General features: G+C 31.8%; 15 protein-coding genes across 24 annotated transcripts; 7 read left to right on the top strand and 8 right to left on the bottom strand.

The window, feature by feature from the left end:
- Positions 1-1,505: 1,505 nt before the first annotated feature.
- On the bottom strand, positions 1,506-7,949 carry LOC100101840 (uncharacterized). 2 transcript variants are annotated; one of them, XM_041013746.1, is made up of 5 exons: positions 7,705-7,949; positions 7,548-7,589; positions 4,874-7,414; positions 4,232-4,786; positions 1,585-2,808 (listed from the first exon to the last, which is right to left on the bottom strand). In XM_041013746.1, the coding sequence occupies exons 3-5, from the start codon at positions 7,367-7,369 to the stop codon at positions 1,891-1,893; spliced, it is 3,969 nt and encodes a 1,322-aa protein (XP_040869680.1). In that variant the 5' UTR covers positions 7,370-7,414; positions 7,548-7,589; positions 7,705-7,949; the 3' UTR covers positions 1,585-1,890. The 2 variants fall into 2 exon arrangements, with proteins under 2 accessions (NP_001237988.2, XP_040869680.1); NM_001251059.2 differs by having other exon boundaries at positions 1,506-2,808; positions 4,232-7,414; positions 7,705-7,865.
- A 9,389-nt stretch (positions 7,950-17,338) lies between these two features.
- LOC100306564 (uncharacterized) lies at positions 17,339-18,785 on the top strand. Of its 2 annotated transcripts, none has more exons than XM_003520558.5 (3): positions 17,339-17,435; positions 18,292-18,399; positions 18,478-18,785. In XM_003520558.5, the coding sequence occupies exons 2-3, from the start codon at positions 18,306-18,308 to the stop codon at positions 18,621-18,623; spliced, it is 240 nt and encodes a 79-aa protein (XP_003520606.1). In that variant the 5' UTR covers positions 17,339-17,435; positions 18,292-18,305; the 3' UTR covers positions 18,624-18,785. The 2 variants fall into 2 exon arrangements, with proteins under 2 accessions (XP_003520606.1, XP_006576293.1); XM_006576230.4 differs by having other exon boundaries at positions 17,362-17,435; positions 18,297-18,399.
- Positions 18,786-20,848: 2,063 nt separating this feature from the next.
- Positions 20,849-27,030, bottom strand: LOC100813778 (phosphatidylinositol transfer protein 3). Its single transcript, XM_041014295.1, has 7 exons — positions 26,606-27,030; positions 25,400-25,512; positions 24,607-24,707; positions 24,083-24,259; positions 23,522-23,620; positions 22,836-23,081; positions 20,849-22,047 (listed from the first exon to the last, which is right to left on the bottom strand). Exons 3-7 carry the CDS (start codon positions 24,670-24,672, stop codon positions 21,778-21,780), a joined length of 858 nt encoding a protein of 285 aa, XP_040870229.1. The 5' UTR covers positions 24,673-24,707; positions 25,400-25,512; positions 26,606-27,030; the 3' UTR covers positions 20,849-21,777.
- A 2,476-nt stretch (positions 27,031-29,506) lies between these two features.
- LOC100813242 (uncharacterized) lies at positions 29,507-33,834 on the bottom strand. Its single transcript, XM_003521813.5, has 2 exons — positions 33,508-33,834; positions 29,507-32,096 (listed from the first exon to the last, which is right to left on the bottom strand). The coding sequence occupies exons 1-2, from the start codon at positions 33,512-33,514 to the stop codon at positions 30,010-30,012; spliced, it is 2,094 nt and encodes a 697-aa protein (XP_003521861.1). The 5' UTR covers positions 33,515-33,834; the 3' UTR covers positions 29,507-30,009.
- Positions 33,835-42,290: 8,456 nt separating this feature from the next.
- LOC100788070 (COP9 signalosome complex subunit 2) lies at positions 42,291-48,099 on the top strand. The gene is made up of 12 exons (XM_003520431.5): positions 42,291-42,509; positions 43,393-43,485; positions 43,824-43,902; positions 44,261-44,501; positions 44,588-44,662; positions 44,781-44,915; positions 45,528-45,715; positions 46,002-46,070; positions 46,864-46,954; positions 47,071-47,205; positions 47,629-47,741; positions 47,832-48,099. The coding sequence occupies exons 1-12, from the start codon at positions 42,500-42,502 to the stop codon at positions 47,920-47,922; spliced, it is 1,320 nt and encodes a 439-aa protein (XP_003520479.1). The 5' UTR covers positions 42,291-42,499; the 3' UTR covers positions 47,923-48,099.
- A 7-nt stretch (positions 48,100-48,106) lies between these two features.
- Positions 48,107-49,961, bottom strand: LOC100812874 (dihydrofolate reductase-like). The gene is given in 6 exon segments (NM_001255249.2): positions 48,107-48,564; positions 48,648-48,879; positions 48,964-49,005; positions 49,117-49,215; positions 49,310-49,402; positions 49,805-49,961. Coding segments are annotated over 6 exon segments (687 nt in total). The 5' UTR covers positions 49,808-49,961; the 3' UTR covers positions 48,107-48,346.
- A 1,765-nt stretch (positions 49,962-51,726) lies between these two features.
- On the top strand, positions 51,727-55,280 carry LOC100811067 (ubiquitin-conjugating enzyme E2 22-like). Its single transcript, NM_001253026.2, has 7 exons — positions 51,727-51,820; positions 52,736-52,853; positions 53,025-53,169; positions 53,258-53,335; positions 53,585-53,697; positions 53,787-53,890; positions 54,638-55,280. The coding sequence occupies exons 2-7, from the start codon at positions 52,851-52,853 to the stop codon at positions 54,969-54,971; spliced, it is 777 nt and encodes a 258-aa protein (NP_001239955.1). The 5' UTR covers positions 51,727-51,820; positions 52,736-52,850; the 3' UTR covers positions 54,972-55,280.
- Positions 55,281-59,199: 3,919 nt separating this feature from the next.
- On the bottom strand, positions 59,200-60,865 carry SCAM-1 (calmodulin). The gene is given in 2 exon segments (NM_001251308.1): positions 59,200-59,778; positions 60,712-60,865. Coding segments are annotated over 2 exon segments (450 nt in total). The 5' UTR covers positions 60,788-60,865; the 3' UTR covers positions 59,200-59,404.
- Positions 60,866-64,619: 3,754 nt separating this feature from the next.
- Positions 64,620-68,549, top strand: LOC100812703 (alpha-L-arabinofuranosidase 1). The gene is made up of 17 exons (XM_014774067.3): positions 64,620-64,760; positions 64,871-64,925; positions 65,051-65,256; positions 65,348-65,469; positions 65,564-65,717; positions 65,812-65,881; positions 66,113-66,258; positions 66,348-66,393; positions 66,565-66,617; positions 66,717-66,861; positions 66,959-67,077; positions 67,179-67,250; positions 67,342-67,445; positions 67,687-67,743; positions 67,897-68,095; positions 68,212-68,355; positions 68,451-68,549. Exons 1-17 carry the CDS (start codon positions 64,620-64,622, stop codon positions 68,547-68,549), a joined length of 1,932 nt encoding a protein of 643 aa, XP_014629553.2.
- Positions 68,550-72,736: 4,187 nt separating this feature from the next.
- LOC100812156 (alpha-L-arabinofuranosidase 1) lies at positions 72,737-76,524 on the top strand. Its single transcript, XM_006576229.3, has 17 exons — positions 72,737-72,883; positions 73,000-73,054; positions 73,175-73,380; positions 73,461-73,582; positions 73,682-73,835; positions 73,929-73,998; positions 74,237-74,382; positions 74,489-74,534; positions 74,732-74,784; positions 74,879-75,023; positions 75,158-75,276; positions 75,370-75,441; positions 75,551-75,654; positions 75,767-75,823; positions 75,910-76,105; positions 76,179-76,322; positions 76,429-76,524. Exons 1-17 carry the CDS (start codon positions 72,737-72,739, stop codon positions 76,522-76,524), a joined length of 1,932 nt encoding a protein of 643 aa, XP_006576292.2.
- A 1,746-nt stretch (positions 76,525-78,270) lies between these two features.
- LOC100811626 (uncharacterized) lies at positions 78,271-82,448 on the bottom strand. The gene is made up of 3 exons (XM_003521810.5): positions 82,230-82,448; positions 81,615-82,121; positions 78,271-78,720 (listed from the first exon to the last, which is right to left on the bottom strand). Exons 1-3 carry the CDS (start codon positions 82,381-82,383, stop codon positions 78,389-78,391), a joined length of 993 nt encoding a protein of 330 aa, XP_003521858.1. The 5' UTR covers positions 82,384-82,448; the 3' UTR covers positions 78,271-78,388.
- An 8,946-nt stretch (positions 82,449-91,394) lies between these two features.
- Positions 91,395-92,862, bottom strand: LOC100807512 (uncharacterized). 2 transcript variants are annotated; one of them, XM_041014294.1, is made up of 3 exons: positions 92,510-92,862; positions 92,312-92,427; positions 91,395-91,691 (listed from the first exon to the last, which is right to left on the bottom strand). In XM_041014294.1, exons 1-3 carry the CDS (start codon positions 92,748-92,750, stop codon positions 91,488-91,490), a joined length of 561 nt encoding a protein of 186 aa, XP_040870228.1. In that variant the 5' UTR covers positions 92,751-92,862; the 3' UTR covers positions 91,395-91,487. The 2 variants fall into 2 exon arrangements, with proteins under 2 accessions (XP_040870228.1, XP_003520355.1); XM_003520307.5 differs by having other exon boundaries at positions 92,312-92,436; positions 92,510-92,858.
- A 2,897-nt stretch (positions 92,863-95,759) lies between these two features.
- Positions 95,760-100,793, top strand: LOC100787890 (translocase of chloroplast 34-like). 3 transcript variants are annotated; one of them, XM_006576162.4, is made up of 8 exons: positions 95,760-95,898; positions 96,259-96,369; positions 96,503-96,610; positions 96,696-96,820; positions 96,969-97,233; positions 99,921-99,989; positions 100,076-100,237; positions 100,351-100,793. In XM_006576162.4, the coding sequence occupies exons 2-8, from the start codon at positions 96,271-96,273 to the stop codon at positions 100,462-100,464; spliced, it is 942 nt and encodes a 313-aa protein (XP_006576225.1). In that variant the 5' UTR covers positions 95,760-95,898; positions 96,259-96,270; the 3' UTR covers positions 100,465-100,793.
- A 1,047-nt stretch (positions 100,794-101,840) lies between these two features.
- PHR7 (MYB-CC domain-containing transcription factor PHR7) lies at positions 101,841-106,071 on the top strand. Of its 5 annotated transcripts, none has more exons than XM_014773394.3 (7): positions 101,841-102,264; positions 102,707-102,935; positions 103,789-103,865; positions 103,973-104,015; positions 104,145-104,202; positions 104,292-104,361; positions 105,270-106,071. In XM_014773394.3, the coding sequence occupies exons 2-7, from the start codon at positions 102,887-102,889 to the stop codon at positions 105,636-105,638; spliced, it is 666 nt and encodes a 221-aa protein (XP_014628880.1). In that variant the 5' UTR covers positions 101,841-102,264; positions 102,707-102,886; the 3' UTR covers positions 105,639-106,071. The 5 variants fall into 5 exon arrangements, with proteins under 5 accessions (XP_014628880.1, XP_014628879.1, XP_006576288.1 ...); XM_014773393.3 differs by having other exon boundaries at positions 103,973-104,021; XM_006576225.4 differs by having other exon boundaries at positions 101,842-102,264; positions 102,707-102,931; positions 103,973-104,021.
- A 2,035-nt stretch (positions 106,072-108,106) lies between these two features.
- Positions 108,107-112,597, bottom strand: LOC100819965 (ABSCISIC ACID-INSENSITIVE 5-like protein 2). Its single transcript, XM_003520274.5, has 3 exons — positions 111,126-112,597; positions 110,962-111,033; positions 108,107-108,606 (listed from the first exon to the last, which is right to left on the bottom strand). The coding sequence occupies exons 1-3, from the start codon at positions 111,921-111,923 to the stop codon at positions 108,526-108,528; spliced, it is 951 nt and encodes a 316-aa protein (XP_003520322.1). The 5' UTR covers positions 111,924-112,597; the 3' UTR covers positions 108,107-108,525.
- Positions 112,598-113,747: the final 1,150 nt, after the last annotated feature.

Genomic DNA, 113,747 nt, shown 5'->3' with positions numbered 1-113,747 from the left:
TTGCAGGAGCATTCGTTTAAGTTTATTTAAAAAAAACATGTTTTAATAAAATAAATAATGCTATTTTGAGGGATTTTGCACATTTCAAAAAAATCAAAAAATATGTTAACATATAACCTATAGGGATTAATAATTCTCGATCCGGTACTAAGGGGGAGCAGTTGTCGCTGTCTATCACGCGGTCGGATTTCCCCGCAACTCTCTATACCGCATCAATATTATTCTTTAAGCACACCAATCATATTTTTTCTTCTCTTTCCATTCATTTTCTTTCACTCTCACAGTTTTAATTTTTTTATCCAAACACAAAATTTTAAAAATAAAAGAATTTCAATTGAAGTATTTAAAATTTTTAGAATTTCTCTCATCCAAACACACTGATCCTTTTTTAAACATCGACATTTAAAAATAGAGTTAAAGAAATGATAACTCGGACATATATTGTAATGGCATTTGCCTTCTGAATATATATTGGACGCTATAAATTATAACTGATTTTTGTCCCTCCGATTCTTTCATGGATGCCATTAAGGCTTAAGCAAACTTCCTGGTTGTTATAAACAGTCTCTCTCTCTTTCATAATGATTTGTATGTGAGGGTGTGTTTAGGATGCCTTCTCTTTTTAACTTTCTTATTTTGTGACAATGCAATAAATTTAAAAATATCCTCTTCATCTCTTACCTTTTCCCCTTTTACTTTTTCTCACACATTGAACATGAAGAGTAAAGCAAAAATTATAATTCCGGAGCAAAATATTATAAATTCTAAACAGATGCAAACTAGAACAAGTGATGGAACGCAATCCGAAGCACAATTTTGAAACTGAACCAGTTGAATCTCTGCAAAAATGGCTCCTTAAGCGTGTCATGGTGTCCTTTTGTTAAACCTTACTTTGGTGAAAGCAACCCCTTAGTTTGTGTTTGGATTAAAGTTGAGAGAAAAGTATTTTCACTTCAAAAGTAACAAATTTTTCCTTTCCAATTATGCATTAGAATGCGCCATTTTGCATTGAAATTTGTAAAGGTGCTTATGTAAACTTTGCATTAAACGTGATTTTGCTTGCATTTGAATGTCTTTCCAAATATCCCAAATGAACTTAGCTAACCTAAGCTGATAAATCAAAACAACTAAATGCCAAAACATTTTAAAAACACTACCTTTTAGAGGTTATAACACTTGGTGTCCAAATTATGATATAACCAAAACCCAGTAAAAATGTAGTTCATATTTTTTTTATAAACGTTAAACGAGTCTAATTACATGGACAGAATCCTCACCATTCACTATGAGACTATGAGTATCCAAAATTTAGCACAGCCGAAATTAAGCACTCTAATTACATTTTCCGGTGCTCAACTAACTAAACAGGTAATAATTATTGATGTAAAGGTTAATGATATAATGGTATTTCTCTTGGAACAAAAAACAAAAGATTATTGATGTAAAGGTGAAGATAAAAGTAGCAAAAAAGAATAGGAAAAGAAAAACAGAACAACTCATTGATGTATACACAAACAAAGTCCAATCACCATTTCTACAATCAAAGTATAATGTACAATAATTCAATTTCTTTTTCTTTTGTTCTTTTTGGACTACACAATGTGCACCTGTTGGAAATAAACACTCAACCTATATCTGTCAAATTACTCACACTCGCGGGATAAAACTGAACAAAAAACTTCACGCTTCAAGAAATAAAACCAAAAACTCATTCTTGAAGAAACCAATCCAACAAAATTTGAGAAACCTGACTTGTGACTACCATTAGCCAAGACATGATTGGTGCCAAGGCTAGATACCCAAACTCCCATCACTGAAGAAAAAATTAAATAAAAAACATAAATGAGAAACTTACAACTCTTTCTTCTTGCTCAAAGTGGCCTTTCGGTATCAATCAGAATCACTTGAGCTCGAGCTGGAACTAGATTTCCTACTGTGAGATTTCTCCTCGATACCGGAGCTGCTATTAGGTACATCTTCTGATTTATCCACTGTAGTTCTGCTCATTTCCTCAGAACTGGTTGCTACGTTAAAGAATTCATTCACCTTGGCTGAGCCATCCTCATTTTCTTCTACTTTGACTGAAGTGTCTTTCGAATCCAAAGAATTTGGCAGCTCCCCTTTATTACCTTCAGAGACTTGGTTTAAAGCAATGTTAATATCTTCTAGAGATCTGGCTTCAACAACTTGAAGGTCTGAATTAATTTCCAGATGATCTTTAGATTCTCCACCGACATTCTGATCCTTAATAGTACTTCGATTGATGACCTCTTCGACATCCACGCCTTCTTGAAGTTGCTTAAAAGCCAAGTTAATATCTTCAAGTGATCTTGCTTCAAGAACTGGGATGTCCTGCTCAAACTCTTCTGTCTTTACATCCTTAGGGAGTGAACTAAGTTGAGCATCTCTAATTTTCTCATGTTCAATGCCAGTATGAAGTGATACACCAGCATCATTGACACTAAAGTCTCCAACAGTGTCCAATTCTGACAAGAATTCTTCATCAATTTCCTTCATATCATCAAATTCTTCATTGCTATTTTCTTCAGTAACCTGAGACATGCTCTCTTCTGAATGAAGCGCAGTTTCTAGCACTTCATTTTGGTCTTCATTTTCAACTTCCCCGTGCCTATCAACTTCCAAATCTGCTTCACCAGTGGGTGACCTGAATTTAGGGGTCTCAAATTTTTCAGAGGTCACAGAAGAAATGCTTGGAGGAAATTTGTCAACTGCATCATGCAATTCTCCAACTTCATCATTGGAAGTGCCAAAACAGTGTGCAGATTCAACCTGGATAGCATTAGAACTCTGCAGAATGTTAAAGAAATTATGATCAGTTTTTTCAGCTAAACCACACTTTTTACAGAAAAAATGCAACACCAGCAGAGCTGGTATGAGCATTAGATAAAAACAGGTCAAAAGGACAGAACAAGTTATTCATGCACATCAATCATGTGTTTGTAGAAATAGTCAAAGAAAACATAATTCAAACAATTACTACTTGGAAAGAAAAAATTCTATGCACTTGTGCAATGAACTGAACTTAACATATCTTCTTATTAAGCATCTTATGTGTAAGACATCTATTTGCATAAGTCATCATTCTAAAAAATTCCTACAAAAGGGCTTTTCTTCTGTTTGGTGGAGCAGAGGCTAATAACTTGTGTTATCACTAACAACTTAAACAATAACAACCTATCTGATATGCCAACCTATCTGAATAGGAGTAACATTTTCTCAGTAATGGTGTACAAGGATCAGCAGTCTCAGTAGGAGATGGGAATTGAGTTTTAATGATAATACAACAGAAAAGATCAGGAAAACTGGAAAAGCCATGAGTTGATATGGGTTTGTGGGTAATGAAAATATGAGGCGTCCTCAGAACCAATATAATTTAGAGAAAAAAATATCTTGTTCTCCTTCTGCATTCTGCCTTCTGAGTATCAATGAAAAGGAAAAATCGAATGGTAACTGCAAATTTTATATGTTTCGGACCTATTTACTTGTTTTTGAAGGATATTTAATTGTTCATTTTCTAAATTTAAATGAAAAAAAAAGGAGTTAATTCTATTCAATATCTTTACAGGGTAAAAAAGAAGGAAAACAAAGATTAAAAATACATTTTTTTACTTAGCTTTATTAAGAATGAATAATAATGAAATGACTTCTTCTTTTTTTCTGCAGAAGACATACCCACATTGAATTAATTGAAATGTAATAAACATAACATGTCCTTTTTTTTCATATTACTCATTTGGGTACAAAAGAACTGCTTGTTATATCCTATCATAGTCATGACAAGGAATCTAAGCAAAATGTAGATTCCGAATATAAGCAAAGCAGGTAAGATCTTTTTCTCTCTTCCGCCCTTTAATAGAGAATCTGCAGGGACAGGGCATAGAAAAATGTGTTTCTTTGGGATGCAAATAAATGGATACAAAATAGACAGGTATGGAACTGTGCAACTGTTATTGGAAGCAAGCAGTTACTGCCAGGGACACAATCCTATAATTTTAATGGCAAGTACCGAAAAATAGCAATCCAGATCCCATATGGATTTACACAAGTATTGGGAATATTACCAATAGGATGCGTTAAAATCAAACAATACCGCTATTTCCTTTTAGGACATCGTGTGATTTTCCTTAATAAACAAATGGACCCTTAAAGCAAAAAAAGGTCAAGAGATAAATTATTTAGATTAATGGGCATAAATTGTCATGTGACTTACCTGAATTTCATCATGATCACTAGAAGATTGTGCAACAACTGATTTATCAGAGCTTGACAGATCATTCTCCAAGTTAGAGGGAGACTTCACATCAATTTCATGTTGACTGCCCGAAGTGAAAGCAACCGTATTCTTATCCAAATCTTGGTGGATGTTGGTTTTACCTTGCTGAATCTGAAATATGTCATCATTATTTGATGAAAATTTTTCTATATGTTCAGTTTCTTCAGAAGGTGAATCAGGATGAACCACTGGTGATGGCCCTGCTGCAGGTGAGAGCTCTAAATCCCGTGGGGCAGCCATAGGTGAACCATTAGAAGAAATATGGTGGGCATCAGAAGCCGCAGAATCAAACATTTCATCTGCATCTTGGACTGACGTAGACATATTTGCATTATCAAATCTTGATTCTAAATTGGGCAGTGCTCCTTCCTCCACAGATTCATTATCTGATAGATGTGACTTTTCAGAAGCCATTTGATAATCTGAATCTGGAGAATCTACACTGTCTTGGTGAAGAACTTCAGAATCAGCACGTATGTAGTCAGCTAGATCCTGCCCATGAACTAAGCCTAAATTAGTCACATCCTTTATTGATCCAATATCAGAAGACAAATTTGAATCCACAGAAACAGGGACAACCTGCGGCTCAGCCATTGTAGATCCATTCTGATCAACAAAATTTGGGGCAACTGCAGATAACTCATTTGCAGTAACATTATTCACATCTTCAGATTTCTCAGAACTCAATTCATTTTTGGCTTCCTCATGTAGTTCGGAAGAGGCTGCTTGAGTTTTATCATGATCAGAAGTATTACCTTCCAGTCTGTGATCATGCACTTTGGACTCTTCTTCTGCCGCATTAGCAGTCATTTCTACTGAAGCAGGAGGCAATGCCCTCTCAGACAACTCCATAGCAGAATCATGAGAAGATATTGAAGGAAACAATTGGAGTGTTTCAGAAGCTTGTGGACTAAGATCATAAACAGGGTCTACATGGTGATTTTCTTCCACCTCACCACTAACTTGCTGGAAGATTGATTCCTCCACTGAAGCTTGTGTTGAAATTCTAGATTCAGAGAGATGATCATCTCCTTGCTGCAAATTTTCCGCTTTTTCCATGTTTTCATCTGGTATGCTGTCAATTACTTCCGATAGTGAAGAATGGCTTGATCTGCTGCTGCCGACACTCTCCTCATGACTTGGTTCTCTTCTCAAATGTGTTTCCCCTGCATTGAATTGTTCGTGGATTTCAACCTCTCCTGTTTCAGGATAGAATACCATCTCAGAAGGATCTTCCACCCCGCCCAGAACTATTTCCCCTTCATCCTGACAAGCATTGCTCTCCTCAACTTGTATCATCTCCACAGAATCATTTTCTCCAGAGGATTGGCTTCCATGTTCAACAACATCAGAAACATGGTCAATGTTAGATATAAATTCAGTTTCTTGAGACAAGTCTTGCTCACTGAATTTCCTGTCATCCTGATCAATTGAACTCACAGATTCAGTATCTGGAACAGAACTTAACTTTGAATCACTAACTTCACTTGATTGCCTCTGGAATGAAGGATAGCTTGTTCCCTCCGAAGCCATCCTTTCAGATATAAAGACAGGTTTCCAATCATACCTCTCTTGCTTGGATAACCCCAATACTGATGGTCCCACGCTGAAACTTTCATGCCGCCGAAAAAAGGCCTCTTTTTGATGAAACACTTTGAACTCTTGTTGAAAACTGTCCCCCTTAAGATCAGGTTTTTCTTCATTTGAGTCGTAGGGAATATCAAAAGGGTTTCGTCTAGGCTGTAGAATAGACGGAGCAGATCCAGGAATGGGTGGTAATCCCATGGCAGCATATGAGTCATCAGGAAAATCAAATGGGTTACGTCTGGTCATAGCAATAGGTGCAACATTACAGGGAATATCAGCACAATCTAAGTCTATTAGATTCTTCTCAGTCATCAATCTCCGTGCTCTTCTCCTAGCAATAAGATTCTCCAATCTTTTATTCCTTTCCAGCTCTAAATTTCCCAGATCCATGAGATTCTTTTGGTCATCCTCTGTCCACTTAATAGCAGATTTACTTTCATCCTCCTCTTTGCCACCTGCCGCTTCTTCTTCCTCTTCATCATCAGGCTCATCAATACCATCATCGTCCGCATCACCGTGGTTTTCACTATCATCGTCTGATTCGACACTGTCATCATCACTTTTCTCAGAGTTCTCAGATGCAGCATCAGAACCATCACGGGACACATGAGCCGGCTGTGGAGCATCTAGGTCTAGTAGTGGATGGAGTTCATCAAGCATTGGAATGATGTCAGCCATGGAAGCGTCTGGTGAAGAGCTCTCAGCCCCATCAGAACCTGACTCCACCGAGTCATCCTCGTCATCGTCGTTTTCCACCTGTTTCCAAGATGAGCTGGCAGAAAAGTCCAAATGATCTCCGGGACTTTTCTCATTTTCAAATTCAAATACATCATCATCCACTTTTTGAACCATGACATATTGTTTCTCAATAGCTTCATCATCACTCGAAAAAGCTTCAGACCTAAGGTTCTCTTCATGAATTTCCCTATTCTTTCCCAACTCAAAACTATGGAATTTCATTTCCCTCTCCACTTCCTCTTTTTCTTGCTTCTCGGGCTGAATAATATCCGGCAACTTTTCATCATCTGGAGGCATGTCAGAAGAAAGCAATCCGCGATCTTCTTCGGCCCTATTATCCCTCTCACTAACCAAACTTGCTTCCTCCTCAATGCCCCTCTCTTCCACATCACTCCTATTTTCTGAATACCCCTTCACAAAATAGCTCTCATCTCTGTCAGCAAAAACAGTGTCACCCTCGGAGAACCCAGCTTGGAAGGATGAAATGTCATGAGTAACTTTCTCTTCTATCTCAACTTCAGGCACATTTGGCTGCCCAAAACTGAGAAGGGTCCCAAGCAGAATAGCAGTGCAGACCAAAACAGGAGATGCAGAGACCAAAACAGAAAACAGAAAAGGAAAAGATCTGTACAACAAAATCAGGAAACAAAAAACCCCCACAAGGAATGGATGGTTGCAAACTGATCTGTAACCACCTCTGATTGAAATGACAACAATTTTCCTTATTTTGATTCCAATTTCTGATCCCATCTTCCTCTCACTCTCTCCTTTGATAACTCTCCCCCTAATTAAAACCTGCTTTGATTGATCAATCATAAACAAACCAAAAGGGTACACCCAAATAAGATCCAATGATCCATGAACACCAGTTCCCACAAAAAAAAAAAAAAAAGTTTGCAAATTTATCACAATTCAAACTTAAACGTACCTCAACATGAATCAAAATAAATCCCACAGATCAATCCAATCCCTGAAAAACCGAGAAATTCGGGAAGAAAAAAAAATGATGGCTTGATCAAAGTATAACCAATTAGAGGAAAAAGGGTATGCCAAAAAAAATCAAATTTTGAAGATAAATGGCTCACCAGATATGATTGTAGAAACAAAAGAAAACAAAGGGTAATTGGGATTTTCAATGTTTTCTTTCTTTTGTTTACTTTATGGGGCAAAACAATGGTAACAGGAGCTATGAGGAGCTGAACGTGTGTTTATGGTATTGGCTATGTGTATTTTGATGGTTTGACAAAGAGAGTGTGGGGCGGCACGAAAACAAGAGAAAGAGGAAGATTGAGGAAGAAGAAGAAAAAAAAAAAGATAGAAAGCTATCATTACATTATTACAACTATTTTTTAAAAAAATTAATTATTTTTTTCCTAGCTTAGGAACCTTTTACACTCTCATGCTCTCTTGTTAGTTGTTATTGTGAGATGTATATAAAAAAACAAATGTGGGACGTTTTCTCGTGTGTGGTATTTTTTTATTATGTTAATAGATATGGATATTTATTATTTGATGATTAATTACTGTTGGATCAATTACTTATTAATTTGGTGTAAAATATCTAATGTTTTTTATTTGATATTTAATTAATCTTTGTTTCATTATGTCAGTTCATATTAAAATAAAAGTGATATTTTTATTTGTGATTTTATGTTGAGTTTGAGTATAGGTAATTTATTTTTTATTAGATTTTATTTTATGATAAATATTCTTATGTTCCATTTAATGCATGACTGTGGTGTTCCTGATCTACCTTGGTGTGAGTTTGAGGCAAGGGGAATTCTGTAGTTCACATTAGTTTACCAATATGAGAGTGCAGATACAGTTTGATGGTTAATAATGCAGGTATACAAGAAATGAATATAAAAAAAAAAAAAAAAAAAAAAAAAGCTCCAATTATTGATTATGAAAACTCATCTATCAATTTTGTTTTACGAGTTGTTTTCAAGTCATGGAGATAGCATAAATGTTATATATTTATCTTTCTACTTTATTGATACCTTGAAAAGTCACGTGATTAATGTAAGTACAATTTTTTTACACAAAACAAATTTTGTGAAATCGTGTGAGGATAAAACAGAACATGAAAATAACGGTAAATTTTTGTTTCACTTTTACATAACAACATACATCTTTAAACATTAGACTGAGTTATATTAATTTAAGTGCAGTAATGAAAAAGAGTTTTAATTTTTTTATCATTAAAGAGTTTTAATTTAAGTGCTAGCTTGTAAATAATGATAGTTTTTGTTAGAATTTTCTCATATTTACGTGTGGGTTACAATTAATCATAATATTTTGTTTTGCTAAAAATAGACTAATATTATAATTCATTTGATAATATTTAAGTTCATTAATAATATAATTAATTATTTACGAACTTTTAATACTTAATTCTCCTTTGTGTGGATCTAATTAATTGACTCATAATGAAATATGTATAGGATTAATAAATAATAAGACTAGGTTTTTTTTTTCCTTATTAATTGCTCTTTAAAATTTGTCTTATTGAAAACTCTAAAATAAGAAGGGTGTAATCTATAAAAAAAAATATGGACTTTTGGATTTTTATAAGTCACATGTATAGAGATTTTTATCTTTTTTATCATATCTTCAAAAGCAAGTGTTATTTTAAACTTATATAAATTGATTCTTAATAAATCTACTTAGGTTAAATTACTCATTTGGTTTCAATAGTTTCATGACTTAGTTTCTATAATTTGAAAATGGTCTTTTTAATCCATATAATTTACATTTTAACTCTCTTTTAGTCTATGTAATTTCGAAAGTAGTCTTTTTAGTTTCTATAGTTTTATGATTATTATTTTTTTAATTCGTATAGTTTTCAAGGACTAAAAAGAATTAAGATGTAAATTATAAGGATTAAAAAAATAACTTTCAAACTATAAGGACTAAAAAGATAAGAATTATAAAAATTTAACATTTATTTATCTTACACTTACATTAAATTTAAATTTATTAAACTTAAAACTCAAGTCTAAATTTTTGTTATAAAAAATCAGTTTAAAGAAATATCTAAATTGAGTTATTTTTTACTGTATTAAATTAAAGAGAAGATGAAAATTTTTAACTAAGTAAAAAATCATTGGTGACATATGTTGAGCTCAAGCAATTTTATTTTTTTTCATTTTTTGGCATCAATAGATATATTTCATATGAGTAACGTGTTGTACAGGTATTTCCCCCATCCAAACACTGACGTGCTTAATAGTATAAATTATAAACACCGTCTCTTCATATATGTAACAAATAAAAATTAAAAATATAGAGAATCAAGGATGAATGTTGGTCATGATCATTATTGCATTCTCGATGACATAAGTTTATAATTATTTATTCTATAAAACGTGCTGTTTGTCTGCGTGTTGCTTTTTCAGAGATTAGTGGTGATGGCCAAATACACATATTCAATACATTTTTTTAATTCGATTGCTGATTTTGGCCGGCAAGTGAAGTTCTTTATGTTAATTTATTCTAGTTGTAGACTCGTAGTTAGTAACAAATACAAATGATATTTGAAAAAGATTAAGGAAAATGAAAGTCCTTTTAGAGTTAATATCATATAATTATCATCTAAAAGGTACTAATCAATTAAGGAAGTGGTAAATGACAATTTCAGATATCAGTGGAAAAAAATGGCAAATTCAGATAGTTGTCCGAATGAATCAGAGTAATAAAATGTCGAGAGAGTAAACTGCACGCGAAATAGAAAATAGAAAGGAATTTTTGTAATTTAATTACCTATAAATTGCCCCACACTCAATGTATTATGCTATTATTATACTTAACATGAATGTCCTTGTTTTCCTTCGAGAATAGTATAAGATCAAGGTGTTATAAAAGCTAACATACCTACAGAACTAAAGAAAACGCTTTTTGTCTGTAAATTATGCTTAGCCAGTTAGAAAACGATCAAAAGATTAGCAAACTTTTTTCCTCTCTCTCTCTCTCTTTCTTTTCCACTTATCAGAAAACTTTAGGGTAATTTATATTAGAATCTCATCGTACTAATTAACTGGTATGATTAATTCTTAAGTTAGATGTTTCCCTACAAGGGTCATGTGCTTTCCTTTCTGTAAAGACACAAACACTAGCCAAGTCTAAAATGCTGATTTGGTGAAGTAATTTCTCCAGCACATTGACACCTCATCATGAACTTGCAAATACATCAAAATGGAAAATGCTTTGCCTCTACTAAATTTTGATGTTTAAAGGAAAAAATGCATTTTTGTGTTAGTATTTCAGGCAGTGAACACATTTAATTAGGACTTGGACCATAGTACATGAAAGGGTGGTTGGTGGTGTTTCTCATCATAGCTTTTGACATTGAAAAATAGCAATCACAAATACTAAAACACACCCTATCATAACCCCACTCAAGCATAGAGAGAGGGAAAAAGTAACATGAAAGAAATCTGAACTTTCTATTTCCTGAGTGCTGGTTGAAATTCTCATTCCATATGAGCCAACTCAAACTTGTCATTTTTCAGAGGAAAAAAGGTGCATGGATCCATGTATTGATATCTGCTGCTATGGACAATGTACCGTATGGGGCATTGGTTGAGACTTGAGAGTAATGGTTTAGATGTCACTGTCAAAATTCAAAGCAATAGTTAACAGTACATACTGGTTGAAATTCAGTTATTGTGTAAAAATTGAATGAGTAATATTTTAGTTAACCCTGCCAAGTGCCTAGTTCTCTTCTGATTCAGCTCTTCATGTCTTTTTTTATTCATCAACCTTATTGGGCTCATATTAGGAGCAAGGCATCTTCCCATGTGTACTAGTGTTATTAAAATTGAATTGGTCATAAATCTTATCATGGTCCAATCCATGTATCACTTATTTAATTGCATAGACGGGTGTATATTATTTGTAATTTTTACAGTAAAAGTACACATAAATAATATGTTGAGTCACATAGTAACAGTCCTAGTTTAGTGATAATCTTTTTTCTTTTATTTTAGTGTCATAGGTCATTATTAAATTTACTACAGTGAACATTTGCAACCTCTGGAGTGTCAGGTGAGTTTTGTGTTTAGTTCAAACAAAATAAAATTCTGAAATTAAAAAGTAGTGTTGCAAATTAACAGCCCCAGTTCTCATTAATAAAAAGCTAAAATTAAAAGGAAAGTGTGTGTTTTCAGCGGAGAAAGGCATGTGCGTTCCCCAAAAAAGCTTATATTGGAGGCTGTGCAAAAAAAAACATTTTATGCTGAACAACCGATTTAGAAACGGAACAACCGATTTAGAAATTACGGGATTGACTGCGTAAACAATCCAAAGTGTCAACCGATTCAGACCAGTTTTAATAACACTGATATATTACTGTCATCATTTTTCTCAAAGTTTGAAAAGTTATATCACTAGGATTCGTTCGATAAAGTAAAAAGAAATAAAAATAAAATAAATTGAGATAAATATTTTGAATTAAAATAAAATATAAAAAATATGAATTTCAACTTATTTTACTATTCATTTCATTTCTTTTCTGTTCTCTTTTCTCTCAAACCAAAACCTAGATGTTTCATCCTCAAAATCATTGGTTCCTTAATGCATTAACTCATGAAATTCGGGGATTAAAAAATTGGGCGATGACGAACAACATGAATAAAAAACATCGGACACGCTTTTGTCATCTTCTTTCATTTTCTGAGCATAAGTTTCATTGTTGAATCCATCTATATTTTTTCCATCAAAATAGGATTTCAGCTTCTTCACATGTCATTAGTTGATAACAATAAATTTATTTTAAATTTATATAATTTTATAAAAAAAAGTATTTATTATTAATGTTTCTCTCTCTTTTAAATATATGTCAATATAATATCTCTTAATCTAAAAATAATTAATACATTAGACAATATGAAATTGAGTTCTATATAAAAGAATACACAATTTTAAAAAGTTAGATCTTATAAATAGGAATGAAGATAGTATCAACTTTTTCTAAGTCTTGAGGTTCTAGAAATGGTTTCACCATAGTACCATGAAAAGCGTTTTTATAAAACACACAGACAATATAATAACACTGAATTTAAGAGATGTTCATGAATGACTTTCAACGGAAAAGGAAAGGAACAAACAAAATCATGGCTTGTCTTTCTACTTATAAATCACATGACTCATATGATATATCACAACTCACTTGAAACTAGTATTACTTCAGTCTAACTGGAATAACATTCTCTCATATTTAATGATTCGGCATTGTGGAACAAAAATAAACCAAAAGTATCTTCAAATTGGGAGATACATTATATACTCATAAAAAATCTCATCGAGCATACATTGTCTTCTCTCTTTCATGAAACAAGTTTCGTGTAGAAATTTGAATTTGAGAGAAATGTGTTTTTATTTCCTATACTTTTAGTCAAACGTAACCAAGGTTCCTATACTTTCATATTGACAAATTTGGTCTTCAAACTTAAAAATCTTGTGAATTTAATCTCTCTTAACTTTAGAAAACATGATAAGTTCTTAAACAAGAATATGGTTAATGCAGAATTATGGGCCGAGCGGGTGAGAAAGCCCATGTATACAAGGCAGTTGCTTCTTGGGAATTGATATTGGCCCCTCCAAAATTGCTTTTGACCCCTACCATCAATGTGCAAATACCGAAATGCACTTTGCCTCCTTCCCTCTAATATTGGCACCCATTCTTCCCACCTACAATTTCTATAACACAATGAAATCACGATTCAGTTGTGTTAAACAAATTGTAACACAACAGAATCACGATTTGCACATTGCGAGAATGGGTGTTGTTGTTTGCACTACTGCTTTTCTATATGGAAATTCAAAGGGTGAGAGTTTTTCTTCTCTCTGTTCAAGTTCAAACCTTTTTCAACTGAATTCACTTGCAAATTTTAGACAATGTCTGGGGTGGACTAGGTAACAAAGTAATCTATAGTGGACCAGTTTTGTTAACCAAATGAAATTATAATTTGTAAAAGTAAATAACACAAGAAAGTGGACTGAATTGTGTTTTTAGAAATATATATTTTTTCTAAAAACTGTAAAACACTTTTATAGTCTAATGAATATAAATACATTAGACGATAAGAAAAACAATTTTCTTTAAAAGGAAGACGTGAGATCTAAAAAAAAATTCAAAACCCCTTTGTCAGTTTAAACAAGAAAGCACATAGAATTTATACTGGTTTGTCTCAATCTTAAGACTATGTTAAGTTCTTGACAATCACCAAGTTTCTACTAATTTATCAAGGTTACAAATATTGTTCATTGTCGCTTCTGGCTCTTACACTTGCAAGCTCTATCCCAATCTTGACTTAAATCTTATATTCTTTGTCCTACCAAGCCACTACTAGCTCTAAACAAATCAACAAGATTTGATGAAAGGTTATTCACTAATTAAAGTATGATCGTCTAATAGGCGAATATATCACTTAGTACTTTTAGTTTTTTCTCTTAAGGTATACAAGACATTTTGAGAGTTTTGTATCTTTACAAGAATTTATAGAAAACCCTACAATAAAGAAAGAAAGAATGATTCACGAAGATTTTTTGTCTCTTGTTTCTTCAAAGCTTATTTTATATATAGTCTTTATCTTCAAGTATTTGTTGTCTCTCAACGGTTGGATTCTTCGTCTGATGTCTTGAGTTCGTTGGAGCATTTAATCCTTGAATTAAATGCACATCCCTTTTTCATGCAAAGATCATGCTGATAGGATAGTGTGTATTGTACTTTAGTAGGGAAATCACTTTTTTCATCATAGCAAGTCTGCAACAATAAATCGTGTTTTTTTATGAGGACCAATGTCTTCCAGATAGTGGGCTTCATTAATTCTTCATAGGACTTTGACAAATCCTAGGAGAATGTTTTTTGCATGAAAGACTCTTATACATAGAATATTAAATGAATGTCTTAAATATACTACTTAAATGCTATATTAGATCGTCTTATGAGTGTCTTGTCTGAAAACTTCAAACGCATAGAGACAAATCATGATTTAATAGCATATTAGATGCATTTTTTTATCATTTGTATTTATTTGCATCTAATCAAAATAATTATGAGTTTTAATTCGACTTTAAGATATAAATGTCTTTTGACTTAACACAATTTTATCCTTAACAATAGTTTTGTTTTGTTTTGTTTTTTCGTTTCCACTTCTCTCTCTAGAACTGACAACATTTGCTACTTTTTCACTTCTCTCATCTACAAACAACAAGCTTCCCTTTTGCTCTACCCTTTCAAGCCTGTCACCAGCAAATCCGTCACAGATACATCGAATCACCATGACCTAAAGACACTATTAGTTATATGTTTGTGATTAAATCGATATTGTGGATAGAGAACAAAAATGGATTTGTGCACAAATTTGTACCTCTAATTCTTTTCACTTTCACAGAGGGAAAGAAGAGAGAATGAGCTTTTTGTTTAGTATGAATTGATTCCACATGGGTTGATTGTAGTGAGACTTTCGTTGGTTCAGGATTCCCTTACTAGCGCTCCAGCAATGTGCGGTTGCACCTGCACGTGCCATTGGACTTTCTAATAGCAGTGTTTTATTTCCAAATCATGTGGAATGCGATGTGGTCAAAACCATGGGGTTTGCGACTGCTCGAGTTGGAGAAGGTGTTGCAAGCGGTGTAGAACGTGTTGTAGAGAGTGTTGTTGCGATCTAGGTAATAGGATTCTTGACAGAGATCAGCGGATTTGGGGCACAGTGAGGCGAGAATGGAAGGAAGAAGAGGGGGAACGATGGGAAGAAGAAGAAAAAGAAGTAAATAATGGTATTTTCGTTGTAAAAAATCACCTCTGACGGGAAACACCGATGGAGAACAATGATGAGGGAGGAAAAGAAAGGCCAAGGAACAAATGAAGAGGACAAATGATAAGGGACAAAACTAGCATTGTGTAAAATAATTTTAATTACTAAAATTAATTAATAGCTTAATCTCAACCGTTCAATATTTTATTGATAAATCTATAAGTGAAAAATTACTAATCCACCATAGACCACTTAGTTACCTAATTCATCGAAGACACCGTCCAAATTTTATAGTTGCTAAGTCATATTGGATCAGTTTCAATTTGTCAAATTGATTCTATTATCCCTTTTTTTCATTTTTATTTAGCATGTTGTTTAAAATTTGTATTGAGCTTAATGTCAATATAACAAAACAGTAAGGGAGATATAAATTACAAAAGGCTTAATTAAGTTTTTCATACTCGGAAAATAGACAATTTTCATATTACTACCTAACATTCAATTTTTTTTCAACTAAGTACCTGAAAAAATTTTGTTTCAATTTACTACTTGTCATTGGTCCCCTTCCGTTAAGTGATGATATGACAGACTGAATGTCATGTCATCACGCCTTATCACTAACACCTTAGCACCTTCTTCCCTTTCTCCAACGGAAACCACCACCACCGTGCCACCACTGGCGACCACGCCGCGCCACCATCGCCAACTGCGTCATGCCACCACCATCATTGACCGCCACCACTGCGTCGTCCAACCCCTTCTACTTCTCCCCTTCTTCCCCTTATCCAACAAAAAACAACACCATCGTGCCACTTGAAAGGACTCCATCCATCAGTTTGTTACTTCTCTCATCCATCCAGAAATAGAAGTACTTTTGCCCTTTTCAATCTTTCTCTACACTAAACACTACACACTACACTTTGTACCTTTCTTTTTCTTTGCTTACTATTGTTATTCTACATTGTGTCTTTACTCTTGTTTTTGTTGCAGCTTGGTGGTTGCATTGAATTAGAGAGGGATAGGTAGGTGGGAAGACGTGTCTTATTTTGTAGCTTTCCCCTTCGGTTGATCTCTTTTTCCCGACGCATGTGCCGGATTAGATGCCAAATGCTTCCATAATTCACCTCTTCTAACCAACCAACACAATATTTTCCTTTGGTAACTCTAAATCTCATACCTTTTGTTGCATGTCACTCTTTTTTCATTTTTTTGTTTCTCTCTTACCCACCAACCATTTTGTTTATTTACTCAAGAAACTCGAAAATCAGAATCCTCCCCATACGTTACAAAAAAAAAGAGAAAAAGAAATCAATCTATGGATTTTTTATTTAATCAAGATTTGGTATCTTCAAAACTAAATTTGTTTTTGTTTCCCCCCTCTTTCCTTAGAGTTTTCTCAGCAAAGGATATCTAACTCTCTGTTGATTGCTTGGACTATGTGTGATTCTTAGCAAACTCCCTACATTATGCTTTTTCATTTTTGTTTTTTCTGTGAAGAGTTCCATTTTTTTTTGTCAAGTGCTTTTAATTATTATATGCATCTTTGTATTTGGTGCTTGAACCTCAACCAGAAACCATAAAGGAGAAGGAGAAGGGGTTGGATGGCGCGGTGCAGTCGGCGCGGTGCGGTCGGTGGTGGTGGCGCGATGGTGGTGGTTTCCGTTGGAAAAGGAGAAGAAGGGGAAAAAAGGGAAGAAGGTGATGATGTGACCCTGAGGTGTTAGTGATAAGGCATGATGATGTGACACTCCGTCTGTCACGTCATTATTTAACGGAAAAAGACTAGCAGTAGATAGTAAATTAAAACAAAATTTTTTCAGGTACTTAGTTGAAAAAAAATGAATGTTAGGTAGTAATCTGACAATCTATTTTTCAGGTATGAAAAACTTAATTAAACCATTACAAAAGGCTATTTTTGGAAGCAAAAAGAAATAAAAGGAGGTACATTATCAACAAAGGGAGGTATGAATAATAATTGAAAGCGGAAAAGTGAAGTAAAAACGTAGTGTTTCATCTCTTCCATTTCGCTCTATCGCTCAACGGATCTAAGGCTTCAGGTACGAATCCTAACCCTAGCCCTCTTCTCTAAGCTTTCTCAATTTCATCTCTCGCGAGCTTTTATCTCAGATATCTGAATATCTAATTCGATTTTTGCTATTGTTTAATTGATTCTGCCAATTAATTGTGTCGATTTGTGGATTGGATTTTGTGCGAAATTTGATTTCCTTTAAAAAATTTGCCTTTAAATTCTATACGCTGTTGTTTGTGACAATGCCTTACCTTCTCTATTCTATGTACGCTCTGTGGTTCCAATGGATTTTGTTGTGTGAATGTCTTCACTGATACCCTTTAGGTGGTGCCAACAGAAATTTCTGATTAATTTCCTTATGGGTTGTTGGCCTGTACTTTTTACATAATCCCCCATCTTGTGGGCATATTAATGTTTTAGTCTAAAATTGTTGCCACATGTAATGTAGAGTTTTTTCTGTTGACAATTGTCTTTTGATGTACACAATCTGCTTTGACTCCTTGTGGTTACTGTTTTCTTCAATCAATTTTGGATTTTTATATTTGTTCATGATTCATATCCTTGTTTCTCCGGTTGTTAGGATGTTTAGCATTTAGCATGGAGTTAATTTGTCAAAGGGACTTCCATTGTTATGCTCTTGAGTTAGTAGGATCTTAGGAATTTGTTGCTTTACCATATTGGCTGTCATGGTTTCATATTCCATGCTTTTAGTGCCTGTGCAGTTGAGTGTGAAATCAACCCTGATCGTTTTTTTTTTTTTTTTTTGCAATTTTCTTGTGTCATACCCTTTGTTTATTTGGATAGGATTGTCTGTCATTCATGTAGTCTTTTTCTTTCTCTTTTGAATTTTGACTTAAATTATTTATTCTTTTTGTTTTGTGTAGTGTAGTCTGTAATCATGTCAGGCAAGTATATCATTTCTGCTATTCTTGGATCATTTGGAGTTGCATGGGTTTGTGATTATTATGTTTCAGACAAAAAGCTATTTGGAGGTAAGTTGTGTTTATCATAGGAATTGATTTGCTTTGTAGCTGTTGCAGCAGTATGTAACTGCTAACTTCTTTCTTCAGGTTCTACCCCTGGAACTATTACAAACAATGAGTGGGCAGAAGAGACTGACAAAAAATTGCAGGCATGGCCTCGTACTGCCGGTCCACCAGTGGTCATGAATCCCATAAGTCGCCAAAATTTCATTGTCAAGTCTCGCGCTGAGTAATAATTTTTGTTGATTGATTTTGAGTTAATTGGTGCTTGGTCATGCCATATGTTTCCATAAATGATGATAATGCTTGAGGTAAAACTCTTACAGTTCAATTAGTGTTTTGAAGTTTAAACATGTGAATGTGTTTACTTGCTAAATAAAATGTTACTTAAGCAATCATGGATTGATTAATGCATATTCATGTATTCAAATTCTGTTAGTCTTTACCTTGGTATGAATGGGAATCAATGCCCAAAATTATGTTTAGCAGACATTTGCAATTTGCCGGCATATCAAATGTTACTGAAGCAATCCTGAATTCATAGATATGTATTTTGGATTCAAATTTTATAACACGTCATTAACCTTATCAACGGGATATGTTACAATTTGTGAATCTGTCATCATATCATGGTGGGGGTACTATGAGAGTGAAGTTTAGAAGTGAAAAATTCGTCAACTTTACTTTGAATCCTAAATACATATGAATTCACTTACGTAAACTTCACTTATGAACTCGTAACAGTTTAAGTATTGGAAAAAAAATATTAGAGTTTACTTTACTTTAACCCAACTATTATTACCAATATAGAATATCAAGTTTACATTCTATATTGGTAACTAAACATATAATTAAGTACAATATTATTAGTTGGATAAAAGTCATTTCAGCAATTAAGGGTTTTCCTTTTAAACTATATAGAATGTGAAGAATTTCATTAATTCAACTGTTGAATTATATATTATTTTCATTAATTATGTTAAATTTTATAAAAATTAAATATTAATAAAAAAATAAAAAATAATTTATATTTTAATATATTTTAAAAATATATATTATATTAATTATGATCTATGAATGAGATATTAAATAATTTTTATTAATATAAAATTTGATAGATATGATCTATATATGAGAAATTATCATCCCATCAATGTGTTTTGAGATAAAATTAATTGAAAGTTATTTAATGGCGTAAGTTATCTTAATGTCATTTTGATTCATCTTTCTATTTGTTTATCTATCTATATGAAAAAGTTATTTTGACCTTAAAGTTTTGTAGTTTAAAATCTAAACCTAATAATTTAATTTATTTACACCTTATAGAACACAACTAATTCGTTGGATTATCCAATACAATGCATTAAATTAACAATTAGCAAAAAAAATGACCATTCACAACATCACTCCATGCCATTTTTTTCTTAAAAAAATCACTTTTCAACTTCGTTCTTTTGAATTTTATCTTCTGAAAATTCAACCGATACAGTTTATTATTCTTTCAAGATTTTAATCACTGAAATTTACCCCGAATTCCAATTGATAATAAAAAATTACAACATGACGATGCCGCTATTAACCATTTTGTGTTAATTTCATATACTTGTCATCTAAAACTAAAAGGTACTAATAAATTAGAAAGTGGTAAACGACAAATTCAGATAGTTGTCCGAATGAAATCAGATAAATAAAACGTTTAGAGAGTAAACTGCACGCGAAATAGAAAATAGAAAAACATTTTTATAATTTACCTATAAATTGCCCCCACGCTCTCTGTATTGAACTATTATTATACTTAACATGAATATCCTTGTTTTCCTTAGATAATATAACAAAATCATCAAGGTCTAACTGAATTGAATAAAATATGTAAATGTTATAAAACATTTGATACTTATTCAATTTTTACGGATAAAATATATATATATATATATAAAAGATCAAGGTGTTATAAAAGCTAACCTATACCAGTCTAATAACACAGCACCTTACATAACTAAAGAAATCACTTTTTGTCCATAAACTATGCTTACCCAGTTATAAAAGGACCAAAAGATTAGCAACCCTTTTTCAATTTTCTTTTTCTCTATCTATCTTTCTTTTCCACTTATGAGAAAACTTTAGTTACCTTATAGATTTAAATATAAATATGTTTTTAGTTCCGGTAAGTTAGCTTTTTTTATTTTTTAGTCTTTGTAAGTTTATTTTTTTAATTTTAGTTCTTGTAAGTTAGCGTTTTTTCAATTTTGGTCTCGGTAAGTTTCTTGATTTATTTTTAATCCTTATAAATTTGTGTTTTTTCAATTTTAGTCCCTTTAAAATTTTATTTTTTTATGTATATCCCACATAAGTTCGCGCTTAGAGGGATCAAAATTGAAAAAACACAAATTTACAAGGATTAAAAATAAACAAAATATCTTATATGGATCAAAATTAAAAAAATACAAACTTATAAGAATTAAAAATGAACATAAATTTTTATTGAGACTAAAATTGAAAAATTACAAACTTACAACTACCCAAAAACAATATATTTAAGCCTAATTTATATTACAATCTCATCGTACTAACTAATTGGTATGATGTATTCTTAAGTTAGATGTTACCCTACATGAATCGTGTTCTTACCTTTCTGTAAAGGCACAACCACTATCCAAGTCTATAATGCTGATCTGATGATGTAATTTCTCCAGCACATTGACACCTCATCATGAACTAGCATATACATCAAAATGGAAAATGCGTTGTCTCTACTAAACTTTGATGTTTATAGGAAAAGGCATTTTTGTGTTAGTATTTCAGGCAGTGAACACATTTAATTAGGACTTGGACCTTAGTACAAGAAAGGATGGTAGGTGGTGTTTCTCATCATAGCTTTTGACATTGAAAAAATAGATATAAAGAATACTGAAACACACCCTATCATAACCCCACTCCAGCATAGAGAGAGGGGAAAAAGTAACATGAAAGAAATCTGAACTTTCTATTTCCTGAGTGCTGGTTGAAATTCTCATTCCATATGAGCCAACTCAAACTTCTTCTCCTTTTCAGTGGAAAAGGTGCATCCATGTATTGATGCCAGCTGCTATGGAGAATGGACCATGTGGGGCATTGGTTGAGAGTAATGATTCAGATGTCACTTTCAAAATTCAAACCAATAGTACAAACTGGTTAAGTTCAGTGTTTGTGTAAAATTTGAATGAGTAATATAATATAGTTAATCCTGCCAAGTGCCTAGTTCTCTTCTAATTCAGCTCTTCATGTCTTTTTTGATTCATGTTGGGAGCAAGGCATCTTCTGATATGGACTACTATCATCATCTTTCTCCAAGTTGGAAAAAACTACTCCATCATTAGATGCTTCATCCTCAGAATCATTGGTTCCTGACTACACCGATTCATGAAATTCGGAGCTTAAAAAACCTGGCGACGATGAACAACATGAATCAAAAACATCAGACATGCTTTTGTCATCTTCTTTCATTTTCTGAGCATAGGCTTCATAGTTGAATCCAACCGTATTTTTCCCACCAAAATAGGATTCCAGCTTGTCCATGTCAAGGTGTTCCTCCATCACCATGCGGCGGCTCCTTGGGTTGTCAGGGTAAACAAATATCACCTTTTTGTAAGTCTTGGGTTCTAGAAATGGTTTCACCATCTGGTACCATGAAAAACATGCTTATAAAACACACAAAGAAAATATAACAACACTAAATTCAAGAGATGTCCATAACAAATTTCAACAGAAAAGGAAAGCAAAAGAAATTCTGGCTTGTCTTTCTATTTATAAATCACAAGACTCATCTGATATGAACTATCATAACTCACTTGAAACTAGTATTACTTCACTCTAATTGGAATAATATTCTCTCAGATTTTATGATTCAGCACAGTGGAACAAAAATAAACCAAAAGTATCTTCAAATTTTCTGTTTCCTGTGGAATTTTTCATTTGGGAAAAAATGTGTTTTTAGTCCCTATATTTTCTGTCAAATGTAACCAAGGTCCTTATACTTTCATATTGATGAATTTGGTTCTCAAACTTTAAAAAACAAGTGGATTTAGTCTCTCCTAAAACCAAGTGGATTTAGTCCTTCCTAACTTTTGAAAACAGGATGAATTCATAGAGATGACAGGCTAAATCAATTTTAAAATTTGAGAACCAAATTCATCAATGTGAAAGTATAGGGACTTTGACCACCTTTAACCAAAAGAATAAATACATTTTTTTTCCTTTTAATTTTTACAGCAGAAACCACAAATACTAAACAAAATAGCCAGGCAATTGAGACAAACTTTTTCCCTATCCATTCATAATCAATATCAGACAACATTAGTAAGCCAATATCATTACATATACAAGTCTCTCATCTCACAAAATCCTCCCACTTCCTTCCCAATGAAAAGGAGACAATGATGAAGACAGGAGATATTGTGATTTCATACCGTCCAAAATGACTCAAACACTTTTGGTGGATTGTAAAAGATTGCAAGGCCCAACCTCTCAGGGTAATGAGCCTGCAGGATTTGAGCAGTATCTCGGACGATCTTCAACGATAAGCATGCTGTGCTCCACCCTTGAAAATCAATAAGCCAAACCATCTGCTCTTCTTGATTGGAACTTATATTCCATATGGCATTCTCCAAACAGTAAATAAGGTACTTGATTTGGGCACATGAGCTGCTTGCACTCTAAATTGGATAAATGAAGTCTTGTCAAAGCATTGAAACTTCATGAGTAAATGGCCATTTTAGTCTTTAAAATTGTGATCTGTTGTCTCTTTAGTCCATAGAATTAACAAAACTAAGAAAAAAAAAACTCTGAAACTGTAATTCATTCTATCTATGTCCCTAAATTTCATCTCTGTAAGTCACATGTTGAATGTAACTTTGGACTCAAACGAGTGAGAAATTACAGTTTTGGGAACTTTTTTTGAATTTCATTAGTTATAGGGACTAAAGTGACAGTAAATCACACTTTCAAAGACTAAATTGGCCATTTACTCAAACTTCAATAATAATGACAATGACAATGACATCCAAACAAGAAGGCTCAACTGCTCAAGTACAAGTGTACAACCATAACAAAAAATGAAATTTGAACTTTATTCTCATCAATTTATATAGACTACCTGAATACCAGGTCTAATAACAAAAACAATCCTTCCTTGCTTGTCCATGTAATCAGCTTTATATAGCCTTCCTCTCTCAGCTTCTTGAGCAACATCATCCTAATTGCATAAAAAGTAAAAAAAGGACAATTGTCTTTCAGTTTCACTTATCTAGTAAACAGTATGCAACTCATCACTAGTTAAAACATTCTTGTCATGCCCAGGAACTCTATTATGTAATTGGCTAAACAAAAAAAAAAAACTTAGACCGAGAGAGTTTCACTGATAAAGCCACCGAAATTACTTATTTTCATTGACTATTAGTATTACAAAATGATTAATCTATCCTAGTTACAGTTAGTACACCTATAAAACTAGATAGTTGATTTTCTTTGGGTTTGAGCTATATATGTATATATCTGAGTTCACAAGTTTTTCCCCAGTAACTGTACTACAAAGCATTTAGAAAACTAGGATATTTAACCAACTTTCATGCTTCATTCTATTCCAAACTGAACTCTAATATATTCCATTTTATTTTATTGAAAAAGATAGATAAAAAAAATAATATTTGATGCACACCCATTGGATCTTCTCTGGCTTGAACTCCAGCCTCCATTTTATGGATCCTTTCAACATCTTTGCAGCCTTCTTAGTATTGTAGTTTCGTGCTCTAAGGTATCTTAGAACTGATGCATCCGAACACAGAGTAGAGAACTTGTCAGCAATTGGACCAATTATCTTTCTAACTTCTCCAATCTAAAACAAACAAAAAAAGGGGGGAAATCAAACATTTTTCCACTTCAAAATTATTTCTCCATAAAATGACCCTCAAACAACCCCATAATTGTAGACTAGTTTCCCTGCTCACCCAAATTGAAATAGAAACTAGGAAGAAAATCAATTATCCTTACTTAGCACCACTGACTCTTGTTAGGTTGGGAATTTTAAGAAAAAATAATTGATTGTCTAACAAATAATATATGAGTACATGCAAATCTTGGATGAAGATAGAAGAATATCAGAGACTACATTGATGTACAATAATAATACATCAAATTTATCACTTCACATTCATAAAATAGGGCTTGATTAATGTCTAGTACCATGGTCTGCTGCTCTTCAGGAGATAAAGTTTTTTCAGCTTCTGATTTCGATCTCTTAAACGACATCTTTTCTTTTCAAATCCCAATCAAGCTAAAACATCCTGAAATATGAAAAACCAACAAAATAAGCCTTTTTTTTTATCAGCAAATGTTAGTTGTTAATTTATTAGTTTTTTGTTAGCAGGGGGATTCAAATCCGCGACTTATCCCTCCCTCTCTTCACCCTTTACCACTAAGTCAACCTTATATCTTCATCAAAATAAGCCTTACTTCTAGGTGTTTGCCATGAGTGCATGAATTGAAAAACTGCTACAAAAATCCCATTATACTCTAGTTAATTGCTATTAAATAGACAGCTTCAACTTAAAAGGCATATTGGTTTTAAATTTGGGATTAAAATTCCCAAAATCACCATATTGCAATTGCATATGTACTAATGAAATTGATGAAGTATTTTCAATTCATTAAACTTATGTTGATTATGTCCCACTGATTTAATGGTTGTCTTCTTATCACTGTTTCATGTTAGCATGGTTTAAAAGGTAAGAAAATCAGAGAAGAACTCATTTGCTATTTGCTAAACTTTCTTAAAGGTAGAAAAAAAAAATCTCTTTGTGTGATAACTAATGCAAAGACAAGTGAAAAAAAAGAAGAATAAGATTTTCGCCACCTCATACCCAATTCCCTGAAAAAGAAAAGGAATCTGAAAGGGTTAATGGTAGTAATAATGCCCCATAATCCCTCTTTTGCCACAAATTTGAAGAAAAGAATATGCAAGAATAGCACAGTTCACCTTCTGAACCTAATGAAGAAAGAAAAATACCAGCGCTTTGATATTATCTTTTGGCACAAGATCTCTAAGCTTCTTGGATCTTCTTTTTGTCTTTTGTTATGCCTAAAAATGATCTGGAAAATATTACACAAATAAAAAAAAACGGTCATAACAGAGGATATATGTGATTATAGGATAACAAAATACATGTCTATCCATGACTGATGATTAATATTGCATTGCTGGGACAATTATAGGTGTCATTTGGATCATGAAAAATGACAAGAAAAGAATTAAAGAAAAGTAGAAAACGGATGGCAATGCATTTACAGAGTTTCCTCAACATATTACCAGGACTAAGTAGTACCATTTTTGTTTCAAACACTGTTCACAATCTAGCTCATTCAATTTACCATTGTTTACTCTATTGGTTCATATTCACCACGAAGCATCATTTTCTCTACAAACATAAATCAAATGAACACACACACACCCTATCCACAAAGCATGAACTCAGAACCCCCCCAAACCCCAAACTAGAACCAAGTTTCCTACCACGACTATCTCAAACTCAATGAACTTGGAGAGTTTTAACATTGGCCAAGAACAAGCTATCTAACCACAGGCCAAAGAAAATACTAGTATTTGTCTACAATTTATTTAAGAGTAAAATATATTTTTAATCTCTCAAAATATTTCAAAATGTTCTAATTTTAATTCCTATATTTTAACAAGAGAAACGTGATTTTTAATTCCTAAGGGACTAAAATCACATAACTGTAAATGTGTTTGATGTAGGAAAAAACCTAATGGACCAAAACCATGTTACTTTTAATAAACGTGCTTAATAATGGAGGAAAAAAAATATTAAATTTTTATAGAGATCAAACTAAAATTTCAAAATATTTTGAGGGACTAAACATAATTCTAGTAGTCTTCATTTAACTAGAATCTACTCAATTTTCATCAAACAAGCAAGACACATCATTGTCTGCACCAATGCAGCCAATGCATGAGTTCTTTTCTTATGGTATTATACTTCAATCAAAATTGGAAGAACCATCTCATCCACTTGTTGGAAGAACCATCTATAAAACAACAAATTAAAATTCAAGCAATAATGACACAAACAAAGAAAGGAGTGAACATTATGGCAATAAATTCCAACAACTACTACAATCAACAAAGGGATAAAATAAAACACAGTTCAATTCTTTAGTAATAGACCTTGTTTCACAATTTTCACGAGTAATATGCCTCAGCAGCACTCTTGTGTGACATTATTACATAGAATAACGTAATTCCTTAGCATTTTTATTGCTTTGGTCGACTATGATTCAGCTCAACAAGTTTCATATTCATCCCACAAGATCATTAAACAAACAAGGGTAACCAATTATTGTAGCCAAATGTTGATCACGTAAATATTAATAATGCACCCATCACAAATGTTACGCTGGCGTAGAAAAATCAAACAATGGCGTCATGGACTCTTCACGAAGCCTAACAAAAATGGAGAGAAAAAAAGAGAGAATATTTATAATAAAAAAAAAAAACGTTGAGAATTTAAGAGAAGAATTAGGATCACGAAGAGGAAGAGAGGGTGAGGAAGGACACGTGGCATGCACAGAGAAGCGTAAGAACGTAAACAGTGGAAAATAGGCTCTTTAGATGCGGAAAAGACAAGAAATAATAAAAGAACATAAAAAAAACATGAACATCAGTAGACAGTAATGAATCGAATAAGATGAAAAAAATGGGATTTAAGAAATTCGATTAGGGGTGTCTAGCAACCAATTCAAACTGTTAAATTAATTATTAATTAAAAAAAAAGAACTCCAGTAAATTGTTAATAATAATTATATGATCAAAGATTTGATTTCTGGTCCGAGCATAAGGAAAAATATTTGTTGGAAAAAGTGAGTTCCTTAAATCAATCTTTGGACATGGGTGAATTAGTTCTTGACTCTCGACTCATGGATACACCGGATTCATCCAACAAACAGGAACATTTTTTTCATTTGATTTGATTTTTTTTTTAGTTTTTGTGTTTAAAATTGAATTGAACCACAACATAACTGATAAAAAGAAATGAACCACAACATATATTAAATGTATGTTATTCTTTAATTTTATCCTCTCACAATATATCAAAGTAGTATTTTATGATATTGGTATCCACCAAAATAGTTTAAATCGTGTTAGCCAAGGCCAAAGTAATTAAAGGAAAATATGGAATGCGCACGATCATCACATGGAATGTTAATGCTTTTGCTTTCTTGTTCGCAAATGTAAAAGGACTTAGAGTGGTTTGTGTGTGCTACAGTTCTAGTATCTATTTTTAGATGATATTAGTAAAATATTTATTAAAAATTACAGTTTTTTAAATTAATTATCTCAAGTAAAAGAAACGAGTAGATCTAATCAAAGTCATCCAAGTGCAAGAGGCTGGAGTTTGGCTTCATAAACCTGTGCCTTAGAAATGATGCAGCAGCACCTTATTACTTTTGATTGGTTTTGTAGATATTTTTATTTAGAAAAAAAATGATTACAGCTACAATGCATAAACTTCCTTCCAAAAAAAAAAACGTTAATAATTTGATAAAAATTAGTTGTCTAGTCATAATACTCTTTGTTAACTACTTTGATAGGTCATTCACCAAAAGAACTACTTTTGTTTTCAATTAACTAAACTTTAGACAAGTGAAATTTAGTCATTGTTAATTTTATTTAACATGTGTTAAAATTTTGCCTCCCCTCCTCTCATCTTTTTTTTTCAACAAAACTTTAAAAGTACATTACGATTAAGTGCTTATAACCAATGTTTTAAAAAACAGACTAAACCGTCCAATTCAACCAGGAATCAACCTACTAATTGATCTGAACACTCTTAAAAATTAGAGCATTTTAGAATCGATGAAAACCGATTAACCCGGCTCAAAACCGATGAAAAGTGGGTTGAACTAGTACAAAAAATTGATATCGAACTGATCTTCTTAATTTTTATTTTTATTTTATGTTATATGTTTTTAGTTAATCTATTTTTTTAAGATAAGTAAAAATACAATTTAAATATTTTAAATATGTATCAATTATTTTGTTTACTATTATTAAATTTTAACAATAAACATATATTTAGTTATTTATATTAATTAATATTCACTTCATCCCTAATTATAAGGTCATTTCAACTAATTCATGCCCCTTAAGAAAAATAATTATCGCATTAAATTTGTCAATTATTTGTACTATCATTTTAAAATTATCCTTTTATTCTCTCTTCTATCCACTTACTTGTTTCTCATTAATGTTTAGATAGAAAATAATTAAATAAGAGTATGTAGAAAAAAAGTAGTTAATACATCTAGAAATTAAAAAAAGATCTTATAAAAAGGGACAAACAGATTATTTTAAAAAATCTTATAATTAGGAAATAAATGAGTAATTCTTTAGGTCTTAAATTTTTGCAAGTCTAAATTTTTTTATTACTTAAATATTATATAATATTAAAAAAGTAAAAACAGTTAAATTCAATTCATAGTATTCAACTATGATTGAATCATTAAACCTTGAACTAGTGTCTTCATCAATTCACTCTTCGATCCGATTTCAAAAACCTTACTTATAACACTTGTCCAATCAAAGTTTAAAATTTTATCTGAGTCATCATTAAAATAAAGTAAAATTCCAATTTTGATTAAAGTATAATACCATAAACGCCTAAAGAAAAAACACAAGTTTTATCCTTTTTTCTGGTTGTCCACTTGTCCCTTGTAAAACTACATTTGCTATTTGGCAGCTATTCATTTAAGTAATTCCAAGAAGGACTAGAGAGGTAAAGAAGAATTCTAATGCATGCACGAGCAAAAGTAGAAAAGCAAGCCTTAAAATTAAGCAAACAAATACTGTTAGTTTCTATGGTGTTATTATTCATTGATTCCCTTTAAACTTTAATCGGTTAAATTTTCACAAAGTTAAAAACAATCTCGTCCCAAAATTGCATTTGCACCTACTAGACTGATGCAGGAAAGAACATTAACTTCCATCAAGAAATTTCACACTAACACTGAATGAAGATGTATGTAAAAAATGAAAAAGAAACTGAACGAACACAAGAAAAACAACACATTTACAGAATAGGATTATATGCCATGTGCAGTTTGTACCGTTCAGAATGGCCAGGAACCAAGCAACTGCACAAACACCATGCATTCTAGAAAGACCTTTTTTATCTTTACAAATGAATGATGTTATCAATACAGCTTGATTACTTCAATTAGAAACTCAACACCAGAAAAATGAAATGGAAAAGAAAGCTGTTAAAGTCATGTTTTGGCTCCTCAAAATGAAGGAATGCCTATTCTTCATATACCCAAATATGCCACCAATCAAGTCTCAAGATTTATAGAAGATATAGAGCAGCCAGCCCAACCTATACCAACAAGACCAATCACGATATGCTCGTTTCATGGAATGCACTAACCATTCCCCAAACCAATTGTTCAAGGAATACAAATGCATGAGCATCAGAGATTAAATATTGACTTTCCACCCAAAAGTCCAAGCATTGCAATGAGAAACACGTTAAGATGAAGAGTTTTCATTTCTGAAATTGTACCCAGTTTAAAAGCCTAGCCCGTTCCATCGATTTCCTTTCCATGATCATCTTCGCGAATATTTCGCCTCAACCTTCTCAGCCATATGTCATAGTCCATGGGATATGGTGTCCCACAGAGACTGTCAACATAATCAGCAAAAGCTTTCAGCACAGTGGAGATATCACCAAGCTTCTGCTGAATTAATCTCCTTGACCAAGATGTCTCTCTCCACTGTAGCGCTCCCTCTACTGAATCTAGATCAGGGAAAACTCCACCACATGAATAATAAAGCATATAAACTAGGCTTTCCGCATCTGAAGCGGAGCATAGCTTTCCTTCCTGAAGTGCATAAGTAGATGAGAAATGAAGATTCATGGCAGGGCGATCCCTATCTTCAAGAATGGCATGGCCCCATCCAATTAGAACAAAATAAGGGTGCCTCACACCAGACTTTACACAGATCACATTCTCTGGCCTGATGTCTCCATGCCGAATTCCAGCAGAAGCAACAGTTGAAAGCGCTGATAAGCAATCATGGCAACATCTGATAGCTTCATCTGAACCAAATTGCCCTGTGCGTACCATTTCAGCTACTGTTTCACCAACTGGACTGGTCACAAGAATAGGGGTCCCACACCAAGGGTGATCACAATTTCCACCAGAGCTGGGCCGGCGACAATGGCCTGGGTGTATGATCCTACCAGAGGCACTCAATTGAGGCAGATATTTGCTTGATAGACCTTTCTGCTTCATTATAGTCAATACTTTGGTCTGCCTCTGAACTTGATACCATAAATTCATATCTTCCCATGCTGGTTCCAGCTGGGACGGATGAGAACCCACGTATAGGAACAGATTTTGTCCTGGGTCTTCAACATGAGATGCAATGAAGTATGTCAATTCACTAGTGTTGATTACCTCTTTTATCTGATAACCCTTTTGCCAATCTGAATCCTCCAGCCATAATATGGTTCCTTCTGTTATCATTGACTCTTTGGAATCAACTTTGACAGAATCATCCTGAACTTCAACAATTTCAGGGGAAACACTACGTTGCTGGTATCGAAATAGGCCATTTCCATTTACACCTGTATCTCCTAACTGCCTCTCAACTCTTCTTGTTTGGAGGCGTGAACTATGGTCAGCAGCTAAATCCTCGACAGAGTGCTTGGGCATTCCAGCATATTGCACAATACAGTGGAAGGTTGCAAATAGCACCTGAAGAGCACCGATATCTCCCCAGTTTGCATTTCCAAGTTTGTTCCAGATCCTATCAATTGGAGAAACAGAAATTCTAGAATGATTTTTTACCCATTCAGCAGCACATTCATAAACATTTTTCATATCAAAATTGAGCTTATTTACATCTCCTTCAACCTTTACAACACCCCCGTATTGAGAATCAACAAGAAGAACAAACACTGTGCTTGGATCTGGAAAGAAACTCAGTCTACTTAAACTCCTTGCCAATAGCATTCGAAGAGCATAAAATAGAGCTTCTCCAAGAACTGATGGAGAAGGCTGGCGGTCACTGCCAACAGCATGGCCTCCAATATCAGGCCTTAGCAGTGCCAATTCAAGGACATGATCCCATTTTCCATGAGGATGTCTAGGATTATTCAGCAATATACCAGTGCCACAAAGACCTCCAAGCCTTCCATTTGCAATTGCCTTTTCAGCCTGATAAAACTTCATGTTGGCATTATACAGACAATCCACAGAAAAAGGCATGGGCTCATCTTGACTCCAAAATGCCTCCCACAAGCCTTTTATACTTGCATGTAGAAAATCTTCAATAGCAAGATAAGCTGTTGCTTCTACAGCATCAGATGTAGAAGCATGAACAGCATTGGGCATTCGTGTTAGCTGCTGAAATGAAATTCCTTCCAATGCATAATCAAATTTTTGAAGTTCAATCAACTCAAATGGAACATCAAATGCCTGCTGTTTCAATTCACTTTTTTCTGTTACAGATTCAAACCAATCTACAAGTTTTGCAGTCAGGCTGTCACTTTCAACAAATTTATAGAAGAACTCCTTCTGATTTCGAGGCCTACCCCCCGATGATACACTGGACCTCTTTGTCCCAGACCCTACTGATTCCTGGTCTGGGGATCTACCTGTAGACAAGTATTCAAGTATCCAAGTTCATTAGTATTACTATTTATAGTTCATTTTTATGTGAAGATAGTAAAATCAGGCCTTCATTAGTTTAAGTTGAAAAGATAGCAATAGTTCTCAAGTGATCCAAAATTTCAGAGATAAAAAAGTAATGCATAAACTGACAGTAGAAATTCAATATAGAAAACTGAAAAATGTGGCATATTCACTTATAACTAGATGTGGAAGCCCACAACCACTATATCATTTAGTAAAGTGACATCAAAACAATCAAACATAACAAATCCATCCTGGAGAGGCTCCTTCTGGAAGATTCCATTTTAATAGCTGTTCCCTCTCAAAAAAAAAAATTTAAAAAAAAAGTGGATGGGTTTTTTTTGGGGGGCAGGGGTGTGATTTAAAACAACACCACTTCCTTTTTTGACAGGTAAGCTTGACAAATAATACCCCTTTCATTATATGGTCAGATTTAACATATCAGCTTATCTAATGTGAATTTCCTTTAAGTCAGAAGTTAAAAAATAATGTGGTCCCACAGTTCCAGCTGAAATACAATTACCAACATCCCTCGATAATAAGGAAATTTCATAGCCTTTATGTTCAGTCAAATTAAGGTATACAAAACTGAGGTCCTAGCATTACTAATTTAAATTTAATTATCTGCAGTTGAATTAGATGACCACAGCTTGGTCTTTCCCAAAAGCCTAATGCATCAATATAAGCTTAAAGTCCACATGGCTCTCAAGAGGCAACCATTCATATTGTGTGTGAAGAACTAATGAACCATATCCACCAACAAGACCCTGTTTGGATAAGTTTCTCCAAAAACACTTATAAAAGAAGAAAAAAATGAAATAAGCTTTTTCCACAAGCAAAAAATAGCTTGTGTGCAAGTTAAAATAAGCTTATTGGAGAAGCTAAATTTTGGAGCCAAAAGGCTGATTTTAACATATGCATAGCTAATTTTAGACTATGGGAGAAAGTTTATTTCATTTTTCCTTCTAATTTTTTTTTCTCTTGCGGGTGAATATAGAGAAACTTATCCAACCAGGACCTTTGAGAAGAACAATACAGTGTGACCAATTCCACAACTTAAGCAAAATAACAGAAACACCCTAAAGTCCTTTGTTGAATTGCATCATCAATTTCTCAAAGCAAAACCTCCCCACGCCCACAAAAGTTTCTAATCGAAGAATGCAACCACAAGCACAATTCAAACAAATACACACACAAAAACGAAAAAAAAAAAACAGAATTGAAAAAGAAATATAACAAACAAGAAAGAGAAAATAATGCAAAGTGAGCGGAGTCAATCCCAGCAAAGAGTAAATGAATTCTAGTCAAAGCAGAGTCAAAGGAGAGAGAATTTAGGGTTCAGAAAAACAAAAAAAGGAAGATGAAGAATGATACCTTGCATTTTTCAGTGTTATAAGCGGGTACAACAAAGCCTTCAGATCTTCACCTCTTTGTTTTTTTCTCTCCAAATTTTTTTTAAAAAATTCTCTTTTGGGGGGTTATGAAGTACGCAGTTTAGCAGAGGAAGACGCAGATCGAACCGATCCACCACCAGGTTGTGATGGTTTTCGCTACAGTTTTGGGAACCATGGCAAAAACACAAACAAACGGTGCTATTTTGTTATCGTTACACAAAGTTATGTCGCCTATTGGTAAAGATATTTGAGCTTTTTTTTTTCACTTTTTCAGTTTGCTCATGCGTGTGTTAGTTTTGTGCTGTGTGAACTGTACAGTACAATACTACTACAATACAACAGGGCATTACCCATTGGTGGGTGTTTATTATTATTTTATAGTTTAATTACAGGTGTTTATAATTTTATCATTTAGTTTTTATAATTTTAAATTTTAATTCTTATACTATTTTAATTCTTTTTTAGTTTCTGTAATTGAAAGTAATTTTTTTATTCTTATTATTTTTTTAAGTTTCTATAATTTGAAAGTATTTTTTTAATCTATATTTTATATTTTAATTCTATTTTAGTCTTTGTCATCAAAGTATGAGTAATATTATCAATTACAAAAATATTAACAAATAATTCGTAACTAATTTATCGTAAGATAATTTATAATAAATAAATAGTTGATAATTTATAATTAATATGTAACTAATTATTTTTATATATATTTTTTATAATAAAGACTAAAAGGTATACAAACTAAATAGACTAAACAAATTATTTTCAAACTATAGAAACTAAAAGAGAATTAAAATATAAATTATAAGGCTTAAAAAGATAATTTTTAAACTATAAAAACTAAAAGAGAATTAAAATATAAAATATAAAAACTAAAAAAATATTACTTTCAAACTATAAGAATTGAAAGATACGAATCGTAAAATTATGGAATCAAATAAATAATTTAATCTTATTTTATTAGTATTATTATTATTATTATTAAGTTAAGATTTTAAACTTTTATATCCTCCAATTTCAATTATACTCTAGCTATTCCTATAAATTTTGGTTTTTGAATTTAAATTTCAAATTTATTATTCATTCCTAAAAGTGTATTTTACATAAATCAAATAAACAATCTTCCCCTCACAAACTCATTGTGTAGTAATAATAATTTATTAAAGTATAAATGCATGGGGTAGTAATAATAATTTCCATTCTCTTGATCTTGTTAATAAACAAATTCCTTGGTGTTGTTTTTTTTAATTGGGGACATAGGGTCTCAGTGTCAGCGACTCCTGTTTTTCTTTTTCTTTTTCCGGGGTGTTATTATTATATTTAATAAAAGTGGAAATTACGAAAGGATTAGTTTAGCACTTTAGTGCAATTGAGAGAGAGGTGACGGGAATGAAAGCGACGTTTTGTTCTTTGTTGTGAATTTTTTTGGTTAGCTTTTTATCTTTTAGGTTCCAAAGGGAGAAAGAGTCAATGACAAGGGTTGCTTTCTTAGACGAATAATTGGACCCCCTACGGTTAAAATAAGAGGAGTGGCCGTCCATTGGGAAAAAAAAAAGAGGAAATAGCGGTGGATTGTGATTTGTTTTGTTTGTGGCATTAGTTAGAGTGGACAGAGTTTAGCATGTCTCTCACACTATTTTTTTACCATTACATATTTTAATTTTTTTAAGTAACATTTGAGTTTTTTACTTTTTTATTTTTTAGTTTCTTTTCTCTTTTTCTTGATTTATCCTTATCTTTCTTGTTAAATAATTATCTCTCAACTACTTGCATCAAAGACACCTCTTTGGACCATCGAACAGTGCCTCTGAAGATGATTTTTGACGACGACAAGTCATTCTTTTTTCTCTTTTTCTTGTTTTCCTCTTTTTTGTCTCCCCAACCACCCCCACAACTCCATGAATTCAAAGCTCTTGGAAGACAAATAACCTTTCTTTTACAAAGAGATGTACCTTAGCCAAAGCGATTATTGTTGCTCTTCCGACGTATATCATGCAAATGGTTCTTCTCCTAAATCAGGATTGTAATAAACTAGAGGGCCTGAATAGGAGTTTTTGTGTGGGATAAGTCTTCGAATCATCTGAGATGTCACTCGATTGGTTAGAATACATTTTGTCATGAGAAGGATGTTGATGGTTTGGGATTTCATGATCTAAAACTTTTTAATTGTGCTCTTGTTATGAAATAGACTTGGGATTTGGTGATTGATCATGATGCTTTGTGGGTTTGAGTTTTAAAAGTAAATATAATTGTGATGATCATTCTTTACCTTCTATTAGACGTATGAATAATTGTTCAGATGTTTGACGAGAAATTTTCTTAGTCTGGAATTTTGTTCTTTTGGGATGTAGGTGAGTTGATGGAAATGGGAAAAGGATTAGGTTTTGGAAAGACAGATGATTGTCATTTGGTCTTATTATTTTTAAATTTCTTATTCAGAACCCTTCTTATAGTGAAGTAAATTTATTTATAAGTGATTACATCAAAATAGAGGGTTTTAGGATATTTCTCATTTCCAGCATTTTATCCCTGTTTGGTTGTTGGCAAAGATTGTTGGTTGTGTTTCACCTCACGAGACATTGGGGAGGATCACATTAGTTGAGCAAATACACTAGATGGTGGATTTACTACAAAGTTTACTTATTTTTTGCTTAAAGGTGAGGAAGTTCATGGGGTAAGTGGTATTTGGAAGCACGTTTGGTCCCTGGATATTCAACCTCATGACCATTGTTTCATTTGGAAAGATGTGCGTAAAGGAGTTGTGATTAATGTGTTTCAATGGGGAAGCGGGTTAAGCAACAAAGCGAGTTTGGTAACAACTCTTTATGTCTTCTTTGTCCTATGAAGATGAATCCATTCTATATTTGTTGTGAGGCTGTGAAAAGGTCCAAGTCATTTGGTTCAAACTTTTTCCTGATGTCGATAACAACTTCTTTGACATGGATGTGTTGGATTGGTTTTTGCAAAACCTGAAATCTAAGATTGATATTAATGAGGGAGCTATTTGGAAGACTATTTTTCTATGGGAGTTCATCTCATTTGGTTTTCTCATAATAAACATGTGTTATTCTGAGAATGATTTTGGTGGGGACTCTTTATAGCTCGTGATATTCGAGCAAGGGCATGTTTTCAGGAGGGGTCACAGGTAGTAAACAATTGACGCCCTTGGCTTAAGTTCCTCCTAAGTCTGGTTGGACTAAGATGAATACAAATGCATCAGTTAGAAGTCCTAACCAACAAACAACATATGTTGATGCTTTTAGAATGTCAAATGGGACATGGTTCACATGTTTTGTTAGGAACCTTAGGTCCTTTAGTGTGCTAATGACAAAACTTTGGGGTGTCCCAATTGCTCTTCAGGTAGCCTGGTTTATGCATATTAATACATTTATGTAGATTGTGATTCAAGAATGGCTATGAACTTTGTCTTGCAAGGAGTGCATCATGGACACCCTTTCAGGTCTATAGTTGAAGTTATTAAGTGGTGGATCCAAAAAGATTGGCAAGTTCAAATCTCTCATGTTTATACAGATGAGAATGTGTTAGTTGATTGTTTAGCAAGCTTAGCTCATGACTATGATTTGATTTGCATATTTTTTAGATAGCCCACCTGTTGGCTCTTTGTTTTTTCTTTTGAAGGATGTTATGGGTTTAACCACATCCCATAGAATTTGTGTTTAGTATGGTTTAGGTGTTTTGTCATCCTTAATATCAAAAAAATAAAAAAGGAAAAATGAATTGAGAAGGAGACAAATTATTTGATTGAAATGAAATAGGAATAAGGATGCCTAAATTTAGGTGGACCCATCAAAAAACATTTCCTTCTTACTATGACATAAAATAAAGCAAAGGTTCTTATTTCAAATTGATATTTCTATATAAATCCTTCAAAATTGACATTTTCAATGGACTTCTCATGCCTTAGTGTTCTTATTGTTCTTCTTTATCTTATCATTTGTTTGTATAACCTTGATTTTGGTTTCAAGATTCAAGACTCATCTTGATTGATGGTTGCCTAGCTATGAATTAAATTTGGTCGATAACATTAGAAGTTGAAGGAAAACTTTATGATTAGGCTTGCGGTAGGGTGTGAAAATGGTTGGTGGTGTTTATGGTGATGCTTTTTTCATGCATGTCATTTAGGAGAGTGTTACTTTTTTCTTAATCCAAATAAAAATGTTTAATAACTAAACAAAACTATAAAAACTGAACTTTTTTTTAACTGAATCAAATTGTTTTTTTAACAATTCAATTTGGCTTTGGCAAACCATTTTCCTATTCTAATAAGTTAAGAAAGAAACATTTTTTGGTTTAATTATTTGTGCTATTGTATAATACATGTTTTATGCTACTTTCATGCATTTCATGAGTATGGCTAGGTTTTCCTAATTCATGAAGTTTCAATATTTTTGCTTTAGTTTTAAGTTCATAGATGTTGTTTTATCGCCAATAAATAAACAATCTGACAGTGAAATTCAATCCAGACAGTTTAGTTTGGTGCATACATACATTATGGTCATAAGGACTCTCACTCTCTACTAGAACATTGAAAGAGTGAAAGGAGCATCATGGAAGCATTCACTTGATTGTTTTTTTGGAATCTTCAACTTGATATTTGTTTAATTTCTTCTCTGCATTGTAATTGTTATAGTTGTATTAAAATTACACTTAATAGGTAAAGACTTATTATTGTTTTTAAACCATGATGTCAAGTTTTTTATTTATCAAATGTAAGAGTATTTAAAAAATTAGATAAAATTTAATGTTCGTTGTAATATGATTTTTCAAAGATGGCTATGAATGTGAGTGCAACAATGTGATAAATGTTTGACAGTAAAATTCAAGAGTACTTTACTTAAATGGGTTGAATTTTTAATTCAATTACCAAGCTAGGTCGGATGGATGATGAGTTTTAAGGATTATTTTATTTAATTTTAAAAAAATTTAAAAAATTAAATTAAAATGATTTTGTATTAAAGAAATATGCGAATTATTTTCTTACTATAAAACAAATATACGACACATAGACAAGCCATAACGATTGTGTTTTCTCAATTCTCTCTTTAATAGAAACGCATACACAGACACAACAAAATACTATTTTTTTAATTTTATAAATAAAATTTAATGTATTTTTTTTAATTAGTGTGGTTGGTCGTGTTTTTAGAAAAAAAAAAAATTATTCAAAGTTTGGTTGCCCATAAATCAAGTGCTTAAAAGAAAAAAGTAACTTTAAAACTAAACTATCCCTTATATTCACAATGATTACTTGTTTGAAGAAAGTTGTTGGTTTTTAATTGTGTGAAATTATCCATTTTTTTACAAAATTTATGTACCCGTAACTAAGATTAACATGAGAGAGAAATAAAACAAAATTTGTTATATTCAACATTTACATTTTTTATCAACAAAATTTCTCTATAAAAAATTCAAAATTAATTTTAAAAATTGGAAATTGAAAATTAAATTCATTTTGTATCAAATTAATTATGCCAATATATTTGAATGATTTTCTAAAATCTTAATTAGCTATTTTTAACACACTACAAAATCCTTAATATTGTCTTGAAGTATAAACAAATCTTGAGTATCACTATTTTTTCATATAATTTTAAAAATTTCAAATAACTATTTATTTTAGCATGAAATTGGTGTGAAATATTTCCTAATTTTTGTTGAGAAATATGATTAGCTACTTTTAGATGAATCTTTCCTCTCAATTATATTATATTATGTTGGCAAAATTACACTTTTGGTCCCTCACTTTTACTCCAATTTCGCATTTGGTCCCCCGATAATTTAATTCACAAATTTGGTTCTTTTTCTTTTTATAAATTCTTGTAATATTAGTCCCTAGATACCTCAATTGGATATTGATCGTTAACCTCAGACGTTGACTGTCACGTGTCAACGTCTAAGAAGTTCCCTAGACAGACTTGCATTTTTTTATCCAATTGCGCACAAAAAGTATGAATTTTTCGTTTTGCTCAGATACAAAGCAACCCCACACAGAGGAAGACAAAAAACAACATCCCAAGAAACCCAGCAGAACACCTCCCAAGTTCCGATCAAATCCATTCAACCCTGTCTCTTCACTTTCTCTCTCTACCTTTAATTTCCCATCTTTTCTCACTTCCCCCAAACCTATTTCTACTCTCGCTGATTAGGGTTTCTTCATTTCCTTCTCCAAATGCGCTAGATTGGCACCTAGAAGTTCAAGTGCATGAAGCTTTGGTGTTGTCCATGGCTATGCTTCACTATAGAAGATGAAGAAGAGTGCAATGTTTCCAAAACCTATGAAGGAAGATGACCTTTTCAGAAACCATGTCATTTTCGATGATGGAAACAATATTAATGGTGGCGACTACAAGCAATTTGCGATTGCACGTGCTAATGCATTGGGCTCGTGGCTCGGCGAGAACAACTCCATCGCGCATTGGGTGGGGTGGGGTGGGGGGGGGGGGGGGGGAGAGGGCCCTCTAGAGAGAAATGGGATTTTGTTGACAGAGAAAGTTTTTTGCCAAGCAACAATCTCTATTTATCCTCAGCGTAAATAAACTGGGTAAAAAAAATGCAAGCCTTTTTAGGAAACCTCTCAGACGTTGACATGTGGCAGTCAACGTCTGAGGTTAACGGTCAATGTCCAATTGAGGCGTCCGGGGACTAACATTGCAGGAATTTATAAAAAAGGGGAACCAAATTTGTGAATTAAATTATCGAGGGACTAAATGTAAAATTAGAACAAAAGTGGGGGACCAAAAGTGCAATTTTGCCTATTATATTTCTTTCATCCATAAGGTTTAAACCTTGCTTCAAATATTTGTGCTCATTTTCATTCAGATCCGCCATTGACATATTAATTAACAAACATCTTTTAATACATTATAAATTACTTTAAAATAAATTTAAACTATATACCAATAAACATACAAATACAAATACATGACAAAATTAGACCACATTTGATTAAAAGAGTGTAATAATATATCAAACAATTTTAGTGTGATAAAAATCAAATAATGTAATAAAAATATAGACACAGACACAATAATGACTGTATTTTTGCTAGTTGACCGTAAAAAAAGTAGAGGTATTAAAAAAACTAAGGGTAAATGATTATTTTTGTCTTTGAATGTGTAATTTGTTGACAAATGAGTCCCTAAAAGATGAAATTATAAAATTTAGTCCCCAAAAGTGTAAAAAATGTAACAAATATATCCAGCCGTTAACTTCTGTCTGTCACTGTTAATAAAATAGCCTACATGATACTAAAAGACGAATTTGTTACTGAATTGATTGCCGATACGGTCATGCTGACTAGATTGGACAAAAATGTCAGTAAGATACTATTTTTGGACATAAATGTTAATAATTTTTTGTTGGACGAAAATATCAATATTTTTTTTATTGGAGGGAAATGTTAGTAATTTTTTTTTGGACCTATTGAACAAAAAATATTAATAAGTTATCATTATTAGATGAAAATGTCAGTAATTTTTTATTGGACCTAAATATCAGTATGTTTCTATTGGACTATCTTATTAGACTCGAAATGTTGTTTCATTTTAGGGTAAAATATAATTTTATGATAAATTTTGGCCATTTTATATCGTTACAAGTAGAAGATTATAATAATCACTTAAAATATATTGACAAACATAATTTAAAACAAACATAATAATAACGATGATATTGATTATTAATCATATTTGTCTGTCACAATAGAAATTATCCAAAATAAAATTGTATCAGTTTATCGAAATAAAACATTGTAACAATGTATCAATCATTACAAATTTTCCAAATTACCCTAAAAGATAAATATATCTCATATTTCACTCATTTGAATCTTGATTATTTTATTAATGGTGAAGGACGGAAGTTAATGACCAGATATATTTGTCGCACTTTTTATACTTTCGGGAACTAAATTTTATATTTTCATCTTTCAATGACACATTTAGCACTGAGTTACACATTCAGGGGGACAAAAGTGACTATTTACCCATTCATATACCCAAAAAGTGGAAAGATGAAAATTCCAAAAATATTATATGACAAATATGTCCATATGTTGATAATTAGAGATGGTCACGACAATCATTTTTAATTCCTTGTGCTACTTAGGTTATCTTATTAACAGTTACAGATAAAAGTTAACGACATAATATATTTGTCGCACTTTTTACAATTTTGAAAATCAAACTTTGTATTTTCATATTTCAGTAACGTATTTATCATCGAATTACACACGTTGAGATACAAAATGATTATTTACCCAAAAACTAATTTAAACACAACTATTTAAGAATCAAACTGAACTACTTTTTTTTATAAAAAAATTGAACCATTTTTTTATATAAAAATCAGAACCATTTTGCAAAAGTATTTATGCTGGTAGAATCATTTTTCAGTTTGATTCAGTTATTTTTGTGTTGGATTGAACCACTTTAGTCTAAGAAGATTCATACTAATAGGAAGTGTAGATGCTTTGTAGGATCTTGATAGTTGTGCAGTGGTTTCAACGTCTCGATACTCTGACGACAGCTTGAGTATTAAAAATTAATGTTATATTATTAATTAATTAATATAATAAATTAACACTCATCATTATCAACAATTAACAAATTAATATGATACCAATAACTTTTTTAGGTGAATATAATAATAATAACTAAAACCAGTAAATATAATATACTTTATTGAAATGATTGAAGTTATAAAATGGGCTTTTTATATTTTTGTTATTTCTCTTTCCTTTTTATTTTTACAAACCAACCAAACAGTGTAAATTGCTTTGCTGAGTTTTGAAAGGAATGGTTAGTACTTAGTAGTGCAATGAATCGAAGCTGAAACGCTTCATCACCGGATTCTCGCTCTCAACTCAGATACCAACTCGGAGTTTCGGACTCATCGCCTCCGATTCAAAACCCTAACTCGGACCTCAAACTCAATCGATTTCATACAACATGGCTTCGGGTACCTGTTCTTTTTCTCCATTTCCCCCTCTCCACTTCGTGTCGTAGTAATCTTTCTCCTGTAGTTAATTTTTTCGCTTGCTAAAATCGCTTCCTTTATTTATTCGCTTTTTCGGTTTGAAGAGACTTGAAATTTGATTCCTGATTTGGTTATGTTCGTGATTTTATGCCATGGAAAAATCTTGATCGCTACTTCGGGGGTTTCGGAGGTTTTTACTTCGTTGTAGAGCAATTGAGCACAATCTTTGTAGCCCTAGGATGTGTATTTGAGTCCGTAATTGTGTTGGTGGCGTCCACGAATCGAAATGTTGAGGGCAATTTATGAGAATCCCCCAAAAAAACTGTGAAGCTTTGAGTGAAGCAGGGTTTTCTGTTGTTTGCAATGTTTTAATGTTCTTGTGGATTGTATTTGGAGAGAATGCGATTGATTATTGTTTTTGTGCTTAATTCCTCAACATGCCTGAAATAACTACAAAGCCTTATCCCACTTGGTTTGGTTGGGCTTTTCCTATATGTTGTACTCTGTTGCTAAACTTTGTCTAGATGGTTCCAAACTTGGATAAAAGAGGGGCTGGTGTTGGAAAGTTGCCCGCTGATTTAAAACTTGTTTAATCTTTATGACATGAATTCGTTCTACATGCCTGCTTTTAGTTCCCGCCCCCCTCCGACCCTAATTTTTGTGAGGTGGTATATTGTACCACAAATTCCATGATTTGAAACTCTCCAGTTATAAAAGGAAGGATAATCCCGGAAGCTAGCTTATGGGTGATCTTTGCCTAAGAAGTTTGCTAGTTATTCTTGTTTGACGAATTCATAATAGTTGGTTTCATTTTACCATTTGACTTTGAAGACACAAGTAAGTGTTTGCTTCTGTTATTCTGTAGATGCTGATATGGAGGACTATGGATTTGAGTACTCAGATGAGGAGCAAGAGGAACAGGATGTTGATATTGAGAATCAATATTACAATTCAAAAGGTATTTCCCTGCATTTATGAATTGGGAAAATGTCTTTTTTTGGGAATCTAGTGTTCAATTAGATTGTGTTGAAAACTACTTTGTTCAAATCAGTGTTCTATTGCTGGATATTTCTGCCAAAAGTCAAAATTGATTCATTATCGTGTTGATATTGATTTAGTCATGCTACATTTCTTCCTCATGGAAGTGTTTTAAAAAATGATTTGTCAAAATAGTTTCTAATGTTTTAAATTTCTTTTGCTTATTCATAAGTTTTTGTTTTCCATAATTTATGGTTCAAGGGCAGTTGATCCATTTTTCGTATTGATTGCTTAAGATGATATCCTGTTGGTATATAGGTTTGGTCGAAAGTGATCCAGAAGGTGCACTTGCTGGTTTTGCTGAGGTAGTGCGCATGGAACAAGAGAAGGCAGAATGGTAAGAAATTTTTTCTGTGTGCTGTGTAATAAAAAATAGATATGGATGCTGGAGTTGGAGAGCTTGAATGATTTTATAATTTTGTGTATGTTGTATCCTTTTTTGTTTCATAATTAATTAATTCCATGATCTGTTTTTTTTTTTTAATGAATCAAGAATGTTTCTCTTTCCTTTTTATTGGGTCAAACAATATTACTACTAATAAATAAGCTAATGTGTCTGTTTCCTGCATTCCCTTTCTTTGTTTCTTGTATTCACTTGTGTAGTGCATAGTAATAGTAATATTATGTTAAAATCATTCCACAGTGATAAAAATCCATTACGTATTGCTTTTCATATTTATCTTACATTTTACTAGGGGATTTAAAGCTCTAAAGCAAACTGTGAAGCTCTATTATAGACTTGGAAGGTATAAAGAGATGATGGAAGCCTACAGGGAGATGTTGACTTACATTAAGTCGGCAGTGACTCGTAACTATAGTGAAAAATGCATAAACAGCATTATGGACTATGTCTCAGGTTCAGCTAGCCAGAACTTTGGCCTTCTGCAGGAATTCTATCAGACAACTCTGAAAGCCCTTGAAGAAGCAAAGAATGAGGTTAATACATTTATACATTATCTTTGGCTCATGGTAATTGTCATAATTCAATCTTATGTTTATTTTTTATGTCACTCATTTTACAGAGATTATGGTTTAAGACAAATCTTAAGCTTTGTAAGATCTTCTTTGACATTGGGGAATATGGACGGATGAGTAAGGTAACATATTAGTATTTTGTGCAATGATGTTGGTTGTTTTCCAGCTTAATTTGAATGTTTCTGTATCTATTGGTATCCATGAGCGTTGAGTAATTTATTGATTTTGTTGAACCCTCAGATATTGAAGGAACTTCATAAATCTTGTCAAAGGGAAGATGGTACAGATGACCATAAGAAAGGAACCCAACTTTTAGAGGTTTATGCAATAGAAATCCAAATGTACACAGAGACAAAAAACAACAAAAAACTCAAGGTCAGCATTGATTTTTGAAATAAATTCTTATTATGCAACTTGCATAAGACTAATAATGAGCCTTTCCAATATATTACTGCTTTTTTGTACAATTTAGCTTTTAATTATGTACCAAACTTTTCTTGCTGCTCGTGGGATGAGCTCAATTTCTCGAATAACATCTTTTTGTTAGTTTTATTCTAAAAGGATTAAAATTATGTTTGTTTTCCATTGAGAATCTCCAAAGCATGGTCTGGGAAAAAGTTACAAGAGATAAATTTTTTGACCAAGACATGGTTTGCAGCTTTTCAAACTGAAAACCAAGCATGCACTAACTATATTTTACAAAGACATTTGTTATTGGGAGTTGAAATCAGTGAAAGTGTTCTTGATGTAGAAATCATTGAATGGAATCAAAGGTTGATGGAGGAACATTTAGTGCTTTAGCTGTTTTCTATCAAGTTCATCCAAACACAATAAAATATTAGAAAGATAGTTCTCTTTTCAAAACCCAGAAAATCACTTACTCTAAAACAAGGTGGTGTGATATAGTGCATCCCTCTAAATTAATCTTATGCTAGAGGAAAGTTGTTTACCTGTATTTACGTTCAGTTTCCTTGGTATTAAATGCAGCAACTTTACCAGAAAGCACTCACTATTAAATCAGCAATTCCCCATCCACGGATAATGGGAATAATCCATGAATGTGGGGGGAAAATGCATATGGCAGAGCGCCAGTGGGCTGAAGCAGCTACAGATTTTTTTGAAGCTTTTAAGAATTATGATGAAGCTGGGAATCAGAGGCGTATCCAATGCTTGAAGTAAGCAATAAAGTGTTGTCTTAGTTTTAAATTTAGTTATCAGTTTTAAACATTTTGCATAACAATATATCTTTTCATTTCATGATTGTTAATTACAAAAAAATGCAGTTAACTGTAAATCATAAATCTTGGCAGTAATACTTACAAAGATATATGATATACTTGTCTTATGAAATCCATCATTTCCTGAGATTTAGCATTTAGCTTGACTATTTGGAAACAAACCATTCAAGCAACCTTTTTTCTTTTGTATTTAACTTGTAACATAGTTTCTATTTCGTGTCAGGTACCTTGTTCTGGCCAACATGTTGATGGAGTCTGAAGTAAATCCTTTTGATGGGCAGGAGGCTAAGCCGTAAGTCCTCTGTTTTTAATTTATTTGTGTTCTCCATTTAGAGATGCTTAAATTGCATTCCCCTTCCCACATATTTTAAAATATGCACTTCCCTCCCTATAAAGATCAATATGTGTCACATTTAAATCCATTTTAATATAAATGAGTATTTTAGAGTTTTCTTTTCATATCTGATGATTCTCAGCATGATTAGTATTTGAATAATTATTATTAATTCTGCGTGTGTTTGGTTCCACGGTGGCCAGAGAAAAACCACATAAAAAACATGGAAAGTTGGCCACAGGAAGAAGTTGCCTCAAAGTGAATGGAAAAATTAATCTGGTTGAGTTCAATGTGCCACAGTACCAAACACACGCTCTGCGATCTTTGAACATTAAATAAAGATTTTGGATGAAATTTCAAAGCTGATAATAAAGGTATTTAAAACTTCATTTTATATTCTAAAATACCAAAACCAATAAGACATTTAAAATTAGTTGTTCATGACACTGAGAGTTGTAGAGAAAGCCAAAACATCGTTGGAAGACACTTTCATTATTATTCACCACTGTTAAGAGATTTGCTTATATTGAAAAGAATTAGTGTATGGGAGGGGAGGGTATCAGTTTTAAAATAAGAGGGTAAGGGTCAGTTTTAAAATAAGAGGGGAAGGGGTTGTTGTCTGAGCAACTCTCAAGGGAGAGTGTAATTTACTCATCATTTATTTTAAGTGTACATAATCATTGTTTCTCCCATTCTTTGATCGAATTTCCTCCCTCTTTCTGTTTTCACCGTTGTATATCACGTATTGCAGATACAAGAATGACCCTGAAATTTTGGCAATGACAAACTTGATAGCAGCCTATCAGCGGAATGAAATATTGGAATTTGAGAAAATCTTGAAGGTACTTTTATTGAGTCTAGCACGAGAATATGTCTGCACTAACTTGACCATAAAATATTTCTCTTATTTTTCATCCAATATTTGTTGGAATTTGATATTTGGTAAGTTACTTTCCAGAGTAACAGAAGAACCATCATGGATGATCCATTTATCAGAAACTACATTGAGGATCTGCTAAAGAATATCAGAACTCAAGTCTTGCTGAAGCTCATCAAACCATATACAAGGATCAGGATTCCGTTTATATCCAAGGTAAATGTACTCACTATACTTCATTTCCAAGCTTTTCTTCCCTCCCAGCCCATCATATATGTTAATGAAATAAAAAGGAAAATAAATAGTCTAATACAAATACACCTTTTCTATCAAAAAATAGCCAAAATACACCTTGAAAACAACCATTCCATCTAGTCTCTGGTTTTAGTAGTGAAGGTATAGTGTTTTTGTTTGGTAAGCCTGTATTCATTTTGAAGAGAATGAGCCAAACATTTTCTGGGGACTCTTTCCTGCCTCTCTTTTTTCTTCCCTTCACTTGTGTAAATGGTCAAGTAAAAAGTTACTATTGCCTTTTCCTCATAGTAGTAGTTATGTTTATTTGTTCAGTTGATTTTAATCATTTTATGAGTTAATAGTTATTCTAGTAGTTTTTATGTAATCAAACTTATTAATTTGCAGGAACTTAATGTGCCTGAGCATGATGTTGAGCAATTACTGGTATCACTTATTTTGGATAACAGAATTCAAGGACACATTGATCAAGTCAACCGGCTCTTAGAACGATCTGATAGGTGAGTTTTTATGTTGAATTCTTTTTTACTGGATTTAGTTTGTTCGTATAAAACCTCGTATCTTTATTAACATTCTAAATACATTTCCAGGTCGAAAGGAATGAAAAAGTACACTGCCGTAGACAAATGGAACACACAGCTTAAATCTCTTTATCAAACTATCAGCAACAGAGTTGGTTAAACCGCAGTGTATGACGGGAGAGTTATCTGTTTTGTTGTCCCAGCTTGCAGTTTTGTCATGTGAATTAATGTATCTATTATGGAGAGTTAGGGATGTGTATTGCACCAATAGTGGAACCAAAGCGATACCCAACTTGTGATTCATGTTCTATTTTATAAAATATAATTGTTTGAAACATTCACGATTGATTCAAGGGGAATACGTCGAATTTTATTTTAATGCTGAATATATCTGTGCAGTACATTAAGGACTCCCCTCTCATTTTAGACAGCAAGTATCAATATGAATCACCACTCATCCACAATACATAATAATTTATTAAAGATCGAGAAATCATAAAACATGTCCATATGAATCACCAATCATACATGATACATAATTTAATATTAAAAATTCAGGTGCTTCCTCTTAGAAGTCCTTATCGTCAGGCTTGAGCCACCTCTACTGTTTCAGAACCCTTGTTTATTTCAACACCGTTTACACCTTTGTCTTGATTGGTACCACAGGGTTCTAGCTTGGTCCCCTTCTCTGACTTCTTTTCTTCATGGTCTGTTTCATGCTCACAAACTGAGATGCCAACTTTTGGTTGACATAGGACTTCTTCGGTAATCCATTTTCTCAATTGACTGGTAGCCACTTCATCTGTTAGCAATAGGACAAGGAAAGTTCAGTTTGAAGTGTGAAAAACATAACCAAGAAGCATGGAGAGGAGAGCGTTAACATACCTAATCGTGGTACGGTGTGACCTTGGGGATGCCTTATTATCAGGGGTTTGTCAAATGCAGATGTGAGATCCTCAGAAGGAAGTTTCAGCCAATCTTTTTCCCCAATGAAATGAACAGATTTAGCTTTGATGGTGTCTTTGTAGGCAACATCGCATATGCTGGGATTTCTGAATTTGCATCCTGATATTGATATGAGAAATTTTATTGGTGGATGCTCCTTTAGTAACTTTCCCTGTTAATTTAATGTTCACCAGTCAGAAGTTTGCAGTTGAATTGAAATTACAAATAAAACAAATCATAGTTGTATTTTACTTGCCTGTGCCTGGTAACCTATCAAAAGTGCTGAAAGAGTTGCACCCTAATTTACATAAAGAAGAAATTTGAGTCAAATACTAGCTATACATAATAGGAATATACACAAGTAAAATCAAGAAGAGATATACTCTTGGAACAATTATGAATGTTTTACCTGTGAGAAGCCAAGGAAGCCATCAAAGGGACCATTGGCTGTAATATATTCGCATAAGTATGAGATGCATTCTTCCAAGTTAAAGTACACTGTGAAGTCCTGAGCAAGATTTGTGTACATGTTCAGTAAATTTCAATTACTACATAGTCAGCCAAATCTGAAATGAAAAGATAGGAGGATATAGTATTTCTACCTTTTCGAATTGAAACCACTCAAAGTAAGGTGGAGGGAAGATGCCTTCTATGTCAGACTTCCCTCCTGCAGGGTATTTACCATCTGGGAAAACCTGTCACAATAATACAATTTAGATGCTCCATACCTTTCACGCTTACACAATAATACATTTTTTTTGTCGGCAAACGTTGACAATTAGTATGTTATGATAGTGGGCAGATTCGAACGCATGATCTCTTGATCACTCCAACACAATAATGCATTTAACTTTTTTTGGTTCTATTGCTTCCATCTGTATATTTTTGTACTCAGGAAAAATTAAAAGACTACATTATACTTAGCAGTAAACTATACTATATTGAGTTGAAAAACATTAGCAATTATTAAGAACAAGGGCTAATCAGCACTAACACTAATAAAAGGAAGAATTTGAAATGTCTAAGAACAACAGGCTTAAGGTTAAAAATGCTTCATGCATGCACAAACTTGAACATTAAAAAAAAACATTAATTACCATATCAAATTGAGTGAATATAGAAGGATCCCATTTGCTGATTTGCTTTTTAAGAAAACTCCCACTTGTTCTGAATCCATGGAGGCACAATATTTTCAGCTTCTTTCCATTTTCTCCTTCCATAGTTGTTTCTCTAATCTCTTCTGCCTCACAATTCACAAGCTAAGGAAAAATGACATATTTGTAGGAAGTGGAAAGTGTAGAGACTCTTCCTACCTACCCCCTTTTTTATTGGATTTCAACAACCATCTTATTTGACTCTGCGGGTTGGTATTGCACGTGTAAGCCTCGCACTAGTGCCTGGTGGGCTGCTACATAAACCAAGGGCATTTGTTTTTTCACTCCCACTATTGAAAATGCACCTCCAATTATATTTCAAAAACTCTATTCAGAATGTAAATTTACATTTCGTAATAAACATTCTAAAATATAATAAAAGGTGCATGATTCAAATAAGAAAATACATGATTCAAATGCCTAAACCAGGCTTTTTTGGGCTCTCAAGCCATTACTATATATGGCAAATGTTATATTCACTTCTCATTTTCTCTAAGTACATTCACCTTTTATTTTTATTTTTTTTTTACTGTCATAAGTGCTCTTTATACTTAAATTCCCCTTATCAGTTTCTAAAAAAGAAGTAGTAGTAGTTTCTCTCGAATACTGTTTTACATATATTCTAAAAAGTAATTTTTAAAATGCAAAATCTAAAACAGAATTTCAAAAATTACTTTCTGTGATTTTGGAATATAATAATAAAGAATAAAGTTCTGAAAAAAAAGTAGTTTTTAGAATATAATTTTAGATTTTGCATTCCAAAAAATTCTTTCCAGGATACAAAATGTAAAACTTTTTAAAATTAAAAAATAAATGCATTTTTAAAGAATCACTATATCAAATATAATTTTTAGTTTTCTTTATAAAATTGTTTATGAATATTTTTATAAAATACTTTAAATTATAAATATTTTTTCATATAGAATACTTTAAATTACAATATATGAAATAAAATTAGGGTGCTTGTTTAAAAAGAGTGAAAAGAAATAAAAAAATAAGATGAAAATTTTAAATTAAAATAAAATATATAAGTATGTGTTGCATCTCATTTTATTTATTCCATTTTCTTCTCTCTCTACCAACAAGAACATGTGAATAATTTAGCCTAAAATGATTGTTTTCTTATTTTGAAATCATTAGACCGTTAATGAATCGTACGGGGTAAACAGAAAGTGAGGTTCACGCTCAGCGAGAACGCGTGGAACACCCATCCAATTTAGGTAGACACAAAGAATCCAACGTCTACATACCCAGGAGATCTGGGCTAAGCAACACGTCTTTTCAAAATATTGTAATAATTTTTAGACCTAATTTGTGATTAAGCTATTAATGATTTGATTAATAAGTTACTTTATATCCAAATCCATCAAATAAACAACGAGTTTTGCTAATAAGTGTTTTTAGAATATTAATTAAAAATAAAAATAAAAATATTTATTATAAAAATCATAAAAAACAAAAAAAGTTAAAAACAATATAATTTATATATTTTAAATTTTTTTATTCTTTTAATTAAGGGCACTGATTAATATTTGTTATAAATAAAATACTAACATAGCTATAATTTTTTAAAATTAATTAATAATTAATGCTGTCAAAGTAAGTAATTAATTAATGAATTACTACAATTTTTAAATTAAATAAAAATTAATGCAGTCAAGTTAATTGATTTATTACTACAATTATTTAATAATTAATTCAGTCAAGTTAATGAGTTAATTAATTAATTTTTTTGGTGAACAATTAATTAATTACTACTATTTTTAAAATTAAATACTAGTAATAATTAATGCAGCCCGAAAATTAATTAAATTCTACTACCTTATGAATTGAATAAATATTAAATTTCTGTGCCTCAAAGTTCCACCAATCAATCGTTCATTCATTCCAAGGAGGGATCTCTCTCTCTCTCTCTTTCTCTCCTCTCACACCCCCAAAAGCTTCTTCTGTTCCGTGCAGGTGAATCCTCATCTGGGTTTCATTCGTTATGGTTTTGCTCTTGTGGGTTTTTCATTTTTTTTTTCATTCAATTTTTCTCTTTGGGTTAAAAAATCTGTTCAATTGGAGGTTTCGATGATACACCAGATTTTGTTTTCGAAGTGTCTTATCGTGTCCTGTGACTGATGCTTTACCAATCAAAGAAATGATTGTTTTTGTGGGGTGATTTTGTTTCGTGTTAGATTAGGATTATTGAGATTCTTGGGGTTTCATTTTGCCCAGTAGGGTTTTGCTTGGCTCTCTTTTCAGTCTTTTTTTTTTCAAAAATGAGATTTTTCAATTTTAAGTCTTTTTTTTTTGTAAAAAAAAACTGGTTGGCTGAAAATTGTTTTTTATTTATTTAAATCTTGTATATATGTAGGGTTTTGTGGTAAATGAGATAATTCAGGCTCAGGAGCTCTATTTGAGTTGTTGTTATGTTTTTGAAGACAAAAATCTATGTGGGTTTTTTTTTTCTCCCCTTGCAATTGGGTGTACAAATTTTCTAACTTTCTGTTCTTTTGTGTGTAGAAGTGTCTGAGAAGGTGTTAACCTTAGATGTCTCGTTGTGCTCTTGTGTGTGTTTGAATTTTTATTATTTTGATGTTTAAAATGAGTTTGATTCACAACTTACTGTTGATTATTTGTGTTTTGTTGATTTTTTTTTTCATGGAGAATAGCTGAGAAATGGACTAGTGGTTTTCAAATAACGGACTAGTTTGGGTTATTAGAGATTCATGATTTGCTTTACAATTAACAGTGAACGGCTATTTTACAGCCAATACTTCCCTCTAGTGCCGATTCTAGTATATTTATTTGAATCCTGTGTTTGTGCATGATAATTTGATACAATTTCCTCTCATTCGTGATAAAAAATAAAATAAAATACATTTGCAGGCAATTTTTCTTTGGTTTGGTTGCATCTTTTGATCTGATCAACAAGTTTGAGAATTCAGTTTGGGAAAGGCCATTCCTCTTTAGTACAAAACAGATTGAGGGTGCCTTTGTGCTGATGGTAAGCAATTGCTTTTGCTCATAAGAGTGTATGACTGGTGCTATCTTAATACAGATATGTGTCATCAATCTGCCATTCCATTATTCAATATATTATTTGTCATGATTGTTTAATTCCATTTCATTGGTGTGATTAACATTCTTACATTGTTATATGGTGCTTTTGTTTTAGGCCACTAATGAAAATCTTCCACCAAATGTAATTAAGCAACTTGCCAAGGAGTTGAAAAGTCTTGATGAATCCCCTCCTGAGGGCATTAAGGTTGTGGTAAATGATGATGATTTTTCGACAATATTTTCTGACATTGAAGGCCCAGGTAAGTAGCTTTTATGTTTTTTGTTGTATGATTGAGCACTCGCATTTGGTAAGGAGCTCAAACTAACTGCAGTACTATAATTTTGCAGCTGGAACTCCTTATGAGAATGGAGTTTTCCGAATGAAGCTGTTGCTGTCTCATGATTTCCCGCATTCTCCACCTAAAGGTGTGTTTTAGACTCCCCATATGGGCCATTTTATAATCTTCTATTTACATTATTGAGACAGAATTATACTGTTTGTTTTTTACTTGAATTTTAGTTTGGTTATTCTTTTCTTTTTGAAATTTTTTTATTGGATGGAATTTATTGTTTATTTAACCAAATGACATTTATAATGCTTACAGAATCACTTACTAGTCTTTTGTATGTTGCAAAGCTGTGAGTCTTATGAAGCTGTTAAATTTAATGTTGTAGGTTTTTTCTTGACTAAGATTTTCCATCCAAACATTGCAAACAATGGAGAGATTTGTGTCAACACACTTAAAAAGGATTGGAATCCTAGCCTTGGGTTACGGCATGTTCTTATTGTAAGTGCAGTAGATATTCTTGATTTATTGAGTCAAGTTTTGCTTGATTGGTCTTTGTGTTTATTGTCATTGATTCCCATTTTGAACAGGTTGTTAGGTGTCTATTGATTGAACCATTTCCTGAATCAGCTCTAAATGAACAGGCTGGCAAAATGCTGCTTGAAAATTATGAGGAGTATGCTAGACATGCTAGGTAAGTTGAGCCAATGATGGTATTCCTGTACTGGAATTTTGAAAATTTAATGAGTGGCTGAATGGTGTTGCTAAGGAGCATTTTATTAGATGCTTTCAATTACATAAAAAAATATTAAATATTTTTTAAAAAAAATATATATATGTTCCTTTTCATTAGCATTCTCCCTGGTTTAGACCCTGTTCTGAAATCTTTTATGGCAAATGAAACTTGAACCAAGAGCTATGTTGAGCCCCCCCCCCCCCCCCCCCCCCCCCCCAATTACAGATTGCTTTCTTCATCTGCCATAGTTCATCAGTCGGACATCTATATATATCTACCCTTGGTGTTTGAGAGAAAGGAGTCCATTCTTCCTTGTTTCCCACATTGGGGGACACATGCTGAATGTGATCCCAGCTGTAGTATTTATATCTCAAACAAACTAGTTCATGTACCTCATTGGAGCTGTGTTTCTTTAGCTGCTCAATTGCACAGGAGTTGAGATGTAACATGTGGGACGTATAATTCCTTATGTTTTTGTGGAGAAGGGGCTACACTAATTTTGATTTTAGACTCGGGTGTTTTTTTTATTGGATTTGATAAATTTTCTTGACTTTGATAAACATTTGGGAGCTAGTTGTTGGATTTGATAATTTTCTCGCGTTTGATAAACTTTTCTCCATGCTATTGTTACCTTACTCTATCTACTTGGTTCATAAATTATTTTCCATTATGCATGAATTGAGGAGTATCATTTGTGGCATGCAGGCTTTACACCGGAATCCATGCAAAACCAAAGCCCAAATTCAAGAGCGGAGCTATATCTGAATCAACAACTGCTCTGAATGTGGATCAGACAAACACCTCTGTGATTAGTGCTGACATCAAAACCACACCGGCGAGTGCTGCATTGCCAGCAGCCACCGCAACAAGAGGAAATAATCAGGAACAGGCAGCAGCGGCTGTTAATGGTTCTAATGCTGCCGCTACAGTCATTTCTGCTGCTGCTTCTGCACCCCAAAAGAAGGAAGGTGGACAAGCAAAAGCTCAGGTGGACAAGAAGAAGATAGATGCCAGAAAGAAAAGTTTGAAAAGATTGTAATAAAATTGTTCAATTATTGATGTTTTTTTTAATTGTGTCTTAGTTTTACAATTTGATAGAGAAAGAGGAAGGAGTGGAGATATGGTCTCCTGGGTTCAACATTTGTTTTATATAATGAATTAGTAATTTCTTGTTAGGAGTAAATGGATGAAATTGAACTTGTTGTCTTTGGACTTGTGTTATACTCTTTGGTAAAATATTGATCTTTTAGGGAAAGAATGCTCTATAAGTAGCGGTAGACTTAAGTTAGGTTATTTTTGGATTCAACTCATTTATGAAAATGGGATTAAAAATTTTCTTTTGAATTCCAAACTGTGCTCTTGTGGATTGATTTAAGCTGAACTCAAGTTATGAACAAAAAGAACTAAAATCTAGCTGAATGTGAGCATTTAACAATTTAGAGAAACACTGTTTAAAGAAATTATGTCATTTTTCATTACTTCAAACAATTTAACCAACTTTTTATTTTAATTTAACAACTATAAAAGGTTTATTAAATGAACAAGTTTACCTCACATTTTTATATTAATGGAGCTTTATACAAAATACAGTTAAGTGCGTACTTAGATTCATGTTAGATTATTTAAATATCATGTATGATTTTAAGTAAATGTTTAGTTTCAATTAAAAAATTGATTCTCGATACAAAATAGAGTTTGAATTAAAATTTTTAAATAGCTTTTAGCTTTGTGTTTTTGAAATGAACGAAAAAGTAAAAAGAAAGAAAAAGTCACAAACTTTTTTATGTTTATCAAATATTTGTTTTTATTTAACTGAAACACAAGTATTAATCGATTTGCAAAACACTAAACAATCATCAATCGGATCTATACTTGTGGTTGTATCACGCTAGATTATGAATTGAAAAAGAAATCTCTTGCTTGGTTATCAAAACAAAGATGATCTCAACATGTTAATCAACCAATTTTGACAAAATTGTGGTGAGTAGGTGGGGTTCTAAACCCTGCTAAATTTTACAAAGTTGACGATGCCTTCTACATCCATCCACAGTGGTTTAGTCAAGGTGGAGAGTATTTGCCTTCGCAAGTTCTTGGACTTTAGAAGAAGGGCAAATCGGTTCAATATTGAAACCACGTTGCCTAAGACAATTCAATGTTATACGTTAGTGCAACAACAAGTTTTTTTTTTTTTTTTGGGTCTCTAAACCATCGTTGAAGTTGCATCAAATGAAATATCATGATGTTTAACAATTGCAAATGAGCGTTCAATCGGAAGCAACTATGGGTTACTTCTCCATCAACGTTTGTTGGATCCGTTATAGAGGTAAGGTTTTTTTAAACATAAGTACTTTTACAATAAAGTACCCAAAGATACTGTGTATTATATTTATTAATCAATATTATTTTTATTATTATGTTTATTAATTCAAACGTTAGAAATTTTAGAATAACATATAGATTATGCTTATTAATCAATATTATGCTTATTATTATGTTTGTTTTAATCTATGCTTGTTTTTCTATTTTTTCAAGTGTTATTATAATGTTATGTTTGTAACGATTAAAAAAAAGATAAAAATTAAATTATATTTTAAATAAATAGTCATTTTTATCTATGAATGTATAAAATATTGACCAATTCATCTCTGAATATGTCACGTAGCTCTTCCATTAACTATAACATACTAATGAATTTATTGTACTTTTTTCACTTTTAGGAATTAAAATTTGAATTTTTATCTTTGAGGAACAAATTTATCCACGTTCTACATATCCTAGGACAAAAATTACTATTTATACCAACTAAATCTAAGTTATTGTGAGTCCGAGACAAAAACATCTGCATATTTACTGTTGTGTTATCCGGCTTTTATTTTTACAATTCATCTTAGATTTTCCTCTTATACTATTTAACTAGATTCATTATTCTTTTTCTTTTTATGTTTAGATTCAGTTTTCACCTACGCCACTATTACACATTACTCCAATACCTATGTTTTAGAACGGCTTATTACTTTATTTGATATTGGAATATTTTTTTGACAGTCATTTAATATTGAAATTAAAAAATATTAAATACTACATTATTTTTTTAAGCTTAAATACTGCATTCTATTAATTACTTTTAATTGTTTGAAAAAATGTTACACAATTTTCGATAAATATAATAGTTTTAATTAAAGAAGTGTACTTTTATTTATTTATCATTATTAAGGCTAATATAGCAAACTCACTTTTTCTTAAAAAACAAAAGACAAAATCACTTTTTAAAAATGATTCCAACACTTAAGATATGCTATCAATCATTCAATGGTAACTATAAGTTTCTAATTATTTATATTAAACACACTTAGTATCCGATGCTATCTCCATTCTTAGATATCGCTCCACTTTAGCGAGTAGTATTATAACCCAGATTAAAATTAGGGTTTTAAAATTATAATTAATCTCGTTATTTTTCTTAAAATTATTTGTAAACTTCCTGTGATACTCTACTTATTTTACGCATATATTTAATTGGTGTAATTTGTTCTAACTTAACCAATGATATAAAATTCGAACCTTGATTATGCAGCTAGACAAATATTCAGTGGTAAAAAAAAAAAATTAAAACTTTGCATAAAGCGCCATTAGATGCCACCCGTAAGGTTTGCCATATTGGGATCATACTCTCTAGCTTTATCTCCTTCATACATGACCAAAGTAAAAGTAGAGGGACCACTTAAGTGGGATTCGAAATTGATTTGATTCGTCTGTTTTTGCATTCTTCAATATTTTTGGACAAAATATGCCTTACATAAATCTACCGATGAAAATGGGTTTAAGATTTGGGTATTAATATTTTGTATGTTTTCCCTTTAATCTTTGCAAATAAAAAAAATGATATTATGGTTCATTTTATGGATTGTGGAACCAGGTTAATTTCATGGTTGGAAATATAGGATTTAAGAGTGAAGGAGAAGAAAGAGGTCAGAGTTTAAATATCTCATTGATATTTCTAATAAAAAATTAATAAACTAATATTTTCGGATAAAAAAGAAATGATGTGATTAAAATGGTGTCGGAGGGCCTAGATGTTAATGAACTAATGAAGTTGCATAATCCACTAAATGTTGAGCATTGTACTTGAGTTGTTGTTTGCCGCAAATATTATTTTTATTTTTATATGTTAGTTGAGGTACCATAGGTATTAGCTACTAAATTCCCTAAGGTCTACATATTGTTACTTTGTTATTGCTTTGCCTATATTGAAAAGTGCAACGGAGGTGAGAATGTTGAAGTGGAAGCTATCAATATTGTTTTTGGTGAAAATAATGCTAATATAAATAGTGAAAATGTTTCATATAGGCATGGAGAATGAAGTTGAAATAAGTGAATCTAATGTAAATCGAGTTCTAGAACATGAGAGTAGTGAATCTAATCGCAAGAGTGGTGATGATTTCGAGTTTTTGAATATGAGCAAGAAGATATCATGGTGATAAGGTACATGTACATTCAGTCATTCAGATGATGATATACAAGACATGGGTATTTGGGCAGGCCATTTGTTTGACATACTAGTGGGAAAGGGAAAGAGGATTTTGGTTTGTTGATGTCTATCTTTTAGAGAAGTTCTTATAGACGCTTTTATACATGAAGGATTTCAAATTCTCAGACTTAAAAAATGAGAAGTCTAGGGTGAAAGCTAAATGTACTGTTGAAGATTGTCCATGGTGTACTCATGCTTCTCTATGCCCGGATAGACTAACAAATAAGATCAAAACTTACAATGTTGTACACAACTACATAAGACAAACCAAAAACAAGGATAAGGAAGCTACTTCTGCTTGGATTGCTCAAAAACTTGAAAGCAAACTTAGATAGGATTCTAAAATGTCATATGCTGGAATATAGGTAGAGTTGATGTAGAAGTAGGGATTGGAGCCTAATGTTAAGGACAGTCATTGATGAAAATAGGGGTTTGAATCATAATGTTTATTCCTCTTCAGTGAGTTGTTTCTAAAATAAATCTAGGAAGCATAGTAAAATTAGAATCAGAACTTGGAATCTATAAAAACCTAGAATTCAAAAAGGCGATACGTATGTTTGGATGCAATGAAAAAATGATTTGTGAGAGGATACCAACCATGGTTTGGTATAGATGGTTGTCATTTCAAGCTTCCTTATAGAGGGGTTCTTTTATTTACTTGAGACAAAAAAAATTAGGAGCAGAAGAAAGCTGAGTTGAATAAACATCAAGCACTTGAGACACAAGTCACAACAGAAACTAGAAAGACACCATTCCACCACAATTACTATTAGCAGCAGAGCTTTCCACTAAATGTCGTTTAGATTGAATTCAAAAACATCAAATAAAAATCTAGAAATAAGACAGTAATGACATTAGGCAAGGACTAGGTGTACTATATCACAAGTTCAACCTTGTCATTTTTTTCCATCAGTTCAGAATTTAGTGGAGATGGTGTACTACCATCACTTGGCCATCATGACCTTAACAAACTCCTCGTAGTTTATTTGGCCGTCGCCATCGACATCAGCCTCTCGAATCATCTCATCAACCTCTTCATCAGTGAGCTTCTCCCCAAGGTTGGTCATCACATGGCGGAGCTCAGCAGCAGAAATGAACCCATTCTGGTCCTTGTCAAACACTCGGAACGCCTCTTTCAGCTCCTCCTCAGAATCAGTGTCCTTCATCTTTCTAGCCATGAGGTTCAAGAACTCAGGGAAGTCAATGGTGCCATTCCCATCAGCATCTACTTCATTGATCATGTCTTGGAGCTCAGCCTCTGTTGGATTCTGACCCAACGAACGCATAACAGTCCCAAGCTCCTTTGTTGTGATGCAACCTACAATCAGGTCACACACCAAGTACACATCAAACAGAACCTCACAATTTAGCACATGCTTACAAGTATTAATCATATTCATAGGAATAGATGCCACAAGTTTCAATTGCTTCTGCAATCTGCATAAAAATCTTCCAAATTAGTTTTGATTCTGAATTTTCTGATCCCTTCTTCCCTTGGATTAAAAAAGAATAAGAAAGAAAAATCTTATTTTGTTTCTTTGGTAAAGATTGCTAGTATATTTCACGGAAGATAATCTTTATTAGTTGCATATTTAAGACTCGAAGTCAAACAACCTTACCAATTGATCTACATGCTCTGATTATTTCGTTCTTTAAAATATCTCATAATTAAAATCTTGTTAAATATTTAAAAAAATGAGATTTTTTTTTTTCACAAATAACAACTTAACAATTAAAATCTTCATGATAAAAAAAATCTATAAAAAGAATACAATGTTTTAATATAATATGAATCATAGGCATCAGCAAGACCTAGAGTTCTTTCAGCTTGCAATCATGTTATACTTGGGGTATTAATGTTGGGATGTGAAACCAAAAAGAAAGCAAAAACAAAAGCAAAATTAATAAATTGTTTCCTTTAATCTTTTCTTTTGAAACAGAAGCACTATAAATTCATATGTATCCTTTTCTCTCTGTTTTGTTCTGGTAACTTGAACCAAAAAAACATAACAAAACAGAAGCTAGCCAAAAATAACAACAATAAATTTATTTTATAAAAAAGAAAAGAGATCTAGGGAGGAAAGGAACTAATTATAACTAAAATGATGATGGTAATGAAATAAATATGCAAAGGAAAATAAGAAAAAAAAAACAAAAAAAGATGTGATAGAGATTCGAATGGTACAACTAACAAAAAAAAACTAACATATTAACAACTAAAATTTGCCGTTAAAAAAAAATTGAAACATACCATCGCCATCCTTATCGAACAAACTGAAGGCTTCCTTGAACTCCGAGATCTGTTCATCGGTGAGTTGATCTGCCATTGTGATTGGAAATGATCGCTCTTTCTTTCTTTCTTTGAATGGGTTTAATTTTTCTGAAGAAAGAGAAAGAGAGAATCGAAGAAACTGCAAAAAAACAGCGTTTTGAATCTTATTCCGACCAAACTTGCCTTTCTTATATCGATGCCACCAACTTCTTTACCATAAATAAAATTGACTTGTGTCCCTTTTCTCCTTTGACCCTTCAAAAACTCCTCCCAAATCATCAAGATACTAAATTTACCATTAAGCCCCTCATTATACTTTATTATTATATGAGGAATTACACTGAAAAATGAAAATATCCTTTTATAATACTTACACTTGAGAACATGTTTGTTTTTTTTTTAATTATTTTTGTTTTTAATCCTTACCAATTATGTTTGTTTTATTTTTTTTCAAAGTACTTTAGATGATTGTTTAAAGTATTATCTAAAATATTTTAAGAACAAAAAATAAAACAAACATAGTTTATAAAAACTGAAAATAAAAAAATAATTTTGCAAAAAAATAAAAAATCATTAAATTGCAAAGACAAAAAATGTATTTAAGCCTTTTAAGTTATTTAATTAATTTGGGCATCAACCAAGGAGTGAAAACACTTAAATGAAATCAACATTACTGATTTATGAAAGTGTTAGATATAAAATAAATTATGTTGAGAAAAAAAAATATCTAACTTTATGCATGTTCACTAATAAGAAGAATTAGTAGGTGATACAAGATTATGTCATCCATGATCCAGTCTAGTAATCGTGTGACACATAGATAAATTTATATTTTAAATTGACTAAAATCTTTTAAATTAAATAATAATATAGTTAATTCTTGTTAGATCGTTATCATGTATATTATTCATTTAATTAATATTTTTTTTATCATATATGATATAATGATCTTAAATCACCTAATAATTTTTCTTTTAACATAACTAATTACGACATCTAACAATAAATATTTTATACTATTAACATGATCACAAAAATAAAAAATACTTGAATGAAGTTCTATACAAAAATAGTATTTCAACTTTCAAAGTTAGCATTTCAAATTTTAATTCAACAAAAAAGAAAAAAATATATATATATTTAACATCGGTGGGGAGTATCCATACAAGGAAAAATTGTCCTTGAGCCTCCAAATCTGAGGAATCGGATCAGTAAATTGGCTAGGAATAGACAAAAGATGATGGAGAAGCCTCACTGCAATCTCATCAGCACCATTACAAACAATGACTCAAGGAGTGATCCACATCATCAGCCACAGTATTCACGACATCAGCACCTCCAAAAAGCAAATTATTGCAATTGATTAAGAAAAACCATACATATCTATTTGAACTCCATAAATGGTTCCTCCACCAAATCCTATCAAGAGTCGTAGCAGGAAACCACATCTACCACCATCTTCTCACTCTTTAAATTCATCATCAGTTGCTGGAAGAAAAACTGATTGGTCATTTACACTATACTTTGTCCAAATATTCTTCCCTAGTGGAAGAAAAAAAGTAAAATATTATATATCCTCTTTTCTTTTAGTTTATGTTTTCACATTTCTACTGTGCTTACACATTTTTATTGTGTTAAATTTAATAACTTAATAATTTTTCTTTTTATATATGCATTGACTTGTATAAATAATATTAATTAAAAAAAATATTTATTTATAAAATTATTTAAATTTATTGTATATGACTTTTAAGTAAAACTATTTTAATATATGATGTATGTATTTGAATTAAATACTCGCTAAAAGAGATTTATTATCTTTAATAGGGTTAACTAAGTAAGGTTGTCTCACATGAATAATACTTTTGTTCTCCATAATAAAAAAAATAAAATTAACTTAAGTTATGATATTATTTTGTTGGTAATTTAAATATGCTTTAAAGAACAATATAGTTAATAAATTAATTTTAATATAGTGATTATATATTTATATACAAAATTTAACAGTACTATATAAATATTAATCAACACAAGTTATTAAACATATAATCAAAATATTATTTTATAATAAATACATTAAAATTAGATTTAAATTATTTTTTAGTATAGAAATTTCAATTTCATAATATGGTTATTTTCAACAAAATATTTATTTATGATATTGTTTAAAATTATTTTATACATTTGAATGAAAATGATGTTATAGGATTTTAAAATAAACAAAACTATTTTTAAGTCTCTCTTATGCATTTATGTTAAATATTCAAAGAAAAAACTTTGGTTTTCATGGTGATCTTGAGCATGATTGTCTCTTTCGAAGGATATTTGTAGTCTTTACATAAAAAAATTATTTAAATTTATGATATTATTGAATCTTTGGTATGCACTTTTTAAAAATATTTAAAGAAATAATTTTGTCGCCCTTAATGATCTTGAGTATGATTGTTTCTCGTGTGAATGATATTTATAGTCACTAGCATAAAAAGAATTAAAACTATTTTAAATATTATTAATTTTTTATGTGCATTTGAAGAAAGAACTTTTTCGTCACAGTGGTCTCGAGCATGATTAGCTCATGTGAATGATATATTTGTAGTCTCTATGATAAAGTTATTTTATAATAAAAATATATTTAATGATTTAATTTTAAAGATAGAGTTAAAATATTATTTTGTAATAACTATATTGACTAATAGAATTTAAATTAATTTTTAGTATAATTTTTTAATCTTATAATATAAATTTCAATCAATAAAATATTTATTTATGAAGCTGTTTAAATTTATTTTATAGGATTTCTATGTAAAAATGATTTTCTATATTTCAAAGTAAAAATAAATTTAGTTAACTAAACTATAATCAGTTTTAACAAGAAATGAGTAATAAGTAATTATATATATATATATATATATATATATATATATATATATATATATATTATATATATATATATATATCATTCAATTAATATAATAATAACAACATACTTTTATATAATATTGAGCATATTATTATTTAAAAAGAATAAGAGAAAGAAAAAAAGAACTTCAAATAAGAAAAACAAAATAAAAAGGGAAAACGCTAAAAATTAAAAACAAAATGAAAAACATAAAAAAAGAAAAAGAAGAAGAAGAAAGAAACGTAACAAAAAATAAAAAGAAAAGAAAAAATGTAAAAAAATGAAGACAGAGAAAAGAGTGAGAAATGGAAGAAATAAAAAATTGGGAGGAAAAAACTTGCTAAAAAAATTAACATGTGGCATAGGAAGGGGTTAATTTTCTTAGAGTAGATAGATAGATGCCTATATATTTCATTGTTCAATGCATTTAAAATGAACTCATAAGAGGATCACAAATAATTTTTTGTGGTGTAAAAACAGTTGTGATTCACTCTATTCATTTTGAATAAATAAATTATATATTAATTAAAAGTTTATTTAGTAGAAGAAAGCCAACATTTATGTTATCATTTCAGTATTCCTTATACTTTTTGTCATTTACAGTCTGGATTGAGTTGTTTATGAACGGTCTTTGATACATGTGTTTAATGAACATTTTAGTATCTTTGATATTGTTCGAAAGGGTAGGCAATATGAGCCATCCATTTCCTCATTTAGTTTTTTTTTTATGCAATATTGTTTTATTTACGAAACTTGAACTATATCCAAAGAGAATTAAGGAAGATCTCCACTGCGAAACTTGGATTTTTTCTTTGAAATAGATCGAAATTAAAACAATTAACTTTTTAAGATTTTATTTCCATCTGCACCAAAAGAATTAATTTGTTAAGATTTAGTCTTATCGGTCTACTTTGTTGTTATCTTCCTCACTTGTTCCTCTATAAAAACAAGTTCAAAGAATCACTTGGAGTTGTACTAACAAGCAACTATGTCTCTTTCTTTTAAGATTTTTCTTGTTTGCATAACGTGCTTCACAGTTTGTTGCTTTGCAGAACAAACTTCAACCTTGATCATTGATGCTATAGCTACGAGAAAAATTCCAGATACTTTCCTTGGAGCATTTTTTGAGGTAGTCTACTAAATTGTTGTTTTGTAGATTTTTAAGTATGATTTTTTTGAAGTCCATTAAGTTTTTAGTCTGTTTTAGCGCATTTCAAAAAATTGTTCAATCTTTCGCAGGAGATCAATCATGCAGGAGCTGGGGGATTGTGGGCTGAGCTTGTGAGGAATAGAGGTCATTTCCATGCTCTTAAAGTTTTTCCTTCATGCTGTTTGGACACTTATGCACAATGAGATTTAATTAACATTTTCTAGGATTTTTTTTTCTTAATTTTTGTTTGTTATAAATTTCTCTGTCAGGTTTTGAAGCTGGAGGCTCCAATGTTCCCTCAAATATTTATCCATGGTCTATTATTGGAGATGATTCAACCATACTTGTCTCAACTGATCGTACCTCTTCCTTTGAGCGAAATAAAGTTGCATTAAGTATGAAAGTTCTTTGTAATGAATCTAATCCTTGCCCATCGGGTGGTGTTGGCATCTCAAATCCTGGTTACTGGGGCATGGTAAGTATAATAGTAATCTTAGTTACAATCTTTTAAATTTTTAATAATGAGCGAAATATTATTTCTGATCATTTCTAATTTTCGTAAACAGAATATCGAGAAAGGGAAGAAGTACAAAGTAGTCTTCTATGCTAAAGCAGATGGTGCAATTAACCTAAACGTTTCATTTGTTGGAACGGAGAAAGGTGAAAAGTTGGCTTCAAATAACATTAGGTATGCTTTTCAATTAATTAGAACATATAGAGACTATATATACATTGTATTATATAAACCTAATAGATTAATTATTGGTCAATTATCGTGGCAGATCTTATAAACATAATGTTACAAATTGGACAAGGATGGAGGTTATAATAGAAGCCAAGGCTACAAATCATAATGCAAGTCTTCAAATAACAACAAGCAAGAGTGGATTTGTGTGGTTAGACCAAGTGTCTGCAATGCCCTTAGACACATATAAGGTATATATGCATGATGGCATTGGCAATGCATTTTTTTCTTTCATTCTTTTCTAATAACTGTCTCACTTAATTAATTAATCTTCTCTTGACACAGGGTCATGGTTTCCGAAAGGATCTTTTCCAAATGGTAGCAGATTTGAAACCAAAATTTTTCAGATTCCCCGGTACATTAAAATTCTATGTTTTTGAAACTTAGGTTCGATTATAATTAAGTTATAAGGTTCTATGGCTAAAAAAGAAATATTGTAACTAAATGGTAAATATATTTGTTTTTTTTTATTAGTCACATTCCAAGTGTGTATCCATACAAGTTTTGTGAATTTAGTTATGCAAATATTAAATAGTTTCTCTTAGACCTACTAATTTTATGTTGAAACTTTGGCATGCATTATTAGGTGGGTGTTATGTTGAAGGAGATTATTTAAGAAATGCATTTAGGTGGAAAGACACAGTTGGACCATGGGAAGAGAGACCAGGACACTATGGAGATGTATGGAATTATTGGAGTGATGACGGATTTGGTTTCTTTGAGGGCCTTCAAGTAGGGTTTCCTTTTATAAACTCATGCATATATGGATATTTAATTTTTCTTATTGAATTGAGAAATCGATCTATTTGTTTCTCGAGCAGTTAGCTGAGGATCTTGGTGCATTGCCAGTGTGGGTGTTTAACAATGGTATATAGTTTCTTATCTTAACTAAAATTTTGCTAGTCGAGAATTTATAGTAAAAGAGGATTTTCTGTAACAATATATTTTTTTATTTATTATAAACCATCGTTTCAATATATACAATAACTATTTTATTTATTTATTTTAGATTTCTAATTAACCAAATATTTTGTTTAGGTATTAGCCACCACGATGAAGTCAATACATCTGCCATCGCGCCTTTTGTGCACGTATAATTTTTTTTTCATTTTATGCTTTATTATTTTTTAAATTTATTATTTCTTAATTATAATATTTTTTTTTCTATGTATCTTTCCGTTAACTCACAGGAAGCTCTGGACGGAATTGAGTTTGCTAGAGGTTCTCCCGAATCAAGATGGGGATCTCTTAGGGCTTCCATGGGACATCCCAAGCCATTTGACTTGAGAATTGTTGCAATTGGAAATGAAGATTGTGACAAGTTTAACTACAAAGGTACGATTTTCCTTGTTTTTGACATATTTTTTTATAGCATATTGAGTTAATTAGTTATCATATTTCATTTATTGATATATTAATTTCGTTTTTCCAGGAAATTATCTTAAGTTTTATGATGCCATAAGACGTGTTTATCCAGATATTCAAATTATTTCAAACTGTGATGGCTCTGAAAACCCTTTAGATCATCCGGCTGATCTTTACGATTTTCATGTAACATTTCCAAGATATATAGTTCCAAAAAATGTTAATTTTCCTATGTTAGTTTGATCAATTGAATGTTATCCTTGTTAATATATATTTTTCTATACTAGATTTATACAAATGCTGAGGACATGTTTTCGAAGTCTACTAAGTTCGATAATGTATCACGATATGGTCCAAAGGTTTGATTAATTAATTTTTTGATTAAAATATTTATATGGAGTATGCATAATTGTTTTGTACTCAGATAAATGCCTAACATCTTCTTTACAGGCGTTTGTGAGTGAGTATGCTGTTTGGCAGGACGATGCCGGAAATGGAACACTTTTGGCTGCCGTGGCTGAAGCTGCATTCCTTATTGGACTAGAAAAGAATAGGTTGGATTAATTTTTTTTATGGATAATTATTAACTTTTTATTAACAGAAAATGTTAAAATCATAATCATTTTCTTTCTGTTTCTCCTTTTACAATCCAATATCAACCCATCAACCTTATAACTCTTGTTGGTTAATTAACTTTTAACTATAGTTTTATTCCTTAAATTTTATGAATTAGTTGGTGTTACCTTGAGTTAAACAGCATTACTTGTGTTTTTAATTATCGGTTTTTTCTTACAGTGATATCGTCTCCATGGTCAGCTATGCACCGCTCTTTGTAAACGCAAATGATAGAAAGTAATTCTCCTATGCTTTGGTCTAGCCTAAAAAAATGATCATTTGTTGTTGTCTTAGGTTAATTTCATCATTATTATTAGTATTATACCTTATTTTATGATATGAATAGATTGAGATGGTTTGAAATCTATTACTATATATATATACATATAGGTGGACGCCGGATGCAATTGCATTTGACTCTTATCGGCACTATGAAACTCCCAGTTATTGGGTGCAATGTCTTTTTATTCCTTCGAGTGGAGCAACTTTGCTTAATTCAACACTCCTCAGTTCTTCTAATAAATCCCTTGCTGCTTCTGCAATTGAGTACACAAACCCTGCAAATAAGAAGAATTACCTGAGAATAAAGGTAATTGATTCTCTTAAAATTTCATTAACAATGAATTTAAAATAAATTTAACTTAAAGATAGATATATAGGTACTAAGCTAAACTCACCTTTTGAATTAATTAACATATATAACAGGTGGTAAACTTTGGAGATCATACAGAGAACCTTAGAATTTTTGTAAATGGATTGGATTCAAAAGTGCAACAATCTGGATCAACAAAGATAGTGCTCACAGCGCCTAATGTAAGAGAAGAGAATTCTTTCTCAGAACCAAAGAAGGTAAAATGATCTAATTTATAATTATACATAGGCTGGATAGATACATCTATAGAAAGATCTTATGCTAATTTGTTTTTGGTTCATTTTAAATGCAGATTGTGCCACAACACACTTCACTTGAGGCTGCAAGTGAAGACATGAATGTTATACTTTCTCCTTACTCAGTTACATCATTTGATCTATTAATTAAGTAGATAATGGAGGAATGTTTTTTTCAATCAATGGGGATATTAGAACTCTAGTGACTTGTGTATATAATCTTTTTTCAAGAAATAAACTCCTTCTCTCTTGATGCTAATAGTCTTTGCCTCCCTTTTTATTCACTTACTATTGATATCAATTTGAATGTGTAAATGAAAATACCACGAGGTGGAGATTATTAAAGACAAATAACTGTTTCGAAAGGTTTAAAAGAGATTGACAAAAAAAAAAAAAAAACAAAAGACGACATCCATCAAATTTTAATACTGTATATTAATCTGTTGCAATAGTAATTGAAAACCAACTACAAAGAAAAAATCTATGATTCTTAAGAACTAATGTTTTTAAGATATTGATTAATAAATTAAAAGATAAAATATTTATTGCAAAAATCATATATAAGAAAGAATAAAATATTCAACATTTACTTTATCTACAGATAATATAAAATTAAACCAATAATTGATCGATGTAATAGTAATGAGGTGGTTGTCAGTATTAAATTGTAAAGAATTTGAATATTCATAAGCATTTAGGATATGTTTGGTTTAAGAAGAAAAGTGAAAGAAGAGAATATGAAAAGAATGAAAAGCACTAGAAACTACTATTTAGGTTTTTTGCCTGTAGAGGAAAAAATAAAAGAAAAAGAAAATTATAACTTTTTTCATTTTCATGGTTGGTTGTGTAGAAAGTTTAAAAAAAAGTCGTGTACGTGACATAAATACCCTTATATAATCTTAGGAAAATAATATGTTTGAAAGATTTTTTTCTTATAAAAAATATTTTACTTTTTTCTTTCACTGTAAAAGAATATTCTTTTATTAAATATAGAAAATGACAGTTCTATAAATTGTTCTACCATAATAATATAATTAATCTTTCTCTGCTCTTAATTGTTTCTTAAATTATTAATTTTTTAGTTAAAAATGTTATGTTGTTCAATTTTTTTAAAAACTAGAGGATTAATTTGTTAACATGTATACCCTCTCCCCTCGCCACCAAAGTACCAACCAATAGGTAAAAGTGTGCCAAACAATCTATTAGGAACCTACCACTTGACCCATATAATTTAAAAACTAGAAAACTGGATACAATCTTACAAACAACTAGAATTAACTATTCACATTATAAAAACATGATCATCTACACATTGCAGAAGTAATAAGGACTCAACTAAAGAAAAGTTACCCTGCGAATAACATCAATGGCATCTTTTTCAGCTTTTCCACGCCTAACCGTTTCTTTACATGCATCCTGTTCTAGTTGATCACGGAGACCATCATCCATTAATTCCTCCATCATAAAGCTCAAACTGAAGTAAGACACCTTAGTAGTTTCTGAAAGAGGAAAAAGTATGCATACCAGTGCATTAGGAAATGATTAATTAATGAAGAAGATCCTCATTAATCAAATTTGGGGTCAATGAGAAAACTGAAGGGGGGAAGCAGGAGCCTTCAAGTTAAAATCCCTTCTGAAGAAGAAACAGATTCAAGACTCCTCCTATGCCCATCGATAGTCCTTACTCTAGGAAACAACTCTTGTGCTGGATCAGTTAGTTTTACCCTAGCACAATAGATTGGGATCTCAAGGTTTTTTTTTTTTGTTTCTTTGTTAGGAAGGAGAATTGAACCTAGCTATCACCTTTTCTTCCAGTAGCAAGAGTTTGAACAAAAAAATTGGGAGAGCCAAAAATAAGATTTTAATAAAATAATTTATTCATAATTTTTCTATTTTATAATTTTGTATAAATTTTGAGCATTTTTTAGTTTTTGTAAAAAAAATCTTAAAATAACTTATTATGTAATAATTTTCTACTAAATTACTTGACCCATCATACCAAAATCCGACCAAAATATTTTTTTATAGAAAAAGTAAAGTCGAGAAGCTGAGAACTAAGAAGAAAAAGAATGAGAGAATAAACTATCAATTTCATTTTTAAAGTATTATTTTCTTTCTTAAATAGCCTCTAAAGTAAACAAGTCATATGAGTAATTATTAGAAATCATACTAAATAGTGTTGAAAAGTCCTTCAAAGTAATTTGTAAACATTAGTAAAATATATTGACATAGGAATGAAATTGATGAATATTCACATATAAGTCCATGTAGCCACATATGGCCGTGAAAATGGTTGATCAATCCACCCATAGTCTCACATATAATCAATAACGAACATACTAAACTCATCTGAATAACCATTCAAACTCATCAGCCATCACTCAGAAGCACTCGTGAACCAAGTTAACCAACCACACACACCCATCAGTCCCTCAACATCAAATCATCTACCTCATTTTCTATTCACCACCCGTGATCCAGTGAAACATACTCATATATTAAATAGTACGTTTTCGAAAAGTTTGGGGGGTCATGGCTCCCCCCTATTTCTGAAAAGTTCCGTTCCTGTTTTCTTTCTTCCCTTTTCCTTTTTATCACCCAACCAATCTTTCTTTGTTAGATTGGGGTCTCAAGTTAGGCGAATGCCCAACTTCAGAGTTTGTCATTAATTTGCTGCACCAAATTAAGGAGATGCAACTTCTACATTCCCTCTACCCAAAACTGCAATCCTTGAGTTGATATAGTACTTATATCAGTACCAAAGAAAAATCAAGACACAACTATATAGCTTTCTCTAAAATTACATTTATCTCCGTGTGACACCATCCCTTGTACTTCAGAAATCATCTCTATTCATAACACAACATACCTTGTGTGTATGAGGTAGCTTTTTTTGTAGTATAATTAAGGTGCCACATTGTTGATAACCTTGGCCGAAACCCTTGACAATGACAAACCTTGATTTCTTTAATTTGAGTTTAGTGGACAGTTATAACGTGGTGTTCTTGCAAGGAAGCTTTAGTGACATGTATAAGAAACAATAAAATATGTGAAAGAAAAAGCAAATGGGAAGGAGATGAATACAGAAACTAGAATTTTAATGATGACAAACCATTAAAAAACAAATCTCACGTTATACTAAGGATTACTTTAAATGTTCTTAATTAGCCAGGACTATTTAAATTTGGAAGCATGAAGAAAGAAGCATATGTGGCCTACATAAATACTTTTTTGAACAACTGTTTTTTTTTTGCCAATAAAATTATAAGTTGTTGCCATGTCATCCTTTTTGTTATCAACTTTTATTTATTTCAATTTAAACCTTAACTAATCTTAATTTAGAATTATAATTATCTTAATTTATTATTTTAAGTACATTTCAATTCTCTGAACCCTATTTTCCTTTCCCTCTTCAATTCCCACTGTGTAAGTTCTCTTCCACCTAGCAAGCCGAGCGCATCACTATTTGTCATCTATATATATATTTTGTCATTCTAATTTCGTTTATACAATATAATGGAACATCTCCCCTCAATATTAGAGGGATTTTCAACATATATGTATAACAACATAAAATGTATCCCCCTCAATGTAACCTTAGTTAATAACAGTGGAGGAACATATAACAATAAAGGAATTTTCGGCACTTTATATAGCCGTCCAAGAGGCACCCTTTGTAACCATAATAACAAGTCATCCTATAATAAAATGAAGCCTCCATGATGCGCATCTTGTATCTCACCAATGCACCAGAAACATGCCATGCAAATAAGGAAACTGATCTGATTGAAGTTTAAAATAACAAAGTGATGACATGATAACAACTTAATAATTACTAGTGTTGGTTTAAAAATCAACTGTTCCAAAACTCCTAAAATTTGAAGGAGTTTGGTAGAATTTCTCATTAAACCCTTGCAGCCAACACCACCAGATTATCTCCCAATCATTCCTGTAAAGAAGTTAATCACCAATGCAGTATTTTATTTTATTTTTGACTGCCACCAATCTAGTTATATACTTATATCTACCAAAACAACAGAAATAGAAGTGTTTTTTTATGTAACGTTTTTAATATTAATTATAAGAGTTTAACTAAAATATTTATTTAACATAATTTAAATTAGAATCAGTAATTTTAAATTTCAAACCGGAACAGAAAGTTGAGAGATTCTTTGAAGCAGACTTGAAATCAAAATAGTTGAGATATCATAAACAGAAAAGCTAAATTATCTTAACTAATTTGTTATTTTAATTTCTAAACTAGTTATTTTACCTGTAATCTCCTATTTTCCTCTATAAATAAGAGAGAAATGGAATCATTCGGAGCAGAATGCAAACAACAATGTCTCTTTCTATTAAGATTTTTTTTCTTCTTTACTTGAGCTGCCTCACAGTTTCCTGCTTTGCAGAGCAAACTTCAACCTTGATTGTAGATGCTAAAGGATCTGTGAGAAAAATTCCAGATACTTTCTTTGGAGCATTTTTTGAGGTTATAGAGTAACTTTTTTTGTTTGATAGATTTTAAAATAATATGATATTTTAGAGTCGGTGAAAATTCTAGAGTGTGTTATAGTGCAAATGAAGCAATTGTTCAATCTTTTGCAGGAGATCAATCATGCAGGAGCTGGGGGATTGTGGGCTGAGCTGGTGCGGAATAGAGGTCATTTATGTGTTCTTAAAATTATCTTTCATGTTTGGTTTTACACATGCAAATGCTCAATGCATGAGTTCTTAAAATTTTCTTACTTTCCTTTACTAAAAAAAAAATCACTTTGATCAGGTTTTGAAGCTGGAGGCCCCAACGTTCCCTCAGATATTTATCCCTGGTCAATTATTGGAGATGATTCAACCATACTCGTCTCAACTGATCGTAGCTCTTGCTTTGAGAGAAATAAAATCGCATTGCGTATGAACGTTCTTTGTAATCAATCTAATCCTTGCCCCGCTGGTGGTGTTGGCATCTCAAATCCTGGTTTCTGGGGCATGGTTAGTAATCTCACTATTTTTTTTAAAGAGCAATATATGAATTATTTCTGATCATTTCTAAATTTTCTTTTTGTTATCAGAATATTGAGAAAGGGCAGAAGTACAAAGCAGTCTTCTATGTCAAAGCACGTGGTGGACTTGATCTAGACGTTTCGTTTGTTGGATCTGAGAGAGGTGAAAAGTTGGCTTCACAAAACTTTAGGTAAGTTTTTCAATTCAATTAATTAGAACATATATCCTTTAGAGACTACATTGTATTTACAAAACTAATCGATTAGTAATTATTGGTCAATCTTGGTAGAGCTCCCGGACATAATATTTCAATGTGGACAAAGATGGAGACTATATTGGAAGCCAATGATACAAATCGTAATGCAAGTCTTCAAATAACAACAAGCAATACAGGAGTTGTATGGTTAGACCAAGTGTCTGTTATGCCCTTAGACACATTTAAGGTATATATATATATATGATCGTTGACAATTCATTTTTTTTCTCAATTTCTTTTCTAATAATCGTTTCACTTAATTAATCTTCTCTTGGCACAGGGTCATGGTTATCGAAAGGACCTTTTTCAAATGGTGGCAGACTTGAAACCAAAATTTTTCAGATTCCCTGGTACGTTAAAATTCTATGCTTCTAAAGCTAGGTTTAATTTGATTTACATTTATAACATTTTTTTATTAAAGGAGATTTATAACATTCTATTCTATTCTATTTTACGAGACTTGTTAATTGTTGTATGTTTTTTAGCTCCATTCCACTCTAAAGAGTTTTTTTTTATTTTTTTTTTTAGAATTTGATTATGCAAACATTAAATATCTTCTCTTAGACCTAATATATTATGTGTACATAGGTGGCTGTTATGTTGAAGGAAATTATCTAAGAAATGCATTTAGGTGGAAAGACACGGTTGGACCATGGGAGGAGAGACCAGGACACTTTAATGATGTATGGAATTATTGGACTGACGATGGATTTGGTTTTTTTGAGGGACTCCAAGTAGGTTTTCCTTTTATATAAATAACAAATAACAAATAAACTCATATGGGTATTTAATTATTTTTCCTATTGAATTTAAAAACTGATCCTTTTGTTTCTCGTGCAGTTCGCTGAGGATGTTGGTGCATTGCCAGCATGGGTGTTTAACAATGGTATAGCTTGTTATCTTAATAGTAGAGAATTTATATTCTACAAAAAAGATTTCCTGTAACAATTTTTTCAAAGTAATTCTTTTATTAGAAGCCATGGTCCGTTGAAAAAATATACTAGCTACCATAAATCCTTCTGATAACAGTTATTAAAATTTTTATTTAGCTTGTCTTTCTAATTAATCAAATATTTCGTTTAGGTCTCAGCCTTAAGGACGAAGTTAATACATCTGCCATAGCACCTTTTATCCAAGTATAATTTCTTCCATCTTGTTTTCATTTTTTTAATTCGTATTTCTGAATTTTAATAGTTATTAAAAAATCTATATCTTTTCGTTAATTAATAGGAAGCTCTAGATGGAATCGAGTTTGCTAGAGGTTCTCCCAAATCACAATGGGGATCTCTTAGGGCTTCCATGGGACATCCTGAGCCATTTGACTTGAGAATTGTTGCCATTGGAAATGAAGAGTGTGGCATGTCTAAGTATCAAGGTATGCTTTCTTTATTTGATTTTTTTTCTCTCGTAAATATATATATTTTTAGGCTGCTTAAAACAATAATGTTTGGTAGAAGAATTAATAATGAATTAGTATCATTATTTTATTTTGGTATTTTTGTTGTCCAGCAAACTATCTCAAATTTCACACAGCCATAAAACAAGCTTATCCAGATATTCAGATAATCACAAATTGTGATGGTTCTGAGAAACCGTTGGATCATCCAGCTGACCTCTATGATTTTCATGTAACGTTTCATGATCAGTAACTTTTTAATTTTTTTAAAAATTTTCTTGTCTTGTGAATGATATGTTTGTTAATATATATATACATTTTTTAGATTTATACAAATGCTAAAGACATGTTTTCAAAGTCTACCAAATTCGACGACGCACCACGATCTGGTCCAAAGGTTTGATAGTTTAATCATTTTCATCAAATTACTCATGGAGTATATAATGATTATGCTCATGGGCATGCATGTACGTAGAAGCTCAACTTTGATTCTATTTCCTTTATAGGCGTTTGTTAGTGAGTATGCTGTTTGGAAGGATGATGCTGGAAATGGAACTCTTCTGGCTGCTGTGGCTGAAGCTGCATTTCTTATTGGACTAGAAAGGAATAGGTTGGATTTATAACTACAATTTTCCAATAAATTTTATTCTATGAACTAGTTGGTGTAGCACTTTGAATTATCATAAATTGCTTATGTTTCTATTTGTTGTTTTTTTTTACAGTGACGTCGTTCACATGGTCAGTTACGCGCCACTCTTTGTAAACACAAATGACAGAAGGTAATTTTATCACACTTTATCATTTAACAATCTAACAATCATCTTCTTTTGTTATTGAGATTATTATTTAATTTCTATTACTACAGGTGGACACCGGATGCAATTGTATTTGACTCTCACCAGCATTATGGAACTCCTAGTTATTGGGTTCAACATCTTTTTAGTGCTTCAAGTGGAGCCACTTTGCTTAATACAACACTTCAAAATTCTACTGACTCCCTAGTTGCATCAGCAATTGAGTACACAAACCCTGAGGACAAGAAGAACTACTTGAAAATAAAAGTAATTAATTGATTTTTATATTAATTGAATTTATTTATCACAAATATTCACTCAATTGGAATAACTTTTGCAGGTTGTAAACTTTGGAAGTGATCCCCAGAACTTTAGGTTTTTTATAAGTGGACTGGCTTCAAATGTGCAGCGATCTGGAGCAGCTAAGACAGTGCTCACTGGGCCTAACGTAAAAGAAGAGAATTCCTTCTCAGAACCAAAAAGGGTAAAATCTAATTTATATATATATATATGTACATAGCTGGATAGATATAGGTCTATAAAAAAAATGCCTTATATATATGTTTGTTTTTGGTTCATTTTAAATGCAGGTTGCGCCACAACACACTTCACTTGAGGTTGCTCATGGGGATATGAATGTTGTACTTTCTCCTTATTCGGTTACATCATTTGATATATTAAAGTAGACAATGAGGAAATGCCTTAATTTCAATAAATGGGATGTGAGACTCTGGTGAAATATATCTCAATAATAATTTTGCTACTCTTTTTCCCTATATGTTGATATTTATTACTTTACTTTCCATCCAATTAGTTTTCCCTTTTGATCCATATCTATTTGTAAAATTTAGTGGAAAGAATTAAATTGAATTAGTTTTAGAAATTAGAAAATTAAAGAAGTGGAAAAAAAATTAACGAATCAAATCAAACTTAAACAATAAATTAAAGGATAAGAAAATTAATTTAACCTACGAAATTGTGTCTACAACGACTAAATCTTTTTTAGTCTCTGCAATATTGACCGATCATAGGATAAGTTGCTGAAATAATTAAAAAAAAGGGAAAAAATTAAAACGAACAGCATTCTTAAAATTATCATTTGGAGTGGAGTGATTCATCTATCCTCCCAAGTTTAAACTGGGACATTTAATCCATTTCATTGAAATATGTTTTACAATTTGAAATAGTAATATTTAATAATACATTAATTATACATTTTGGAAAAAAAATGTAAATTATATTAAACCCAAAATGATACAATAATAAACGGAGCATACCCCACAGTTAAAGAATAATACAAGAAGATCTATATCAAGATGCTAAGACAAATGCAACAGGTGCGTTTGTCTATACATAAGAAACTTAATCTTGTTAGTAAACTCTATTACAGAAAATTGATAATCTTCAAAAATCAGCTTGTTCCGAGCCAGCCAAATGCAGTAGACTGTAATTGCTATAGCCAGACAACGTAATTTCCTTGAACACCTGATGTGGATCTGCTTCTAATTAAAGAGTCAGTAATGCGTTGTAAAGAAGTGAAACGCATGAGTCTAAACATTTTTTGTGACCAATTCAAGCCTCATTTTATCCCTCAAACATTTGTTTAAGCCTTTATCTATTTCCTTAATTTCATACCATTTTTCACCCACTAGCTAGCCACATTACAAGCCTATTAAAGTCTATACTGACCAAAGATTGGCTGTTCTTATTTTCTTGAATCAGAACCATAATCCTAAGAAAAAATAGCTCGACTCATCCTATTGTAAATATGTTTGCTCAGAAAAAAAAGAACGAAGAAAGAAGAAAATAAATGCCTTATAAAAATACTGGTCCAAAATTTCTTAAGGGAGGATAAGCACTAAGGCAAAATATTTTGCATATGAAATCATTTGGACTGGGGTGATTCATCTATCCTCCTAAATCCTAAGTTTAAAGGGGGACAATCCATTTCATCTCTTTTTCATCTTGGGGCAATGACCTTTCCATCTGTGCTTCCCATTTCATAACGTATTCCCCCTATACTAGGACAAACTCAAAATCGGGTTAATTCCAAGGTTAACCTTCCTGCCCCATTAAAAATTCCTTTTAGAAATGGAAAATCATTTTACCCTAATCCTACCTAGCAGGCTAGCACAGACATGCATGTTTGTTAATAATCCCTCAACTACCGTGTTAGGCATTGAAAGTTGCACTTTATTAAGTATTGCATTTCAAATAGCTTCAGTGTTGCACTTTGTTTACCTTCACAAAACAATAAAATATCTCAATAACTTAATTTCTCTTTCTATAAAACATCTTCATTAAAAGAAATAATAAAGAATAAATTATAAGTTATACTACCTAATAATTTTTGTTCACGATAGGTGACTGTCATCAATTCAAATTATTTTTACACATAATAATAAGAATCAAAAACATTAATGCAACTATTATTGTATAACAACAAAAAATACTATTCACATGACTTTCTTATTTGAACACTTTTATAACTGAAATAAACCCATTGTAAAAAGGAAAAAAGAAAAACGATTAATTATGACCATGTATAGTTTAGAAGCAGAGTCTTCTCTTACATGCCTCAAAAGGCAGAGTGTAGAAGCATCCTAATTCTCTAACAATTTCTTCAATCAAATCTCTGCAAATATAATCCTGCAAAGCCAATCCAATTCTTCCAAGCTCTCGTTTTTCTCCCCATGTAACGTCCTTACACACTTCATCCACACTTTTTATCATGGCTTTGCTACTCCACATAGCCAAATGATCTTCGTCGTTGACTTTCCTATTCACTGACTCGCATGTCATTCTCTCGTAGATGTATGTGCTGCTGATTTCTTCCTCTCCTGGCTTCTTTAATAACTGTTGTTTCTGTAGTTGTATTCGAGCTGTACACAAAAATGCCATCATCATCATTAATGATGTTTAAGTTTTGATCAATTGTAGATAAACAAGTGATGTGATAGATACTACTAATAATTTCTACTCTGCTTATTTAGAAATTGGATAGACTAACCTTTGTTGGATTTATAAACTGATCATATGTAGAAACATTGGAAACTATCTGAGTTCCTTTTGTTTAGGTTTTTCTATAATTATATATATATATATATATATATATTTATTTATTTATTTATGCGAGTGTAAAAATTAACATAATTAGAGAATTTGCAAAACTCAAACTTAGGGGGGAAGTAATTTTAATGTTTGTTTTTATAAGACAGAAATAGTATTAAAAAAGGCTATATCATTCAAAAAATATTAAGCCCTCTGTAAACAGATACATAAATAGACTAACTAATGTAGATATATATTTTACATAAATTACCTAGTAAATGATATAAACTTCCTAATTAACAATATATCTGTTGATGTTATACAATAGATATAGGTATATTGCCTATCTTTTAAATTTCTTTGAAATACACTCTTTTTTTAATTACCCGATAATTTTAGTCTGTTTCCTAACACATCAAGTTAAAAAAAAAGCTTTTAAAAAAATCAAGTTAAAAACTAAGGAAGTATTTTAAAAAGAAAAGGTACCTTTTGTTATTATACATTTTAACTTTATTAATAAGGATATTTTAGTTAAAAAATATTATTTTATCAATACTAATTAGTGCAATTCATAATATTTAAAAGTGTGTACATGATTTTAAACAATAAACAATTTGAAGGGGATGAAGTGTGTTAATAGTGGATCAAGTCTAAAATGAATATACATTTTCTACAACAAAATTGGAGATGTTCTTTCCAGAAACATAATGAATGAAGGCAATGTCTTTCTCAAGCCACAACCCGCATGGATGTAGCTGCAGTAGTGCAGTACTACCTGCACAGGCAAGCAACAAGGCTCTTGGTTGTTGGAGAGAGAGAGAGTGGTTGTGTTGTGTGGGGTTATAAATTAACAAATCCCTGAAAAAGTGGGTTTCTGCATGCACAGTGACAGGTAAAGTTCCTAAGCTGTGTGCCTCTTTTTCTTTTAAACATCTTTTGACTGCCTCAAGTCATGAGGCATAGTCTCTAGAGTACCAAATTGTGGTCCAAGATCCATCCACCAAAGTACCACAATTTATTAGATTTTTATCAGAAAAATAAAAAAAAGGGATTTGGGCTTCTTTAATTTTAAATTTTTTTCATTAACAACAACTTTAATAACTTGCACACTTAAAATTTATCATTTTTTAGAAATATATTCTGCGATAATTAAAGTTAAGTTCTTTTATATAAATTTAATCTGTTAATTATATTCATTATTGAATTTTACGGTGAAACATAATACATAGAAAGAACATTTGGAAAAGAGAAATTATTCACTGTTTTTCATCCTAATAGATAGCTGTGAATCACTTTATGTTAAATTGGGTGCGGGATGATTGCAGTGGTAAGAGGAAATTAATTAATTTGTCTCCCACTATGATGGTCATGATGGTGTGGAATACAAGAAGTTATGATTTCAAAGCTTGGAATCCTAAATATCATGGGTAGCGGCAGCATGTGCTTTTTGATCAAAGATCATTGTCTGTCCTATTCATGGGTAAGTAGTACTAGTAACTCCTTTAACACCATCAAAGTTAATTACAAACTATGCCTCTTTCTAGCTTAGGGATTGTGAAATAACAACGAAGCTGAATAAACCGTGAATTGAGTATGCCACTTTTTTAATTGAGTATTGATTTTACTTTAGTCTTGGCATAATCTTACTACTAATCCCAAACATTAAAAAAGAAACAATTTTGCTATTAATCCAAAACATAACAGCGAAGCTGAATAAACCGAGCCCACTCTTTTTCTACTTTAGTCATTTCATACCTAATTCAAAGGAGAAAAGAAAACATTTTTGAAATTTGACATATCAACTTTAAAAATGAGCAAAAGATGAGATCGATCAAAAGAGGTAATCAGCTCATCTAATGATGTAAACCCTATTTCTTAATTATTCTTAAAACACCTTGCATGTAAAAACATGGGTACGAAACAGCAACAAGGAATATTCAGGGCATAAGTTAAAACTAAAATATTATCTACTCATTTTCTCCTTATTTCATTTGTGCTTCATTTTCTTTCTATCTTTCTTCTTTTTTTGTTATATCATTATATATATATATATATATATATATATATATATATATATATATATATATATATATATATATATATATATATAACTTTCTTGTTTTTCTTTTCTTTCTTATTTCAAACTCTTTATCACCCAAATCTACCCCAAAATAAGATGGATGTTGAGTCTTATCCAAAAGTATGTGTTTGGATAAATGGTAATAGAGAATTTAGTACAAAATTTGTTATCGATCGAATACGATAATAATGTAAAGTTGTCCCGACTCAAAATCATTTCTAGAACGAGAATAATTTGTTTAACATCAAACTTAACATGTGAACATTTATAAAACTGAAACCAAACATGTACTATTTTTTATTTTCTAAAAGTGCAAGTGCAAGTTCATTATCATTGATTTTGCAGTGGGCGAAGCAAATGATACTTCTTGAGTCCATGCAGAATGTGTAGCAATCATGCAAAGGTAGAATTAAGCTAATTTATTATTATAAGCATGTCTTAAAATATTTACCATCTATGACATAATTCCCAATGGACTTCACCAGAATTTAAACGCAGGCAATTAAAACTCATTTTCATCGACCATATTAAACTAAAATTAAAACTTATAACTAATTTAGCAGCGAGAAAAATAAAAAAAAAATGATGAAAAAAAAAACAATGTGCACAATGGATTATGGATACGAAGGTTAGGGGGGGGCTTACGAAATGAATGCCGTCCCGAGTGGCAACTCGGACTGAGTGGCGAACGAGTGAACTCGTCAAGCACAGACACCGGACTCGGTTGCTGTGGCTCCCCGTTAACCACCGAACACTTCACCTCCGCAACCGTTCCAAATTCATCCTCGAAGCCAACACAAGCCACCGCCGGCGACGTCGACGGCGGAAGAGGATCGGTCAAACGCACGGCCTCGATGATCTTCTTCAGCGCCTTCAGATCCTCATCGCACCTCTGCAACGCCCCAAGCAGCTTCTGCCTCTTCTCCGCCACCGTATCCGGCGGCTCCGCCGGCGCCGCCTCCAGCCCCATCAGCCTCGCCACTAGCGCCGGCGCCTCGCGGCGTCTCTCCACCGGAGGCGCCTTAACACTCGATAGCCGAATCTCCGCCGGCAAAGTCGGACTCCTCGGCACGTCGGACGACAGCCTCCGTTCATCGGCGGCTGGCTTCGAATTTCCGGCGTCGGCGGGGTTCTTATTAATCCGGCTCTTTCCTGAGAATAAGGACAAAGGAAAAGAATAATACTATTTGTAATTTGTGTGACTAAAAAAATTTCCAGAGAAAGAAAACGCAAACAGATATGGTGTGGGGCCCAGCGCACCGAATGTGAGGAAGCGGCGAGAGCGACGGGAATTGGAGTTGGAGATGAAGTGGAGAATGCCGGACATGCAACCGATGGTCTTCGCGTGAATCTTCTCCGGCGGAGTTTCTCGCCGCGACGACGACGGCGACACGGCGCTGCTCTGTCGCTTCATTACTCTCTCTGTTTCTCTCTTTGCGCGTAAAAGAGTAAGTAACGGTTATCACAAGAACAACGTAAATTAAAGCAAATTGCACGTGGAATGTTAATTATCATGTTTCGGTTACTTTTTTCACTTTTCTTTTACTTTTACTTTTTTGGATTTTTGGGATGGTAATTAATCTGCTTGTAATTATTACGTGTCTCCTTCTTAATTTCATTTGTGTCTATTTTTTTTTCTTTTCTTTTTTATGAAGAATATATAGTTTTAGAATGAGAATCCACAATGATATATTAGAGTTGACAGCATACTTAGAGTTAGAAGATTATTAATTTATTATACAACTAAAAATCTAAACTCTATACTACAAACAGGATCAGATTCTAGCCATTCAAAAAATAAATGAATACAGCAGTAAAAAAAAAAAGAATGAAAGTTTTTTTAATCCAAATCTTGAAACATGAGAATCCCAATTATTTTTATTCAGTCTTTCTAGATATCTTCTCTTAATAGAATTGCCTAGTAAATACAGGTGTTGACCTATATAAGTAACTTGTAAATTTAAATCAATACAAACCGATCAATTAGTTCATTAAAAAAAATAGGATTTGGATTAATCTCGATTCAATTCATTCGAACTGGTTAATATACAAGTTGGATAATCGATCATTTCTTTAACTTGTGACATGTAATTAAATTTATTATATATAAAAATTAAATTAATAAATACAAAACATAATAACAACCTTTGGCTAATTTTTAACAACACATGAATTTTTTTCTCCTTTTTTTAGTTGTTATTTTAATTTTTATCTTAATTCTATGTGTTTTTTTTTGTGTTTTTTCATGCTAATATAATCATTTATTTTTATCTAAAATAAAATATGATATTAACATTGAAATCATTTATTTTATTAATCAAATATTATCACAATTTAATTTCTTTAAAGGAAATTTGGTCATTATATATATTTTCAAAACTCTAGGAAAAAATAAATTATTCTAAGGAATTCTAATTTTTACAAAATACTAATAAAAAATAATTTTAAATGTTTAAATTTGATTAACCCAATCCGTTAAATGTTTAAATTTGATTAACCCGTATAAATGGGTTTGTTCAATTTGGATTTGAAATTGAAATCGTACAACCCCAACTCAACACAATAGTAAAATTGTTAATTGAAAACTAAAAAAATTAACTTATAAAGTATTTCATAAAACTAGTTATTAAAGTAATTGAAAATTATAAAATAAAAAAATAAAAAAATTATGATTTATTTATAAATGATAATCAGAACATTTGATAAACATATTAAAAAAGAAGAAGAAAAATATAAAAAAAAACTAACATGCAAAAAACACTACTAAAAAATTATTGAGAAAAGCTTATTTACTTCTTAACCAGAAATCTAGTTAAAAAGGCTAAAAATTAACTGTGAGATCGTATTAAACATAGCCTCAAATCAAATCCTTAAAAAATGGAAGTAGAAACTCCTAGGTTTTGTTGTTACTTGATTTTGGATTAGTTTCGTAGAAAATAATAAGTAGTGAGGCAAATCCGTGGAGTGGTTGAGTGAGGTTTGTTGCACGGGATCTCAATGAGTGCCACCACAAAGACTCGTCAAATAATGGCCACTGGTCAATTGCCCATGACACTCATTATTAACCTGCTTTCAAATTGTCAAAAATCTAGTTCAACTTGGAAATCAGGATCAAATCTTGTTCTTTAATAAAAATCTTTTTTTTAGCATAAAAATCAAATTCAAAATGAATTTAATTTCATTTAAATCAACCTGATGATTTTAAACACACACAGATATATATATATATATATGGTTTTCAAAAGCTCTACACATGATAGAATTTATGATTTTAGGGTCATATATATCAATCCTTGCATGATTTATTAGGTCATCTGACCTAGTTAATTTATAAGGCTAAGGAATACTCTAATTCTAGTATTTGGTACCTCATATCAATCTATCCGTGCATTATTTATTTATTAGGTCATCTCTGACCTACAAGGCTAAGGCGGAGTACCCAACTTCATTAAAGTTGTATTTATTTCGGAAACTAATCCTTCATTCCTGAAAAAATAAGATACCAAAGTTTTGTCAAAAAAGAAAGAAGAGAGAAGATATCAAAGAATGATATTTTTTGAAAACATATCATATCCATATTTAGTATGTAGCCCCATAAAAAAATCCATATGTTGTATTTTTTTTAAGCATAAAAAAAACATGTGTGGAAATAAAACATGAGGATATTATTCTTGGATATTTAATAAAAAGTGTGTTTGGTTAATTATAGAATAGTAGCAAATATTTTTTATATTCCCAAGAATAATTAAGACATAAGTTTGGTTAAATTATTTTTTTCTTGTAATATATATTATAATTACTAAAATATTCTTATTATGTTAAATATGTTTTTTTTTCATAATACAAAAAAATTCATTATAAGATCAACAAATGACAATCAAATTATACTCAAAATGTTATATATCTCATGTTTCCATGACAAAATCATTCTCACTACTTTTTTTATTATTTATTAAAGTATGACCCAAAATATAGATATATCTATCCACATCACATTAGAACAAGGAACAATCGAGGGAAAATGAAAAATTATTGAAGGTAAAATTCATAAGATTAACAATAAATAAAAATTGCCACATAAATGAAAATTATGAGAATGACAAAAATTAAAGAACAAGGTGAAGAGATCATTAGGAAGGAAGTGTGATAATGAGTAGGAAGGGAGTATATGTTTATTTTTATTCACAAAGAGAATTTTGTCTCACAAAATATTCATTAAGAGGGGAATTTTGACTGAATGTAGGATTATTGTTTACCCAAATAAAAAAATATATGGAGATTAATTAATTAATTACTTAAAAATGTGAAATTATTTTTTCTCTTGTATGTCCGGAACTAAAAAATCTGCCATGAAACAAAGTCGCCTTAGTATTTTGTCAAGTATTAATATTAATATGTCCCGAACATTATTCAATAAAATATGTTTTATTATGCCTTTTACTAGAGAATGCACAGGAAGATTTTATTTTTTTTGGACAGAGAGCTTACATAGGAGGAAGATAGACATATAAAATAATCCCCGTTGCTTTTGGCTTATTCCATGATTACCATTCATAGCTTAAATCTAAAGTCATCGATTTATATATAAAAAGGAGAAGATAAAGAAAATAGAAAGATTATAGTCATTGTCTCATCGATGCCAAGCTGGTGGGTTGACCAGAAAATGGAATTTTTCTGCTTCATAAAAACCTGGATTTCCTGTTGCAAAAGAAGTTAGGGTTTTCTTATTCTTATACCCAATTTAAGGCTAAATTTCAGTAACATTTGTTTTCAGAAAAAAGACAAGAGAGAAACATACAGGTTGATTGATTCTGTTCTATTTTTTTAAAACTATCTTGTAAAATAACTTTTAAAATCTATTTTTAAAGACAAGAAAAGGAAATAAGTTAAGGTAAAATATTTTAAAAACAGATTTAAAAATTAGAAAACAATTAACACAGAGAATTAAAAAAGTATTATAAAGATGTTGTGGCTTTTTTATTTTTAAGAACAATTTTCTCTCTTTTTATTTTTTAAATAATTGATAAAAAAACACAACATTAAATAAGTTTTTTTATTTTTATATTTTCAAAAACTAAAAAATATTTTTAGAAATAGTTACCAAACAAGCTTTCTTTCAAATTTTACATCTCAATGTCTACTCTATCATATATATATATCCTTTTTCTCGTCACATAGAAAATAATTGTTTAATTAATTTGATCGAAGTCAAATTGCTTTTTTATCTTTTAGTTTTTTATGTAACTTTTTAAAGTCTAATTTACAGTCCACGTAACCGACCAGATTATTATTATTTTTTGGTGATCCACGTAACCGATCAGATTTGTCTCTTTCTGTAAATGTTTTTCATAATTAAGCTTAATTTCTTGACGTTATAGAAGTTTCTTTATAATGCCTTATATAGTAAAATGTACCCAGTTAGCTACTACTACTTAATTACGTGTAGTAAATATTGACCTAACTGTTTAGGAAACTCAACCAACAACATGAGAGAAAATAACTATTAGCCGCCGCAACTTTAAGGCACTTTGACTAGTCTTGGAAAAATATAGCACTTTGTTTTTTATAAAAGGAAAATTGTTAGGATTTTAAGGAAATTCCATTCCTAATCCTAAACTACTGGAAATAACCCAAAAAAAACTAGAGAATTAATAGATTTCTTTGAAAAACACACACACTAGAGAATAGAGAAAAGAAAATAAGATAATTCATTTCTTTCATTGATACCTCATCAATATTGTAACTCCATGTTAAATAGCAATCCTGTGTGTCCAAAAAAAATAAATAGCAATCCTAATGAATGACAACTCAACAAATATGATCGTCCTATTATTTTAAGGGAAATAAAATAAATAAATATTTAAAAATAAATCTTTAAACCACTTAATCATCTTTCTTTTCGGCTTTCTTTGGCCTATTTTAACATAAATACCAGAATAATACTACATGTACTCCGTTGGCTTTTGTACAAAATTTGTGCATTTTTTTATAAATTACCAAAATCAATATTTTCTAGTTTTTTTTATTATTTTATAAAAGAAATTGTGGTGACTTTTAACCGTTACAAATTTCTTCAGAAAAACATATAAATGTCCATTTTATGGCAACTAAAAAAGTAATTTATGATCATTTTTAACTATCACATTTAAACAAAATTACAAAAGTAAAATCATTTTTTGAACACATAGCATGATATTTTCATATTAGAAATAGACTTTTAGAAAAAACGATTTATCCATTTCCATAATTTTTTAAATATCTAGCATTTTGGTGATTTATGAAAAAAATTACCTTACCCCGTTCCTGCAAGACAAATGTAATTTTACTTAACTAAATAAATAAATAAAAAGTGAAACAATCATCCACATCCACTATAACTGAGACGCAGCAATATATTTGATATGAATCGTGTGGTGCTGCTTATGTCTGTTAAATTAAGTGAGCTTATTATGACTTTTTGAGGGCTCGCCAGTAACTGGTGTCTTGGAGTAACAATGGTGTGTTCATCACTTTTCTGGAGATTTCTACATGGTAAGGTGTCCATGTTCTCTTCTCTTTGGTGACTCTAGGGGATTGTGGATTGAATGCGATTCTACTTTGATTGTGCAGGCTTATAACGCCCATGTAATACTACTCTTCAATATACTTCATTGATTTATTCTGATGACTTTTGGTGCCATTGGAACGCTGATTTCATTTAAAATCAAAAGGATAACTTTTTATTATTATCTCAATTCTACATTCAACAAACATATTATCAAAATAAAGACTTAGGATAACGAGTCTCTCACCTTTTTTTTTTTATATATGAGAACTACTCATTTTTAATATGTTTTAAAACTCATTTAAAAATCTAACTTACCAAATTCCATCAATGGATGTAATCCTTTAAAGAAAATTGTGTTTTTTTATATAAAAAAAGCAAAAGAAAAAATAATTACTTTTAAAATATAGAAATCATCAAGGGAATTGAATTTCTACTTTTTTATTAAATTATTTTTCACCCACATAGATAAAATTTAAAACATAATAAACATATATTTAAAAGACTCCACTATATATCAATCATTATACTTTCTTAAACAAGAGTTTAATTCCTATGATTGTTAGTATAAGACATTTTATATTGTTAACCGATAAAATCATATTATTAATATAATTTTTAAAATAATTCTTATATATAACAATTTGCGATAAGATAATTATGTAAAGAAAATATATTATTATTAGTGTCTTTTTTGAGTAATTGCCCCAAACTCAAAATATTGTTCTTCATATTTGGAACGTAGTAGACACTTGATATGAATTCATGTCTTCTATCTTTCGAACGAATTAAGATGTTATCTTTGTCTTTTATAGGAGTCTTAGAATTATCACCAAATGAGACATTGTCACTTATCGAGTTATCAAGATCCACGAGCATGCTTCTTTTTCCGCACACATGGTTGCTTGCACCATGTCAAGGAACCATGTGTTTTCTTGGCTACCTTCATTGTCTCCACTTGTTAGGAGCACTGTTTCAAACTTCTCGTCTTTTTTGCTCCACATGGTTAGTCTCCTCCTCAACTTTATTCTTGGCGAATCTACATTCTGAAGCATAGTGACCAATCTTTTAACAATTATACCATCGGGTTTAAGATTTATCATATCTTGTGCTTGCATAGCCTCTTCCACGTTCTCTTGTTGAACTTTTTCCTTTCTCGTAACTGTTGTTGATGAAATTTGAACCCCGTCCATTGTTGCCACGTCCATTGTTGCCACGTCCAACTTGCCCTCGGCTGTGACAATGACCTCTACCTCGGTCTCATTGACTTCTCTCATTTCCTTGACTTTCTTCCTTCTCCTTCAGTTTCATCATGAAGAGTTGCTCAATGATCTCTTGCTTCTTCTTATGCTTCTCCTCATAAGCTTGTAGAGATCCTTGAAGTTGTTCTACTATCATGATTTCTAAATCTTTGGTTTCCTCGATTGTCACAACAATGTGCTCAAATTTGGGATCTAACAAGCGTAGTATCTTCTCCAAAATTCTTACATCTTTTGACTTCTCACCATTTATTTTTAGTTGATTTGAAATAGTGAGAATTCTTGAAAAATAATCGAAAATGGACTCCGACTCTTTCATATGTAAGGATTCAAACTCACCTGTTTGGAGATGCAGCTTCTTTACTTTGTCTTTTCCTTTGTGAGAGGTTTGAAGCTTATCCCATACCTCTTTAGCGGATGTTGCAACAGAAATCTTCTCGAACGCATCATCATCAAATGCTTGATAGATGATGAAGAAAGCTTTCTTGAATCCTTTAAAATCTTATTTTGTGCTTGGGATAGTGAAGTCTCATCTTGTGGCTCCTTATAGCCTTTTTCAACCATTTCCCAAACATTGTGTGCTCCAAGAAGGGCTTTCATTTTGATGCTCCAATTGTCATAGGTGCTCCCCTTTAGAATGGAACTTGGAAAGATGTCGCTCCATTGCTTGTCATAACTCTAAAGGCATTTCTTATAAGAACCTAAGTTCTGATACCACTTTGTTGGAAAGAAGAAGATTATAGGAAGTATTTGAGAGAAATGGAGGAGGAGAGAATATTTGAAAGAAGGCTAGTTTTTATTACTTGAGAAATGCTTTTGTTTTGGCTTCGTTGCCTTTTTTGGATCCACTTACAAATGATAACCTCTCCCTTTTATAGGCTTCAAGGGAGAGTTTTAGATACATCAAGAAAGTTTCCACACACTTCAAGGGAGATTCTACACTCTTCTCCCAACTATTTAGTTCTACACACTTCTTTAATTGAATATTACTTTTACTTATTTTTACACTTTTCTAGAAGTTTCTTTAAAGTAGTAACACAAACTTAATGGACCTAACACTTGATTAATGAGTTAAATCAAGTTTATATTATCCAACAATATTTCCATAAGAATACTCATGTGTTCTAGTGCTTCTGAAATTGTGTTGTTATTTTTTGCATCAAATATGGTTTTTGCACCCTTGTAGTCTATGTTTGGTAGAGTAGAAAGAAAAGAGATGAAAGTTGTGAACTAAAGTAAAGAGTAAAGTTACATTCCAAAATGGTTACACTTTAAACCTTTTGGCTTGTGAAATGACCAATATCCAAGGTAAAAAAAAAAAACATTTTGAAAAGGTGCAAGAAACAATTTTTGAAGTACAATAAGCAACAGCCCTGAAAATGCTGCTAGGCCCAAAAGATAATAGTTTAGAAACGAAGGCATGAAGGAAAATAAAAGGAGATTATGTTTACTATCTCGAGTAAGTACTTAGTGACTAAGTGTTTTGGGAAGAGTTTGTTATGATTTATGAGTTGCTAAGGGTATATATATATATATATGGGATCAAATTATATTGATATAATTTTAAAAAAAATTCATCAAATTTTAACCGTTTATTCTAATTTAATTTAATGATCTTAATTAACATCTAAAATGACTTAGGTGACTATATCACTTAAATCCCTAAACAAGTCTATGGGTGAATTGTAAAACTAAAACCCTTTCAAAGTAAACAATATATATTAATATCTCATAGTGAATAACAAATATCTCTTTGAGAGAGATATTTGTTACCATATCAAAATATATTATTTATTTTAAGAGGGTTTTAATTTTACAATTTATGCATAAACTTATTTAGGGATTTAGGTGGTGTAGTCAGATGAGTCACTTTAATTGTTAATTAGGATCCTTAGATTAAATTAGAATAAACGATTAAGATTTGATGTAACTTTTTTTAACTTACATGAATGTAATTATATATATATATATATATATATATATATATATATATATATATATATATATATATATATATATATATATATATATATATATATATATATATATATATATATATATATATATATATATATATATATATATATATATATATATATATATATATATATATATATATATATATATATATATATATATATATATATATATATATATATATATATATATATATATTTGAAGAATAAGTAGTAAAATTTAAATTTGCATAATCGTAGTAGTACTTAAAAAAATTATAAATTAAAATTAAATAATGATTTAAATATGCTTTTTCATACTTATAATATAATTCTTTTTCAACTTATTATCTAAAAATATTTTTTTTATTATCTAACATTTTTAAATTTTTACTTTTTTTGTATTAATGGATAACGTGAGACTTTATTAGCTTGATTAACATGCCCTCAAAACTCTTACCTGCAACGAATAAAAATGTATTTGGGTATATGAAAATTTCCCCACTAGGCTAAGGTCATACATAACTAATTAACTATATTTCCCCACTAGGCTTAAGGTCATACATAACTAATTAACTATATTTCCCTTGGTTCTGTCTTTCTATTCCTATAAAATAAAATCCTCACATTCACAAACGAATTTGTAACTAAGCTCCATAGATATATAGACAACTGATAGATCAAAACTTCATCATGCTGTGCAGCAACATGAGGCTCAGATACATTTCAGATTTAGAAACAAAAAAAATATGAAAAATGTTCAAAGATCTTTCCAAACATTAAAGTCAGTACTAGAGGCATTATAGCTTATAACATTGTCTTGACATCCTATAAAGAAGATACTCCGAATAGAATCAATGTTCACTAAAGCATGCGCTTTGTGAACTGGACTTGCAGCTACAACAATCTCATCTCTGCCAAGCATCACTTCAGCATAACCATTATCTTCATCGTTGTTCTCCAACTGCAAAACAAATAGGTTGCAAGTCATGAATGACAAATTCATGCGAAATGTAAGTGTTCTAAACTATGAAGCACCGACATGAATACCGGACACGACACGGACACGTGGATACCTGTAATGTCCAAAATATAAAACGTAATATTAGTGTTGTGTCAGTGTCAAATACTGACATAACACATGTCGAACACAAAAAACGACAAAAGATTGGAGTGTCCGTACTTCATAAATCCTAAACACGTGAACTTGTGAATTTGTCATTGGGTCTGAATAAATTATTCATTATTAATCAAGGGTCTGAATATTTTATGGACTTATATTATGTGTGTAATTGGGAACATATTATAATAATAATAATAATAATAATAATAATAATAATAAAACTTATATTTACAATCAATTATTATTAAATTATATAAATAAGATTTACGTTTGAATATACTAAGCAACGAAACTCCTTGAAGTTTTTATTTTATTTGAATTGTTAAACAAAATTAATTTTTTATGATAAATTATGAAAAAAAACAAGTAGAAATTGATATGTAGAACACAAAATGACTAAAATTAATAAACAATAATCATAATCTCTAAAGCAATTTTGAAAAAGAAAAAGAATTGATTACCCTATACTTGGTAGCAGCGCCCCAAATGAGGAAAGTCTCATTACAATGGTGGTGTCTGTGATTGGCTCTTTTGTTCCCAGCTCTAATTTCTCCCACGTGAAGCGACGCACACGTCACTGCTCCACCTGCACTTTCAAAAGTTCCATTCTCAACACAAAAACGACGCCGTATTCCAATTGCATCCAACAACAATGGTACCTGAGATGCCGGAAGCGAGGGCGAGAGCGATGGGGTCGAAGATCCAACCGCGCTTGTCCTTTGCGACCTCGGAAGCGTCGAACCTGACGAGGTTGGCCCTGATGTCTGTGTGGGAGGAGTGAGGCGGCGCGTAGGAGTAGGACGCGCGCTGGAGGGCGAGTGAGATCCACGCGAGGAAGAGGAAGAAGGCGAGGACGAAGGGTATGGAGTGGGGCCTCTGTAGGAACCACGTCACCAGCATTGTGTTCCTCTCTCATCCTGCAGATTTCTTCTTTTATTATCTTCTCTGCTTTTTCATGTGGATCAAATTCTATACCGTTGCTCTTTTGCACCCTAATTCGAAACAATGTTTCTTAATAATCAAATATTAAATTAGGTGAAAATAATAATAACAATAAAATATCAAATATCCATATTTGAAAATTTAAATTTGTGAAATATCAAGAGGATCTTTGTTTCACGGATTTTTTTTTTAAATTTTAAGAATATTTTTATTGAAAATGTAATTTGAGAATGTTCTTTTTGTGGAGAAGGGGAGGTCAAATAATATCAGTATTTTTGTAACATAATTTATTTTATATATAAGAATAAATCATAATTTAAATTCTAAACTATTTGATTAAGAGATACAAATAGTTATTATTACTAAAATTAAAATTTATATTATTAAAAATTATATAAAGTTGTTGTCTTGAAAAGGGTAAAATTAGTAATTTCATTTGCTAAGTTTAATTTAGGTTTCTTTAAGTTCTATATAATTTTGTAATTTAACTTCTATTTTGATTAAACTTTTTTCAATTGGTTTACAAGTACTTGTTGCGCTCGATTGGTTTATCTAGATGATCAAAGAGAAATATTATCTTACTCAAACATTGGACAAGAATTATATACCTTTAAAACTTCCTAATAAAGCAACAAGGGGATTAACATTCTAACTAATTATTTATTTGAGTCTAGTTGTTAACATGCTAGTTGTTGTGATTCCCTTTTGCACTTTCATTAGAGACGTTGGTCTTGTGAATGGGTTTGCAAAGTGAATGTGGCGAGGTTTTTGTTGTTTGAGAGAGAATTAAAGACATTTAAGGTTGGTAAGGGATCACATGCATGTGATGAAATTATTGTTGCTTTTGGCATGCTTGTTAGATAAAAGAATGCTTGTGTGAAACTTGGAATGGTTGTCTTTATGGGAAAATCTCTAAAATTACTAAGTCTTTCTTGCTCTTCGCGTGTGGGATGGTACATAACTAGAAACTCATCCAAGATTACCTTTTCTTTTTCTTTTTCTTTTTAAATTTCTTTATTCTTTTTATCTTATAAGTAATCAAATAATTAATTAAAACCTTTATGATTATTGGATGAAGTAGCTGATAAACTTAAAATGACATAAATAGACAGGTTTATATCAACTCATTTCCATTGATATAATAGTTTGAATACATGTTAGGACATGATGGAAAGAAAACTTATAATTAGGATTCTCCCTAGAATAGTGGGCTAAATTGTGAGCCATTGAGTTTGCTCTTCTAGAAACAAACTTGTAACTAAACCTAGGATGTAAATTAAGCAATTGCCTAATGTGATTCAGCAAGATACCACATTCTGAGATGTTGTTCCTTCCACTAGCAAGCTGGTCTACCAACCCTTTACAGTCTGTCTCAAAAATAACTTCCTGATGTGGCAACTCTTCCATCATCTCAAAGCTGCTAGCAGTGCAAATGCCTCTCCCTCTTGGACCTCCATCATCGAATCTAGCCAACCAGTATGAGGCTGAATAAAAGAGTCTCTATCGTCCCTCAAACAACAACCAAATCCCATTTTCCTACTGTCATGAAAGAATGAAACATCAATATTACAATTGACAACTCCCAAAGTTGGTTTACTCCATAAAGAATTAGATGTAATGGTTGAAGCCTGAACCTGGAACCCGAGCACATGTTTTACTCACATTGCTTAGAATTGAAAAGTTGAGTACCATATAAGTGGGGAAAAAAACTCATAAATTTGAACTTTAACGTTGTGAGTGAAAGTGTGATGTCAAGTTCATTTATGTGATTGTTCATAATTCATTGATTTAAATCTTTTTGGTTATACAACATTTGGTATTAAAGTCGATGGTTTGTCCTGGTAACCAACTCAAACAAGGAGAGATTATTGAAATACAAGTGTGAAGTGAAATTTCACACAAACTTTTTACGTTATTAGGACTTATATTATTAAATACCTTAAAACCAGTTCCAAAATGGACTCGACCATATCTATAACAGGTTTAATCAAAGACCATAAGCCAAACCTGTTCCTATACCAACTCACTTCTAGGACATGTGACAAAATAATGAAAAGAGTTTTCCAAATTTTGTTCATATAATAAACAAATGGCAGGGCAAGGAATATCTCAAGATTGTAATTGAATTCTTGTACGTAAGAAGCTTCGACATGCCTTCCAAAGAAAAATGGAAAACTTTTGCCTTACGAGGTATCTCAAGATTCCAAAGCAATGTCCAATCTCCAGCTGCATAAAGTTGAGCAATCCCTCCAAAGTGCTCCATAAAAAAGTTTATACCCGCTTTTAACGCTATAGCAACCATCCTTGGAATAATTTCCAGATTCTTTTATCTCCCTCAACCTTTAATACCATAAGAACTTGGAAAATTTGCTCAACCACCTATTGTGGAAGCAAGGTTGATATGAAGATGGGGTTCCGTCATATTGGATACAGCCTCATGAGAAGCAAGACCAATTCAGAAATTGTTCATCCCACCCGAGATCTTCAAATGCTATGCCTGATATGACTTAGACTTAGACTATCACCAATATTCTAGTCCAAGAAATTCTCATAAGGGAAGTATTTAGCTTTGAAACCTTGTTTTCCCATACACTTCCAAACTTCTATAGGGATACCATATGAACCAATAGCTTTATTCTTATTTTTCCCTTTTGAGGTCTTTCTTTACCTCTTCAAAGTGAATTTTACTATAATAATTCAAATTGCTTTCCTTATCTTGTATTTCTAACCCTCCATGTTAGTACCCGAACCTTGTTTATCATAAAAGAAACTTATCAAAATAATTTTAATATCTCTTGAAGGACTAAAAGTGATCTATTTTTATTTTAAGAAAATAGATAATGAATACTTTATAATTAGAAGAAGGAAAAATGAATATATTTTTTTTATAGAAAAACTAAAACTGAATTTTAAGAATTGTGGAGTGAAAAAAAAGACGTAGTTTCTCCTTTGATTCCAAAAGTAGGGAAAGAAAAAAGAAAAAAAGAAAAAAACATAATATGATGATTGATGAGTAGGCAGAAAAAGTGAAGTATTTAATGGACAAGTCACAAGCCAATAGTCGAAGATACGGAGGCTGCTGCTATCGAATACTCGGATAAGGAGGGTAAGGGCGGTGAAGTGCAGTACTTCAATCCCCTTTTCTCTCTTCTCCTTTTATTTCATCACTCTCTTCGTTCCTTTCTTCTTCTCCAAAGTTTTCAATTTTCACACTTTTCGAGTAAGGTTTAGTATCTCGCAGTTATGATTCTCGAACATTTTACCTTTCCATGCATCTATTTTGTAGATTATTGTTGTGAATTCATGTTACATTTCCTAATTGTGCTGCCGAATCTTTTGTTAATAATATCTACTGTTTTTTAATCGGTTAGGTTTTCTTGGTGTGTTGTGGAATATGCAATAGAACACAATTATTTTCTTGTTCTGATTTTTTCTTTCTTTCTATTTTCCAATGTTGTGTTTGTAGAACATCTTTTCAATGGCGTCCCAAATTACCCGTGAGTGGTCTGGAATCAATACATTCGCACCTGCTACCCAGACTAAGTTGCTTGAACTCTTGGGAAAACTTAAACAAGAGGTTTTATTTTTATTTATTACTCTCTCAAATTATACCTAATTGTGCTTATTTATGTTTATGCTTTACTGTTGATGCATGTTTTTTTTCTTTTTTTTTTTTCTGCTGTGCGAATTTCATGTTTGTTATGGTGTAGAATGTGAACTCCTTAACTATACTTGTGATGGGAAAAGGTGGTGTTGGAAAATCTTCAACTGTGAACTCCATCATTGGGGATAGAGTGGTTTCGATTAATCCTTTCCAGGTATGAGATGATACTTTCCTGTGATGTTCTATGGGTGGTTATTGTGTTGTTGTCCGATTATAATGTTTGTTCTTTTGTTGCAAAGTCGGAAGGGCCAAGACCCGTGATTGTGTCGCGATCAAGGGCTGGTTTTACATTGAACATCATTGACACTCCTGGTCTCATTGAAGGGGGATACATCAATGATATGGCACTTGATATAATAAAACGGTACATGCTTAATTGCTTATGTTTAACATGTAACACTTCACCTGTAAAGCATGTATTTGGTCTTAAAAAAGTGATTTACTGTGTCTGTCCTTTCTACTTACCCCTTTTTTTCCCCTTGTTTTGTGGGAATCTGTGTTTGTTTGAGTAGTTTCCTTCTGAACAAGACCATAGATGTACTGCTTTATGTGGATCGCTTGGATGTGTATAGAGTGGACAACTTGGATAAGGTAGTCGCCAAAGCTATAACAGATAGTTTTGGAAAAGGAATATGGAGCAAGACTATTCTAGCACTCACACATGCCCAGTTCTCTCCACCAGATGGATTGCCTTATGATGAATTCTTTTCACAAAGATCTGAGTCTCTCTTGAAGGTTCTTAGGTCAGGTGCCAGGATAAAGAAGGAAGCCTTTCAGGTATTTATCTCTGTAAATGGAATCTTATCCTTCAAATGCATCTAAGTTTGCCAAAGTTGTATAAGCATCAGAAGCTAAAGTGTTTAGATTTCAGTGCTCTGTTCCCTGAATGGACATGTAGTTGTCAATCCCAAATAGTGGGGCAGAGGGACCAACCTCAAAACTGCTATAGTGGGGATGGCAGTTAGCCAGATGAATGCAATTTTGAAGATTGTAGATACAAGCTATATAATTTATATTACCCCTATATAAACGCTCAAATATAAAAAGTTACCCAAAGTGAAAGATATATTCACAATAAATAATCAAAAGTCAAATTCTTAAGCTATACAGTATTCACACAAGTTAGTAACAATAAGTCTCAAGTCAAATAAATTTAAGCCTCCAAGTGGATGATATGAGAACTGTGTCAAGGGTAACCAATGAAGTTAAAAAAGTCAGAAGACTCAGATCTTTGACCAATGAAGATAGGGTAGAGTGGTGAGCAAGTACAACAGAATGAGGATTTAGAAAAGAAAAAAAGGGTGAGTGACCGAACAGAGTCAGAGAAAGGGTTGTACCTTTTTCTCACTTCTCAGAAGACTTTTTGTGAGAACTGACAGTAGAGGATGTGCAAACTATCAACATAACAGTTTGTGCAAAACCGAGAAGTAGGTATGTTTTGGCAAACACTTGGTGTGGGTGGTTCTTATTGAAACAAGTGAGAGAGCAGTGTATGTTGTGTGAATAAAGCTTCAAAGAAGGTTTTGAATGCTGTTCTTATGAAAAAAAGGGATGAAATCATGAAAATAATCCCAAAAGATTGGGCAAGGGGCAAAGACTTTTTTTACCTCCTATTTAGCTGTGGCTGCAACAACTGTGAATTGCCATGATTTTGAGCATGATTGTGGGTATGACACACGGCACACTAACCCTCTGGTGATGCAGTTTCTGTAACAGGGATCAGCTGCAATGCAACACTACATTGTGAAAGCGCTGCTATTGAATTATTGATAACCATGAATGGGAAGTAAAAGATTGGCCATTCAGTTAACCATGTTTTCCAAAGGCCACGGGAAGTAAACATAGTGGTTAAAACTTAATAGTGTGCTATAGTGATGTAGCAGTGTGGAGCAGCCAGAGGCTGCTAATCTGGACTCCAGTGGAGAGTTGTGTCGCAGGAGTCTCAGCTACCGCTACTGTTGACCTAGGAAAATCCATTCACTACACTTATTATTTGTAGGAAAGTGGTCCTTTTTTTTCTTTTGATATTTCAGACTTTATTTAAAAGAAAGGAAGTGACCCACTCTATTTCTGTTGTGAGAAGTTGAGAATGATTACTTGACTAAACAGCAGCACTGGTGAAGAGCACCTCCGTTTCCAGCAAACTCACAGCTCCAATGTCAGTTTTTGTAGTTTCCAAATTTTTGGTGAACATTTACCTTTTTTCTGCCCTTCTGTTCTGTTCTCTCCAAGGGAGCTCTCTGTCCCTTTCTTTCCTACAAGCTTTCTCTGTTCTCTGTCCGATAGACCATCACAAGTCTTTCATTTCACTGTTCTGTGCTTTTCCTTTTTTCCCCCCCTTGTCTTCTAAGTTCTAATGAGTTTTGACCTCGTCAGTGTTCTCTTTTTTTTTTTTTAATTTTTTTATTTCTTGACCTATGTTGTTACCAACTTGTGTGTTTAGCTCAAGACTATGATTTTTTACTATTAATTATAAATTATAACTGTATTTTAATTTTAGGTAATTTTTTATTTTTTGAGCATTTATATATGTGTGGTATAAATTTTTTAACTTGTTATATAGTCTGCACCATGTGGCTGCCCCGTTGGCTTTTTCTTGGATGTTAATTTTTAGGTGAGTCAAAATTTAAAGGTTTTGGTTGGAGGTGAGGACTGCAAAGCTTTATTGATTGGGACATGCTGTATGGTCTATCTGGTTGAAGTGAAATATAAGGAATTTCAAGGAGATGTATTATCCTCTATGAAGCTCAGATGGCATGGACATGGTGATGCAAGAAATTCTTAAAAATTTGAAATACAATACAACATAGATATGCCAACATGCAACACAGTTGTAGAAAATATAATTAAATTAGTGCTAAATAGTTTAAAGAAAAAAAAAATTACAGCTGTATGTAATTTGTTTCAATGGTCAGTGAAGATGACGCATCAAAAGTCAGTGAAGATGTGAATAGATGCAATATGTGAGACTAGAGGATGTAAGACAAGTGATATTGCAAGACACAGAACAGAAACAATATGTGTGACCGAAGTGGATCGACTAATAAATTTTAAAAGAAAAAAAATGAAGGATGCCCCCTGGATAAATAATTGGGATTCATAGCTTATCCTTATTTTGTTATCGGACAGAATTTTCATTTTGACATTTCTTTCATTTTAAACTCTAGTCTAAACACATTGTTTCATTCTGGGGATTTATTTGATAGATATTCTGTAGATTGGGAGAGCATCATTTTTTTATGTAAATTACTTTCCTTGCTGGTTATAAACTTGTATATTTGTTTGTTTCTTTCTTAGAAAAAAAGTTATATCCAACTTTACTTTTTGTTTGTTTCTTTTTCTTTAAATAATTTGTGTCAAGAATTGCTATCTGGTTCTTTTCACACATACCTCTTTTTATGCACGTGTGTGTATAACTGATAATTTTCATGCTTATATCTTACTTTTTTGGGGTAAAATCTTAGGCTGCTTCCATTCCTGTTGTTTTGGTCGAGAACAGTGGGAGATGCAACAAAAATGACAGTGATGAAAAGGTTGGAGATTGACTTCATACAATTTATTTTTGTCTTTTGAATTCATTTATCTTGCATAGTCTGAGAATGGTATTTCTTGCTGTCAGGTTCTTCCAAATGGGACTGCTTGGATTCCTAATCTAGTCCAAACAATCACAGATATTGCATTGAACCAAAGTGAGTCTATTCACGTTGACAAGAATTTGATTGAAGGGCCAAATCCGAATCAGAGAGGAAAATTATGGACTCCTCTTGTGTTTGCTATCCAAGTACGCTCTTGAACTTTGAGGCTTATTTTGTTTTCTCATTATACTAATATACTGACAGAGGAGCAATGATTTCTTTCTCTTCTCTTGTTTATCTTTATTGTTCCTCTCTGCAGTACTTCCTTATCATGAAGCCAATAAAAGGACTGATCGAGAAGGACATTGCAAATGAGAGAAAGCCAACATGGGAGAGACGTGATGCCGCTTTCCGGAAGAGAGATTTATATTAGCTGTGCACTTCTGTGCCCATGAAATTCCATGGATGCTTAGCTTCCTTTGCTAGCACATTCGTTTACTTTTGTCTGTTCTACGAATGAACTTGGATGGTTTTTCTTATACTGTAATTGCTGGTAGTCTGCGGCATAGGAATTTGTTTGTGACTGAGAGGATTGCCTTGTATGCTGGTAAGTTGTTGGCTTTTGCATGATTCAGTTTGTTAATGTTAGTCTTTAAATGTCTTGTAAACATAGCTCTAGATTTGGCTACCATCGTTAATAGCTTGATATCCTGTAAAACTAGCCCGAAGTATTTAATGTTCTATAGAATTGGTTTTAATAAATTTATGTTGAGTTATTTATTGATTAGGATGTATGTTTAAAATTATTTTAATTACAAAGACTCCAATGTGTTATTCTTTTTTCTTTTTTTATTTTAAAGAGAACCAATGCTATTTTTTCAGGACAAACAATTATGTTTTTGTCGTTACTTACGGTAGATTTATAATTAAATTTATGATATGTTATGTTATAAATATTGTTTGCTCTTATCTTTATACAAGCAATTAGTGGTTTTAGATCTTTTACATGTTCTATTTTTCTTCAAATACATGTATCTTCTATTATTAAATATAGATAAAGATATATGTACCTGAAAAACAAAAGCATGTATAAGATCTAAAACCACTAATTACTTGTCTATATCATGTAAAAGAAAATGTGTAAATATAAGTATTTGATATTTTTATTGAAAATAAATAATTTCTTCACAAAAATTAAAATAAACAACTAAATGATACAATTTCTCTCGAAAAGGATTCAACAATAAAATTGTCAAAATAGCAAAATAACATCATTCTTATTTTTTTTATTTAATAAATATTTAAATTACAATAAAATTAAAAATTCATTTTCCTAACATATAAGATGATAAATGATTTGAAATAAATTAAAATACAAAAGTTATAATACTTTTAAAATATACAACTACCAAACTTTAAGTTCAAGCCAAGTACTGTAACTAATAACATGTTATATATTTTTCCAAAGTACCAACATTGGTATGAACACACGAGTGAAACAAATTAAATTAAACAAAATGGTGACCATAAAAGAATAAAACAAACACAATTAGAAGTAATTACACACAATAAAACAGATTATATTAATATTATTAGTCGGCCACACCACAGCTTTACTCCACCAATGCAAGGAATCTTTGGTCTTCGTGAGAGTTAAACGGCGTTGATGTCAAAGAGAAACGACGACAAAACAAATACACCCAAAGAGTGCAGTGACACGTGACACGTGACACGTGACACGCTCGTGGGCCCCACCACCTTGCTTAACGACAACGACCCTTTAAAATGCCGCCGTCTGTTCAATTCAACGCTGGGATTCATAACAGAACGGATCTCTCTCTCTTTCAAATCCAATCATTTCCTGAGAGACAAAAACAAAATAAAAATCGCGTTCAGATACACTCACACACAAACACAACCACCAATCCCCAATCTCTAACTTTTCCCGAGAAAATTTTAGTTTCCATTTTCATTTCTCCCTCAGATTCCCGGAAAATATATTCACAACATTAATTTCGCACTTCGCCCTCTGCCAACTACCAAGCTCCGGCTTCCTCTGCCAATTCAATCCGTCGTCGTTTTCGCCAATTCCGAATGCGTCGATTTCGGGTTGGAGAATGAGTTCTCCGACCTCTTCTTGGATCTCTGTTCAAACCGTCACACAGTCTCTGCGTTCGGATTCTCTTGTCCAATTTTAACTCTCTCTCCCTCTCTCTCTCTCTCTCTCTCTCAGGTAAATTTCAATTTCAATTTCCTTTGTTATTAGATTTTTCTAGTTTTGTAGTTAGACCTTGCATAGTTTAATTTTGGTGTCCATAAATTGACCTAGGGATTTTTTATTTTTTTTTAAATTTCTTTTCCTTTAAATTGTGTAGTTATGGGGGTTTGACCTGGGGCTTTATTGATTTGAAGTACATGAATGATGGGTAGGTTCTAGTCAAGGTTCTAAAGAAACCGTCCTAGAGCGTGATTTTGGCCGCAACATCAAGGTTCTAGCTCTAGTATTGTTGTGGAATTACCAAATAGGGTGGATCAAATTTGATGATTTTGCTTTGTTGTTCTTGCAAAATTCAGCAGGAATTGATTTTTACCAACAGGGTGTATCAAATTTGATGATTTTATTTTGTTGTTCTTACAAAATTCAGCAGTTGATTCTATTTTCTTGTAAATTGTAGTTAGTATAACTACGTATCAGGCAAAGAAGTTTTCGCCGGCTAGCATGGTGCCGCATAAATCTCAAGGTGGTGTGGAGCAGCTTGCAAATGCTGGGGTTTTGGGAGGATCTGCTGTAAAAATTGCCGCTGCACCTGCTGGGGGAAGTGGGAAGCAGCGTTTGAGGTGGACATCTGATCTTCATGACCGTTTTGTCGATGCCATTACACAACTTGGTGGACCAGATAGTGGGTATTTCTTTTCAATATTGAGAATTTTGAGTTTAAAGAACTTCTTCCTCTAGGGAATTTTCTTTTCTTGGAAATTTATTATTGTCTTGCAAAAGCATGTTGGAAAGAGAAAGTAATAGGGGAATTGTTTATCTCATTTTCAAGTATATGCAATGTTGTATGTAAGCTTTACTTAGTTTAGCACATGAACGCTGCTTGTGTGATTTTATCGAAGACTGATCAATTTATTCCTGTAACTGTTGAGATACTTGTTTATTTTGTTACTTGCATTCCAAGGATTGCACTGAGTTGCATACCAATAGACAATAGTCACAATACCATGTTTGGACTGTGTGAATTGAATTGAACGTATCCGTAAATGAGTTATAATCCTACTACCTTTGAAATTATAAATGACTCAGAAGTTTTATTTTGCCTCAAACACAGTTCACCTTTTTAATGATTTTGAAAGTTCTTCAGGAAGTGCCATTTTTTTCTTGTATAGAAAAAATAGTCATATCGATGGTCATTTGAGTGAAAAAAAAACTAGCAATGGTAAGTTACATTGGAATAGTTCCTATTATTTCTTTTTTCTGTGGAATCAATTATTTGGCAGCAAAGATTGTTATTTGAAACTGCTGTCTTCAACTTTGTGTGCATGCCAGGCAAAGCAGACACTGCACTTTCCATTCACTTGAATTTTTAATACTTTCAGTGGCTGATTATTTTTATTTGATGTAGATTCATTCATGAAAAATGCTACTCTTTTTCTTCCCTTTTTTATTTTGGCTTTTACTTCTTTAGCTTGATGATCTGCAAAATTTAGCTATATTCCTGGAAATTTTTAAATTTTTTTAATTAATTATTTATGGCAGGAGCAACACCAAAAGGTGTTCTTAGAGTGATGGGTGTTCCTGGACTGACCATTTATCATGTTAAAAGCCATTTACAGGTATTATTTTCTGGTTTAATAATTTAGGTATGTGCGCATAAAATGTCAATTTTTTACATAATTTAACATTGATTCTAATTCCTCTTTGATATCATCATCATGTGTAGAAATATCGCCTTGCAAAATACTTGCCTGAATCACCAGCTGATGGTAAAGGTGCCTTGTTTTTTCTTTCCCTTCCTTCCCTAAGATAAATTAATTAGAAATACTGTGTCATTTTGACTTCACACTATCAATTAAATCTGTGGTTTTTTTTAAAAAATATATTTGGACTTTCAGACTCTAAAGTTGAGAAGAGGAATTCTGGAGACAGCATTTCTGGCGCAGATTCTTCCCCGTGGGTATCATAATTGTTTTCCTAAGATAATTTATAACTCCTTAACTGTGCTTCTTCTAACATTTTAATTAAACCTTTACGGCCTGCAGGGGAATGCCAATCAATGATGCCCTAAGAATGCAGATGGAGGTTCAGAAACGTCTGCATGAGCAGCTTGAGGTTCGGCACCTGATCTTACTGCTTTTCCTAATTGCTGAAAGAGAACACTATTTAGCCCACAAACACTTACCTTTCCCTCTTGTTCATTAATGATTTTGGTTAGAAAGAGTTATATACTAAAAGAGCAAAAAAGAAACAAAAACGATGATAATGCTTACTAATCTGTAAGCTAGAAATAGTGCAAAAATAATGGGTTAAGAATAATATGCAATAAATACTTCCTGTATCTCCCTGATGATAGCGTACAGACCATTCCTCTTCTGTTTAGAGTTCATACAACACACAGAAAGTTTTTACAAGTATCTAATTTTCTCAGTATGTCTTGATTTCGCCTGTTGTATGATTAAACTTGGATACTCTACCTCAGCCATTCTTTTTTTTTTGTATCATTTCCTTAACAAATTCAGCCATTGACAAATTAAGTCAATTTTGTTTGTTATTACAGTATGAATGATTTTTATTTTTTGTTGATTGAATGAAATTGAAACATATGACATTTATCTTAAAGACAAACAACTGAATAAGCTTTCATATGGATGACGAGTGATTGGTCTAAATTTAACTTACAATAGAAATTTCATGTCACTAATAATTTGAGATGGGTCAATTTTGACATCAATGATTTAATATTTACTTTCGAACTCATTTATTTTTCTTCATTTACCAAAAATTTTTGTTGGCTGGGTGAGCCCATCACATATATTTATTTAATAAGTCTTTTGACGAAGAGGAATAATTAGCTTCTATTTAACCTCAGGACTTGAGTAAACCAATAATAAGATAAATGCTACTTGTTAAGTTTCATAGTATTGTGCTTCTATTGAAGAAAAAAATAATAGTATTGTGCTCCTGTGAGTAAGCATTTCTGATAATGATAAAGTCTTTCATCTTTTTCAACGATATGCCAGGTTCAAAAGCAATTACAAATGAGAATTGAAGCACAGGGTAAATACTTGCAAAAGATCATAGAGGAACAGCAGAAATTAGGTAGTAACTTGACAACCTCGGAAGCACTTCCCTTGTCCCATGATGAGCAAAATCATCCTCAGTCAGAGGCTTCTGGATCTAGTGAGGCCCTTGCAAGCACTGTGTCTCCACTTAAAAAACAGAGAATTGATGATGGTTCCAAGGATGGCTTCACTGCTTCCCAAGTAAGAAATGCTGCACAAAAGAATGACTGCAATGTTGGTCAGTTGGATCCAAACTTGTATGATGATGCTGGGTTTGAATTTGATTTGGAGACAAAAAAGGATGAAGATAATGAGAGTGGACAGTAAGAACTAGGTTCCATTTGTAGGTCAATGTGTCTCACTGTAATGTGTAGTGTATTTTTCTGGAAGAAAATACAAATCATGCTTTGTAAATTAAATTTCACGCAATCCATTTGTACATATTAATGTAGATATAGATGCATTCTTCTCTCCCGGTCTGAGAGTCATAAACACTGCACTCCACCCAACAGAAATGCTTTGACATGCATTACACGTGTGGTCATGGATGAATGTTGGGTGCAAGATTCTTGTCGATGTTCAGGTTGCTATGGTCTTGGCCAATATCAAAGGTATCAATTAGCTGATGACCACATTGTTTGATCCTTGTAGACAACCTAATCATGGGATACTGGCTTGGTTCTTTTTGTTGGAGATAGTAATGACCAGCTTCCCTTGATATTAATCATTTAATTTAATTATGTATTTTCTTCGAGGTTAATGTTGTTTGGCATATTTAGACTCATGAATGTGATGCTATCTAACCTATGAGTAATGTGATATCCTCTTTCTCCGTCCTACAAATCCTGTTCCTACCGTTTTTATAGTAACTATTTCCGTCAATACTTATCATATAAAGTAGTAGAATGATTTGTGGTAGAATGGAGTAGAAATATTTAGAATCCTAACCCATAAAATAAAATTGTTAAAATATCAATATGACAAAGTGAGAAGCTGGTAACTATTCTTTTAACTTAGACAATCTATTTCGTAGATTTAACTTATTTCGTGGATATAAGACTAAAAGTCTTTTTAATAACTTTTGAGAGCTTACGTATTGAAAAAAAATTTATATTTCCACTAGAAAAAACTCTCTAAAACACTTGTATCTCAAAAGCTCTATATTTAGTCTCTTCACAAAGTCTAAATAAAATACATTTATACTTTGTGTCTTTTTACCCAAGTTTTTGGATAATCTATTTTATATCATCACAACGAAACTTGCATCTTCACAAGCAATGGATGTCTGGAACTATAATCAATTTCATGCCCTTTTCCTGGAAAGTGGTGGGAGGAGCCATATACTTGTCATCAAGGGATGAAACATACAGTTACAGCATACTCTAATTACCTGTGAATGGAAATATTGGGATATTGGCAGTTTCAGATTATATGAATGTGGTAGTTGATAATAGTTCTGGTTGATTTGATAATTTGATGAGAGAAGTTTAGCTTTATACTCTCTCTAGTTCTGGTATAAGGAAAAAAAATCACACATTAATTAATTAAGAAAGTTAATTAATCATATTTAATAACATCAATTTTAATAAAAATAATTTTTTTTATCAACTTATCTTTAATTGAAATTTGATATCAAAGATAAAAAATAATCATTGAAACCAACACCTCAATTAAATAAAGAATACTTTAGAGATAATAATATTAAACAACGTAAGTTAGTTAAAAAAATATATTTTTTATATTTGAGACCAGAGAAATTCATATAAATAGTATATGTATTGAGAGTTTTAAGAATTTTAAGCTTTTATTAATAAATTTATTGATTTTTATAATTATTATTTTAAAAATCATATTACTATAAAAAATATTTTTAATGATTGACTGTTAAAAAAATTTTACACTCATAATTAAACTATAAGGTATTCAGAATTTTTTAATGTTGCTCACTTGTATATGTCTTTAAATTGTTTGGAGATATACCTGGACCCCACTTCCGACGAAGCTACCAAAAAAGTAATTCTTCTGACAGTCCATTATTGATCTGATGTTCAACACTTACACCTATTTAGTAATAGACATTACTGTTCAGTGTTCACAGTTCACTAATTATTTCATGATAAGATAAGATAATGACCGTGTCTTTGTCTAGTGCAGTGTTGTCCCTCTTCTTCATCTTAACAATGCTTTCATTTGTGTGCAGGCATAATTCTACGTTCAACAGTAGTTATGCAAACATAAATTGTGTACTGTACTTATTTGACAAAAAAAATGTTTACAAATTTTAAAATAAAATCCCATGAAGTTTATCACATTTGCACTCCACTCAACAGATTTATAAGAAAAAAAGTTGAAAGTGTTATCATTTTTTGTTTTTGTTTTACCGAATTAAAGATTTTATTCCACTTTATACTAACCCTTTCATCCTCCCGAAACAGGCACAACCTAAAAAACTTCAAACAAATGAAAAAATTCCAATGGAACAGTGATTCGCTAACTTGGCAAAAGTACTTCGGCCCTATGAAGTCCAAAGAGTATTTGGCTGGCTATTCGCAAACTTAATTTTAAATTATTTTACAAAAGTTGATTTTAGTTAAAATTAATTTTGAAGTTATTTATGTTTTGAAACTTTAATCTCAAAAATGATGTTTAAACTTAAGAAATTAGTGTAGAACCAAAATGTTTAACTGGTTATAGCAAATGCAATCATGTAATGATAAGTTGCACTGCATCCCCCCACAGACAATAGGACATAAGAAAAAGGACAAAACTTAAGTGCAATATTATAGATGTTCTTGTTTGTGTTCTTCAATTAAAATTGAAATTTCATCTCAATAACATGTATCAACCTTTAATTCCGACCTTTAAAGCATAAATTACTAACATAAAACTTCAATTTTAATTGGAAAACAACACCAAAACATATATAGTCCTGCGCCTAAGTTTTGTCCTAAGAAATGGTAGTAAAGCTATGATGTGTTCAAAATTAGACTAAAGCATATTTATAGTGATTGGTAGGTTGGAAATGGGGCTTATAAAATGTACATATAGGAAACACTCTTACAAGGGGGCATTGCTGAGGAGAATATATAGCAGCACTTCCAAGGGAAAAATAGTTTTCCAAATGTTGGAAACTTGAGTGCCAAACATATATATTGCAAACGAGAATTATGGGAGTGCATGGAAGTTTGGTAGGAACTAATTTGCAATGAAGCCATCAAAGGGGAGCTGAACTAGTTCTGCGAAGCTGATGCTTAGGGTCAGGGGATGGTGCACTTGGCAATGCCCTCTCTATCTCCTGCAAGATAGATAAAAAAAAAAGAACAGTTACTATGAGCATAGATAAATCATCTAGAACCTCGGATATTTCTGTTTGATTCCACAAAAAGACAACCACAGACAAAAGAGATGGATCCCTTTAGGATGTAAAAAGTAGTGATTTTCATATAGCTGAAGATTCATTACAACAATTGTATAACTGTCAGGTTCCCTTTAGTTTTGTCATCAGTGAAGTTACAATGAAGAGATGGATCCAAGACCAAATGTTACTTTAAAACTGAAAACAAAAGGATTTATGCCAAAAGAGATGAGAATAATATTACAACTATATACAACCATATTTTGGCTCAAATAAAATCAAAATTTTATGATCAGTACAAAGTAGGATAATTCCAAACGGAATTACTTAAGGTTACAGACATAGTCGTGACACATAATTAAATGCTTCAAAAATAAAATGATTCTAGAATTTTCAAAAACATCAACAGAAAACAGAGATTTATGGTCAAGGTTATTATTACCATTCACAGCTTATTTCTTTCAATTTCAATAGCACCAGGCTAATCTTTTCTGCATTACTATTGATTCTTGTAGCATTGACTTGAAATGTGTCAGCCAGACAAACTGCACACAAAACGGTTGGCCAAATCTTGAAGCCATAGGGTATTCCAAAGTTCAAACTAGGTATCAGGCTATCTTAGCCAAGGTGAATCTATTTTAACAAATGGAATCATCTTATTTCTTTCTGTTACGGAGAATATCGTTCCCGATAAGGAACGGAGGGAGGTCAAACTCCTAATCTCAAGTTTGAAAACAATTTAATTGTTGGGAGTTAGTATGTAACACAAAATTTCTTATGAACTGTTTTGTTATGGAATTACTTGCAATCAAGGGTTGAAAAAATTCAGAAGTATTTACTCCTACATACAAGATTTTTTCTTCTTTTTTCTCACACTACAATGAGCTCTAGAGAAACCTGCTGAGCTACCTCCTTATGATCCTTCTTAGCACTTCTTTCTTCACATGATATGATCCCAAAATTTTAGAGCCTTCATCATATTTTCAACTTTAAAGAACCTTCTTAGCACTCCTACATACAAGCTGATATGTTTATTGTATAAGTGGTCAAAATATGTGCTAAATCCCAGCACTAACACCTGTATCTTCTCAACCCCAAACTCTCCGATGAAGTCATCAACATAAAAACCTCCAAAACTTTCTACAATTTTCTTACCCAAAAATATAATTTTAAACACAATTACTTGGCCATGGCAGACAGTGTTAATAATATACCCTCTCAAACATTAATAGTGAAAAAAGAAAACATTTCATTGCTCAAGAAAGGAGAAAATATTTAGACCAAACAAAGTCAGAAATCATCATTAAATCATCACTTGTTTCCATGTATGAAATTATCACAATCAAAATCGGTATGTTCTGAAATCTGCAACATTTCTAGTGCTGATGCCAAGAAATTAGGTACAAAGATAAGTATCAATTGTCAAATAAAGAAGATTCAGAATAATGTAGTTGAAGGAAAGAAGAGAACAAAGGGAAACAGAATATGAAAAGACTAAAAGCAGCCTACCAGCCTAACATGGGCTGCTTCACTTCAATAGTATAATAATTAAAAAGGAAGATAAAAATGAAAGCTGTATAGGAGAAACGTGAAAATTTAACATTTGTGTAGTTGAAAAGAATCACGTGTATACAGAGGCTAAATGATTCATACAACTCCATTTGCAATTACTTAACTCTAGAACATACCACAAGTTTTCAGGCAAAGATGAATTTCTTGTTAAACAGCCATACCTTTTATTTAATTTAAGATAATATACTTACAACCCAAATATACTTTGATTTCATTCCTTCCAGAATGACTTCCCTAGTTAGCCATGATTATAAAAGCCAAAAAAAAAGAAGCAAGGTAACAGTGAAATATCCGCATTGTCAAATAATGGATTTTCTGCATAGCACCAGTTGGCAGCTATTGATAGCAAATTAAAAAAAAAAATTGCTACACACTGAGAATATATTTTATCAGTTATTCCACACAAAGCTTAATAAGAAAAATACAGATTCATATCAAAGAAAAATCAAAAGGTTAAAAAAAATAAGAAATTCTTATCCTAAATATTAACAATGATAACAGAAATGATAAACCAAATACAAATCTTTGATTGTAGTAGAAGTTCGATTAGTTTAAACATTCCACTTTATAAAAAGCACTGGCCAGTTGAAATACCAATCACCAACAAACATTTCAACCATTCATTGCCTGCCAAGATGACAGGAAGCAATCTGACCAAAAAATATCAGCACAGCAGACAAGAATAAAGCAAAGATGCACTCTGACAAAGGAATTGAAACATACATTCTGTCTTCTAAGCCTTTCATTCTCTTCTTCTAATTGGGAAACTTTAATCTCCAGCTCTTGTGTGTAAGCCTGTCCATTCAAATATGTCCAGCTTTGTATATAAAAAAAAAAAGGAGTTTAAAGCAACAACACCATGCAAAAAACAAAAACCCAAATATAACCTGTTTTCTAGCCCGGGACCGAGCTGCGGATTCCCTATTTTTTATCATCCTCTTCTGCCTCCTCTCTACAGTTTTCTCAACCACATTACCTGAGGCAACCCTTTTCCTACCTGCAGTTTGTGAATCTGACAAGGCAGCCATCAAAGAAGATGGCAATGCTTCAGAGTATCCTGCATCCCGAACCGTATTCAACACTACCGGTATAGGCTGTTGAACCACATGGCCAGCCATAAAACCCGAAAAACCCGGCATCACACTATTCTGTTGTTGTGGCTGCTGCTGCTGCTGCACTGAAGTGAGCTGGTATTGCATCCAATGGGCATGCTGTAATGTGTTATGTTGGGAATCAACCCCTGACATGGCCATAGCACCATCCTCATTAGGAAAGGGTTCGGTAGACACACCAGCCTTCACCAAGAAATCCTCCAGGGTCATCTCACCAAGTGTAGGCTGTCTTTCCTTACCAACACTCTTGTTTTGTTGCATATCTCTCCAAACCTCATCAATAGTTTTCTTGCTAAGATCCCCACTCAATGTTAGGCTCCCTTGTTCTGGATTCAAAGATGAGCCAGCAGAAACCACCTGACCACCACCATGATGCATGTACGCATCCGTTCCAGATTCAACAGTCCACACACTCTTGAGAAGCTCATCAAGATTCATGCTTCCTACGGGTTTCCCCAAATTTCCAAGCTGGTTTTGCACCTCATCAAGGGTGAGATTGTACAAAGACCCTTGTCTGGTCAAAGAACCAGTCTTTGGCTCTTGGTCTTGGGTTGCCCCACTTTGAGATCCCATTATGAACCACCCTACTACAACTCTATATGTTGTTTCATTTCCCAAATACAAATAATTCCCAATACAAAGTGACCTCAAAACCAATTAACCAAAAGCAAAGTGTCGATGCAGTGGTTGTTTTACTTACATCCAAAATGAACAAACTAGGCACCACCAAATTTCGAAATTCTCTTGAATTCTGAGGTTTTGGTGAGACCAAGTCACAGACACAAAGCAAGCAGTGCAAAATGGGATGGGTGAAAACTGGTCCCAGAAGAAAAAAAGAAGGTGACCCAGATCAAATATCAAAGGGAACTAACTATAGTTATTGAAGAAAATGATGATGATGCAGAACAGAAGCAGCAGAGAGCCACACTTGAAGAGAAAAAAAAAACCTATGAACTAAGTATGCAGCATGTGATGATTTGTGTCATGAGCAAAGTGTTTGTCGTGTAGTGTGCCCAAAGTTGATACTGCGGTACTAAAAGGAAGAACAAGAATATTTGGTGTGAGAAAGAGAAGAGGAGGGTTGAAATTGAACATTCTCTGAGGGAACATTGCTTATCTTCTGAAGTAGAGTACTAAAAAGAATGATTAAGGTTTCCCTTCAAAGGGAAAAAGAAGAATTTAGAAATGAATAAAGAAACATTTTGGAAACTGTTGAAGGAATAAATAGATTATTCTGACTTATTGTGTGTAACTTAAAACAAAATCTGAGGGTACTATAACTATACTACACTTTCAGTCCTTCTTGCTGGCTGCAGGATCCAATCTGAATCTTACAAACAACAAACAAAGTGGGCCTTTCAATTTTATTTTTCTTTGAGAGTGGGGACAAACAAACAACCACTCCTAACAAGGAACAAATATTTTATTTTTATATATATCATGATAATGGAAATCACACAAAATATTTAATGATTTTGTAGATGACTAACCTCTATCAACAAATTTAATTCAAATTTATCATATAATAAGATTTTTTCTTTATATTTTTCTATCTATAAAATTTAAATTCAAAATTTTATTTAAGAAATTTAAATCCAACATCACTGAGTTCAATGATAGCGACCAACAAATATTTTAAATTTAGAAAAGATAAATCTACAATACTAAATAGAAAAAGAACCTACATTCTCTCCTTTTTCTCTTTCCACTTTCTTAATGGTAAAAGTTTAATCAATTTTTTTTTTCTCTCTTTCCACTTTCTATATGGTAAAAGTTTAATGAATAGTAAAGGTTTGAAATTGCACCACACAGGACTCACCAGATAATGATACGCAAGTTGTAGCTCTCATGTTTTCTCATGCATATCTTGCTATGCTAGAAATGTGTTCTCATACTTTTCCTTAGGTACTTTATTTTATTGTTTTCTAATTAATTAGTTCGATTAATTTAAATATAATTTTTGAAATAAAATTTCAAATTTAAAATATCAATCAATCATTTTTCTTATAAAAATTTGATATTTGATAGAATAATATATAGAGTTTTATCTCAATAATTTTATTGATTTTTAATATGAATGCTTATTATGCAAATCATTAAGATAAACTCTAATTCTAATTAAAAATATTACAAAATAATATTTAAAGAAACTGCCTCTAAATTTTGTACATGTGATTAAGTATTAATTCTTACCTCATGTGGTGCACTCTACTTCCTCAATCCGAAACTGCAGGATGCTCTGAATATAGAAATCTTAATAAATGTTGTGTTTGTTTTACTTTCCTGTTTTAGGACATTAGCTGACTTAAGTAGTCAACCTAGTTACTGATGTAGATGCATTACCTCCATTCATTTTCATTTGTCTATTTATAAATAATAATGATTATTGTTATATAT

The sequence above is a fragment of the Glycine max genome, chromosome 3 (assembly GCF_000004515.6).
Source record: "Glycine max cultivar Williams 82 chromosome 3, Glycine_max_v4.0, whole genome shotgun sequence".
Lineage (NCBI taxonomy): Eukaryota > Viridiplantae > Streptophyta > Magnoliopsida > Fabales > Fabaceae > Glycine > Glycine max.
The sequence above is the reverse complement of the archived record's forward strand: the minus strand, read 5'-3'. Positions and strand labels throughout refer to the sequence as shown.

Excerpts from the sequence above, each read along its gene's own strand:
- LOC100101840 (NM_001251059.2), bottom strand. The coding sequence starts at position 7,369 with ATGGGATCAGAAATTGGAATCAAAATAAGGAAAATTGTTGTCATTTCA. Across the intron at positions 2,809-4,231 it reads GTGATCATGATGAAATTCAG|AGTTCTAATGCTATCCAGGT; the intron begins GTAAGTCACATG and ends AACATTCTGCAG.
- LOC100306564 (XM_003520558.5), top strand. The coding sequence starts at position 18,306 with ATGTCAGGCAAGTATATCATTTCTGCTATTCTTGGATCATTTGGAGTT. Across the intron at positions 18,400-18,477 it reads AGACAAAAAGCTATTTGGAG|GTTCTACCCCTGGAACTATT; the intron begins GTAAGTTGTGTT and ends TTCTTTCTTCAG.
- LOC100813778 (XM_041014295.1), bottom strand. The coding sequence starts at position 24,672 with ATGTCGTTTAAGAGATCGAAATCAGAAGCTGAAAAAACTTTATCTCCT. Across the intron at positions 23,621-24,082 it reads AGCCAGAGAAGATCCAATGG|GATGATGTTGCTCAAGAAGC; the intron begins GTGTGCATCAAA and ends TTATGCAATTAG. Across the intron at positions 22,048-22,835 it reads TGTTTGAGTCATTTTGGACG|ATGGTGAAACCATTTCTAGA; the intron begins GTATGAAATCAC and ends TCATGGTACCAG.
- LOC100788070 (XM_003520431.5), top strand. Across the intron at positions 44,502-44,587 it reads TTGAAGAAGCAAAGAATGAG|AGATTATGGTTTAAGACAAA; the intron begins GTTAATACATTT and ends CTCATTTTACAG. Across the intron at positions 46,955-47,070 it reads AATTTGAGAAAATCTTGAAG|AGTAACAGAAGAACCATCAT; the intron begins GTACTTTTATTG and ends GTTACTTTCCAG.
- LOC100811067 (NM_001253026.2), top strand. Across the intron at positions 53,170-53,257 it reads TTCTGACATTGAAGGCCCAG|CTGGAACTCCTTATGAGAAT; the intron begins GTAAGTAGCTTT and ends ATAATTTTGCAG. Across the intron at positions 53,336-53,584 it reads CCCGCATTCTCCACCTAAAG|GTTTTTTCTTGACTAAGATT; the intron begins GTGTGTTTTAGA and ends TTAATGTTGTAG.
- LOC100812703 (XM_014774067.3), top strand. The coding sequence starts at position 64,620 with ATGTCTCTTTCTTTTAAGATTTTTCTTGTTTGCATAACGTGCTTCACA. Across the intron at positions 64,926-65,050 it reads TGAGCTTGTGAGGAATAGAG|GTTTTGAAGCTGGAGGCTCC; the intron begins GTCATTTCCATG and ends TTTCTCTGTCAG. Across the intron at positions 67,744-67,896 it reads GTAAACGCAAATGATAGAAA|GTGGACGCCGGATGCAATTG; the intron begins GTAATTCTCCTA and ends ATATACATATAG.
- LOC100812156 (XM_006576229.3), top strand. The coding sequence starts at position 72,737 with ATGTCTCTTTCTATTAAGATTTTTTTTCTTCTTTACTTGAGCTGCCTC. Across the intron at positions 73,381-73,460 it reads ATCCTGGTTTCTGGGGCATG|AATATTGAGAAAGGGCAGAA; the intron begins GTTAGTAATCTC and ends TTTTGTTATCAG. Across the intron at positions 75,824-75,909 it reads GTAAACACAAATGACAGAAG|GTGGACACCGGATGCAATTG; the intron begins GTAATTTTATCA and ends CTATTACTACAG.
- LOC100811626 (XM_003521810.5), bottom strand. The coding sequence starts at position 82,383 with ATGAAGCGACAGAGCAGCGCCGTGTCGCCGTCGTCGTCGCGGCGAGAA. Across the intron at positions 82,122-82,229 it reads TCGCCGCTTCCTCACATTCG|GAAAGAGCCGGATTAATAAG; the intron begins GTGCGCTGGGCC and ends CCTTATTCTCAG. Across the intron at positions 78,721-81,614 it reads CTCGGGACGGCATTCATTTC|CTCGAATACAACTACAGAAA; the intron begins GTAAGCCCCCCC and ends TTTTGTGTACAG.
- LOC100807512 (XM_003520307.5), bottom strand. The coding sequence starts at position 92,750 with ATGCTGGTGACGTGGTTCCTACAGAGGCCCCACTCCATACCCTTCGTC. Across the intron at positions 92,437-92,509 it reads CCTCGCTTCCGGCATCTCAG|GTGGAGCAGTGACGTGTGCG; the intron begins GTACCATTGTTG and ends TTGAAAGTGCAG. Across the intron at positions 91,692-92,311 it reads GCGCTGCTACCAAGTATAGG|TTGGAGAACAACGATGAAGA; the intron begins GTAATCAATTCT and ends TTTGTTTTGCAG.
- LOC100787890 (XM_006576162.4), top strand. The coding sequence starts at position 96,271 with ATGGCGTCCCAAATTACCCGTGAGTGGTCTGGAATCAATACATTCGCA. Across the intron at positions 96,611-96,695 it reads TTTCGATTAATCCTTTCCAG|TCGGAAGGGCCAAGACCCGT; the intron begins GTATGAGATGAT and ends TTTGTTGCAAAG. Across the intron at positions 100,238-100,350 it reads CTCTTGTGTTTGCTATCCAA|TACTTCCTTATCATGAAGCC; the intron begins GTACGCTCTTGA and ends TCCTCTCTGCAG.
- PHR7 (XM_006576225.4), top strand. The coding sequence starts at position 102,751 with ATGGTGCCGCATAAATCTCAAGGTGGTGTGGAGCAGCTTGCAAATGCT. Across the intron at positions 103,866-103,972 it reads ATGTTAAAAGCCATTTACAG|AAATATCGCCTTGCAAAATA; the intron begins GTATTATTTTCT and ends CATCATGTGTAG. Across the intron at positions 104,203-104,291 it reads TCTGGCGCAGATTCTTCCCC|GGGAATGCCAATCAATGATG; the intron begins GTGGGTATCATA and ends TACGGCCTGCAG.
- LOC100819965 (XM_003520274.5), bottom strand. The coding sequence starts at position 111,923 with ATGGGATCTCAAAGTGGGGCAACCCAAGACCAAGAGCCAAAGACTGGT. Across the intron at positions 111,034-111,125 it reads GGTCCCGGGCTAGAAAACAG|GCTTACACACAAGAGCTGGA; the intron begins GTTATATTTGGG and ends TTGAATGGACAG. Across the intron at positions 108,607-110,961 it reads AAAGGCTTAGAAGACAGAAT|GAGATAGAGAGGGCATTGCC; the intron begins GTATGTTTCAAT and ends TCTATCTTGCAG.